Here is a 144,179-nt window from a genome sequence, read left to right as displayed (position 1 = left end):
TTAAATACAAGCAGCTTTTCAAACCCCATGTATTTCCAAACCAGCCCTCAGTAAGAATGACACTACCACATCAATCTCTAGCACAGGCCAGCTATAAAATTACAAAACCACTCAGCCATCTGTATAATTAAATGCAAACCAAAGTAATCAAGCAAATTTTAAAGAAAATATCTTCATATGGTAAATTTTATAGGTAGAGGCCTACATCTACCCTTTCTACTTGTGAAGGAATAGATATTTGTCTCCGTTAGGTATGCCAGGTGTCATTGCCTCCCACTCTTTCAAACAGCATGTCCTGCTATATAGCTGATAAATGCAGAAATATTAGTTGGTGCACTCTGTGCTGTGTTGAATTCAGTATCTTAAACAAGAATACCAGAGGATCAAGAAGAGCAGGGGTGAAACAAAAGTGGCTGCATAATGTCTGGGTGTGTCCTGATAATGCAGGACTTCGTCTCTGCCTGTCTTAATTGGTTACATCATTCTCCCCAGCTAACTAACATTGCTTTTGTTGTTAAGGTAGTTTCGTTGTTTCTTGGATGTATTGGGAAGGCAGAAGTGAAACTGTGAATGTAGGTTAATTGAAATGCTTACATGATGTTGATGTGCCAGATTCTCTGCTGTAAGTCTCAGGAGGAAGCTTGCAGTAAGCGTAGCTTGGAGAGTAAGGACAAAGTGACCGCAAGTTTTCCTTTGCTGCTTTCTGCATTGAGGCGACGTGTAGGGCTCTGTGGCCCATAGGCGTAAGTCACAGCCGTTGGAGAGGCTGCTCTGATTTATGCAATCCTCCCCATCATGCCCCTCACAGTACCTTGGAACAGAGGAGGGTTTCTGCCACTCTTATTTCTGCCATGAGCATTATCTCCAGGACTTCTTTTGAGTGATGCATTGTGAAGGTTGCAAAATTGGAAGCATGCAGGGTACAAAGCTGCTGGTCCCTTGGAAGTGCTAGATACAGCTTCTCAAAGCTGTTTCTCCCTCCTTTTAGTTCTGACAAGGGGAGTAAGGCTTGATTCGGTCCCATCGCTTGCATGCCTGTAATACTTACCTCTTCCAGTGAACACATACCCATATGAACAGAAGCTGTTTCTGATAGTTCATTCTGTATTTAAGATCAAACGTTTAAATACCTGCTTCCCAAAATGGAACCCAAAGTCCAGAACTGGGTAAATAGGCTCCTTATAGAAAACCTGAGGAGAATCAGACATCTTAGAAAGGAGTACCCAACTGTATACTGAACAGAACTTGTTATAAGAAGTGTACCTGAAATCCTGTGTTTTCCCAAATGACACGTACATCTGAACCAGCATGTCCATCCTGATCTGATCCAGAATTCTTTGGCAGAGCAAGACCCCATGTCTGCATTCTCCTTTCTCTGTCCTGTGGCAATTCATGCTGCATATTCCACTTCCAAATAAAGTTCCTAGCCACTATCTTTCATTTTCATGTGTGTCTTTGCCTCTTTAAGGATGCCTTCTGCTGAAGCAGTCTTTATGCAGTAAAAATGCATTAATAAGAAGACAAAAAGGCCAGGAAGAAAAGGCTGTCTAGCCTACTGATGAGAGCACTCAGCAGGATGGAGGCAGAGAGGTACACAGTTAGATGGCTATCGAGAAGAGTATTTTTGGATGCTATCTTGCATTTTGGTGCAAGAACCATTGTAGGCACCTAATAAATCCTTCTTTTGATCTGGCCTTTAGCCATAAGTACGCAGGAACTGGCTTGGAAAGTGACAGTAAAACCCTGGGCACCGAATACTCCCTGCAATTAGGGGGAGATGCCAGCAGAAGATGACTTGTATAGAATGGCCTAAGGAAAGATGATTATTGTGGTAGTTCTGTGTGCGTCTCTGAATACTCGCATTATGTGTCTCCATCTTAGCACTGTCATTCCTATGATCTGCTTTTCATCAAGACTTGGCTACTGTTAATTGTGGGGAAAACAAGCCAGTCTAGCTGCTACTGGGGTGTAAACAGCTACGGTTGCTGGGCCTATTCTTGGGGAACTTGCAGGGGCTGTAAAATAGGACGAAGAATAATCGTGAGTGCACTAGTGAAGATGTATCTTTGCAGATAAGAGTTGACACTCTTAGAGAAATTATGTCATTCTGTATTTAAAAAACATCAGAGTCAAGCAGCAAAATAAACACTCAGCACAGAGAGGGAGGAAAAGGAAGAAAGGAAGAAAGAGAGAGAGAGAGAGAAAGAAAGGAAGAAAAAGAGAGAGAGAGAGAAAGAGGAAGGAAAGGAAAGGAAAGGAAAGGAAAGGAAAGGAAAGGAAAGGAAAGGAAAGGAAAGGAAAGGAAAGGAAAGGAAAGGAAAGGAAAGGAAAGGAAAGGAAAGGAAAGGAAAGGAAAGGAAAGGAAAGGAAAGGAAAGGAAAGGAAAGGAAAGGAAAGGAAAGGAAAGGAAAGGAAAGGAAAGGAAAGGAAAGGAAAGGAAAGGAAAGGAAGGGAAGGGAAGGGAAGGGAAGGGAAGGGAAGGGAAGGGAAGGGAAGGGAAGGGGAAAGGAAAGGGGAAAGGAAAGGGGAAAGGAAAGGGGAAAGGAAAGGGGAAAGGAAAGGGGAAAGGAAAGGGGAAGGGGAAAGGGGAAAGGGGAAAGGGGAAAGGGGAAAGGGGAAAGGGGAAAGGGGAAAGGGGAAAGGGGAAAGGAGAAAGGGAAGGGGAAAGGGAAGGGGAAAGGGAAGGGGAAAGGGAAGGGGAAAGGGAAGGGGAAAGGAAAGGAACCCTATTTTTTTTTCTTCCTGTTTGGAAAGAATATGATTTTCCTATTTCTTCTCATTTTATCCAACAAGAAGGACAGTATTCTTTAACAACTATTACTAGACTTGACTCTCAAATAGTAAATGGGATGACTGTGTGAAGAGGCTAGCCTAGAGATGGTCTCAATTTTGCCTCCGTCCAAATGAGTAGTTCATCTAGGCTTTGGTGAGGAGTGATGATGTTAAAAGAAAACTCTATGTGGGTAAGCAGAATTAAGGTACGAAAATGACAATTGCTGTAAAAGTGGTAATTCACAACCAAATTGGGAAGAAAGCTTTGAGGATTTTAATAAATTTGGTGTCAGATAAGCATCAGAATTCTGAAATTACTAAAACTACATTTCAATTTCAATAGCAGGGAATTTTCAGTTAAATTACTATTGCCAGGATGATGCCACATGATTGAAAATAGTAAGTATAGATCTGTGTCTTAAAAAGAGACAAATATGACAGCTATCGAACTCTCCTGTGACCTCAGTAGCATACAATGTTTAAAAGCACATTTCTAGCAAATTCAAAGATACAAAAGAAAAATAGGAAACAGTTTAAATGTGTATCACACTGGGCTAACATAAGTATAAAATAATGGCAAAAAAAAGTGCAGCTGATCTCATTTACCTTGTCTTCAGTAAATAATTTGATATGGTAAGTAAGGCTGGAAGTAATGGGAATTATTAAGGGAACTTTTCATGTATGTTCACCATAGGAGATCCATCTATACAACATTCCAGAGGGTAACATACTATTCCTAAACTACAAAGAAGTGACTATAGGTAGAACAGCAATGCCTTATGGGGTGAAATAGGAGGGTATTAGTTGAATCACTGGAGATTTGGATTGGTAGGAATGACAAGGACCGGTCTTGGTCCATCTTGTTTAACATCTGAAATTAGAACCTATTTCTGAAAGCTTTTTCTTTCTGAACCTTTTTCTAGAACCTGTGATTCTGTGATTCTGTAATGTAAAATTTAACAAAGAAGATATCCAAGTAAGATAGGGTAAGGGCAAGATCAAGTAAAAACACTGCTGGTACATAAATAGTTCTATTCATCTGTAATGAAGGAGAGGAACTGAAATTGGGACTTGGGCAGAGAGAAAGGAACAAGGCAGCCTGTTTCATGTGAGGTGACTTGAATAACTCAATTTGCTAAGTCCAGCAGAAGGGTGATTGAGAATATGGTGGTGTTTGTAGATACACCAAAGTCAACAATACAGAGACTAAGAGCTCTGTACATTAGAGAACAATGCTGGCTGAAGAATGTATGCATGTAAGCTGGCCGCAGATAGACTTAGATGGGAAATAAGAAAGTTTCTAGCTATAAATGATGGGGGTTTGGTACAACCTTCATCTGTGTAAAGGCAGCAAGAAAACAACTACCTGCAGCGTGATTAGTGCATTTTGAAAGGGCTGTTACGATTTGGTGACTGCCATCGTAGAGTGTCGAGTTGGGAGCCCTCAGCATTGTTTTCGGTTCTTTGTTTCTGTGGCTGCAGACATAATAGTCTGTAAGAAACATGGTGCAGCCTGGATGAAAGTGAAACCAAACTATTTCATGACCAGTTAAAGACTTTGTGGAGGTTGCATTTTTTTTCAAAACCCACAGTGAATATAATAAAAACCAGCACAGTTTGTATGTAACCAAACTGGCTGATTTTCCTTGCTGAAAGAAAATAACCTGAAGCTATTTGTTTGCATGGACCATTAAATGTTCTGTTTGATCCAATGTAGAATATTTGCTCTGATTGCTTGAAAGAAGAGAGGCGGTCTTTTTTTTTGGTCTCAGTGTGGAGATACTTAGCATAAGGAAATCCTACTTTTGTCCAAAGGAATTTGAGGTAAAATTCCACTTCTTAGGAATTTGTCAAAGGACTGGGGATCCTTGAATTGGGAGAAAGGGGAAATTCTTCCTCACATTGAAGCTGTTTCCCTGCACAAAGGCACCGAGTTCACTGGGTCAACAAGGAGGAGCATGAGAATCATGGCTTCCCACCCTGGGAAGCAGCATGCTCCCTTGGGAAGTGTGTCCCCATCTCTCTCCATCCGGACAAAATCAAAGTGGTGACAGGAAGGTTAGAGCATAGCCTTCCTCAAAACAGCTTCTGCTAAGGGGTATCTGCTACCTAAGTAAATGCTCTGATCATTGAGCTGGTGGGTAATTCGGGACTTTCCTCCAACAGAGTTTATCCCCTCCTTTGTTTTTTTCCCAGCCAAAACTATTCAGCAAATTTGAAGCAAATAGTTTAGACATGACTGAAACCACATTTTCCAGGGAATTAACTATTAAAATAATTAAATAAATCATCCAACTCTAACTATTACCACTTTTAAAATCTATGCTACTTCTTTTCCACCTAAATTAAAACACATTTTTATCTTTTCTTAAGTATAAGAGTTCGACCCATCTACCCAGCCAGGGTATAAATTAGGGCTCATTAATGATGCTGTTCTGGGGCACACGAGGCCTATTATACCACTTACAACTAATGCTTATTTCTTCAGCTTACCAATTTTTTCCTCTCTTTGCAGCCCCCTTCATCCAGTCAGTTCCAACTGCTGGTCCCTGTAGGAGGGGGGGCTCTTCACTATTAAATTTTCATCCTTATCTAGTCAACTAATTTAGAACTAATAAAAAATAAAAAGAAGGACTTTTGTCACTGAGCATACTGCTAACTTTTTGATAGTTTAAATAGATTATGCCATGTCACAAGGTACAAGCTAAACCATAGGAAACAAACAAAAAAAGGGATCTATCTAGCTGGAGTTGATGAAAGTGTAGGAAATGCTATGGTAAAACAGAATTCCAGCTCAGAACCAAGTGCTGGATGTGATGCTGCCCACAGAGTGGCAGCACGAAGAGAGATTTCACTATAGAAAAGAACAAAAAATTTTTTTTCAGAATTTTCCAAGCAGCTGTCCAAGATTCTCCAACGACTGGTATCGCAGGCAGGCAGGCAGTTGTGTAGCCCACAAAGTCAGTCGGCTGGTACCACCACAGCCCAGACCCCTGATCTTCCAAGACCTGGAAGCCCTTGAACTTGTCCTGTGAAAAAGAATTGGGTGGATTTTGTCTGATGTGCTGGAAGGAAAGCAGCAGCTAGTGATGTGGGGGGAAAGCTGTTTGCTTTCCACCAAATCAGAATTTTATGGTGGAAAAATGTTCAACCAGAAGTATTCTGATCAGCTCATGTGGACCTTGTGGCACACCAGCGTTGCATTGCACTCTTGCAGATCAGTAGTTTCCATTCGCTTTCCCTAGGCCATGGTAAGTGGCCCTCTGATATATTCTTCACAGCATTTGCAATTACTGTTTGATGCTGAGTGTAATTTGCAGCTGGCCAGGAATGTGATCTGGTGGTTTGATGATTCAGAAGTGGGTGGAAGGACGGTTGTAGACATCCCTCTAGTGGCCCCGCAGCCTCTGGGAAGCCAGCGAGCAGCTCTGGCTGTCCCCAGGCTCAGCGTGGACATGGGCGGGTGTACGCACTCATGTATAGAGTTGGGTCTTTGCATGCTGTGTACTTCAGTCAGCCTGGGGCCTGGGACCTGTCTGACATAACTGGATAAGAAATAGTGGGTAATTTCTCCCTCTTCTCCCTTTCAGCAAAGTTGCTCTTGAAACTCTGCACCAGTTCAGACTGTTTAGAGTGTTTATGGCATGCAAGCCCTGATGCTGGAAGGATGTACCCATTTCAGTTCCTCTCTGGGCACTGCAAAAAAGATGTCCTGGGAAATGAAAAAGGGGTGAAGAAAGGGTTAATCCTATCTCTATGCTTTTTGAAGTGTCAGCTACTTTAATCTAGAGAGGCAACAATTTCATCATCGTTGAAAAAAATGCAAGTTATACTGAAGATTAATCAGGTGTTTCAGATTTTCCTGTCTCATAATACAAGACTGATAGGATACCAAAGGAAAAAAAACCCACTGTATGTAAAATAAACATTTACTTGTACATTCATACATTTTGGCTTCTCAATTGAAATTGTCAACAAGACGCTAATTTTCATTATGTGTTTTCAACACTGGATTTATTTTGCCATTTAATTTCGTAAATCACATGCAGTAAAGACTGAGAACTTCTATAAGCCCTGGGGCATCATCTTTCAAGACAGCAGAGAGCTTTCCAGTGCTGTCTTCAGAGGATGCTCTCCTGGGGCAACTGGGAGGACCTAGCACCAACTGTGATTGCTTCACAAAGCACAACAGAAGTCAAAGGACTGTCCTTGTTGGTGCCAGGGTTTCTAGAATAAGCATCCTGTGGAGGGTCCTGGGGAAGCTGGTGCTCTCTTGGGAGTCATTGCAGAGCAGAACTGATAGGAGTTTGCAAAAGAAATCAAAGCATTCACCCTTTTTGCAAATGGGCACAGCACAGAGGTGTTTGTCCAGAGGCAGCAAGCTGCCTGATGGCAGCATGATGTGGTGTTGAAAGGATATATGGTTCTATATGTGAATAAAACTGTCCTTAGAGGACAGCCCACACTGAGATTCTCTCCATATGGAAACAGAATCCCCAAATCTCATCCTTCTGATAATTATATTTCTGTATCTCAGTAATTTGTCTGTACTACCAGCATTACCTCTGTGAATACATTATTACTTTTAAACTGGGAATTACCTATATAAAATACGGAAGTGTAACAATTCAGTTCCAAGTATAATTTATTCAGCTTACTCGTGCTCATTTGAAAGCCACTGTTTGCTGTCAATAAAGCACATGGCTGCATGACTATTTCCAGTTGAACCTCGATTTTGTTAAACTGATCAGAAGCGATTAATTGAATGAGCAGGCCACCCTGGTAATTTTTTGAATTCAAAGGTGATAAAAAGCTTTTTAACTGGCGTTGGGGAGATTTTTTTTTCCCTCTACAGCTATATCATTTTCTCTCCAAATCCCAAATGCCGTTTTGCAGAATTCCCTTCCTATCTCACAAAAATAGCTCCCACTTGTCAATTTAAGAAATGGTTGACTGGCATAAAGCCAGCAGAGAGAGGATAAATGCCTGAGAAATTTTCAGGCAACATCTATATGAACAATTATTATTGTCTTGTTTTCATTTCTAGGCAACAGATCCTCAGAGACACATACACAGCATACAGAAAATATCTGGACAGCCTTCCAGCCCCTTCTTTCCAACTGTAACAGTCTATATTTTTCTCCATGCATAAAGGAGCCAGTATTTTACAGATTTCATGTGGAAGATAGTGGTTTTTAAGAATCTATGAAGTGATCATTTCCTCCAGGTACTCCAGGAGTCTCCTGGATTGCCCACAGCCCGCCGTGATACTTTTCCAGCAGATGTTGGGGTGATTGAAGTCCCCCAGCAGGACGAGAGCCTGCGAGCGCGATGCTTCCTGGAGCTGGAGTAGGAAGGCTTCGTCAACAGGCTCTCCTTGGTCAGGCAGTCTGTAGTAGACACCAACCAAAAGGTTTCCTCCGTTGCCTTAGTTTCTGATAGAACCACAGAATCGTTTCGGTTGGAAGGGACCTTTAAAGGCCATCTAGTCCAACCCCCCTGCAATGCGCAGGGACATCTGCAACTAGATCAGGTTGCTCAGAGCCCCGTCCAACCTGACCTGGAATGGTTCTAGGTTATTTTTAATTTTTTTCCCCTATATTTTTAAATCAAAAAATTTGCAAAAAAAACCCCATATATGAGAGAAATACTGCAAAATGGATTCACACAGATCTTAGTATATGGTTACCGCACACATTACAAAGTGACCAAAAAAGTGAGTACGTACCAATGTCTCTGATGAGACCCTAATTCTGCAGCTCAAACAATATATTGTAGAGTTACCCCTGTCCATTTATTTCATCAAAAAAAATCAACTCCCTAAAACACCCAAGAAGTTCTGTAATCCTGCTACCAAGCTGAAAACTGAAGTGCTAGTTTACAGTTTACAATTTCTTCATTTATACTCTCATTCTGAGGAACTTTAAGACCAACACTTTTGAACATACACCAACATATAAAGCCTGACGTTTAAGTAGTATTTAAGTGACAGTTCTCCTGACCTCAACTCCTGATACTTTAATCATATCTTTTTTTATATACATACAACTGCAGGATAAAACTTTGCCTTTATATATCTTGAAAAATCTGATAAAAAGTAGCCTGAAATATTTTTTTATCTTTCCACAAGCAGCTCCAAGGCAGGCTTGTTTTCTTCAGTTGATGTTGGTCTCCAGTATCCATGTCTGAATAAAATTGGGTTAATAAATATCTAGCAGTAATTTTTCTGTTCCATTTTACTTGTACATTTCCTGAGCTTCAAAGTTTTTCCAGAAGGATTTTTTTTTTCTTTTTTAAACCAGGACTCAAATAAGAATTATATCTTCATTCATCGTTATCGCTTCTTTTTGGTTGGAACCATCAATGTTATAAAATACTGTGACTACAAATTACTTGAACCTTAAAACACTAATGTAGAAGGAAAAGAAGAGCTGATAGATGACTTGTACATTTTGTCCTCAAAATTTAAGACCAGAGAAGCAGCAGATCCTTATACTTCGTATCACCAAACTTCATGCTGATAGCAGTTCCTTCACTGCTGATAGCTGCTGTTGCTTTTTGTCCCGCATGGCTCAGGGTCTCACGTGTTTTCTTGTTAGCAGAAGTGGTCTGGTACCATGCCAGCTTTTGCTGAAGTTCTGCTTCAGCTCATTCATCATTATGCCAAGCTTGTGTTTGATTTCAACCAGGTGCTTTTCTTTGGCTGCTGGCACTTGCTCCAAAGTTGAAGTTGAGTCCTTTAGCTTGGTTAGCTCAATCTTTAACTCTTCTTATTCTTCTTCAGAAATCATATTGGGGAAATAACATCAGTGACCATATCCTCATCTGCTTCATGCAAAGACTGGGTTTCCAACAGGCCCTGTGCCTGTGTTTCTGTGACAAATTTAATTCCTTTTTAAAGAGAGGGAAGATTCCTGAGCTTCAATCTGCAATAAAGTTTTAATACAGTCTGGAGTCTTTCAGACTGGAAAGGACACACAATTAGTTAATAAATATACAGTAATCCTTATTTTCCTTTTGTGCTATTTGGTGGCCCAGGGCTGTCAGCATTTTTGATACTTTCCAAACAAATCAAAACCACTACTCTGTGCACTGAGACTGACAACCTATGTGTCAACTTTGGCAATGTTGACTGACATTTATGCTTATCCCTTTATTCAGTTCTCCAAGAAAAATCTGCAATTAAGACTCATTTGATCTCAAAAGAGAAGCAACACTAACGTTTTCACAGTATTTTGCTTTTATTTTCAAACCTCTAATCACAGGAAGAAATGATCCTGCAGTTCTTGAGGCAAATCTCTGTATTTCCTTCCTGAATATTCTCCCAGGATGGGATAATTTTGTATCATTTCACAGGTGTTTGTTTTACCTGCAGCTGAGTAAGGACAGAGATCATAATCTCCTATAGCTTCCCACCAGTTTGAAGGTTTTGCACACATCCTGGGCAGCTAAGGTTGAATCTCTCTTTAACACCAGGGGGATTTTTGCAAAAAGAAATTGTTTCTTACATAAAACTAAAGCATTACAGGCGATGGTGATGAGAACATTGCTTGGTAAAAAAGTTCTTTGATGATTTGTGGGGAGTAGCACTATCAAGTAAATCACGGTTCTCTGCTCCCAACTACATATTCTGTGCATATTGCTTTAGCATAAGGGATGGAGGCAGCGTGTGGATATTGTCCCTGTTTTTGTAGCTGTTTTAGGAATCGTGAAGAGGAAGTTCTACTATCACAAATAACTACTGGGAAGTTTGGTTCCATCCTTGAGTGCCTAGCTCATAGCAGAGCATCTGGTATTACTCAGAGTTCTTTCACAGCTGTTGTAGAGTCAGGAAGAAATGGTCTGAACGTTCATGAGTATCACCAGGGGAAATCACTTCATTTGTTCATTCATTCATTCTATGTACAATTTATTTTCTGGACACTTCTGAAGAAGAACACAGGCAGAGTACAACCTAACAGATGAGAATGTCAGAAGACAGTCTTATCACAGTTTGCAGAAAGATGAATCTTACTGATAACAGCATTAGAGATACTGACTGTGTCCTCCTTTTCAAAATTGCATTAATGCCTTTCCCCTTTCCAGATGCCATGCTAAAATTTACCACTTGCAAAAGTATCCAGAAGAGCTACCAATGTCATGTATCTGAAATTTGTAAAACCTTTGACACAGTCCCCCATAACATCCTTCTCTCTCAATTGGAGAGTTATGGATTTGATGGGTGGACTTTTCAGTGGATGAGGAATTGGTTGGATGGTCCCATCCAGAGGGTAGTGGTCAATGGCTCAATGTCCAGATGGAGATCAGTGACGAGTGGTGTCCCTCAGGGGTCTGTATTGGAACCAGTACTCTTTAATACCTTCATTTATGTCATAGACAGTGTGATCGAGTGCCCCCTCAGCAAGTTTGCAGATGACACCAAGCTGAGTGGTGCAGCTGACAAGCCTGAGGGATTGGATGCCATCCAGAGGGGCCTGGACAAGCTTGAGGAATGGGCCCGTGTGAACCTCATGAGGTTCAACAAGGCCAAGTGCAGGGTCCTGCACCTGGCTTGGGGCAACCTCCAGTATCAGTACAGGCTGGGGGATGAAGGGATGGAGAGCAGCCCTGCTGAGAAGGACTTGGGGGTCCTGGTGGGTAGAAAGCTGGACATGAGCCGGCAATGTGCGCTCGCAGCCCAGAAGGCCAACCACATCCTGGGCTGCATCCAAAGCAGCGTGGCCAGCAGGTTGAGGGAGGGGATTCTGCCCCTCTACTCTGCTCTGGTGAGATCCCACGTGGAGTCCTGCGTCCAGCTCTGGAGCCCTCAGCACAGGAAAGACATGGACCTGTTGGAGCGGGTCCAGAGGAGGCCACAACAATGATCCAGAGGGCTGGAACAGCTCTGCTGTGAGGACAGGCTGAGAGAGTTGGGGTTGTTCAGCCTGGAGAAGAGGAGGCTTGGGGGAGACCTTCTTGCAGCCTTCCAGTACTTCAAGGGGGCTTCTAAGAAAGATGGGGACAGACTTTTTAGCAGGTCTGGGGAAAAAGGGGTAATGGTTTTAACCTAAAAGAGGGCAGGATTCAACTAGGTATAAGGAATAATTTTTTCACAATGAAGGTGGTGAAACACTGGCCCAGGTTGCCCAGAGAGGTGGTAGATGCCCCATCCCTGGAAACTTTCCAGGTCAGGTTGGACGGGGCTCTGAGCAACCTGATCTAGTTGCAGATGTCCCTGCTCATGGCAGTGGGGTTGGACTAGATGACCTTTAAAGGTCCCTTCCAACCCAAAGATTCTATGTTTCTATGATTCTATGATTTAGTAGGGTATGTTTCATACAGGTACCTGTGTTCAAGAACTTCTTTTTGCCTGCTTGTAAAGAAAATAAGGAGGTAGGTAACTGCGTACAAACAGCTACTGCTGCAAATAATGGAGGGAAATTCCTCCTTTGCAGATGTTTCCAGTTCCAGAATTCTTCTGTTGGAATCCCAGCTGTCTCACAAATATTTTGGTCACTCTCAATCTCAGCCAGAAATCCCGATCTTTAGGAAAGTCTGTATCTAGCTTCAACCTTTAATGTTAATGACTGGTATAATAAACGTGGGACCTATTGACCTTGTTTTACTCTCCAGGTTTGCAGGTATTCGCTTCTTAAGTTGTGCTTAAAGGTCTGGGCCCATCTCTAATTTACAATCCCCTGTAAAACTTCATTAACCAAATAAATTCTGAAATGTTTTTACTGGACTTTGAACTTTTCTTCTGACAGATTACTTTTATTTTCACATTTGGAAATGAACTCTTTTAATGTTGAGGTCACAGTTTGTGCACACAAATGTTGTCCTAGGTTTAGGAGCCAGCAAGACTGTTAGGAATTTGTGTGCCTTATAATTAAGATCTACCTCAAAACAGGTTTTCCCTTTCTGAGCTTGCTGAAACTTTGCATCTGATATGACACCTTCCTAATTTGCAAGAAAAACTTCACCAATTTCTGTTTTATTTTTCATGACATATGTGCTTTGGCTGCACATTAGAGAAGTAACTACTGCCGTAACCTGCTTGTGACATTTTTATGGTTATAGATGGGGAATAAAAAAAAAAATTCTGTAGAAAATGGCAGCTGCAACACCAAAATTGTTTTTCTGTCTGGAAAAGAATATTATCTAAAAGCAGTTCTGTGCAGGATTTGCATTAGAATCTACAAAAGACTGAAAGCAAAACTATTCCAGGAACTTGAGTAGCTTCTTGCAGACTTTTCAGTTCCTGAAGTTTTCATTTTAAGTGCCAAGTTTTCCTTTTGAAGAAGGATACTACGAAATAATACAGATCTGATAAAGGGCAGACGATGTCCTGAGCTTGCATCTTTTGAATCTGCTGTCACGACTTCTAGGTTCATCTGCTGTAGCCCCATCGCTTAACCCAGGGGCGATTACAAAAAGTACCTCATTCATGGCGCACGTCGCGAGAAGCCTCGGCGGGCCCACGCACCCGCGGCGGGCGTCCAGACAGCACAGCTGCGGCCCTCGGGGACGGAGCCCACCACCAGACTGCAGTGGGGTGAAAGGAAGGGCAGAACCACCGATGAGAGGATAGGTACCTGGAGAGAACTTCTTCCTGTTCTTCCTCTCCAGACGTCATTAAGATTTCCTTCCAAACATACGCCACGTTTTTTTGCAAACGAGTATCCCAATCCTTCACTGAACATCCGTGCCAGAAGCCTCGTGTAGATTTGTATCGACTGCGCACACCGACTATGATTTTATGTGTCTTTAGCCTCAACACACCTCTTACAAATGACCCTGGGCGGATCAGAAGTGGAACCAAAAATAGCAGAGGACGGCCCCGGGTAAACACTTCCACAGCTACTGAGGTCCCAGCGCCGTGGCCGGGCCAGCCTGAACACCAAGGCCATGGGACGCACGCGGACGTAAAGCCTGCGGTCAGCTCCAGCGGCTCGGGGCCGGCTGCCCCACCGAAAACTGCGAGAGCTAAGGTGACTTTTGAAATCAGTGTAATTTAATTATGCTTATAAATGAGGCTCTTCACACACAACAAAAAGATTATTCAAAATGAGGGAATTGGCTGTCTTTTAAGCGCTTTCCAAGAGATAATAATTTAAAGCAATCTGCTCTCTTCTTTACAAATCACATTATTTAAAAACTACAATTCACATCTGAACACTCTCACGAGTGATTTCCCGTACCAGATAAGGGCTGAACTGGCAACTTGCGGCGTTTGTTCCAGTTACAGAGTCAGCAAAACCTGGCCTTTTTATAATTACAGATCCTGGCTGCTGCTATCACTGATTAATGCGTTTAGGTGCTCAGTCATTCTTATTGAATGAAAGAAAAAAACGTTATTAGAGCTTTTTAATTTATTACAGGCAGAGTCCGCAAATAGCCGAGGGAAGTGCTTACATGTACAAATATGCTGAAAACAGACAGATACGGAATCAACGAAAATACTTCAATCTTAATTAACCTTTCAGGAAAAAAATCAAGTGTTATTATACAAATGCAGAGTAAGATCCTATCACATTTACTTTTTAAGTGAGCTTGTAACCTTTATTTAAGTTCAGCATCATTTGGTAACTTTTCCTCAAGTCCAAGTCTAACCTTGGCAGCTAGTTAGCGTACTGAGCTTAGAGAGCACATTGTTTCCAGTACCGCAAGTGGGTAATACGGTGAGTATCCAAGTAGTAACAACAAAGTGGTTTAATCTTCAAAAGTCCATTTGTTCCACTGAAGGTGCATTATTAAAACATTAAAAAGTATTTAAGAAAATAATTTTAGTATAACTGTCATATTACAGCTTCTCCCATTTCACTGTAATAATTGTGTAGCTTGAAGTTAAAAAATGAATTCTACCGCTGGAAAACCCACACAAAGGAGAGAGGAAAACCAGAATCGCTAGACTTGTTCGGAATGAAAAATCCCTATTTCAATCAAATAAAGTATGTTCTGCTATTGATGACAGACTTCCTTAACATTTATAAGACGGTTATTTTGTAAAAGTACAGTTCTTTACAGTTCAGAACTCTGTATCATCACCTAACAAAATCCCACCCTAACGCATAGCGTTCAGGAGGAGTTGTTGGTGCTAGAAATTTTTATGCGTTTCACAGCAAACATTATCCCACATTGTCAAACCACCATAGTGGGATCAGTACTTCTCTTCGTCAGAGACCTCGCTCCCCACTAAAATGGAACAGCAATGCAAAAATGAAATAGCAAGTCTGCCATCTGGAAAGAAGCCAGCCACTGAAGGAAAACAGACGACCTACAACCTTTTTGTGCAAAAAAGAGGATTTCTTAATTTTAACCCCCACCCCCAGCTTCACTGGAGGAGCACCTTCCCCGTTTTTCTTGTGATCTACACATGAAATGTGCTTTCACTTTATTTTTATCCATTATTGAAACAGCTCAGCCTGTAGTTTGCATTTTATAGAGATGGAGAAAAAGAGTAGCCAACACTGAAGTCCTATATTCTGCAGCTGGAAGTTGGTAGCATTCACACAAGTTAAGATTACTTCCTGACACGAGCTTGCGCTTGGAGTGTTTCCCAATGCGCATGGTTAATACTATGCATTTTGCAGAACTAGCAAACACTGTAGAAAAATGGGTTACTCTCAGTCTGTATTTAGATGTATTTAAGCTCTTCACTGTCAACTGCCCTACATTATTTGTATTTATTAGTAGAATATAGGACATTTAATAATTTCACAGCATCTGTCTAAAATAGCTGTAGCGTTTCCGGTTAAAATGTTCAGGTGTTTATTAGCTTTGTTGTTCCCACTTGTGAGTAGATGGGTAGTTGATACTGTGTGAGTGGGAAAAGGACTTGAAGTTCTGATTTAAAAACCAACCAACCAATCAACCAACCCACCCCTCCCCACACAGAAAACTAAGAAGTACGATTGTCAATACTGTGTGAAATGAGTGGAGTGAAATGAGCCCAAGTATGGCATTTGTGCAGGGACAGTTAACTCACTTTGAAAACCCAGGATCAAAATTCTGAAGCTTCATTTTACAGATACTAAAGATCAATGAATACAGAGGTAGTTCTAAAGTATTTTACATACTTTTGCAAGCTAAAGCCATAATGAGATCATGGTACTAGGATAAAGCTATGCTATATGTAAACTCTAGTAACTGGAAGGGACCCATTTAGTTATTGATCATCATGTTACTTCTGAAAATTGCTATGGAATTGTGGCATCACAAGAACCAGATCTAACTCCTAGCTGCCTGCACCATGTATTAACCGATTTTAAATGTTCACATCAGTATTACTGTTTGTAGTTAACCAGGGAATTCCAACAAAGAGAACCCAACATGTTTCATTGGACTGATGGATTAGACTATTTAATATTTTTATAAGCTTATTTTATTTCTTTGCTGTACAAAGGCAGAAATGCAAACCATCTCAATAAATCTACATCAGTAACTACCTAGACATGATACAGATATATACAAAAAGCCCGATTATTTAACTTCAGTGTTGATACCATAGTTCATGCAGAGCTGGATGCAAACAATGCAAACAGCATCTACACAGTGTAAGGCATAACCCTCATGATATTTACATCTTGTTCCTTACAGTGAAGGCTTCCAATACACCAGTTCTTTGTTACATTTGTATGTGACAATTCTGCTTAGTATTAGTGCAGCCTCAGAACTGAAAAGTGCATTTCTTTATTTTATACATTCTCCTAAGGATTGTGGGTCATTCCAGAAATAGTTTTCAAACCTTCATGTTTAGAAATACTTCATTACCTATGTTTTCCACCAATTAAAATTATTTCATAAACTAAAAATATCATTTTCCCAAAGCTCTGTAGGTCACATGCAATTAAGAAAACAAAGCTCCTAAACACGACTCTAGGAACTGTCATCTTTTGACTTGGGAAGATAAGCAATTCTCTGAAAGCACCAACCAATCCACTGCTGTTTTAAATTTAAAACATTTTGGAACATTTCAGGTTAGTAAGTTTGCAGATCCAAGCGGCTTTGGAAAAGCTCTGTAACACAGATTGCATTCTGTATTAGATTTTTGAGTTGTAATGAATCTGTCATCTCAGGTGGTTTGTTTTTTTTCTTCCCCCAGAGATCTCACTTTGAAAGGAAAGTAAAAAAAGGAATATGATTACTGTCATTGTAGGAAATATAATTCTGAGTCATTTCACAAGCAAAATAAAGCAAAAAAAAGTCTAAGATAAAAAAGTCAACTCTTCCCCTCAGCTATAAAGCAGCACTGCTAAAAATAACTTACCCTTTGTGTTCTGTGCTACTGCAGTTCCCGCCACATTTATTTTTAAACCACAACATCCTGCAGCACTGGGGCTCTCAGGAGACTGTATTACAGCCAATCTTGTTTTAGGAGATCAAACACTACATCCCCACTTCTGCCTGCCCTCTCTTAGGCAAGACAGTAATGAGCAAGGGTAGCACACTCTTCGTGTCTGAAACAGCACCCTCACTCTCATGACAACTATTTCAGCTGCTGGACTCTGCAGTGACGCAGCTAAGAACCAATACACGCTGTTGTGTCTGCAGAGCGCAGCTCTGACAGGAAGCCAGTAACGAGCAAAGGAAGGAAAAGGTCAGGGAAGACGACTGCCTTGCTATGTGTGCACGTGCCTGACTCTCTGGCCTCCTGCCGCTGTGAGGTAACGCAACAGCATAGACTTCTCTTTCAGGCATTTCCTATACTCCCACACATTTTAAGCCCACAAACTATGCCCAGAACATCATACTTGTACAGTACAGTTTTCAACTTTGTCAGAACAGTATGCCTGTTTTTAAAATATGTGAGGATAAAAATGTAAATGGCAGACACTACCTTCATCAGGAGGAACTGATGGATTGATTTCAGAAGTGACAGTATCCATATCTTCAAAAGGTTTGGCACCTGCCTTCTCTTGTTCCACCTCACATAGATATACATCAATGGGTCCTTTTGTGCTCTTCACATGCACTTCTATGCAATCCTATAAAACAGCAACTTGCATATAAACCAAAGAACAAATCTTATGCATCAGTTACCTATTTTTGCATATTTTAAAGCCAATAGATTAAGAACAGAACACATAGAGGAATGACATCACTATTTAAAATTGTGTTACTAGTTCTACATAAATTATGACTATTACCTAGATTTGTAGGCCACTTACTACGCACCGTTAAGATAGCATGGTTTCATTTTTAGTGAACATGCACTTAATTAATCTTTGTTTAGTCTTTTTACTGACCTTTAGAACCTATATGTTCAGGAAGAGTAACAACATTTAAAACTTGACAAGTTGATGCATGGGATTAGAAGACAAATCAGAGCACAGAGCAGCTTTAATAATATGGCAAAGCAACTAAACCATATTACTTTTACTGCTTTCCTTTAGCAGACATCACATTGCAAGGCACAGAGCAAATCAAATTCAGTGGGCAACAGGAGAAGATTCTGTTCTCTCAAGTACAGCTTTTAAAATCCTGCCTTCTTTTGCTTCAGGAAGCCTCTGAAATCATATCTGTTTCACCTCTAAAGGATAAGAGCCAGCTCCTTTTACCAGTGAAACCACTGGAGATCTATGCAGTGGATCTAAAGTTTTCTGATTCTATTGATTCGTATCTCCTTTTCCTACAATATCACCTCCCTTTCTGCACACAAAGCAAGGCAAATTTGATGAATAAACAATTAAGAACATTATAAAAAAATGTACATGCAAAAGGAAAATAGAATTAAAGCTCCATTTGTTATCTTAAGACTACTTCCACTCTTTCCCCTCTTTCACAGCACTACAGTGGGTTCCCAGTATATAGGCCCAGGTGCAGTGCGACTGGGTGCAGAGGGCAAAGCTATGGCTCTTCTGTATGACCTGAATGGGAGGATGCGTGCTGTACCATGCGGTGAGGACAGGGCACAGCTCCCCACCACCATGAAAAAAAATCCATCTTGACATCATCTACTAGAATGCCAAAATGTTTTCTTTTGCCAACCGTACTATGCATTTCATACTTTAATGTTATAGTAACTGTAACATATAATAGCTATATAATTGCTATCTACTCATTAAGACATTTACATACTGTTAGATCATTATCAAATCATGCTTATTGCTTTGATTGGTTAGATTTATAATTTTTGTAGATTTTAGTACACAAAAAATAACAGCTTTTTTGAAGTTTCAGTATCCTAGTACTTATCAAACAAACTGACAGTGGAAATAGTAACATCTATTACAGCTGTTCCATTCTCTCTAGCAAAAAACAAATAACTAAAACTCAGACATGTTTATTGTTTAATAATTTAGGTAAACAAAAATATCACAGAATCACTAAGGTCGGAAAGGACCTTCAAGATCACCAAGTCCAACCATTAATCCAGCGCCACCATGTCCCCTAAACCATGTCCTGAAGCGCCACATCCACACGTTTTTTGAACACTTCCAGAGATGGCGACTCCACCACCTCCCTGGCAGCCTGTTCCAATGCCTGACCACTCTCTCAGTGAAGAAATTTTTCCTAATATCCAATCTAAACCTCCCCTGGCGCAACTTGAGGCCATATACTGAAAATAAGTTTCTTAGGCTATTATCCCTACTGCATTGTTTAGTAGAACACAAGAATAAAGTACCAATATTTGTTATACATGACAAAGCAACTGGAAGTCAATTACTGATTGCTGCTGCAAGAATCAAATTTGAGAACTTTTGTTCCCTTAAGACAGAAATGTATAAAACTTACTTCTTTAGGAATTGGTATTTCCAATTTGGTTTCCTCTGGAGCTTTGATTGCAATCACAATCTGTTCTTGAAATGCCTGAATGCTATGGATATCCTGATACGTCACATACGCTAGTGTATACATTGGTCAAGGATTCTGAAAAGTAATTTGCTAATGGGCAGAAGCAAAGAGTATGATGTTAAGATATCCTGAAGCAGAATACCAATGTAAGAAGAGTGGTAAATAGTTCAGCTGAGGTTACTTTAAAACTAGCTTTGTAAAATTAAGTATTAGCTAACAAGTGGAAAACGTTTTTTCTTTATTTCTAAGAAGGAAAAAGCATTTTAAAAATTTGAGATATTAAATATTAAAATACACAAACAAATTTGACAAACAGTTTTCACAGATGCTGTCGTAAGTCTACAAAGCAAAGGGAACGCTTCCCTTGCGAAACTACTTCTTTGTTTTGTAATAACTACGCACATAAATAATTTCCTGGAAAACTATGGAATTATTTTCTTAACCAGAACAGGTAAGATGTAATGAAAAGTTTTCCTGGTATCATACAGAAAATGGTCACATTTCATTTGAGCACAGACCTTACCATTCTGCCAGACAAGGGAGCTAAGTAATATTTTATTGTAACCTAAAGCCAAAATCCAATGTTTATGTCATATTAAAAGAAATCCCTTTTCTGTTATCAAAACCCATCTGAAAGACAAGACTGCATGGGAACCTGTCTCAAGAGACAGAGCAGTATTAGGACACAACCAACGTACCATTGTATCTTCTTGGCAAGAGGCCACTGGGACTCCATTTTGGGTCCTCTTTCTCATCTCACTAAGCAACTCAATCTCACTGGTAGGTCAAGACCTGCCCCTGAGACAACTTTACTCTACAATGGAGAGAACAAGGTGATGGTCATGGTACTAAGACTACTGCCTCACCTCCATTCTTCTGCAGTGGAAAGGTCCCACAACTAGCACTCCCCTGAGAACAGGCTAGATTGCACATGATACTGTAAAGCGGGACACATGACTAGGATACACTTATATAAAATAACCTTACACTTATATAAAATAAGTTTCCTATTATAAAACTCATTACCAAGTATTACTGCATACCCGTGGTATCAGCCTACACCTATTACTAGCTACCCAAGTACTTGCAACAAAACTCACAAGTTAAAAGGATATTTTGCATTTTCTTTGTCATCTGTTAGTTCAAACAACTGATGAGCACAATCCTTGATTAATTCATCCAGAGCTTCTTCCATGGCTGACAAGTCAGAAAGTTCATCTTTAAGGTTTTGCTGCTCTGGTGCTTTTCCGACAATTTGGTCAAGATTAGAACCTCTAAAAGAATATGAAAGTTGTCGAGTATGTTTATATAAATAAGGGCCTGTTTACTGAACACAAAGAATTCCAACAGAATACAACATGGAATTCTGGCATCCTTTACTCCGCTGAAATACGCATCATTGTGCTTTTGCACTTGATACTTGTTAATATAGTAAGCAATTCAGACAGCCTAAGGATATAGAAGAACTTAAAATTTTTTTAGCTGTTAAGTAACTCAGTATGTTCAAAAGTACTCTCAAACTTATATGCATTACTCAACATTGTTGGGTTTTATCGTTTCAGAAATTAGAAGTTTCAAAGTCAACTCACACCCACTGGATATGATTCTTAGATCTTTTCTGAATTAAGTGGATTCCATCCAAGACATTGGTGATGTCATACACTCTTCGTTTTCGTACTCCAAGCGTTGTTGCTACTTCATTTAAATCAAGGACACCGTCTGGAGCTGTTTTGACAAGATCCATGAATTTTCGGGTCAAATAAACCAAGGATGCATCAAATCGAGGCTTTTTGACTTTCAGAGTTCCTGTAGAGTTTTGATAGAATATTGAGGGTAAACTACTACATGAGTATGAAGCATTCCTTAAAAAACAATAGTGATGAAGTAGCAATGAAAAGTCTGAAAACACTTCATTATTAATGCTGACATTCCAATGGCATCATACAAAGTCTATTAACTATATATACCTTCATTTGTCTGCAGTGATTGTATCTTTATAGCAAGCATGCATCTTCATGCTTTCAACATTCACGACTTCAGACTGCCAGTATGGACATTAACAGTCACGTAACTGTACGTCCTGTAGAGGATCAGACAACTGAATGAACACCAATGAAACCTTCAGTTAACTACAGATAGTCTCAGGGCACTGCCAGAGAACTGCAGCTCTGTCATCTGCTCCATGACACTGTTAAGATGTTTTTTCCACACCCTTTTGGCCCAGATTAACCAGTACATCTCCCAGATATCATTCAGGCATGGTTCAGGAGTTAGTCTGGTTTCAGGGACTATTTCAGCCTGGATGTGACCAATCTGTTCTGGGGTCCGAAAACTTAATACATGGACAAACTCTGGTTCTACTGTTTGGCCGCAAGGCAAAAGAATTGGTGATGCTATTGTTACATTAATAAATGAAACAAAGATATACAGACACCAGGACACCACAGGTTTTTAAGAGAGATCCCTGTGCTACGTGTATCCATTACCAGCATATTCACAGAAACAGCAGAAAAGTTACTGATGAACAGCTCGTTTAACTTTAGCTTGTTATTTATATATGCATAAAGCATAAAAAAGTATGTATTTTTAAAGCACAAAAAAGATATGGTACACATGCACTTAGCTGATGCTAGAGTCAATGAAAGACTGTCAAATCCTGCTGTTACTTGTGTTTTCTTCTGCAAAGCAAAGCAGGTATATCTGATCAAACTGTGCCACTGAGTCGTATTCTAGTCTAACACTTCAAGAGAACGTGTGTGCATGTGTGTTTGTGCACATGGGTGTCTGTGTAAGCAAACTTCCCTAGGAAACACTCTACTTCAAATGTCAGTATTTTTCCCAGGACGAATGAGACATGCACTTTTACTCATCGTTTATCACACCCATTCCACAGCTGCAAGATCATGTACTCTTTAACATGAAGGACAGGTTCAACAACTCAGTTTTGGATTGTGTTACTGTAAGAGGTCCAAGACTATCCAATTGGTGAGAAAAAAATGAAAAACCAACGCAGATTTACTCAAGCTACTTTTATTACATTTTTTAATACCAGTTGAAAACCCAACATTTGCCAGCGTGATGTTCCAGTTTTCTCTAAGCCAGCATGATGTTCCAGTTTTCTCTGACTCACTTTTCCCATCAGTTATTTCCTTTACAGCTGTGGGAAGGTATACTTGCAGCAGATTTAAAAAGGAAAAACTATGAAGAACATGTTGCTTCATAGCTGTTACTTCATTTAGTGTGCAGCATTCCTCCTGTTTTGCCTATATTAGATATACAACAATTTCTCATTTGTTTACAGCATGTACTCAGCAATGTAAAAAAGCATGAAATACTTCAAGAATAATCTTCAGACATGGAATACAGCAACTTACTTCTCACAAACTGTTCGTCATCATCCACATTCAGGTTGATCATTGGTGCCTGGGAAAAAAAACAAAAAACCACAACTGACATAAAATGCTGTCTACACAGGATGCTTCTCCGGAAGAAATCCCCAAATCAACTCTAGATGCTACAGCCATCAGAGTGCTGACAACTCAACAGATACTACGGTGAAGGCATGTCACTGGGCAGAAGGGATACATGCTCATTAATTCCTTTCAGAATTTTCACCCCTTAATCTCAGCACATCGCCCTCTGTCTTGGAAAGCAGGAAACTCCACACAACTCTCGAACGCTCTGTCAATGGTCACAACAGAGATACCTGTACAAATCTGCAAATACAAGCCGCTGCTATTCCATGTAACAGCTCATATACAACAAATACACTGCTATTACACAGCATTACAGTTCTTTAACAGTAGACTTCCAGACTAGCAGCAGAGTCTGCTCTGGTCAAGAAACTGACATGATGAGCCTAAATTGGAAAGACAGACTTGAGAAGGTCTCAGGTCCAACCTCCAGCTCCAAACAGGAACAGCCATTAGATCAGAGCAGCTTACTAAAAGGTTTATTCAAGCAGGTCTTGAAAATTTCAAGGGGTGGAAGGTACACCTCTCTGGGCACTCCATTCCACTGCTTGCCCGTCCTTACAGTTAAAGTGTTTCACTTTACATCAAGCTGCAACCTCTCTTGTTTCTTTTGTTTCAATTCATGGCTATTTCCTTTCAGCCTCCCATCACGCACAGCTGTGAAGCATCCGGCACCAGCTTGTTGTTAAACTTCCCTGCCAGTACTGAAGGGCTGCTGTGGTTTAACAAGCTCCCTCAGCAGTTTATCAACAGCCTTCCTGTACTGGTGGGCCTACAATAGACACAGCATTCCAGAGCAGCCTTGTACGTGCCAAGCAGAGAAGAATCATCACTTCCCTCAATTTGCTGGCTACGCTCCTGCTAATACAGACTCATATGCCTCAATGCCAGGGCCCAGTGCTGGTACACATTTAGCCCACTGTCGGTGAGGACCTCCAGGTCCTTTCAGCAGGGTGGTCCTCCAGCCACTCAGTCCCCAGCCTGTACCACTGCAGTGTACAGGCCTGGGTGCAGGACTTCACACTTGAATGTTCAGAGCTTCCTTGGCTGAATTTTGAGGTACCTGATGAGCCATTCCTCCAGCCTATTCCTACCTGTCTATGGCACATCATGAGGGTACATACCACATCCTCTTCCTATCAATAGGACAGGTCACAGAATCATTAAGGTTGGAAAAGGCCTTTAAGATCATCCAGTCCAACCATCAACACAACATGACCATGCTCACTAAACTGTGTCCTGAAGTGCCACATCTATACATTTTTTTGAACACTTACAGTGATGGTGAGTCCACCACCTCCCTGGGCAGCCTGTTCCAATGTTTGACCACTCTCTCTGGAAAGAAATTTTTCCTAATACCCAGTCTAAACCTCCCCTGGCGCAACTTGAGACCATTTCCTCTCATCCTATCACTAGTTACTTGGGAGAAGAGACCAACACCCACCTCACCACAACCCCCTTTCAGGTAGTTGTACAGAGCGATAAGGTCTCCCCTCAGCCTCCTCTTCTCCAGGCTGAACAACCCCAGTTCCCTCAGCCGCTCCTCATAAGACTTGTGCTCCAGACCCCTCACCAGCTTCGTTGCCCTTCTTTGGACACACTCCAGCAACTCAACTTTCTTCTTGTAGTGAAGGTACAAGGTACAAGTGTGGGTCCCAGGACAGACCTCTGAGGAACTCCACTTCTAATCCACTTGCAGGTAAAGCATGAACTACTAACCACTGCTCTTTAAGCCTGATGATCCAGCCAGGTTTTTGTTACTCAGCTATCTAGCAGTTTACAATCTGTAACATCCCAACTCAAAAAAGAAGATGCTGCAGGAAACTTTTCAAAAGTCCTGCTAAAGCTAATGTAGATAACATCCAAGGCTTTGGATCTACTGATCCAGTCATTTCATCAGCAAAGGTAATCAGTTTGCAAGTACAGTCGTGTGGGCTATTCCCAATCGCCTTCTCCTTCATGCATCTAGAAATAGGTTCCAAGAGCATTTGCTTCACCATTTTCCAAGGGACAGAAGTGAGGCTGACTAAGCTATAGGGGACCTCCACAATCTCTCAGAGATGGCAAGCGAGGAACCTCACAATATCAGACAGCTCAGGATTTACCCCAAGACAGTCCTATGGACCTGTATGCATTGAGATTTCTCAAGAGATTCCTAACTTGACACTTTTCCATTGCTGGTTGTTCCTCTCCTTGAACCCTGTCTCTCAGACACAAAGCCTAGGGGACATCAGTTCTGAAGACCCATGCAAGAAGGCTGAGTACTTCAGCATTATCTGTGTCTGCTCTTCCTAAATCACCTGCCCCATTTAGCAGCAGGTTCACACTCCCCCGTCCTCCCCTTACCACTAATGTAGCAGTAAAAGTTTTTCTTGTCACCCTAGATATTCCTTGCCAGTTTCAACATTAGAACTTTGACTTTCCTAGCATCATACCTGCATGTCCAGACAATGTTTTTTATCCTTCTCCTTTATAGCCTGTCCTTGCTTTCACCTCCTGAATATGTTCATTTTGCACCCCACCTTCCGAGTGCAGGCATAGCTATGCCCACCCCTCAACATGTTTACTTGTTTTCACAAGCGTCAGGATGGAACATCCCTGTGCTTGTACAATGTCCTTACAGACCTCCACTTCTTCAGCTCCTCCAACTTTCAAAGTTGCCTCCCTCAAAATCTCAGCTACCTGTTGCCTGAATAAACTGGAGTCCAGGTTTTGTACTCTGCTACTTGTGTTCCTCCATACATGCAGGGTCTTGAACTCCACCATTCTATGGCTGTTACAGCCAAGGCTACTAATGATTACCACATCCTTGACTTCCCTGTTTATGAGAAGCAGATTCAGGACAGCATCACCCCTGGTTGACTCATCTAAACATCTACATAAGAAGCTGGGCCCAACACCCTTTGTTTCTTACAATATTCATCTCCAGTAATAAGAAATTTCCAATTACCAGAGTAAAACCTTACATAAACTTTTTCATGGCTTCAAGACGATACTACCAGGTAACATTTAGCCCAATAGTCAAGGTTAATAAAAATAACAATTTTTTTAAAGTATCACATAATTAGAAATAGGCCTGTTTTTTGTTAACTACCTCATAATATTACTAAAAATAGCAGTGAAAGCTGCGTGTAAGAGGATTACCTGAACATCACAGATGTCAGAACACACGGTTGTAGTCTGTTTTTCTCAAACATAGCTACAACCTATTTAACTCGATTAAGAGGCTATAGGTAACACAGCTAAGAAAATCATCCCTTTACACTATGACTAACATTGCTACATTTTCCTTTCCCGGGCAGCCTACTAAAACGCGATGAAGGAGGGATGCATCACAACGCCCCTTTCGTGCGCCGCTCCGGCTAGGCCTGCCACGTCTTTCCAACTCGGGGATCTCCTGCTGGACGGACGGACGAGAGGAAAGACTTTTCGTGAATCTCCTTAAAACCTCCCGCGCTGGGAGCAAAGCGTCGCGGTGCCGCCCCGCCCTTTCCCCATCCACAGGCAGCACCTCCCTTGCCTGCCCGCCGTGTACCTCACTCACACGCAGGGTGTCCGGCCGCACCGGCCTCAGACGCTCCCACTTGGCAGGGCTGGCCATGTTCGCCCGGCCCCTCCTCCGGCCGGCCGGCCGCGGCCTAGCGCGGCGGGAGGCCTCTCCCGCCCTGAGGCGCGGTGGCGGAGGGAAGGTGCTCAGAGGCCTTCGCGACAAGCCTGCGAGCCCATATCGGAAGAAGACGCCGCCATCCCCGCCCCACCTCCAGGAGGGGGGGGGGCGGCAGGGCCCTCCCGCCTCACCGCGCTCCGTGACGGCCGCCTCTGACACCCCCCCCCCCGTCCCGAGCGGACGGTTGGGCGGGAGAGCGGAACCCCCGCCCCTCCCCGGCCCGTGCGCACGCGTGTGCCCGCCCCCCGTCCGAGCCGCGGCGCGAGCGAAGGTGACGACAACGACGACGAAGACGACTAACCTTCCCCGGCATGAGCGGCGGGTGCGGCGGCTCCCTTTACCCACCAGCTCCTGCGGCGCGCTCGCGCCGCCGCCGCCCCGCCCCGGCTTTCCCGCCCGCCCTCTTGTTAGCGGCGGCTGGGCGGGGCCGTAGCCGCACGTTCTATCGCCTCAGCGCGGCGGGCGTCTTGTCGGCGGAGTCCTTTCCCTGCGCGCTGGGTGGAGGGCGCCCTCTCGGCGTGTCGCCCGAATTGGTGTTTCCTCCGCTCTCGTCACCCTCGCAGAGCGGCGGAAAAAAGGATTTGTTCGCCCCTTTCCTCCTTGTCTTGCCGGTGGGCTGCAGCCGGAGCGCTGCAGTGGGCTAAAGTGGGTCAAAACGAGGAAATTGTCGCCACTTCGGTCACTGCAAGGAGGGAGGTTTTTCTTCCTTCGGTGTACAGCGTGAGCAAGGAGAGAGCGCCCTGCTCAAGCACCGTCGTGGAAATAGGTGTGAGAATAATTAGTATTGCTTTTTTTCTTTTGCCAAATAATCTGCTTCTGCCACGACTTGCTGGTATAAGAAAGCCGAAGCTGTGTATGTCACTCCCTGGGCAGACAAGGATCCCATGGCCATGTCAAGAATAAGTTAATGATGAGAGGTTTGTGGGTGAAGGGCTGGGTATGCTCCTCTGGGGCCAGAGAGGAGCCAACAAATGGGGCTTGTCTGAGCTATGCCTGTCCATTTACCCCCCGGCAAGAGGTCCCAGATCCTTCCCCAAATACCCACTCCATTGCTCCTGCCCTTTCTTCCACACTTCCCACAACCTTTCAGAAGCACTGACTATTGCCTTGCTCATTTGTCAGCACCAGCAGTAACCTCAAAATTGCCTATTTAGTAGGTAACTTATGTTTGTCAGACAAAAATATTTCTTAAAACACGGCTCCTTGTTTGGCAGCCGCTTTGTTGATTAATGGCTCTTTACGGCAGTTAACTGTCCTCTATCATATTGTACAACAGGTAAGTCTGTCATGGAGTTCTTTTGCTTAAAGAATTTGTGAACTATTTTGCTTCCTCCACCCACACCGTAGGTGAAATTTCTAGGCACTTTCCTTCCCCGCCCTCAGGGCAGGTGCTCTGCAGAAATGTGAATTTCATTTCATTTTGTGTAAAAACTGCCACTCTGGTATGAGGAATTCAAAGCCATGAAGAACTTCATTCATCTTCTAATATGCCAGGCTGGCCAGGTCAAATAACATCCTATTATCTTGAAAAAATACTGAATTCATTTTAATTTACTAGCTGTTTCGTATCCCTTCAGGTTAGACATTCCTTCAGAGTAGCTTATGTCACCACTGATACATCAGATGCCTTGATAGAGGATGGAGTTTTCTTCATAGTAACCAATTGTCAATCAATTACATGGTAATAGTTGTCCTTGTAGAGATGTGTAGAACTAAGGTGGGTTGCTTTCATGCTCTAATGAATTTATAAGAAAAAAAGGGGGCAAAACATGTTACGGCTCCTCAAAGGCATGGTGTCTGTGTATCAGGAGACATGAAGCCTTGTCTTGCGCAGTTAAAGATATCATGCGAATGTTGCTTGGAGAGCTTAGACTGCTGCAGATGCAAAAGGTTTTCCTCTCATGGAGGTAACAACACATCAGTGAAATGTAAAAATATACTTTTTTGTATGGGCAACATGATCCTTGCTAATGACTCTATGGTGATAAATGTAGTCCCATAAGGAATGAATATTTCTCCCCCTTTATTATACTTTTGACTGGAAGACCTGACTTACCCTTGTAATCACAGTTTGTATAAACCCACTGTGATAAAGCATTTTTTTTCCAACTGGAACAGCAAATGGTTTGGATAGATGTCTTGGGCCACTTTAGTTTGGGGTGATGTAAGGAATATGCCATGCAGTATAAAAATAATTGAATAGGATTTTAATGATTGTTGGGTAGTCAGGTATTAGGAGGGAGGCTAACAACTCATAACCTGAGGATTAGCATACATGAATTTCTATATTAACCCATGTGGAAAACATTGCATCAACATTTAACTATGCTGCTGTTCTAGTCAGTCATAAGATCAGATTCTGTTGTTCCTGTGCTTCTCTGTCCTTGGCTGCTGATGTATCTAACTGAGCAAAGAGAAGCCCCACATGGATTTAGATTCAGGAAGGTTTTCTATATTTACATGAAAAATATAAAATCTAATTTTTATTTAGGAAAAGAATTAGGCTTTGAAGTAACTGACTGGACTGTCAGGAGTTTTGGCTGTGGCATTCTGTTGATCAAAGAGTTTGATTCTAGTGTGTTGTTATTTACATTTTATAAAGCTGATAATTAAATTTCTCCCACATTCTTTATCACTCTTGTAGATGAAAATGTAAATTATACCCCATTTACTCATATCTTGTTGCATATTAAAATGGCTGTGCATTCTTTTTAATATGTCGAGACATTAATCGTACAAGGCATGATTCTTAAAATGAAAGATTTGTTTATTTATCTGAAATTGTTTTGTTTGATTACATTAGTTCTTAATCTGCCACCAGGGGGCAATAATTCCATTTCCTAAATCTGATTTTTTAACATTAATACATACTAGAACAATGGTTTCATTAAAATTTTTGAGGGACTGTATGTGAAAGTCAAAACATAATTTTTTTAGAAATGCTTCACCTGTGTAATTTAATGCCAATTACGTTAATATTGTAAGTTTTTACTCTGTACTATTTAGGCATGTAGGTTTTACTTCTATTTTGAGCAGCTGAGACTGTTTTGTAAAAGTTTTTACTTGTGACCCTCATGCAGCATTGTAATGGTGCAAGTTTTGGATTTCACGCAAAATAGGATTTTTTGTGGTTTTTATAGTGCCATTGTAATATTTTAAAATTTCTTTTGAATGCCAATTCTTTCCTATTCCTCTTTTATGTTTTTCTTACACTAATGTTCCATTAACGTTTACTAGCCTATATACATAATCCTGAACTTGGGAATTATATCACCTGACAGGTACCTTTATATCCTTATATGATATGTATTTATTTTATTTATGTGCATAGTATTTCCAACATACTGCAGCTAAAGCCAAGGCCGCCTTCTGTAAAAATCTGTACAATTCTGTGTCAAATGCAATCTTCCCTTTAATGATAATAATCTTGTAACTGGGTCTTCCATGAGGTGCATATGTATTGTTGCAAAGATGAGCCAGAGGAAATATCTTCCTACAAAGGTGCAAAAGTACGAGATCATGAAAGACAGAAATAGATGTAAGTATCTAAACTACACAGAATCACAGAATCATCCATATTTTGGTATATTAATATGTCTGTATATACTTTCTAGCCTCCCTAAGTTCCTACTAAGGTCCTCACCACTGCATAACAGTTAGGCAAAGAGGTGTGGAACATTACTATGTGATTTTTTACACTGTAAAATGTAATGATTTAAATCTGTTTCTGGTATTAGTAGTTTTTCTTGATGTGCTTAGCTTAATCTGACTGAAAAAAAATGTTCCGGTATACATTGCAAATAGTCATCCATTAACTGAAGAAGGCAAATCTCTTATTTCTTCACTTTGTCAAATGAGTATCAGGAAGATCAAGTCAGTTAATCACATATGAACAACATAGTGCTACACAGCATTCTCTTTTGTGGTATCCTGAATTGCACACCTGAAATAAAATTAAAAGTCACAGATGTGGTATCATGTTGGAAATGTGAGGTTTAGGACATGATGTAACTGAAGCCCCTACTTTTTGTAGCTGTAACCCAGAAAAGAAATTGTATAGATGGAAAAAGTACCCTTAAGGTGACGTTAGGGTTATGTAAATAGCAAGTGCTTGCTATTTAAACCAGAACACTCGTTTTATTGAAAGTGTTTTATTGAAAAGTTTCAGTGAATATTGTTTTCATGGTAAGGTTTTGAAAGTTGGCAACAAGCCATCTCCCATCTGAAAGAATATGGGGGTTTCTAGGCAAAGGTCTTAACAGAGCTTCCTGGAAATTTTAATCCATGCTAAGGAGTTTAAGAACAGAAGAAGATTCCTGTTACAAAAGTGCATTATTGTATTTGTTGTTTTTATCTTTTTAGTTGCAGAGGAGGTGCAGACATTGTCTGATGTATTTCATTTTCTCAGCATTACATATATGGAAAAGTTGAGGTAGGTCCTCATTATTCCAGGAATAATCAGACTGGCATGTTACCTGACGAAAATGCAGGCATGTGCTTTAACTTTTGATTACCTTCAGTCACATGCATGGGCATGGCTCTATTTTGGCTATGTAATAAGCATGCCATATGACTGAAAATACTTAAGACGTTAATTGTCTTACTGTGTCAGTGAACTATTATGGTAATTGTTGTTGCTGGGGTTTTTTTGTTGTTGTTTCTGGGGTTTTTTTTTTAGAAATTATCAGATAGGAATCCATTCTGCACTAGAAAACAACTGCTTTTTGGTTATGAGTGCTATTCCAGATGAGGAGTGGACAAAACCCTGTTTCCTAGAAAGAGAGGGAAAGAAAAGACTATGAGCCAATTTAATTGTTCTAGTAGGGTGGATCACTCTGTAGACTGTATATCAAGTACATGGGATTCATATGTTTCAAAGGAGTGATTTTGAAGAAAAAAGTTACGAATTTCATGTAACATCTAGACAGAAAACTGGACAGGATTTTTTTCCTCTGATAATGACTAGAATGTTTCAAATAGCTGTCAAGTGTCTTGCCCGGTTTCTGTAAGGTTGTCACAGATGGCTTAGTTCTTGGCATTTCAGCTTGAGTTTTGCTGTCATTAGGGAAGTGGTGATTAAGCTGTAACTTCATTGGTTTCTAAGAATCTGATGCTTGGTGTCATTTATAGTTTGTGAGTATGTCTAGTGCTAACTTCAGAATACACAATGCAGACTTTTTCAATTCCAATAGATATTTAAACTATGTGTGATTTGATTATTTCCTCATTCTTATACCTACCTAAATATCTCACTATTCACAGAAATCCATCCCCAAGACACTCTTTCTTTCTGTCAAGGTTATATTGGATATTTAGTATTTTTCTTTTAAATGTCATTGCTTATATAATTTATGTTACCTCAGGGAATGTTTGTAACATGAGTGACAGATAATTTTCTTGCTAGTTTGTGAAGAGGCTTAAGAAGACTGGAGGCTGGGTCAGATACAAATTAAAAAATAGGTGATAGGCACCTAAAATGATTGCTTATAATCAATAATGCAAAATAAACATTGACTCCTATCAGAAAGTGAATACTTGAAGGCAGACTTGCCTTTTGTTTGAACATTTTATTCACAGCGAGTGTCTGTAAACTTAGAAAAAGCTTCTGTATATTTTGCATAAAACGGGATCACGGTGGCTTAGTGATTGTAGATGAATTGAAACCTTGTACTAAAATTGTTGCTTGAGTTGGAATGATCTGGCTCCTGGTTGGTGTCAGATGTGTAGATGCACTTGTTCTTTTCATACAGAGAATGAGTCTTCTGGATTGGTTCAGAATTTCATGGCTGCCATGGCAACTTTTGGGCTCTTCCACAGATCTGTAGGCTCTGCTCAGAAACCTGTGCTTCTGCCAAAAATACAATTCTGCTGTTTAAGTTGGACAGGCAGTCACTGTCTTTTGCTTCTAGAGTTCATAGTGTAGCTTTTCTGATGAAGCCCAGAATGTGCTTTGGTGGTCTGTCATTGGAAGTTGAGAGGAACAGTCAGCCTGGAGGGAAAATACCATTTATCTGCTGATATAACTCCCTTGAGAACTTGGATACTTTTGATCTAGCACCACACCAATGCCATTTTTTACATCTTTGTGGTGGTATATGATTTACAAACGGCTTATGTAAAGAAGCACCGGAGATTGTTAGAAGTGTCTGTGGTAGAAGACTTGTGCTAAACATGGCTGATGAAAATGCACAGATATTTGAAGAATTTATGTTGTGTCTACATCAAGGTTTAATAAACACAAATTCACTACATGATTGTATCTTTAAATGTAATGTGATTTATTTTTTAAAAACATTTAGCATCTTTATGAAACTTGTTTGCCTCGACTGAATTACAGCATGGATGTTTTATGTATGTGACGATTTTTCATCTCACTTTACTAAGAAACAAAGAAATGTGTTTTATTAAAAGGACACAGGAGAGTACACAGAAAACTTTGCTTCCTGAGAATATGTGGCACCAAAGTATGTTGTTCATATTCTGTCCATGAAAATGGAAATTAGGAACATCCAGTTTCAGGAAGAGTCTAAGAAACAGAAGTGTAAAGTAGTGCCTTTTCAATCATCCACTCCCAGGAGATATGCCTGCAGCATTTCACAGTCTATATATGGATATTCTGAATAATTTTCTGTGATTTCACTGTTCTGCACTGTACACTGTATCAAGCTTTGTCACAGCAGTGTTCACTTCCTTCTCCAGATGACTGGAGAAAATGCTGAGAGACAGTCCATCCGTCAGTCATTGGTGTCTCACTCGTATTTACCGCTGTTTTGGTACTCAAGTTGGTTTAAGCTATAGGCTACATGTCTTACTCTATAGCTAGTAGTTCAGCAGCTTCATATTTGGATAAAAAAACCTCTGGTCCTGGCAATGTGTTACTTCTAAATGACCTGTCCATTCAAAAGCTTCCTTTGGTAACCATCAGGAAGAAGTTCTGACCTTCATAAGTTGTGCTGACATGTGACATCTCTGGAGTGTTCTAGAGAAAGCATCTAGCTAATTTTATAGACATCTTTTAGCACCAAAATAGATGAGATGCCTGATTCTCTCCCCTTTCTTGTTTTTACCTTTTTTATTTTTAAAATTTACCATTTGTGAAAATAAAAACTCATCTAAATTACAAACTCTGGCTTAGTCCTTTTATCAACTGCAACATGAACAGCATCAAGCATCAGTTTGAGATGATTACGCATACTTATCCGGAGACTGTTGCTGTAACAATTGTGGATTGTTTCTGGTCTGAAAACTTTGTTGCACACACAAAGTTCTGACCGACTTTTTGCTACAACTTACAAGTGGTACTCTTACTCTTTCGGAGTGGTAAAGTCTATTTGAAAGTAGTGTGTGTACTGAAGGTTGGTAGGAAATATTTCTGTACATAGTGCAAGATGGTGCTCATTGTTAAAAAGCATATTGCAGCCCACAACTCAGGAAGGAAAGTCTTGATGCTGGAGGTTTGGCTAATTGTCAAAAGTTATCCAGACATTCAGGTCTTTACTTTGCCTTGAGTTTTGAAAAAGCTCTGCACTGGTTTTGAGACGTGAGATTAATTTGGTTCATTAAATAAGGTGAGATGCACTGAGGTGCAAGTCTCTTGAGCATGAAAATAAGCAGCACACCCTTTTGCTGCAGCACAACACTGTAGCTCGTTTCTGAGTGTTGAATGTAAGTATCAGATGCCTTTGGTTAAGTTTAACCAATTTGACAAGAGCTGCGTTTGCTGTGCCTTCAAGACACTGTGATATAGGTCTTGCTGCAGAGGAGAAGGTGGAAGAAGCTGCTCACATGCTGAGCATATGAGATTGGGCAAGTCTGGATGATAATTTTTCTTAAGTCTTCATTTCTGGCCAAAATGATTGCGATGATTATGACTAAGGCTGGTTCCTTAATTTCATTTCAGTCATTTAGGTAATCATTCTCAAGCTGGATCAAATCTGTATTGTTGGCCTGTCATAGTACTGAATGAAGATAAAGACTATGTTCTGATTCTTTTCAAATTGATCAAGAGTTTTACAAAGATTGATCAATAGATTGTTTTGATATGGCAGATGTTGCTGTTGTGCTGAAAGAGCCTCCTTAGAAGGTATTTTCCTTTTATTTGTGAGGTGATCCAGGGAATGCGAGCAGTTGTGTGTCCTGCCCTGTGGACTGCTGACCTTAGACACGTCATGCCTCCTAGTTACCGTATGAGGCCGCCAACAGTGAAGATATGTGGGCTAGGATATCCAAAGTTTTAAGGTAAGTTGTAATTACTACACCTTCATTGTGTCTGGTGTTGGCCTTGCAGAAGCTAACTTGCTGTTTAATTTTAGGCACTCAATAAAAGAGACCTCATGAAGTAAGTGCCTAATACATCTTCATACATCCCCAGAGAGAGAATCAGGTGCTTCTCAAGGCCTCCAGAGGGAGATCCTGTCCACTTAACTGAAGTGTTTAACCTTAAACAGACAAGAGCTTTTAGAAGTCTTCAGCATCACCTACCTCTTCCCATAGTCTTTGTAACAAACATAAACACATTAGAAGGACTGGTTTATCGCGTGCCTAAAATTAGGTTCTTAAGGAGAACATGCTGGCTAGCTGTAATTACATGTAATTTCTGGAAGCCACGTACTGGTTGCCTGCAAGCACTTCTAGTTATCATAACAGCTGAAAGTGAAAAAAGACCACTTGAGCACATTTATCATTCAAGCCGAAAAGGCAGAGGACATGTGCCTGTGTTTTGCATGACCATAAAGGTGATTATTTCATAGCTCATAATCTTAAAAAATACCACTGGTTACTTTTTCACTTTCATTCACTATTGCATCATCAGATTGTCCTGGTATTTAAATCTGACTTTGCAGGGGAAAGGTCTGGAAGCTTCTTTAAAAAAGCTATTTAGAACAAGGCTCGAGAAACAAAGAGCATAAACAATAGGTAAGCTGGATTTGGGAGATACCTAGCCATCCAGGGCACTTTTTAATCTGTACAGATCTTTTAAACTAATCTCCAAGTGGCAGGCTTTGGCTACTGTGGCTAGATTTCTTTCGCACGTAGATAAACCCCCCAAAGTTCCCAGTTTCTTCAGAAGACTTCCACTTTCCCTCCCTGTGCCTGGTCTTCGCTGTGCATCTTCTCTTCTGTAAGTCTCTTTCTCCCGGGGCTGCTGAAAGTGCCTGCGCTTTAGCCGCTAGAGCCGCATCAGGCTCGGGAAGATACCACGTTCAGTGGGAAGCAGGGGTGAGGGTGCCTGAGGCTGGAGAGGAGGAGGCGGGGGGGAAGGGTGAGGGGCTTGTATTCTTGACCTTAGGTAGCTGGTGCTGAGAGGTAGCGTATTGTGTTGAAGCACAGACAGAAGTAGAGTTTGTGGCTGGGAAGGAGGGAGCGAGGAGGAGGGAGGAGGAAGCTGGGACAGCGAGGGGGGAGGAGGAGGAGAGAGCAGCATCTCTATCTTTCTTTGCAAGACCACGCTGCTAAACAGCGAGGGGAGGCTCATGCTTCCCTAATATCCATCACTCCCTGCTTCCAACGTGGCCACAGACAGAGCAACAAAGAGGGTCTCAGAGGTAAGATCCTTGCAACTTGCACAGCTGTAGCATCTGCCGAAATAAGGAGAAGCAGCAGCAGCAACAATACAGAGGAAAGGTTATCAGCACCTGGGAAGGCTCAGAGGCGGCAGGGAGGTAACTGGAAGCCCAGGTCCCCTCAAGGCTAAGGAAGTGTTAGCAGCAAGCACGGAGTAAGAGGGGAGCAGATCAGGTCCGAGGGGATCAGAATACCAGCTAGCAGTACTCAGCAGTGGGCAGTTTGTGTCCCAGCTGCCTCTGTTGAAAGAGGAGAGAATAGGGTAGAGCTGTGAAAGCAAATGCTCCGATACCTGAAATGCATCGCGAAATAAGGCTTAACACATTATATGAATGGTCTATTTACCCAAAATGTAGTTCTGGAGTGAACAAAACATTAATTTGTGCATGTCAGAAGAAAAAAATATAAATGAAAAGCAAAACTAAAGTCTGCATACTGTTTTGACTTTTTTATATGAAAGTTTGATTTTTCATTTTAGGATAATATTTCAGTTCAGAAATGCATGTAATAGCAACAAAGAGAAAAAAAAAGGCAAACGACCCAAATAAAATGTTGGTGTTTTGTTTTTCGGGTTTTTTTTTGAGTCAAACAAAATGGGCTGTTTGACAATTATTGTAAGAAAATATTTGTGATAACCAAACAAGGCTTTTGACCTGAGAAATACTGCTTAATTTCATTCACAAAAAAACAACGGAGTTTTGTACTGGCCTGAGATTAAATTTATAATTTATAATTAATTTATAATTATGTTTGATTCATCCACTCACCCTAAAAAATCAGCAGTTTGGTTAGGTGTCTTTGTAAAGTGAATTGTTTATTTTCAGTTGTGGATACTGGAAGCTTAGATGAAGGAGACAAAGTATTAGCATCTATGCATTGGGGAAATGGACGTTTGCTTTTTCTTTGTGCTTTGTCTCATTTATTTTAGTTTTTGAGGTATGAGCTACCTTGGTTTTGATCTAACACCTCATACACCCTTCTGAAAATTATTAAGTAATAATGGCAATAATGTCAGTGTTTGTCATTAAACATGTTGAACCAACTACAAAGAAAATTAACAGTGGCTTTTATGTCTTATGAATCAGATTTTTTAGGATTTAATGTATTTTTTTCACTATGAAACATAGAATCAGTTTCCAAAGGTGGACATTCTGGAATATTTGTGCTTAACTGGAAGTTTCTGTGTTTTCATCCACACACTAGGTAACTGAAATAGCTGATTGATTTAATGTATGAATGAGGAAGTTAGAACCACCATTCTCTGCTGCCTTGAGGAACTTGGAGATGGTGGACCTGATTTTGATTTATTTTTTTATCAGTGTAAATCTACTGGTACAATTGTACATGGGATCAGCATCAGGTTCTGTACTAGTCTGCTTCATCGTTGCCCCATTTTACTTAAAAAAGAGAGAAAAACCACATCACAGAAATGGGATTTTTCTTTCACCAGTTTTTACGGTGATGTTAATTGCTATTTCAAGGCTTACAGTTCTGTTATTATTTTGAAACAATAAACAACACACTGACTTTTGTCACCTTATCTGGTGTGGTAGTTGTCAGCTATAGCTTTGGAATAGACTTCAGTCAATAGAGTATCAGGTTTTTTATTAAAAACCAAAATAACTTATTTTCCTTTCAGCCTACTCCCTTGTTTATACAACTTCTTTTATTTTTTTAATCTATCTTTTGATTTGCTAACTGCAGGAATGCCTGATAGGTTTTTGAAACATCTTGATCTGTCTTGTCCTTAATGTACAACTGTTTAAGAAAACCTCAAATTCATTGAGGCCTTAAAAGTGATCTTTTGTTTCTTTAGAAAAACTAATCTTACTACATACAAAATTGCTAAATTTTCTTTCAGGTATTTGCTTACAGTTATGATTTTCTGTGGCTTCTGCTAAAGAAATGGAATGTTCTAACTTTGGAAAGGTTTAACTGTGTATGTACATAAAAAAACCAGTAACAGAACAAACCTAACACACATCTACTACTCCAGGTAAATTTCATTTAAAGCTAACATTCTTTTCTACTTAGACAATAGTTAGCCATTGTTCTTTTAAAACAACCTTCTGTGAACTGTATTGTTCTTGAAGTTTATGTGGGCTGGATACAAAGCTCCCTGAAGTCAGGAAGAGACATTCCATTGACTTCAAATGGCTTTGGATCAGGCCTGTCACGTGAGATTAGCTCCTGACAGAAGATTTTATACGCACAAGCGCAGAACAGAATGGTTTAGGGATGGAATTTCACTTATGCCATCATTGTCTTTGCTTTGTGAATATCTGTTAGGCACAATGTTTTTGAAGCAAGGCTGCACTTATTTTGTGTTGAAAATGTCTGTATTCCTTGGTACTGGGAAAATACATAGTTTTGCAGAAATTATTTTCTAACTTAGGTCTCAGATCTATTGTCTGTGTGTCTATATTTCAAGACTCTGTTAAGGGAGTCTGTCTTTGGATACAACAATTCATAATCTCTTAGATGAGATTGTATAACCTCAGTAATGTTATGCATAATATGCACAAAGTTAAGGAGCTTTCTAATGTGAAATAGCAAGTTAAAAGCAATCATTGGAATTCTGTTTTTCTTGTTAAACTAAAAGAACATAATCTGTATAAGAAACTATTGGCTTCCATAGTTTCTCTTTTAAAGAACCAACACCTGCCCCCCCAAATCCAGAAGAGATTGCTGTGTAAGTTGTAAAAAGTGACAGTCAGTTTGACATTTGCAGTTTTTCTTCATTTGAAATGTATGCAATTTATACAATGTAAGTGACCATGAGAAAACCAGTATAGTTTTGTATAACAAAATAAAACAGGAGCCTTTTACAGCACTCATTATGTTAAGGCCAAATTTGGATTAGGAAGTTGTAAACTTTCAGAGGTCATTCTTGTTAATAAACGAAAACCTGTCAGACTCCAAAACACTCTAGTGATGTTGGGCATAATTATCTGCAGGGAAAAATTACCTTTGGTTCTTATTGATTGTGGCTCTTGTCATGAATACAAAGTCTGCACAGCAAATAAGTGATCTGTCACTCCTTTTTTCACCTTCATACAAAATAAAGCATTTACTTACTCTCAGCTGAAATCAGGCACAACCATGGGTTTATTTCAGCTACATGAAGGGGCATAAATGGCTAGTGTAACTAACAACAACCAAAATCTACATACAAACATCCCTATTTAAACAAAAATGTGACTGCATTGGTGTATTACATACGTGCATCTTTAACTACAGCTGAAAATTGTTTTTTTCTACTTAGACTGTGGTTAATGATTCAGTCAGTCTGCAAATTTGACTAACTTTTAAAATCTTCTGTTACACAGACTGTGGCAGGAGATACTGTTATTTACTAAGGAAATTTAAATGTGTCACTTACTTATGCTCATTTTGTAGACATTTGAAGCTGCTCCTTTATAATTACACCTAAGGATTCCAAAGAACATCGGTTTGATTTTTCAGTTTGCCTTCATTTGCCATTATCCATGTGTTGTCTTTCATACTTGACTGTTTATGTGAGGAATAAAGGAAGTTGTAAGAAGTAACATAGCTAGTGATGTATTTCGGAAGAAACAGTAAAAGAAAATTGCCATTTAGACATTGTATATGTTAGAAAAAATTGCTGTAAAATATAAATACTGGTTGAGTGTTATATGAAGAAAACATCCCTTTTCCTAGTTAAAAAGCACAGCAGTACTTTACGTACTAAAACCAATCTGTAATGATGTTGGAGGAATATTTTATGTAATTATGCAGTAGATAGAAATACCAAATTATTTGTAGAAAATATATAATCATCACAGTCATAAAAATAAGCAGCACTGACAAAGAATTGCCATCAAAGATGTATTTATATGTATGAGAATTCAGCCTGATACTTAGCTTGTTGACTCTTTTAACACTTTTTGTGTTGTTTTAAATGGTTGCCTGCAAAATGTATCCTTGCTTTTAACCTAGCTGTCTTAGTTTTTAGAGATCCTTAGTATGAAAGTGTGGGGCTAGGTCTTCTGTTTTTATAAGAAGGAGAAAATACATAATTTCCTCTTTTGGTGATGGGAAATTTTTATTTCTTATCCTTTTTCCAAGGATAAACATTTATTTAAAATAAAAATAATGGTCTGATCCTGTCCTGTGAAGTTCTAGTGTCATTATACAGTGCTTTGAAATTATAAGCTAGTTTCTAACGATTATGGAATCATTTGGGTTGGAAGGGACTTTTAAAGGTCATCTAGTGCAACCCCCCTGCAATGAGCAGGGACACCTTCAACTAGATCAGGTTGCTCAGAACCCCTGATCTAGTGATTATGACTGCACTTCTATTATGATTTCATCGTACAGGTCCTCATCTACAGGATATATGTATCAACTGCAAGATGACTTGAATGGGTATATAGACAAGTTTAAAAGCACTGGTTTTGCTTCTATCAACCAGAAGTTTAGTGCATTAACAGAGGATAGTCTTTTCTGATCTGGGTATTTTCAAAATCTCTGTACTCTCCCAGTTTCTGTATGAACCATAGATTAAAGTAGCAAAACAATACCCCATACACAAAGTGGTCAAACCCTATACATAGTGTGGTGGATAAAACTGTAGATATCACTGGTATAATAATTCAGGACTTTACTTGTAATAACAGTAGTGAAAATATTTATGAACACAAGAATGATTTGGAAGTTGCTGAAAAATTGTAGACTGTTTCATCCTAATCTGACAGCTATTTTCATTATTTTTACCCAAGAGGTAACGAAATGGTTGATTTATTCTGTAAATGCATTTGTTTTTAAAGAAAACGTTTGTGACTGACTTGACTGCAATGGAAAGGATGCTGTAGTTAAGTGTGGGATCCAGATCTCAGTGGCATTTTTGTATAGATAGAACTATAAATGGTTTGAGCCCTAATTGTTCAAAATCCATGCATGAATATGCTGTGGAGATACACACAGACATATGTATGTAAATTGTTCTCAATCATTCCTGCCATCTGTGAAAAAGTCACTTGTTACTCCCATTTGAGGAGGAAATGCATCTAGATGCCAGCAAGTTCAGACTTGCTAGCATTTTTCTGACTTTGATGAGTAATTTTCCATTTTATCATTTTATTGAAATAAATATCTTCTGTCAACAAGTGTATATGTTGCTATACACTTCCTTGTTTTCCCCCTTGTTCTGCTATATTCCCACATTTTTTGTCATTTGTCATCTTCTGTGTAAAGAAAAGCATAGCGTTCACATCAGTGGTAATTATGTGTCTGCTGCTCAGAAGGGCCTTGAAGCAAGAGAGCCTTAAAAGAAACAGATAAGCCAAGTCTTGTCTCCTCAGAGTGAGACAAACATTTGACCCAATATCCAGCCCCCAGCTATGATACAAGCTGTTACACTCTTACAGCGCAGCATTATCGTGTATCTCCTGCTTTGAAGTTCACATGATGCTGGAAAAGTAGGAGAGGAATCTCGGTGGTGTACTGCAGTACTCTGCCTCGCACAGGGGTGTCCAATTGAAAGACCATTTAGTAGGAATGTTTTCTAGGCAGTGGCATAGTCCAATCCCATGTGTGTGATACATGGCCCAGCATGGTGGGGGCCATGAGATATTGACCAGGCTTACTCATGAGAGAGGGTGGCTGAGCAAAAAGCAACATACAGTGCACATTCTGTGTTTAGAAGTGCTTGCAAAGACCTCTTAAATTCTGTGGCGCAAATCTGTGTACAGAATCAGAGAGATGGTGTTTGGAAAACTCCGGTCGTCACTGATCCTGCAGTCCATTCTCTATGGGCAAATAGGCTTCCACAATGTGAAAGAGGGTGCAGCTCTTCAAGAAGAACTTGCTATAGTTTAAATATTATTGATGGATTATTGTGGATTTTACTGTCTCTCATATAATCTAAGTGTATTGGAATGTGTTTCCTCTTGCCATTTAAAGGATTGTTTAGAAAGTTCATGTTATGAATTAGTTGAAAATTTATTTTTGTCTGGTGATGCTTGTCTAGGTCTTGCTCAGATTGAAAAAAGAAGTTGTAAATATCCAGCTTTCAGGGTAGTAAGGTCAATTTCCTTACGCCCTAGGCACAAGTCAAAAAATCACCAAGGAAGATTATATTGTGGAGTTTGATATTGGTATATCTTGTTTTAATTCTTACCACTGAGGAGGATGCTGTGTACTGTTGCTCCAGGTCAGAGAGCACGGCAATGAGCGGTTAATGACAGCTTTGAACAGCTCAGTTCTGAACCACTAGTTAGATCCTTCTGACTTTTACTGAGTTTTGATACCAGGCCTCAGAATTCATTGATAAATATTGAAGTGTTGCTTTGCAGCCATATGCAGTGGATTCATATTACTAGGGTAGATTCCCAGACATTCATCGGCGATGTCAGGAGCAATTGATAGCAGACTCTTTGAAAATCCTTTTCTTTTTATGTAATACTTGGGGGAGAACCATCATACCATATGCTTGCTTGCTTACCAAGCTCTTTAGAGGAAACCTGGACACAGGAAAGAAGGTCTATAGTAAAGAGTCTCATCTTGTCGTCCTGCTTTTGAGAAGTTTGTCCTCAAAATGACAGAGAGATTCTTTTTCTATATGAAATAGAGATTGTCCTATAATGTTACCGTATCTTGACCTTTGAACAGCCAGCTGTAAATTTCATAGTACTGTAACTTAGAAAAAGCATCTAGCCTTTTTTCTCCATGCCTAAAACAGCAATAAAATTAACAAAAACATGAAATGAATGAATGAAATTAGAACAACTTCCATTTTTAGAGTATCTTCCATTTGCCTGTGGTAGCCCACTGATGAACATTAGTACCAATATTGCTGCTAAAGTTCACATGGCACCAGCTTGAACCGTCGACTATTTCTTTTGCAAATTGTACATGCATAAACAAGAGTTTACAGCCTAAACAGACAACATATGGATATATGTGTGAGTTACTGTGGCGTAGCTGCATGCTTGATCAGCTGCTCTGTCATAGTTACCCATGACTAAAAGCTTTTGTCTGTGTGGCTTTAATAAAGAAGTGACAGACCTTGGGTTACTTCAAGACAATCTCTGTCCTACAAACTGTGTTTCCAACCTCATGCTCTACATTTCTTTGAGTCTTTTGCCCTTTCCTTCCACTTCCATCAAACCTAATTATAATCTTATTTTCTTTTTTTTTTTTAAAGCTCCGTATACTGTAATATATAAGTGCATTTTGCTACAATTCTTGGTGGGCTAGGAGAGTGACAATGGGGATTTTTGAAAGGCAAGCTATCAATTTCATGTACTCATCTATAAGCAGTCTTTACACTGACAATCCTACATCTTCCAATTTAAGGAGGTTTAATACCAAAAAAAAAAGGGGCCTCTTGTTTAGAAGAAATAATAAGAGAAGGGCAGTACAGTCATCTATCTTTTCCTTAGGGCTATTAAACAGGCAGTGGGTTTGCTGGTGCAAAAACTGGTCTTATTCATACCAGTTCAGATAGCTATGTTAATGAGGCTCTTTAGTTAATAGACCTGCTAGTCTTTAATGGACCTTTCTTCAGCTCCACCACCGATCGTTCTTTTTTCTCTTATGCTCCTGCCATATATTTTCATATCTTAATTCACAGAATCATTAAGTTTGGAAAAGACCTTTAAGATCATAGAGTCCAACCATAAAGGTACAATTCATGTACATTTTGTGTGATCTAGAATATCGCTCAATTTTGTGTTCCCATCCATCTGAGTAATCAAGCCATAACATTGCTATCCATATGGATGCTTTTTGTATGGATGCCATATCTACCTAATGGGCTGCCTTCCCATGTGGGGTACATGGGGTACATACATATATACATATACTGTATATATCAAAGTAGATACATGTTTTTATCTACAGTCTGGCTGATAAGTTAAAGTGCATAGAAAATGATAGTATTCACCAGCTATAATGCAAATCTTCTACTGAATTTAACACTGCAATATTTTGTAAAAAAGATGTGCTTATTAAAAAGCTAGATAATGACTTTATAATCCCTTTGATTATACCTATGCATTTTTAGCATTTCATTATTACTGTGCCTTAAAGGATTCCTACAATCTCAAAAGATCAGTCTACCTTTTTCTACTTCACATGAATTAAAATATTAACATCTGTAAAATCTCAGGCAGTGACTGTGTGTAGTCTTCTAAAGATGTTAGTGTATGTATTTTTGTGTGTGTGTCTTGTTTTGTTTTACATAGTGAAATTTCCCAACACATTCTGTTGTTTATTTCAGTTCTTTTCTTTCTGTTATGCAGCCAGAATTTTATATGCACAAGGGGAAGCCAAAGGCAGCTGAGGGATGCAATTGGGATTATCAGTTGTTATGAAAAAGAGTGCAGCAAGGGGGGCTTCTCAGTTCATTCCCAAGTTCCAGCCCACTGATGATGTTCACTGTGTGGGGTTCTCTCTTGGGTTCTCTTTTACAGTAATTCAGCGATTTCCCTCCAAGGCAAAACTTAAGCGTCGTTCTGGAGCTAATTTACTTCAAAGACTGCTCCCGCTAAGCAAAGTGGATGACACAATTACTTATGACTTCCTTAATCCCACACAATTTTCTAATACTATTTAAGTAAGTCTCATACCCTGTCTATAATGTGATGCAACATCCTGGTTTGTGTATCACATAGTTCCATGCCAAAACTTGTCGCTCTGATAAAAGCTGCACTACAGCCTGTGTAATAATTGGATTAAACTGACCGAGGGGAAAAAGCACACCAGTAGTTATGTCAGGGCCACGGAGGCCCAACAGATGCCCAAAGACACTTTGGCCAAGCATCAAATGATGTGAACGTGATCCTGCAGTGTGAACGCAAGTGATTTTCCATCCCTTGACATAAAGGCCAGGTATCTTTTCCTGAGCCAGATGCTTTTAGCAGCAGAGGTGTAAGATCATGTTGACAGGCCAATCTGGATGTGAAGTAATGTTGTGTAGGAGAGCAGCAAGAAAGCAAAACTTTATGGCTGGTGCTATCCCCATTTCAAATTAGCTATACTGCTTCACAGTCTTTTCACTGTGAGGTGGCATTGCTTTTGCACGTAATTTGGTTTCTTTGGCAATGTGTTAACATTCTAAAGAAAAAAGGCTATCTGGAATTCAAGCTAAATTTTATGAAGTGTTAGAACGATCTCTTTAAACTTTGCAAATGAAGTCTTAATCTACAGGGGACGCTTCCCTGAGGTTTGGTTTTTTCACTGTGTGCTTCTGTGGATGCAGGATGAAAAACATTTTTCTTTTTAAGGTGCATCTTTTGACATATCCAGTTAGAAATTGCTTACGCAGTTGTGTTTGTTAGGTTATGTGATGAAAGCCTGGCAACTCCTAATGAAGTTGGCACAATGGAGAAAGAATAGTCTGACAAATAGCAAGACTGCAAAGGAATAATCTGTTGAATCTCATATCTTCTACCTACATCAGAATTAAGTGTAACTGAAGACTAGAATTTGCCTACAGTCAGAGGCCCGTATAAAAGGATGCACATGAAAATCTAGTGTGTTTTATTACGGCTTTGTTCACACATCCTCCTCCAACTGCAACTGTGCTGGCTAAGAAGGTTACTGCCCCTAGTACCTCATGACTGTGCTTCTGTCGGAGGTTGTCGCAGGTGGCTGTGCCCGCTGAGCTGCTCCTGTGCATGGTTCCCCATCTGTTTTGCTTGAAATGAATGGATGTGGTGAAGATCTATTACTTTAACAGTTTAAACTTTTTTTTAACTAAAGAGGGTCAGGGATTGCTCATAGCAGCAAGTATGTAGGTAAAACTGGCAGGGCAATGATTTCCAACATCGGAGCAGTAATGAGCCTCTATAAAAGTAATTGTAATCTTTTCAGTGGACACTGCCAGGACCGGAAGATTTGTCAATGGCCTTGAATTATCAATGTGCATTGAATTTACACCACTGATTTTTTTAGTCTTTTCATGTTGCTATATAGATAGGACTTTAGGTTTGTGTATATGTTGCCTGTTTGGGTGTATTTTATGTTACCCATGGTCAGCGTTCAGTTAAATGAAAATATTTACAGACTTGTGGTTCAGTAGAGCTTTTTTTACCCTGGTTTAACTTTATCTGTTTTACATTCATGCTGTATTTGCTCTGAGGGCTCTATACTGATTCAGAGTTGAGTCCCCTGTTCTGTCTTAAGACATGCAGTTTACTTTTAAAACGACAAGAATAATCACTGGGCAAAAATACTCGGGATCTGGTTAAGTTCAAAACCTACCAAAACCAACAGGATCAATTCTAATAGCCCTTGTATGGCTATCATCAGCATTTTGTCTGAGAACTTTTTGCATTCTAAAACTTACCCCCCCCCTCTTTTTCCCCCTGTTTTCTACTATTTGCTTGTATTTGCCTTATTTTTCATGGTAGTAAATTAATATAGAGGAGAAGAGAGTTTCTCAAGATGGCAAGATTCTTGGTCATTCTAATTGCACTTCATTCCTTTTGTGAATTCAGTTTCACTCTTTCCCGATAAAGAACTACAGTAAAGTAAATAAACATTGGCTGAGCTGAGTAGATAATATAGGTGGTTTAGAATTGACTTTAAAACAAGCATTATATATCCCAATGTTTGCATGATAAATTATGAATAGTTTTATTTTTAAAATGTTGGCATGTATACTTTCTTTATCTTTTGTGTTATCTCTGATATGTCATTGACTTATAAATTAGGAGGAATATTGTCAGTGTAGAAAAAAAATGTATCAACACCAGTTTGAAAAAAAATCAATGCAAAACAGTTTACCACTTTGGCATAGATTTTAAAATTAAAGTTATTTTAGAAGAATATATACTGTGAAATCCGTCAAATTTTGGACCGGCCTTTGTTCTCATTCCCAGCAATAGAACTTCAGAGCAGGACAATATTTTAGCAGTGTGTTACAAAAGTGGTTGTCAAGGCAAAAGGGACCGAACATTCCAAATTTGTACATACTTACCAATCGTCAGTAAGTTTGTCTTGTTAGAGCTATTACTTACATATATGATTTTATTTCTGTACCTGGAGTGGGTTTTCAGCAGGACTTCCTATAATAATTAAGGGTCAAGGTTGTTTCTCTAGGTGTTTTCTTGTCTGAGCTTGTGCAGAAAATGTTATTTAAATGCTGCAGGGAATGTATTGTATTGTTGATGATGTTAGGGGACACCCAGTGTCTTAGCTAGATGTGCATTGTTTCTATTTGAGCATGTTTTTCACCTTTAATCCCTCAGAAAGGGGGAACACAAAACTGCTTGATTAAAAGTACGCATGGTCATCTCTGATAGTTTCATCAAAAATGTTTTTTCTAAATATTCTGGAATACAATGGGAAAGTGATCCAATTATCAGTCACACCGTGTGTGGGGAGGAGAGATTTTGAAAATTATTAAAATTAACTTTTTAAAAAATATATGAATTAATGTGTAGAAATTTATATCAGTCCCTAAGCTACAGCATGCACACCATTTAAAATGTGTACATTTATTGAGTGAAATTACATTAGCAAGCTCATACAGCTGCATGTTAAGACTGGAATTCCATATGACACTGACTAGGTAGAAATACTGTGGGTATGTGTGCACAACACAGCGTCATCAAGAAGGTTTAGACAGAGTGGATTGTGAAAGAAAGTAGATGCTTGAGAATGGTTTCAAAACCAGAAAATTGAAAGTTTTTTCTCATTGACACTTTTCCTCCCCCTCTTTTTGTAGAATCTTCTCAGCTTTTCCCACTGGTACATGAGGACACAAAGCAATTATGAAAAGCAAAAGAAATCCTTGGTTTATTAGCTAAATTTGGAAAGAATTTTTGACATGGCTGACCATCCTTCAAGTAAGATCTTTGTGTCAGAGTGCAGAGGTCAGGGTATAGAAGCCTTGGGATATCAAAAGGTGGTGAGAAGAATGGCTGGGATTTCCAGCAGCCTAAGAGTGCTCTTTTGTCTCTAGTGGTCAGTTGTCGAGGATGATGCCTGTGGACATCAAAGAAATGTCTAAACAGTGTTATCTAGGCCTGTCCTTTGCCCCCTGCCATGTAATGGGCCTCTTTTCAGGAAAACATTGGGAAAGCTGAGAAAGCGAGTTGTCCTATGCTTGTGCTATTAATTCAGCAAGAAAGCAGATCAATAACATTTGCACTAACCAGTAAAACAATGTTAGTTTTTAAAAATGCAATTAGTCAAGCCTATAAATTATACATTGCACATCCAGGAATCAGCTTCAATGTGTTTTCATAATGTATATGTTATGAGAACTTACTCTTTAAAAAGTTCCTTTTCTGCCTTCTTTGACATATTATGGAGAACTGTTCTGAGAAAACAAAACAAAACAAAACCCCCACCTTTCTTTAATATTTGCAGAGAAGCTTGGGTTTTTTTATTCATGGGTTGTATGTACTGAGGTACTCGTAAAGTAAAAAAATGAGCTGACATTTGATGCAATTCATGCTTAAAACATCTACTTTGAGGTCTGGAAGAGTTATGCCATGATTTTCAATTGATGAGGATTGCTTTCCTCATTGACAAATAGAAGTTACAGTATCAAAACAAATATAAGATGTATTTCAGCTCCTGTTATTGCCTAACCACCCTGTTTGTACACTGGGGAAGGAATAACTGTTGCAAGCTGTTTCTTTCTGCTAAATGCAATAAAAAAAATCTGTTCTGAAAACGTTATGAGAAAAGAAGTCTATTACAAGTATTTTCTGCCATTGCCCTTGTGCAAAACCAAAACATATTGTTTGCTCCTTGTCATTTGGGATTTCTTTTTAGAAATCAGAGCTCTTTAAATCCCCAGTTTTGCCAAGAGATATTACAAGTTTTAGTGGTGAACAACCAAGGTAACAGTCTGGGGCCTCAGCCATGTGAGAGCTCATTAAGCCTAAGATATGTAGCAACAGAGAGAAAGTCAGACAAGAAATGGGCCTTTGCTTGTGATTCCCGTGAATCTAACTCTGGGGCTTTTTGTTGATTCAGAACCAATGATAGTGCCTATGTCATTATGCAATACCGCTGTCATTCTTGAACTATGTAGACACAATGTAAAGAACATTCTTTGTGGGATTGAGGTTTAAGTTGAATTTCTGGTTATGGATCAGTCTCTAGGAATATTTAGTAACACCAGCTTTTAGGATTCATTGCTGCCCACATTTTACTAATTAGAATGTACTTGAAATCTTTACTAGTAAATTAGGCCACATTGATATACATAATTGCATTATTGTCATAAGAAAACTATATGAATTCAGTATCATATCCTTAAGCCAAATGGTAAAGTAAGTATTAAAAATAAACCAAACCTGTGGTTGAATCAATGACACTTTCTTAAAAAGAGGAAGTTGGAGCTGGGATTTGTCAGTATGTAATTGTGTGGTATCTTTAAATATAGATAAAAATGTAAGTGCAATGTGTTTTCAAAAGTCTGAAATGAAACTTTTTAATGAGAGTGTGCTTCTCTACCATATTTCATTTTATCATAAGTTAGGATTGAAGAGAAAACTGTGATATAAATGTATGAGTTAACTTTGACTAGAAGAACATGTATAACAGCATCACTGTTGCTAAACTGAATAACAAGTAACAGATGTGCTGGGATAATTGTTATTTATTTGGATGGATGTTGCACTTGTAAACTGATATTTTGGGCTGCTAGATGAATCACCATTACTTATTGTCCTATATCCTCATCTAGTAAAGAAGATGAAGAGCTACAGATTTGATAGCATGCCTGAGTGACCCCAGAGAGGCTAGATGATTTTCATTGCTACACAGAGTCCAAAGTAAATGCTTCTGACTTTCAGGGTATGTGTCTTGAACGTTGATACTGCAGCTTGTGTATTCTATAGTTAATATATTTTATAACATATAATATTACCTTTAGAAAAACATGGAGAACAAAGTATTGCACCTCTTCTATTTTATGCTTTTTCTTATTAAATCTGCATTGTTTTTCTTGTCGTAGTTGCATCCTGATTTTGTGTACATGTCTGACCCTAGCTTTACACATGAGAACATTTCCAATGAGTACAGAAAGACAAAGGCCACATAAAAGGGGAGTGTTTAGAGAAGTGAGATCCTGATCCTATAGTTAAATTCTGGTCCTATGGGCTAAATAGATGAATTTCAATTTTTATCAGAAGAAACCATCTTTGAGGTTTAGACAATTGCCTCTATTTATCGCTTCTGGACACTCATGCAGAATTTTCTGCTATATGAATTTATGAACAGTCTTTCTTTCCCCACTGCCATTAAAAAATGTATTTTTAAAATAGATTTGCTATGTAAGACTCCTAATGGCTGTGGCCATCACCACTTAGGCAGTTGCTGCTGCTGGCCACTCATTCTCACAGCAGTTGCACAGCTGCATAGGTGACGTACACATTCATGTGGCTATGTGGTGAAATAGTTTAAGGGACTGATCTGACTGAAAATCAGATTAGAAAAAGAAGCAATAAATATTGTCTTCAGCAGGGTCATGCTCTAATCCCACTTAACATGTCCATGTATGAATACCTGTGCCCAAACAAAATAAGAGGCATGAATGTGTATCATAGAATCTTTGGGTTGGAAGGGACCTTTAAAGGTCATCTAGTCCAACCACCCTGTATTGAGCAAGGACATCATCAACTAGATCAGGTTGCTCAGAGCCTCATCCAACCTGACCTGGAATGCTTCTAAGGATGGGGCATCTACCACCTCTCTGGGCAACCTGGGCCAGGGTTTCACCACCCTCATGGTGAAAAATTTTGTCCATAGGTCTAGTCGAAATCTGCCCTCTTTTAGTTTAAAACCATTGCTCCTTGTCCTATTGCTACAGGGCCTGCTAAAAAGTCTGTCTCAATCTTTCTTATAGGCCCGCTTGAAGTACTGGAAGGCTGCAAGAAGGTCTCCCTGGAGCCTTCTCTTCTCCAGGCTGAACAACCCCAACTCTGTCAGCCTGTCCTCACAGCAGAGGTGTTCCATCCCTCTGATAATTTTGGTGGCCCTCCTCTGGACCCGCTCCAACAGGTCCATGTCTTTCCTGTGCTGAGGGCTCCAGAGCTGGACGCAAGACTCCAGGGTCTCACCAGAGTGGATGTCCTGGTTTCAGCTGGGATAGAGTTAATTTTCTTCATAGAAGCTAGTGTGAGGCTATGTTTTGGATTTGGGATGAGAAAATGTTGATAACATGCTGATGTTTTGGGTTGTTGCTAAGCAGTCAAGGACTGTCTGTCTTTTCGTGCTGGCCTGCTAGCAAGAAGGCTGGGGGTGCACAGGAAGCTGAGAGGGGACACAGCCAGGACAGCTGACCCAGGCTGGCCAAAGGGATATTCCATACCATATGACATCATGCTCAGTATATAAAGCTGGGACGAAGGAGAAGGAGGGGGAGAGAGGATGTTCGGAGTGATGGACGTCTGTCTTCCCAAGAAACCATTACACATGATAGAGCCCTGCTTCCCTGGAGATGGCTGAACATCTGCCTGCCCATGGGGAGTGGTGAATGAATTCCTTGTTTTGCTTTGCTTGTGTGCGCGGCTTTTGCTTTACCTGTTAAACTGTCTTTATCTCAAACCATGAATTTTCTCACTTTTACTCTTCCAATTCTCTCCCCCATCCTGCCATGGGAGAGTGAGCAAGCGGCTGCGTGGTGCTTAGTTGCTGGCTGGGGTTAAACCACGACAGCGGAGTAGAGTGGCAGAATCCCCTCCCTCGACCTCCTGGCCATGCTGCTTTGGATGCAGCCCAGGATATCGTTGGCCTTCTGGGCTGCGAGTGCACGTTGCCAGCTCATGTCCAGCTTTTCATCCACCAGCACCCCCAAGTCCTTCTCGGCAGGGCTGCTGTCAATCCCTTCATCCCCCAGCCTGTATTGATACTGGAGGTTGCACCAACCCGGGTGCAGGACCCTACACTTGGCCTTGTTGAACCTCATGAGGTTCGCACAGGCCCATTCCTCGAGCTTGTTCCTTTGGATGGCATCCAATCCCTCAGGCATGTCATCTGCACCACTCAGCTTGGTGTCATCTGCAAACTTGCTGAGGGTGCACTCGATCCCACTGTCTATGTCATTGATGAAGATATTAAAGAGTACTGGTCCCAATACAGACCCCTGAAGGACACCACTCGTCACTGATCTCCATCTGGACATTGACCATTACCCTCTGGATGGGACCATCCAACCAATTCCTCATCCACCCAACAGTCTACCAATGAATTCCAGATTTCTTCAATTGAGAGAGAAGGATATTGTGGGGGACCATGTCAAAGGCCTTATAGAAGTCCAGACAGATGACATCAGTAGCTCTTCCCTTGTCCTCTGATGTAGCCACTCCATCATAGAAGGCCACTAGGTTGGTCAGGCATGACTTGCCCATGATGAAGCCATGCTGGCTGTCTCGAATCACCTCCCCGTCCTCCATGTGCCTTAGCATACCTTCTAAGAGGATCTGTTCCACCATGTTTGCAGGCACAGAGTTGAGGCTGAGAGGTTGGTAGTCCCCAGGGTCCTCCTTTCTACCCTTTTTAAAAATGGGTGCAATGTTTCACTTTTTCCAGTCACCAGGGACTTCACCTGACTGCCAGGACTTTTCAAATATCATGGAGAGTGGCTTGGCAATGACATCAGCCAATTCCCTCAGGACTCTGGGATGCATCTCATCAGGTCCCATAGACTTGTGCATATTCAGGTTCCTCAGGTGGTCACGAACCTGAGCTTCTCTTACAGTGGGAGGGACTTTGCTCCTCCAGTCCCCATCTTGCAGCCCATCCCCTCAAGAGGTGTGGGAAGAGACACAGCCAGTGAAGACTGAGGCAAAGGATTCATTGAGTACCTCAGCCTTCTCCTCATCCGTTGTTACCAGTCTGCCAGTCTTGCTCATCAAGGGGGGTACGCTTTCTTCGACCTTCCTTTTCTGGCTGACACTCCTGTAGAAGCCCACATTATTCTTTGCATCCCTTGCCAAGTTCAGCTCCAGCTGCACCTTGGCTCTCCTGACCTCATCCCTGCATAACCGGTCGGCATACCTGCACTCATCCCAGGGTACCTGTCCCTGCTTCCCCTGCCTGTGCTTTTCCTTCTTGCCCTTTAGCTTGCCCAGCAGGTCTCCACCCAGCCATGCTGGTCTCTTGCCTTCCTTTCCTGATTTCTTACACCTGGGGGTTGAGATCTGTTGCGCTTTATGGAGAGCATCCTTAAAGGTCTGCCAGACTCTGTTCTGCTCCCTTGTCCCTGAGGGCAGTTTCCCAGGGGGTCCTATTGACTAAGTCCTTGAAGAGCTGCAAGTTTGCTTTCCTAAAATTCAGGGTCCTGACTTTATTCTTTGCCTGCCCCATATCCCTCAGGACTGTCAACTCCACCAGGGCATGATCCCTGCAGCCCAGGCTGCCTCCAGTCTTGATGTCACCAATTAGCTCACATGTGTTGGTGACCAATAGGTCCAGTACGGCATCCCCTCTGGTAGGGCTGTCTATTACCTGGCACAGGAAGTTGTCCTCCATGCACTCCAGGAGTCTCCTGGATTGCCTACAGCTCACCGTGCTACTTTTCCAGCAGATGTTGGGGTGCTTGAAGTCCCCCACAGCAGGAGAAGAGCCTGCGAGCATGATGCCTCCTGGAACTGGAGTGAGAAGACTTCGTCAATAGACTCCCCTTGGTCTGTAGTAGACACCAACCACAAGGTTCCCTTTGTTGCCTCGATCCCTGATTCAATAAGAAACCCATAAGGCTTTCCGCCTGCTTGTGGCTATTCCTCAGAGACAGCTCTTCACACTCTATCCATTTCTTGATGTAGAGGGCAATGCCTCCACCCTTTCTTCCTTGCCTGTCCCTTCTGAACAGGCTGTAGTTGTTGATAGCTGCACTCCAGTCATGGGATTCATCCCACCAAGTTTCAGTAATGGCAAACAGGTCATAGCTTTCTAGCATAACGGTGGCTTCCAGCTCCTCCTGTTTGTTGCCCGTGCTGCGTGCATTGGTGTAGAGGCACTTCAGCTGGGCTGTCGGCCGTGTCACCCTCTTAGAGGAACCTCCTTTAGTTCCTCTGAGATCTTTCTCTGGTGCAGTAGGCTGAGGGGCCTCACTAGCATCCCGTCCCTCTATGGGTGGGTGAGCCTGATATTATTCCCCTCCCCCTTTAAGTCTTGTTTATAAGCCCTGTTAATGAGCCCCGCTAGCTTGTGAGGAAAGACCCTCTTCCCCCTTTGAAAAAGGTTAATCCCTTTAACCTTTGGGTTAGGTGTAGCTTGGATCAGCTCAGAAGGGAGAGGTACTCACTGCACAAACTGGAAAAACTACTCAAGAAGTTATTCAGAACCTGTGCTCGGGCAGAATGGATTCCCCCTACTGACACCTACTTGTACATCTTTGCAAATGTTCACACTGGAAATAAGTGCAAATTTGACATTATTAAAAGCACAGAAATTGCCTTTTCCAAATTCATATTGGCTGGCCTGTCTCTCTGATGTTTCTGTGTATCTGCTCACTTGTATAGCTCAGTTTGTCAAAATGAAGTTTAAAAAGTCCATTTTTAAGTACTGGCCTTTATTCTACATCATTCAGTCCAGAGAAGCCTAGCTAGAATTACAAGAGCTGCTGGAACAGTCGTTATAACTTTTTTAAAGGGTAGTCAGACATTGTAGGTTTCCATCCCTAATTGTAGGGTAGAGTTGTAGGTAAATTGTAATGACCTAGTAATGAGGTCATTTTTGAAGGTTGCATTTGAGGGAATGTGACTTTCTTAATCTTTCACAACAATGATAATTTTAATGCCTAGTGGTGTATAAGTGTCAGTATTAGTTGTTTCATTGCTGAATATTTCAGTTCTTGGAAAGGAGAAGTAGGTGGAAGTGGAGTGTGTGTATCATTTTTGGGAAGGACATTTAGAGAGAACAGTTTTAAAAAGACAGTAAAGAGAAATCAGAGAAAGGAAGATGAAGAAGGGAAAACTGTGACCAGCATGCACATGGACTTGAAGGCAGAGTCTGCAGTGCTACATAAAACAGCTTGTGGTGAGCCTGAGCACCGGAACTTCTGATTTGAGTGGTTCCTGGTACAGTTTTGGCCTGTGGCAGTTAATAGTTTTCCAGACAGTGTCTGGGCTGGGAATGGCATGCACCAGGGACTGTTCCCAATGTGCATGGACCTCACAGCTGGCTTTTTCCCACTAAAACATTTTCGCAGCCCTTCAGTTTCATGTTTTAAAAGCATCACTATGATGACTTGCAACACACCACTGGCATTGATTAAAATTCTGTCTCAAACCACACATAACCATTGTGTCCACAAAGCCATACGGCTCCACATGTATCCAGGAAAGTTAGCATGGGCATGCCACAGAATGACCTGTAGCCAAGTTTTGTTTAGCAGTAAATAGACAGAGCAAAGCAGTGACATTCCCCGTTTGGATGTAGCTGACAAATGGATGGGGTTGCTGTGAAACTGCAACCTCACATGAGTGGGAGTGCCTGCCTTATCGAGCAGCGCTAACGACAGGGTCTTCATCTGTATGGGCCTTCCAATAAATCCGTTTCTACAGAGTCTACCACTAAGGACTGTTGAATGTGACATATAGAGAAAAAATTACTAATAGGAATAACTAAAAGTTATGTTACTGCGTAAGAGGCATATTTTGTCTTTGTTATTTGTGCAAAATTCTTGTGAGGTCATGAAAGTAGAGCAATGAATGTCAACGGATGAAGGAAACTACTGCATGAACAAGTGTCATGTTATGCATTGATAACTCAGCTTCAGCCTCAGGACACATAAGACTCTGTGTGCATGTGTTGATACATGTGTATGGACAGGTAGTACCTACCCACCTGGTTTATTTTTATCCATTGCTGGGATATAGCTATTGCTTAAAAGAGCTTCTTAATAGCATACTAGGACACTGTTGTCTGAAAAAAATTAAGAAGGTGATAAGCAAAATTTATTTGAAGGAAGCAAAACTTCAGAATTGCTTATAAAGTAAAAACCTATTCAATAAGAAAAAGTTTTATGAAGATCTAGTTTGGTAAAGAATAAGCACCTTAATGGGAAGTTGCTATTCATGTAGTGTATAGACTGTTAATTGAACAGAGAAGATGACGAGGAAAAGATATAATATGCTATTTCTAAGTCCAGAAGTTACCAGTCAGAGTGTTAGAGGAAAAGGAAGAACTTCGATAACAGAATTCAAGTAGAGGTAGGGTTTGCAACTGTGTGAACCAGTTATTCCTCCCTTTTCTTCTTCACAGCTTTTGGCACAGGAGACAATGAAGAAAAGTAGTATTTCTAGCTGAAAGTAACCTGGGCCCCTTATGGACTTGACTTATACTCTTCTTTAGCCAGAGATCATGTTCCTGATTCTCACACAGCTTGTAGACAAGCAACAGTTATAATGATTATTCCTCAGTACTTATGGAGATGTTTCCTTACATCAGATGAATTCTTCATTTATGGTTTATCCCATATTCTGTCATAGAGCTACCGTTTGGATAACATTAATATAATGTTTTTCTTTATTCTTCAAAAGTTAAATTCTAATGCAGTGCTGTTTCCTGAAAGTCATGTAAAGTTTACAAAATAGGCAGTATTTTGTGATCCAAGGCATTTTCAAGGAACTATGTTTTCAGTAAGTAGAATTATCTGTATTATTCAATGATAAACTACATATATGTTTAGAAAACAAAAGCTGAGATCATAACATTAATGTAAAATGTATAATGTGTTATAACAAATTAGCATAATCTTAAACCTCCCCAAATCAGAGATATAAGACAAAGTAGTCAGAATAAGGTGCCCTGTGGTGGGCACGTGAAGTGACCTGCTTGGAATCAAAGAAAACTGTAATTTTCCAAGTTTGAATTAGAAGCCTAAACTTGTTGCCTGCTGACCTTGTGCTAACATTTCTGAATGCATCTTCCTCATGCTTTCCAATTATACCACAAAGCTAAGATATATTTTTCTGAAAGAGCCTTTATCAAATGTCTAGGAAAAAAAGTGTGCTTTATAAGAAATGTTTATTGCTATTGAACAAGTGATATATTTGTGTAAAATATACTGGATGCATAATAACAGGGAAAATGGATACTGGCAGATGTAAAAGACCCACCCCTTTATGCAAAGAATTTTGCTGTTATACAAATTACAGGATAAATGGATGCTGTCAGAGGTGGAAGAGTCAGGCCTTTAAGGCAAGAATTTTGTTGTTACATAAGAGCTTGTTCCTAATATGTCAGTCGGTACAATATGTCCACTTGTGGTGTTTCAGACATCCCATTTTGTACTGTTCATGCTGTCTGCTGTTTAGAGTGCTATTCCATTCTTTCATCTAGCTACATGAACTCTGTTCTCTTAAGTCTTTCTTGATCATGAGAGACTGTTCTCTGCTGCAGGGACAACGTACAATGGATAATACGCAAATGTGAGAGCAATGCCTAGCTTTTTTGAAAAATATGAGGCACTATCAACCAACTGAAATAATGGCATTAAGAATAATATAAATGAGTGTCCTAATTTTTATACTTGAACATACAGTGAACTGTGTGTCCTTATGCACCCTTGATGTGCCAGTCATGGTTTTGTAGACTTCTAGCATATGCCTCTAAGTCACCTCTTTTCTGTTCTGAAGAATTGCAGACAGCTAGATAGTCCTGAAGCTTGTTAATCCTTTCAGTCTTCCTTCTTGTCTGTCTTTGAACCTTTTCAAGTTCTCCTATGTTCTTTTTGACACAGTCGACCCAAAGTGCACCCAGTGCACTCCAGTGTAAGCAGATTATGGATTTATCCAGTGGCGTAATCATGTTTTGTGTTTTGCTCTTGGCTCCTTTCTGCTTAATTCTTAAAATCTGATTTAGTTTTTTGCTTGCTATTGAAAAAAAAAAAGAATTCAAGTGTTAGAAGTTACTAGGAAAGTCACTTAATACACTGCTAAGGTTGCTTTTCTTACTGAAGACACTGAAGTTCTGGGCCATTTTTTACCATAGGGTTATAAAATAATTTCAAGTACAAAGAAATAGCTCTTACTAGACATTTTCTTTGATCACTATAATTACAAGTATGAACACCATAATCATTAGGATTATAGAACACATATGTACAACAGAGATAGAGAGAATGTGATTGTCATTATGTAGCCTATAATTGCCATTATACTGCCTTAAAATTTGTATGCTAAAAAAAAAGTAATATTTGTAATTTGCATTCCTTTTTGTATAGATCTATTGCTCTGGATTGACTCTCCTACTAATACTTTTTGTGTATGTGTCATATAACATGCAGTAATGATTTCAAACCAGAGCAAGGCAAAATGTAAAACAGGAAAAAATGTTATAATGACAGTGTTCTTCCTCTCCAGCTTCTTTTCTGTAGTATGAGGTGTTGAAAAATGGAAAAGATTTTAACACTGCTTTCAGCATAATGTCAGAAATCACACATCTGTCAAATTAAATTCTAATTTTGTTAAAAAATTTATTATCAGTCTGGCAGACTTGAGTCCAGAATTGCTTTTTGATAAATTCTGAGGATAAAAGAGCAAACATTATACCGAATCATGTCATTTCATAATAAATGCTTGCTTTTTAAAATTTTTACCTTTTTTCCAAAAGTCAGCAGCCTCATATATAGTTACTAGGCTATTTCAGCACCAAATTTTGGATGTGCAGAACGTTAAGCAAAGGAGATTTTGTAGGACCTCTGCCTTTGTAGTTTGACACTCAGTATTCAATTAAAAGCTAAACTTTCAGGCCTCAGAAACCACACTAAAATTTTTTTGGTGATAACATAATGAAAGTATTTTTGCATTGTTCATACTCTGTTCACAGCTGATAATTTTTATGTACTCAGTTGAAAAGCACAATGATGTTGATATATGAGAAAATGATGCAAAAATCATTCCTTTGTATTTTTTGCTTGTTGTCAATTGATAGGCTAAACTTGATTAAGTTGGTTTTTTTTAATTAGGCTTTGCTGTTTTGAATTAGACATATTAAAACTTACAGTATTAATGATTTGATTCTCAAGAACAGAACGTGTGAAAAAGGATCCAAAGTTTGCAAAATAGCGTCCATAGTTCCTCCAAATAACTGCTACTCATTTTTATGTAATGAAAAACAGAGGCAGCTGGATTCCCAGTCTGCTAATACTATTTTATGCTATTTGCAAATACTAGACCTGTTCTGATTTTTTTTTTTAAATGTTAGAAAAATCCCTGTGTACAAGCAACTGCACTGTGAGCTACAGAACTTCCCTAGGTAATGAAGTAGGTGCTGTAAAACTGGTTCATGCAATACGAGATTTAAAATGAATGTGGAATCCTTCATCCCTGTGTTCTGGTTCTTCCATTTTAGCAAACAGTTACGTAAAATTGACCATATCTGTGTCAACTGCTTTTGTCATATCTCTAGGGAAAGGGAAGAAGTTATTTCAGCAAGGCTGGAGGAGGCATGCTGAGCTGAGTTCTGCTTCACCTTCATTTTTACTATTATTAGCACCAACAGCTGGGTCTCCACCTGCTAGAATTTACTCTGCAGAAGAGTTTTGAGTAAGCTGTTTTCGCAACCTTTCTGAACTCACATATAAAGATATTTGCTTTGGGGATTGATTCTGGTGGGTGCTATTCTGCTGTGGATGTACAGACCTTGCCAAAAGGCAGCTAGCGTTAAGGTTGTTCACAAGTAGCCCTACAGATCATGGATGGAGAGGGAGTCACGTTTGTATTGTCCAATTTATATCCTGTTTATTATGTTGGAACTTGTTCCATAGCCTTCCAGATGCAAATGAAAGCAAATTTAGCTGCTTATCCATCCTTCCTTGGATGAAAACAAGGATTTGTTTCTTAGTTGCTTCATAGTGACGTTTTTACTAGCGACTTTTGAGTATTTTCAAAGGAGTATGTTGTTATTTTGCCTGTCTACTTGGTACCTAAAACCTACTGTGAGCTCATGATTGCAGCATTTCAGCATCTTTGGATTACTGGCCTATTCATTTTTATTCCACAGGTAACTCCCCACTATACAAGATAAGGTGGGCTGGGATACCTGGATGATGAGAAATTAATATGGAGACTGCAGTGCTGGCTAACACAGTGTAGTATCAACTAAAATAGTTCTGTATTGACTCTCAGTTCAGCAGGACCTATCTGTACAACCCTTGATAGAGGAATAGACCTGGAAGACTCTAGTATAGCTGTGATTACATGGCCTATACTTAAACTGATAGATTGTATGAGATCAAAGTTGACTTTGCTCAGAGTCACGCTGAGAGCCTCAGTACCTCCAGCATAGCTAATACCCAAAGCAAGTAACACTTGCATGGATATTTGAGAGTTGCTAATCTTTTGACATTGTGTTTTGTGTTGTTTCAGCATTACATTGTTCCAGTACTGTTAACTGTCCTGGTTTCGGCTGGGATAGAGTTAATTTTCTTCCCAATAGCTGGTGTAGTGCTGTGTTCTGGATTTAGTATGAGAACAATGTTGATAACACACTGATGGCTTTACGTGTTGCTAAGTAGCTGTAGTGCTTATACTCAGTCAAGGACTTTTCAGCTCCCCACGCTCTGCCAGCAGGGAGGGGCACAAGAAGCTGAGAGAGGGCACAGCCAGGACAGCTGACCCAGCCTGGCCAGAGGGATATTCCCCACCACACAACGTCATGCCCAGTACATAAACTGGAGTTGACTGGAGGGGTGGGAATTGCTGCTTGGGGACCAGCTATCGGTCACCAGGTGCTGAGCAATTGTTGCATTGTTCATCACTTGTTTTTGTACATTCCTTTATCAGTAGTAGTAGTAGTAGTAGTAGTAGTAGTAGTAGTAGTATTTCCTCTTCCTTTGCTGTCCTTTTAAACTGTTTTTATCTCAACCCACGAGTTTTATTTTCCGATTCTCTCCCCCATCCCATCTTGGGGGGAGGTGAGTGAATGGCCTGTGTGGTGCATAGTTGCTAGCTGGGCCTAAACTACGACATTAACATTTGTAGATGTGAGCAATTTTCAGTGTAAAAATTTGCAGGATCTGTTCTCTTTGCGAGTGGAGCCATGTGACTGATAACCACGAGAGCTTGGCAAACCAGAGGAATAAGATACTAGCTGTATAACTAACTAAATGCATTACAGAGAAGAACCTTTATTAAATTTCTGTAACGCTTATAGAAAGTTTGCTATGATGCTGAATTTTCACTGGAACATACAATATTTTAATGAAGAAAATAATCCAAAATTCTGGTTAACATCTGAGATCATTCATAAAACAGTTGAAAAGAATGTTAGGTTTGACTCAAAGCCTGTTGATTCCACTGGGTTTTGATCTCTACTCTTATTGCAGATCAATTAAGAAACTGTAGAGGAAGACTACAGGAGTTGGGAAAGCTGCATGCTTTGTTTTTCCTCATCTATAGCTTACAATAATTTAGAAGTTACAAGGAATTTCTAGAACCATTTACCTAGATAAGGAAAAAATCTACTTTGTATCAGAAAACTTATTTCAAAGGTTGTTTCTACATGGACATATTGTTAGGTTTTCCAAGTAGAATTACAGAAATTGAAAGATTAACTCCTCCATACCCTCCAAACTCCACACACCTACCAGCATTTAAACTAAATAGGTAAATATTTAATAAGATGCTAGAACAGATGATGATCCAGTACAGAGAAGTATCGCAGGAGAACTGCATTCAGATATGAGCTTTTCCACAGTTCCTGTATGACTGTAGTTGTGCTGTGGTATATTTGTTTTGCCTACAAGAAAAGCTATGTATTCCTCTCTGATTCACTGAGTATGAAAAAAGGCATCCATTGGTACACATGGACATGATTCCTTCCCGTGTATAGGGTATGGGAACATATATAAATGGCAGACTGGGAAATAGGTACAAAACATGGCAATGACAGTGGAAATTGTGTAAGTATTTTTAATAGTTTGCAGTGGAATAGCACCATCACTGTCTTTTACGTTTGTACTGGGTTTGCGTGGCAAGGTTTTGGTAGCGGGGGCTGCAGGGGCGGCTTCTGAGAGAAGCTGCCAGAAGCTTCCCCCATGTCCAACAGAGCCAACGCCAGCAGCTCCAAGAGGGACCCGCCGCCGGCCAAGGCCGAGCCCATCAGCCACGGTGGCAGCACCTCTGGGGAACGGAGGTAAGAAGGGGGAAAAACAGCAACAGCAACTGCAGCCGGAGAGAGGAGTGAGACCATGGGGGAGAACAGCCCTGCAGCCCCCAGCCCAGAGCAGCAGGAGGGGCAGGAGGGGCTCCAGGCGCCGGAGCAGAGGGTCCCCGGCAGCCCCTGGGGAAGCCCATGGGGAGGCCGGCTGTGCCCCTGCGGCCATGGAGCTCCACAGGGGAGCAGATCTGCACCCACACCCGGGGAGGGCCCCACGCCGGAGCAGGGGGATGCCCGAAGGAGGCCGTGACCCCGTGGGCAGCCCGCGCTGGGGCCGGCTCCTGGCAGGGCCTGTGGCCCCGTGGGGAGAGAGAGGAGCCCCGGCTGGAGCAGGGCTGCTGGCAGCACTTGTGACCCCATGGAGGGGCCCAGGCTGGAGCCGTCTGTCCCTGAAGGACGGCACCCGTGGGGGGACCCAGGCTGGAGCAGTTGGTGAAGAACTGCAGCCCGTGGGAAGGACCCACGCTGGAGAAGTTGGTGGAGGACTGTCTCCTGTGGGAGGGACCCCAGGCTGGAGCAGGGCAGAGGGTGAGGAGTCCTCCCCCTGAGGAGGAAGGAGCAGCAGAGACCAGGTGTGATGAACTGACCACAACCCCCATTCCCCATCCCCCTGCGCCGCTCAGGGGGAGGAGGGAGAGAAATCGGGGGCAAAGCTGAGCCCGGGAAGAAGGGAGGGGTGTGGGGAAGATGTTTTAAGATTTGGGTTTGGTTCTCATTACCCTACTCTGATTTGATTGGCAATAAATTAAACTAATTTCCCCAAGTCGAGTCCGTTTTGCCCGTGACGGTAACTGGTGACTGATCTCTCCCTGCCCTGATCTCGACCCACCAGCCTTTCGTTGTGTTTTCTCTCCCCTGTCCAGCTGAGGAGGGGAGGGACAGGGCGGCTTTGGTGGACACCTGGTGTCCAGCCAGGGTCAACCCACCACAAAGTTGGAGATAGGTAGTGGGTTAACGCAAGTGTATCAAATCACACACACTGAGCACAAGATTTGTTCAATTAGTTTCAGTTGACATTCACAGCAGAATGTAATATGCCTGTTCCCAGGTATGAGATGGTGCCACATCTTGTCTTCTGACCCAATGTACTGTGCAGCATCCTACATCAGGTGGCTTGGCATATGAGGTCTTTCACAATGGAAAGTTGAGAGTTTTTAAGAGCTGTTTTTCGAAGCACTCAAATGGATGTTACTCAGCCTGGAGGTTTGGAGTTTTTTTGCCAGTGCGACAATTACAAGAGATGAAGGAACACTCTTAAGGAAGTGTTTTGAACAGTTAGAGCTGTTAATAGCTGCAGAAGCATCAGTCAGGCTGTAGCTTTTAAGTTTTTAAAAAATGGTCTTTGAACATTCATTTAAGATTTTTACACAGGTACAGCATGACTGAACAAGTAGTGGGTGCTTTCGTGCAGTGCGTGAATAAAAATGAAATGTGGGTGGGATATGAAAGCAGCAACAGTTTCAGTTACCATTAAGAGTGATGAAGAAACAGTTGTGACGCTCTGAAACATTCCTGTTGTACACTGAGAAAACAAAGGCTTTTTCTGGCATGGGTTATACCAGTTGTAAAACAATGTGTCTGATTAATAATGCATCCTATTGAAAAGAAATGGGAGGTTTGCTTAGGTATGATTCATGGTTGTCTGTTGCAGTAATTAGGTCTGTTGCTTGCATTAAGGTCAGCATGACCCTATTTACTTTAATTTTTCAGTCTTGAGGGTCTGTGCAGTTGCTGTTTAAGGAGAAATTAGCAAGATAGAGCAGTTCATTGGTTTCTCTAGTTTTTGCAAGTGTGTATTTCCTTTATTTTCTTTTTTTTTTTAATCGTCATTCATTATTGAAGCACTTGGTTGTTTTATAAAACTTAATTGACCTTTTATTTTACTCTTTAATAACATTTTCTTTCTCAGAGGTTTTAAAAACATATACTATTGTGGTTAAGATCCTCGTCAGTTCAGTGATGAACAAAAGTACTTCCATGACTTTAAATACGAAGCAGTATTTAAAAAGGTTCTTATGTGCTTTTAATATACTTTCATATGAAAGACAATCCTATTCCAGCTATCCTATTACTTTATTAATAGTAGTTCACTACACTTGGTTCCTCAGTTTCCTTCACATTTGTTAGTGTTTCACAGTAGATGTCTGAACATTATTTTGCAAGTCTCCTCAGCGTCTTTTTTTAAACTCCTGTTTCTTTAATACCTACAAAAACTGAAGAGTAGTCTCCTGACGTTTTTTCTGGCAGCATGATTGGAATAGCTCTCAGTCTTGAGTATAACTGTTCTCTGCACCTTAGGGAAGTGATATGATCCCCAATTTACAGTGAAACAGTGGAAGGACATTGAGGTTACGGAAAAAAAAGAAAGATCACAAAAGAAAAAGAAAAAATGCAGTCAAAGGTCTTAGAAGAAGTTACACAGAACATCCCAAACTGAAATCCTGAGAACCCCGATCAGCTATTGGTACTCCAGGAGATCGCAACTCCAGTTCTTTGGACCCACAACTGTGCAGGGAGATACAGCCCAAGGGCCATGCTGTGCAGCGGCTCTTACCCACACTGCTCAGGGTAGCATTCTTCAGAAAGGGCATGCTGTGTCTGCCGCGCTCTTCACATGTCTTTTGTGCCTCTGAGGTACAGGTTTTGTGCATGTGTGTTCAGATGACCAAAATACTGTGAAGTATGTTTCACGGCTAGCCAGAATGGACTGTTCATGGTCTCATGGTGTGGCATGTGCTGCATGCCTGGAAGCATGGAGTGGGAACAGGTAGGTAAGGGCACCAAGTGTTTTGGGAATCTGTTGGAGGACTGTGTAGGGTGATGGGAGCAAACCTGACACAATCTTGTCCATGCTGCCTTATTTAATTACTAGCAGAACTAAAGCTGAGTGCAGAATGCCTGGATGTAAAATAATGTGTATGCAGTGTAGACAGGGTGAACAGGAGCTAGAAGCAAACTGGAAGCCAAGTTGTTTGACAATGTAGATATATCCATAGACATGCCAATTTTTTACTTTGATTTAGTTTGGTATTAAGGATTTGATTCAGTTTCTTGTTTATGTGCTGCTTTTGACATTTGAGATGTCTCTGAGTATTCTGCCTGGCTTGGTCTGCTGCAGGTCTCACATTGTGTTTGTGGGACCCTTGCAGCTGTCTCAGATACCCTGGAGCATATCAAAGACCATTAAACATCTATGTGGAGGCAACTAAATTGAGTCCCAAGACTCCTAAATACAGAGGTCTTCATGCAGACGTCTACAGCTGCAACTCCTTCTAGTCAATGAAGATACAGCCGATGTAGTCGATGGAGCCAGGCGAGTGATTCAGCTAATTCAGTAAATAAATCTAGTGGCTGGTCAGCTGATCCACTCTCTCAGCTCCATTGATTGTATTGATTTTAATGGAAATTCTGCCCAGTGAACTAGCAGATACCTGCAGTTTGATTCAGTTGCCTAAATATAGGTGCCTCATTTCATGTGAGGTTCGTTGGTGTACCTGAGATGTCCATAAAGGACTGGCAGATATGACAGAGGACTTCCCTGCTTCTAGCTGCTTCTCTGGAGCAGCAGCTAGAATCCAGACAGGCTACTCTGGGACATCTCAAAGTTAGAAGATGTCTGTGGTTAGGCAGACAAATAGCACTACATATTTCTATATTATCTTAAAAGTCTCCTTTTGTATGTGTCAGAAGTACAAAACTGAGCATATTTTGCATGGAGGAGACCATCTGGGCTCCACATAAGTACTCTGAAAATCTCAGTGTGGTAGGTGTTTTTAGCCTACATATATGATATTTTATATAAGATTTTAGACACATTTCAATATTTCTGCATAAACACAAAAGGCAGGTATGCCTGCAACCGTTTTTAAAACATTTTGAGAAGAAAAGTAGTTGTCTTGCAATTAAACCAGTCATTCTACTTGGCAGGACCCAGTTTTAATTCTTTCATACAAAATTTGCATGCAGAATGCTTCAAATACTAAGTTGTTGGGTGTTTTGGAGGGATGGTCTCCGTTTTTCCCTACTAAAACTGCTGTACAAATCAGTCATTTTATCACAAATAACCTTTGCTCATCTTCGTAAGGAAAAAAGCTTTAAACTTAATAATCATCTCTTAATTTTCCTTTCTGGTTGCACAGTGGACCAACTCTTTCCTTGTTCTTCCTTATAAATGAATGTCCATTTTCATGATGCTGTTTGTTTATGATTTTTGTCCTTGTATCTTAGTCTGTGCTTTGAACTTCCAAAAAATCTTTTTACCCTGAGGTTATAACCTCAGGTTATGTCCCTTGTTTCACTTCTATTCCAGTGTTCTCAAACTTTCGAAAACATGCCCTGTAGATTCCTGTAAAAAAGAAGATTCTTTTCTGGGTACTAATCAAACACAATAGACCCCTCTGTGCTTGCTTGCCCTTTCTCCTTCTCTGGAACTTCTGCTCCATGCCTATATCCAAACCAGAGAGGCCCCTTTTACTTTCTGCATTCCATTACTGAATATCAGATTGACATATTCTTCTTTAACACCTACCCTATACTAATAACCTTTAAGAGTGATGTGGTGTTTCCAACCCCAAAGCAAAGCAGAGATAGGCACTGCAGCATCCTAGACTTCTTCCTAGACAGCACCCTACACAGCACACTAGAGAAATTTTGTGCATGAATGCACTCCAGTTACGGGGCGAGTACGTTTGGCTGGCGCCAATAAAGTTATACCTCTTTAAAATGTGAATTTTCTGGCTTGTGTTATTGTTGATCTGGTAAATTATTAAAAGCGACTCTTCCAAAAATCATGTACTTTCCCACACATTCGTATGTGTTTCTTGCAGTGTTTGTTCTTTTGGATTTCTCTAAACTTTGGCTGTCAATACAATCTTTTATGTGTCATCTTGTCAGGTTAATATGTGTAAGGTACACAATTGTACAGTGCTGATAGGAAACCAGACAATGATTTCTGCATTCCCTAGCTGAATGATTTTGTACCCTACTTGAAAATGACATGACTGAGGTTTCCTGTATTTGGAGTTAAGTGTAGAACATTTATAAAACTTCTAGTTCACTTCCATAGTAACAGAAAAACATGCCAGTCACTCTCCTAGAGCATTACTTACTACTTTCTGTACAGTTTCTTTTTCACATTCTTTCATACAGTGCTTGCATTTAGAATTTAAATACATCTTTTTAAAAATTACCAAATGAACAATGAAAGCTTTCCATTAATATGAAAATTGTTTTGAGCAAAAACACTAAATCACTTAAGTCTCCAAGAGATTCCTGAGCAGGCTTTAAAATTTAATTTTTCCCTCTTTGTGTTTCAGAAGAAGAATCAGAAGGTGCAGTTTTAACATTTAAATATGTTATTCAAAGTATTTTCGTAGTCTGGAGAAAAAGATCCTGCCATGTGTTTCTGGGCCTTTTGCATATATTAGTGAATGTATATTTTATGCCTAGCTGAACATAACCCTACAAAAATTACTAGTTTTCAACCCTACCAGCTCAGACCCATGCCACTGAACAACACTGGGGGAATATAAGATCAAGAGTGAGAGACATTCCTTTTCAGTTGTAACTTGAGTTTCGAGCAGCTTGAGCCAGTCATGAAACTGTTCCCCGAGAGTGAAGCATGGAAATGAAATTTCACAAGCTGTACAAAAAAATAATCTCTTTTCATTGTTCAGTCTATCCTGAATACAAAGGTTATATAGAACCTAAATTCAACCAAGAGCCTAGATAAGTGCTTAATTTTACTAATTTCAGTGATACTTAACTGAGTTTAAAATCAAGCACATATCTGAATCTTTCATGACATGGAGCCATAGGAAAAAGAAAATTCAATTTTCAGAATAATTGCTTTCATCTTCTGAAGTGATGCCCTGCAATTTGTTACCTAAGGAAACATTTGATAAATATACCTTTACCAGTGTTGTGGTAGAATGACATTTTATTTCTGGTTGTTGTGGACAACCAGAAATAAACTGTTCTCTGTACATGTACTCTAGATGTGTCTTGAAAAGATGCAATGTTTGTTTAAACATGATATAATAGCTGTTTCTTTGTATATCCAGCAGTATATTAAACATAATCTCTCAAATATTGTTTTGATTTCCTATCCTTTTATTTGGAAGATACAGGCATAGTATCAACACAAAGATAATATTGCTACATATCTAATTTCTGTTCTCCTGTTAATCTTTTCTTCTGTTAGCAAAATGAAGTACCCACAGTGTATATTTTATGCTTTCTTTAGGGATTTTGTTACCTATGTAATGCAAAAGGACACCCTAATTTCTTTATAAAACCCTACCTTCATTCCTTCCAAAAACCTGCAACAAGAGTGTTGATGTTAATAATGCTTCAGACTGATTGATTGATATGTGCCTGGCCAGGAGCACTGCGACCCAGCACAGCGCTTCTGTATTAATAAGACATAAAGTCAGACCATTTATCATTTAGTATAGCCAGCACACAAATTAGAGAACAGCTTGCCAGGGTATATTGTGGTCTTATTACTTTGTTTTTGCCAGTGTTGCAGAATAGATAGCTTTGAAACCCTCCTGTGCTCTACTGTGGCAGGAGAGCGTTCATGTCATGGTGACCTGAGTCGTTCAGTTGCATACAGCGCTGACTCAGGAGCCTTAAGTGTCCTATCCAATTTGCCAAGCAGCAGACTCTTCTAAATCAAAAGAAGGAAAACTCCATAAAGATATAATCAGTGGCAGTTACCACAGGTGTAAGATGTTCAGCAGTGCAATCAGAATATGAAACTTTGGGAATAATTTACTGGATGTCACTGAGGAGCACATGCTTTCATCACGGTACAGTACATTTTTTATTATATAGCTAGTATTTCCATGCTGAAAAATATTGTTACTGTTTAATGAAAATGTTAGCATATCATATGATAACATACTCTCACTGCTTTATATCAGTTACTGTTCAAATATTGTAGTTGAGAGACATTTTAGAGGTAATATTCATGTTTTAAGTATATGCATTTGTCTGTCCTTTGTGTACCTCGTGACTTGTCAATCATTTGCTGTCTTTGGGGTGAGTGATTTCCTCTCAGGAAAACTTTGAAATAGTAAAAAAAAAAAAAGCAGACAACCTGAATCTTTAAACACTTAAAAAAGACAGCTTAGATCTCAAACTGCTAAATTCAGTTTCTTAAATTGATGGAATTAGAGCTTTGTAGTGGTCTTTAACTAAAGATTCTTGTTTAATGCGTTTGGTTTGCATATTTATGTTCATGAATGTTCCTTATTTAATCTGTCTTCAACATATAATACATGTGCAACTGCTCGCATGATTGAGTATACCTTGGTGCTCGGTTTTATTTTGCAATGTAATACATTCACCTAGAGATGTACTTGCCACCCACAGACGATGAAGCATATTTTAGACTGCTCCCATTGTCTTTCTGTCTGCTCTTTGTTCATTAGATGGAAAATATGATCCAGATATAGGGTAATGTGCTCTGTCAGAAGAAATCAGTGAAGATCTCTCAAGCAGTGAGGCCCTTCTCTGTGAATGAGGTCAAGCCTCTAAACCTGTGCACGCAGTGTACACCCTCGGAGAACCGCCGCAGAGACTGGCCGGCTCTGCCTCTGCTGCTCTGAAAGAGACGGCTCCAAAGTGTCTTTAAGTTCTACATCCCGCTCTCCATCTGCCCCACAGACAGCTGCTGCGCTGCTTCCATGAATGAGCCTAGAGGCAGAGGCTTGGGGAAAGGAAAAACAAGTCTGGTTTTGAGGATGGCTCGGAAGCTGTACAATCAGTGTAGGATTACTCTTTGCATATTCATTTCAGATTCTGAAAGGGTTCTCAGAAACAGTCTCTAGCACAAGTAACCAGAAGAAAGAGTAATATACGCCTAGTGCTAATTTCTTAGAATTTTCTTTGGAAAACATGCATTTTGAGATAATCTATCTCTTTCTGGCTTGCCAGTCTGCTTCCTACTGCTTTACCCTAAGATCTCAAGTGCTGCTGTACTCAAAAGTATGGAGCAGATGTGTGAGACAATTCTTGAAGAGAGAGTTGTATCTCTTTCCCCGGTAATAGTGACAAAGCTTTTGCATTTACAGTGCTGGGAAAGGGAATGACCTAGACCTGTACAATTTAGGGAACGTTTTTTACTAATTTTCCAGTCACCACTTTGATCATCGCTTCCTAACATTGATTTGTGGCACCTTCTTCCCTCCCTTTCTCCTCCCTCTACTTGGCTTCTTCCTGCCGCTTAACAAGCTCAATTGGTTTTATGTATGTAATTCTTTTTTAAGAGAGTTTGAAGGTGGTCTCTAAAAGAATTGCTTTCATCCAAAGCCAGGAGCTGATCAAAGCAACAAACAAAAGCCGAACAAGAGCCAAGGCGGGGCTGCCTGACCAGCCATAGGGTCAGGGTTCTGTGCTGGAGAAATAGTAAAGCATATCAGCTGAACTATGCTGGAAGCTGCTGATACAGGATTTTCTCTCCAGTAACACCTGCAAAGTTTGTGAGATCCTGCAGGAAAAACAAAGAAAACTGCATCAGAATACGTTGTTTCCTGCACAGAGGAATGTGAAAGCGTTTACAGGATGAAGTACCATGGCCTAACTGTATTTATTGCCATATCGTATATTAGGCTCAGTCTGCACCATTATTACAACACTGGACTATCACCCAGCTCTAAGCTTACTTTTATGAAGTGGCTCCTTAGCCCAGTTGTCAGGATATTAAGGAATGACATGTATGATGGCCTATGAAAAGAAGGTTCACACTCAATCAAAAAAGCAAGTAAATGAAGATAAATGTTATCATTACATCTGAAAATAGATTTCTAGTGAAAATTATAACTAAGAAACAAGCTAACAATAGATATCCAGTCATTTATAAAGAGTACATTTAAGATTTCTTCCAAACTCTTTTTGCAGATACAGATTTTTATCAGGCATTGGTTCCAATAGTGAATATGATTTTCTTTACATTTGTATAGTAATCCAGTGTATGACTTTTCACAAAGGACTTTCTACTATGACCAATTTGAACTTTGTCTGGCATTTTTTCTTCTATATTAAGATAGGCTAAAATAAAGTGTCATTGTTAAACAAATCATTACTACAAATCAATGTCTCAGAAACATTCAACTCTGGTTTGAGAATAGGCGTAAAAGTTTCTAGGGAGAAGGAAGTTTAAGTTTTCTGTAGTCATAAAGGAAGACTAAACTATGTCTTAAAACCAAAATGGCCTTAAATAATTAAAGGAATCTGGTTGCAGTTGGAGTTTTCTGTTTCCCCAGAAAACTACAATGTAGGCTGTCACAGCTTAGATTCCTTCTCACTACATTGCCAGCACGCCTTAGTCCGGATCTCCAAGCATAGCTGTATATCTTAATGTGTTTATGGCAGGTTAGATTGTTTTGTATTTAGTCCAGCTTTATGCTTTTGCTTCAAAGTAAAGTTGAATTTTTATGAGTTTAAAAATACTATTTTTGAGGGTGGGGTAAACATATCTGGAACATATATTCTTTTTTCCTTTTTCTGTAGAAAATATTCATTTGCTATTTTTGCTACTGTTCCCTGCGTGAATTGTAGCATTTTCATTGAAAAATGAACACTCTGTCCTCAAAAGTAATGATTGCTGATTTGCAGTTGAAAACTTCCAGCAAAAATAAGAAAATACTTGTTTTTAGGTGAAGTCCTTCTCTTTCCAATGGCCAAAGTGGATGTGAAATAATTTCATTTTAAGAATGATCCATTAAATAGTTTGATTTATTATCTGCCTGAAGAAAAAAAAGACAGCAACAGCTTTTTAATAGTGTTTTTATTGAGGTCGTTTAACATTGATTTGTCCAAGTTTGTTTTCATCCCTTTTGATATGGAGCTGTGTGATTTTTTCCAAGGGCATGGAGGGCAGTTGACAAATGGGTTTAATTTTTCAGTAGGTGTGGAAAATTGCATTTATTTTATCTCACTGCAAAGTTCTCCTTATTAATCTCTGCGGTGGTCTCCTGCGAATAAAGACATCTCCCTGTTACTTACTTCTGAAGTGAGTGAGAGAACTGATTTCAGTGATTACTAGAAGCAATTTGGCTTAGAATCTAAAGTTGCCAAAAAGCTTGGTAATGTCTTCCCGCTTCCCACTCTTCCCAGTGCACTTGAAAGGTTGGCACCTTTCGACTTGCACTCTTGTTCCAACATCCTGTTGCTTGGAAACATGAGTCAGTGGAGGAAATCATCTCACTGTTAATGCAGGAGAAATCCCGTGGCTGTAGTCAGCCTGATTTTCAAAATCAAAAGAAGCTATCAGATAAAAATTAAACGCAAGCACAAAAGAAGAAGAAGTGGTAGAGAGACCTGAGTAGTCTTCTTGCAGTGTATTCTCTTTATGGAACCAGTAGCAGAATTGTTCTTGGCTGTGTAAAGATGGTTAGGATTATGTTCTCTGTGATCTGTCGTCAACCTTAATCAGAGTCTCTGTGTTTAATCATGAACTACTTTGGAAAGTGGCATTATTAGGAAACCATTAAGTTTAATCTGCTCTGGTCTGTAGATAACATTTCTAATATAATTCCACAGGTGATATATGAGTTTTAAGGTCTGGTAACAGAAAAGGAGATGGAATTTCTGGCAGAGGTAACTGTGTTTAAGTCAAAGCTTTTATGCTGCCTTTAAAATGTAATGGTCAAACGGGGTCTACTGAACTGCCATAACTTTATTCATATATGAAACACAGAATGACTAGAGACTTTTTAATGATCTGACAGCTTTATTGCTGTGGAATAAATTACTTCATCAAAGAAGTAGACTTCAATCAGCAGATCCATAAGTGACTACTGATTTTAATTTTATTAGTACTACACAGTTGAGCTCAGCAGAGGATCATGATTTCATTTCTCAGCAACTTCAAAGCTTCAAAGTTTCTTTTTCTAAATAAGGCTAACAGCAGAAAATCAAACCCTTTTTGAAGATTTTGATGAAAATCATAGGGATAGTAAAACATTGGTCTGGAAATGATCTCAAATGAGGAAACGTATTTAGATGTTTCCCACACTCCAGTATTATATCATCACCATCAGCCTTCTGAGCTCTTTTTTCCTCTCTCTTACTGCCAAGTCATTCTGGCAGAATACTGTGAGGAAACAGATTTGACTTCCAAAAACTAGTATTTTTTGAAAAAAATTGGCAATAGTCCACCTACTTACTATGCCTGCAAGTGGCTTTGTCCTGACAAACAAATTTTGTAAATTACCTCTACATGTGATAATTTTGTGGTACATGAACAACCAGATTGCTTTCTGAAAGAGTAAGTTTTTCTTCCTCTTTACCCATATGAGTTACCAACTGTATTAGTAAATTAAACAGTTGCAGGAAAAATTCCTGTGTGCCAGAAATCAGTTTTCTGTTGTAAAGCCTTGGCATGGCTCTGGTGCTAGCACTCACTCTCCACAACAATTCCCAGGCACACTTCTGAAGTTATGATGGGCCGGTGACCATTTCCAAAAGGCATTTTGGATGGAGTAACCTTGTTTTGAGGCAACATAAGACATAAGCTAAAATACTATGCTGAGTCTGGTGTGGGTTGAATGTCAGTAAGAGTCTCTCTTAGTTCTCCTGAATCAAGAATTTTGTATAACCTATGGGAATAGGTTTACCACACTGTATCACTTTTACACAAGATAAACGTTAATAGAAGTTTAAATGTAATTTATTCTTCCAAATCCAAAGCTAAAAAAGCACTGTCTATAATTACAGATAGCTTCATGGAAATAAGAGTAACACATGATTACACAGTCTTGTGGCTGAACTGAATCCATGAGGAAGATCTTATATTATGTATCACTACTACTAAAGAGAATCAGCTTTGTGCTGTCTCCAAATTTACTTTTGTTCTTATAGTTACATTTACATACTGCCCTAGGATTTCTTTCTTCTTAATCTGATTGTTGTTTTCAATACAGGTTTTCAAGAAGTGTTAGAGACTTTACCAAACTTTAGAGATATTGGTGGATTTTTGATGTTACTGGATGGATCTAACTCATGTTCAAGGAGCAAAAGGAGCATGCTAACAACTTTTCCAGGACTGATCTGTGAACAAATTGTTAATCTGCAGTAAAGAATGCTTTCTCCTCCCAGACAAATTTTAACAGATAGCCTTTTGGATGCCTAAATCCATAGTTCATGCAAACAAAACCCCTCATTTCATGCAAGTGATGAACTGCGTCTTCCCATAGCGTATCAAATTATTTTGGAACAACAGTGAGGTTGGAAACATCTTACCATTCTCCTCTTAGAAATGATACAGTAGAAATAATTGATCTGTTAGGCCATTTCAAAAGTGTGAAAGCTGGCTGGGAAAATGTATCCATTGCTATCCTGTTTTCCTGGAAGGATTAATATATTGAAATAGTAATGTCAATTATATTTAGAATGCAAAAAATTTGTAACCTAATAGGAAGCTTTTCCTCTTGTAATAATTTGTAAGACATCTCTAAGATTGAATTTTTTAGTAATTAACTGTGTCTTCCTCATTTCCCACTTAGATCCCTTGACTATTTTTTCAATCTTTCTTAACATAGCCCACATATATTCTTTACTTTACTTCATTTCTGCTGAAAGCAGACTTTTTTATCAGTCTATTTCAGTGGGAGTTGTCAAAAACCCTGGATTAATTTCCATGCTCTAAAGTCCTGTCTGTCCCAGGTATAGGATAAATTTTGTCCAGAGTTGCTGTGCTAGATCTTCAGTCTTCACAAAATCTTAATAGTCCTCACTGATCTTTATCACAGTCAACTGCAACTGAAAAGTCACTAATGTGTTATCATCTTTGTTCCACCGTGTAAAAGATTGACAGCCAGCTGAACATGAGCCGGCAGTGTGCCCAGGTGGCCAAGAGGGCCAACAGTGTCCTGGCCTGTATCAGAACTAGTGTGGCCAGCAGGAGTAGGGAAGTGATCGTGCCCCTGTACTCGGCACTGGTGAGGCCGCACCTTGAATCCTGTGTTCAGTTTTGGGCCCCTCACTGCAAGAAGGACATTGAGGTGCTGGAGCGTGTCCAGAGAAGGGCAACGAAGCTGGTGAGGGGTCTGGAGAACAAATCTTATGAGGAGCGGCTGAGGGAACTGGGGTTGTTTAGTCTGGAGAAGAGGAGGCTGAGGGGAGACCTTATTGCTCTCTACAACTACCTGAAAGGGGGTTGTGGTGAGGTGGGTGTTGGTCTCTTCTCCCAAGTAACTAGTGATAGGACGTGAGGAAATGGCCTGAAGTTGCACCAAGGGAGGTTTAGATTGGATATTAGGAAAACTTTCTCCACCAGAAGGGCTGTCTAGCAATGGAACAAGCTGCCCAGGGAGGTGGTGGACTCACCATCACTGGAAGTGTTCAAAAAATGTGTAGACGTGGCACTTCAGGATATGGTTTAGTGGGCATGGTAGTGTTGGGTTGGTGGCTGGACTTGATGATCTTAAAAGTCTTTTCCAATCTTAATGACTCTGTGATTCTGTGTGATCTCCCTCCAAGGTCTAGCTGATGGGACTGCATGTCCTCCTGCTGCTGGCATTTGTTCTGTGTTATGGTGACCAGTCACTGCCTGTCTCTCCTGGTAGATACTGTCCTTGTGGCTGAGAGTGAACTCTTTTTCTAAATCTCAGCAGCTGGAGTACAGGGTCATAGCAGAGTTGCGCAGGTTTTCTTCAAAACCTGGCTGGTTCAACTGCAGTTGAACTTGAAGGTGACTCTGTATGTGACAGACATTAACCCTTAAGATGATCCCTGTTTATTCTAGTCACGTAATCCCTGTTTACCACAGGAATCCTGACAGTTCCTTGTTTCAAATTTGAAGGCTGTCCTCTTTAGTGACTAACAGGCTTCTACTCTCATTTTCAGATGCCTGGACTTGGCATCTCTGTTCGGCAGCATTATCCATGAGTTTCTAAGACATTGGCCTGACCTGCTTCATTTGTATCTGCAATTTTTTCTTAGAGTCCCAAGTTCCTCAGAGTGGTTTTCTTCTTTTTATCATGGTTTTAAGCAGCTCTTCCAGGTCCGGGTTCTTCCATTTTTTTCTCCCCTTTGTATTGGCAAGTATTTTCCTCTGCATGCCCTCCATGAAAACTGACAGTGTGATAGGGAGGTGCCCTTTGATTTATCAGTCGTTGTGGTCGAAGGCTGTCCTGTGTCAGTGTGTTGGTTTTTTTTTTTTTTAATGGTTCTGGTCACTGTCTATGTTCATGGCTTGGAATTTCACAAGCATTGGAAGTTTAGCCTGTGCCACCCACTTTTATCCAAGAGAGACATAAATCTGAGCTGGGAATGCTGAGTTCATTGAAGCAGGAAAACAGGACTCAAAGACTTTGCTTCCTGGTGCCACGGAGTCAGCAATTTGCAATTCAGGTACCACAGTCTGAGTAGCTTTAAAGAAAAGAGGGGATGATAACCATCACAGAGTTAGTGAGAAATGGCTTCTCCCTTGCTTGCTTCATAGAAATAATTTCTCCTCCAACTGAGAGTCACTGTGATTCTGAATGGCAAAGGCTGATGCTGGCAAAAAAGCTCCTGCAATGCCCATTTTCTGGTTCCAGTGGTGTGTGATGATGAAAATGGCTATAAAATACTTATCACATCTTCCAAAGTATGCTTCTGGATTTATGATTGTGTTTGGCACTATGACTGTAAGATCCCACAGGTAAATGAGGGTTTACCCGGTGTACAAATCCAGAAAGCCTATTTTGCTTCACTTTGCAAACTCACTCACGTAATTAAATTAGCACCCCAATGGATAAACAAACATGCTTCTGTTGTAAAGGATTCCTGGACCTACCCCTTGCACAAATAACTTAATCTTAACTGATTCCTTATCTGTAACATCACATTGATAAGATGCTGGTTTCTGCCATGCGCAGGGTTAAATATTGGGTTTCTGCTTTGTCCACTAGCGGGCTCAATAAATCCTGAGCAAGTATGTTAAGTCCCTGTAAATGGTATATCTATTTCTGTTCCTAATAAACTGTACAGAACAGTAGCTGACTGTGTCTATGGAATAGAGTTTGTAAATAGAAATATTCCAGTGTTTTCTCATTCATCACAATTAGATCCATATAGCGATCAGTAAAGCAAGTAAGCTTTCATTGCTAAAGCAGGCTGCATGCCTATTCATCTGATAATGCTTTTGTGTTGTCTCAGAATGTTTTGTGTCACTCTGCATGAATTTAAAAATTTCCTCTTTTTCATGTGATTTAATGAAGCTTTTCAAGAAGTAAAGTTTGAAACTCAGGTAGACCAGTCTGCTTTGCATGGTCTTAAAGAGAACAGGCAAAATCCAGCCCTTTTTTAAGACAAGCCTCTGCCACTGCAGTCAAATTTTTGGCTATTCTCTTTGTGCTGTATCAGTGATTTTTTTAAGTGCAAAAATTCTTTTGGCTGTTATATCATTCATTTCATGTTTTGGCTCTGTATTTAAATAAAGCAGAAAGTGTGTGGAATGGATGATAGCTGAATGCTGTTTTCTTTCCTGAAGGTGTAACTTTGAATGTTACCATGTTGAGAGCATGTTCAAGCATTTTAATTTCTCTTTAGTTTAGACTTTCAAGACTGTGATGAACAGTTATGTAGAACCATATTGTACTGCCCCTGAAACTGTAGAGATGGGCCCCTGAGCCCGCGGATGCCACCAACCTAACAAGAGAAAATATTAGTTCATAATGTGGGGAGGAATTTAAAAGAATAAAGCATTAAATAGGTATCTGTCAGGTATCTTTATATTTGTCGTTGTTACAATGAACATAAAACATCAATGTAACAAAGACAAATAATTATCAAGACACCTGACAGTCATATAACAGTTGAAAGATGGATTAGAATTAGAACTAAACATCTCATAGTGCTTTTGTGTAGAACCAGCATTTAGTATTTCAGAGCTTGACCTTGGGTTTCCTGCATACACCTCTGATGAAGCTTTGTAAGGACAATACTGATATCAGGCTTTCCTCACTGTCTCCAGCTGCAGTTGGTGTAGGTGAAGCAGTACTTAAAACAAGAAGAGCCAGAGGGTTCCTATCAATGTGGAAAGGGAACTGTCATCTGCTTTCTGCGTTGGAAGAGAAGATGCATCCTCACCTCCATGTTAGCACCGAACATCACTAACAGGCTTTGCAGCTTCTCTTTCACCCTTCACCAAACACATACATCGGTATTACTGACTGCAACTTTTCTGTTTGATTTTGTGTACAAACACAAATATTTTGTCAGTAGTGCCCACTTCTTCTCTAGATCATACTCTTAAATCTTTTTACCTGCATTTATTTTGCTTCTAGTAATACTGTGTATTTATAGTATCAATAGTCTATAATGTACAGTATTAACTATACTATATATAGTATTAACATGATACAAACAAGCATACAGAAATACGATTATATATGTAAAATTTGTTTTTACAAAGTCATAAAAAGATATCCAAATTGTCAACTTTGTACGTTGTTCTTCTTTCGTATGCAGTTTTTCTTTCGCTTGAGTGAATTCCTGCAGGATGCTTCCCGCCGGGCTCATTTCCCAAGCAGTGCCCAGTGCTGAGGAGGGGCTGTTCAGTGTTTAGGAATTACTGCCACAAACAGGAAGCGTTTCATGCTTTCTATTCACAGTTACTTGAGGAGGGAAAGGACATGGGGCCCAGGGCAAGAGCTACTTTGTAATGGGAAAAGAAAGCTGACGTGGCTTTTGGTTCTACCAGTTCATTGTATTCGCCGTGGAAAGCAGGCGGCAGTTAAGTACGTGGGAGATTCAGCTGGAATAGGCTGACTCCTCAGTGACAGAATAAGTAAATTATGAGGTTTCACTAAGAACAAAGTCCTAATAATTAAATCTAAATTAATATAGATAATCAATATGTCTCAAAAAAAAAAATCCAGAAAAAAAAGCATGTTTACAGGGAAAAATGCTGCTTAAGGTGAGGAGGAAAAGCCATTATATTTCACAATATCTGAGTTACAGCAATGCTACATTATTTATGAGACAGCACCTCTAAAGATATGGCGAACTGTTTTAGGCACGAGTTTTCAGCCATGATGGGCCATGCAAAGATAAATACAGAAAACTGTGCTATTCTCCAGATCCTTTAACATGTATTTTGTTCAAATCATGTAAAACAGAAAGGCTACTTAACAGATGAGATTGCTGACTATTGAAAATGCATCTCCTCAATTGCTATATAAACCAAGGAATGACTCGAATCAGATTTCTAGCCCCTTCTTCAAGAAGGCGTCAAAGCTTGCTGCCTCTCTGCTGAATTACAGAAAGCTGTTACTTTTAGATAACTTCCTGTAATTTACCAGCAGGATCTGCTCAGCGAGCGCCGCAGTCAATGTGCTTTTCCTTTGCCTTTCTTTGTGGACAATGAAGCTTCTCTCTTTCATGAGAAATGTTGTAGTCTGACATCAACATGCAGTGATCGAGTTCTGAGTACTAAAATTGAAATTTTTTTCTTTTCTTCTTGCCTCTTTTTTTTTTTTTTTTTTTTTTTAGAAGATGGGAAATTCTTACGCTGGTCAGCTCAAGACTACACGGTTTGAAGAAGTGTTGCATAATTCTATTGAGGCCTCTCTCCGCTCAAACAACTTAGTTCCCAGACCAATCTTTTCTCAGTTGTATTTGGAAGCTGAACAGCAACTGTCATCACTAGAAGGTAGGAAATGGTGGCATTTATATTTCTGCTCAAAGACAATTCCTCTATTTGCTCTCCCAAGGCTCAGCTCACACATTTCAGATCATGATATAAAAAATCAAAAGTATTTAAGGTTTTTCTTTGGATTTTTTATGTTCTAAAAATATATATATTAGAATTGGATTAAAAATACAAACTGCATTATCTTTTATTTTGGCAGAATTAAGCCACTTGTTTGCTTAGATTTATCAATATACATAAATTGAAGTATTAGGAATTGTTCCATTAAACGTGTGGAGGAGTCACTGGAGATTTGGAACATAAATCTGTTACATCCTATAATCTACCATACACTGCTAATTATACAGTAAATTATGGCAAACACATGATAGATTCATAAATTATATATCCTAAGACTAACTTTAATTGTGAAAAAATACAGCAGAAGTATTTTTATTTTTTAAGGATATTTATAATTACTTTGGGCATAATATTTTTAGTTAGTCTGTGGTTGGAAAGGCAAAAATTGCAGATGTGTTCTCTTGTAAACCCTGCACAAATTGGTGTTTAACACATGGGATGTCTCACTGAATTTTTGTGTGTGTTTTGTGTGCTTCTTGTGTTCAATTTGCTCAGTCTTTTTTTTTTTTTCTTGGAAGTAGTATAGTTTAAATGAACTGTGTGGATCTGATAAGCAAACTCATAATACAAGTTGGTGTTTTGGTGTGCTGTTATGTGTAGAAGTCTCATGGTTTTCAGTGAATTTACTGGTGTGTGCAGAACACTGGCATGCTGGTGCAAGGTTATGTTTAATAATTTCATTATTTAGCCATTTCTGTCACGAGGGCGGTGTTTTATTTCTTTTGACCAGGTCTACTTCCCCTGTTATACTTTGCTATAGATGGCTTAAATTTATATGTAATGAAAAATGCATAATGGTTAACAATCCACGGTAACAGAACAAAAAAAATATCAGCCCAAGAAGTAGTATTAGTAGATAAAAGTATTTTGCACAGATTAAACTCTTTACTATTACCTCATGGTAAAAAAATCCTTGAAAAAGTAAATCTGCTCACAGCTCACACATCAATTAGTCAGTTCTTGTTGGCTTTTTTGTTTGTTTGTTTTACTAATATAGGACATAACGATGAGTATACATTAATTGTTTAAATATATATGTTTCTTATTCCTTACACAAAGTGATCCTTCTATCAAACCCTTCTATGAGGATTTCATAAACTTTTCCACGGCAACCAACTGTGATGTCAAAAATGGATTATGACATCAGTTGGGAAAGATGCTACAGGAGCAGATGCATTGTTCAGGAACAAAAGTGCTATTTCACACTTCTGTAACTTCTTTCTTTCAAGGCGTTCAAAGACCTTTCCAAACCATGAGGGGCTGATTCTGTTTTCTTTGCAGTTAATGGAAACAGTATTGAACTGTAATTAATTAAAAGTCTCACAACAGCCTGGTGGAGAACATTCCTTTCATGAAAGTCTCAGATGAGGGGAGCTCTGAAGGGACCTGTAGTAGAGCTTTTCCTAGGTTGTTCCTCAGGTGGGAGGTCTGCAAGCTGGCACCGTGCACTGCAGCCTTATCATAAATTGTAATTTCCACTTCTAGCAACATGAATCCCCATGCTCTGAGGGCCAGGAGGCATCTGAAGCAGAGAGCCATCCTTGGGGTCTTGTGTAAGGCCCTGTCCCCCCCTCTGACTGTTGTCTTTTCTTGGCCCTGGCAATGTGACCTGCTGATATACTTGGACTATCCTTGGTCATAGCTGCCTGCTGTTCCTCAGTACAGCAAGAGGTTCCCTGTGGTGAAGCAGACATGGTATAAATAATTAAGGCAAGGTAGTGCAGTCGGTCAGTGCAACCCAAGTGTTTTGGCTTTCTATTTTGTGGACTGATAACACATTATAGATGCTCAACGTACCATTTGGCAACAAAACCAGCCACTGGTAAATAAGGCTGATATTATGGATTTTTGTATCTGATGATGTTACAATATCAAAATTGCTAGAAAGCCTGACAATTTAGTATATAGTCAGTTGGAACAATTGGAAATGGTTTTTTTGATCTTTATCAATTCCCTGTTGTAAATAGTCACTATTTTTAGGTTTGTATTTTTTGTTTAAAACATGTTTTTCTGTCTCCTTTTGATACATAAATGACTGTCTAAACAAACAAACAAAAAAGTACCTGGCCATTGAGAGTGGCCTAATATGATTACATATCCATCATGATAATTTATGCCTAAATTAATTTATTTGTGCAAAAGAGACTTTAGTATGCCTGGAGACAAGTTAAAGGAACACACTGGTCCCTTCTGGCCTAGATATTACATTTTTTGCAATGAACTTGCAAACGCATATTTTCCAATGAATGGTTTTCCAGTCTACACATTCTAGATTTAAAAAAAACATACATGTTATAAACATATGTCTTTATAGCAATTTCTACTATTAGATATGCCTATAAAATTATTTGTAGCTATGTAAATTAAAACTACCACATTCACCTAAGTTGGTTTAGACATAATGTCAGATCTCCTTGGCTCCAATAATAGTATGTTTTTTCATTCTGATTTTTTTTTTTGATACCTTTTTATTATTGATGTGTTTCCTCTCCTCCAGACCTGGCAAATTCATGTAGTGCTTAAAATAGTCCAAAAACATTATCATTATTTAAACAAACCTCTTGCTAGATTTTTCATTTTATCAAAAAAACTGCATTTTGCTGTGCTCTCACTGGTCCTACATTCCTAATGAGGGTCTTCTAAAGTCTTCTTAATTTTCTTAGACTTTGGAATTGAAGAACATATCTGCAAATGCCAATAAATGGTCAGGATGTTCAGGAACATTCTGGGAAAGTGTATGAAAAACTCTGCGATAGAAGGCAAGGTTATTTGACTCTAATAGGTTTAGATTTCTTATATATCTCTGTTTGCCTAGTTATTACCATATAAACTGCAAATTAAACCTGTGTGCTGGATTGCCAGTTATTAAAGTCAGTACGTGCAAATCAGTGAGGCTCGTTAATCTAATTCTTCACTTCTGAAATCAAAATCCCATTTGAATCACAACCACATTCACAGTTTCAATTCTCTAATCATATCTAATTTCTCAAAGAAAAAAGACATTTCTTCCATTTTTCTCTTATGCTCTCAGATGCATTTGGGTGCCATCTTTTAGGCCTGTGTGTTATGTTTGTGCCAAAGAGGTGTGAAGCTGATTTCAAAAGCTAATGAACAAGCATTGTTTTTCCATTAACATCCAAGTCCTATACCACCGATATCACTGGGACTTCAGTGGGAAAAGGTTGGGAAGCAGCAAAGCAAATGCAGAGCAGCAGTGTGGCAGCTGGCTCCACTGCAGTGTTGTTCTTGTTCATTGAATATTGTTGGATTCAGCTCTGATTGACAGCAGCACCACATTCTGATGTGAGCTTTGCAGCTAACTCGTGTCTGTGGTTAACTGGTTCCTTCCTTGATCTGCATTTAAGGGAGGCTGTCTGTTCATGGATACAATTATATTTTGTGACCATTGATTTAAAACCTGGTGCTGCAATCAGTTTGTGGATAATATCAGCCCTATGAATAGTCCCAATTAGGAAAAATTATAATTATATTAAAATATTTGCAGAACTTATCTTTGAATTATACCTTAAGGAGAGAAAATTTTTCCATGTGAAATGTCTTAATCACAAATGTATAACATAAAGGTCTAATAATAAATCCCTCGTGAGAACTGAGACTAATTCCTTAAAGCAAACGATCGTGTTTATGGTATCTATGAATAAATTTAAATCCAATAAAACGTGGACAAAATCTTCACAGTATGTCTGTTGGTTTAATGGAGCTCAAGTTACGTTCAAGTTACGTCAGGTGGCTGCCTGGTTGTGTAACATATAACAGAAGAACTATGGTTGTGAGTCCACTTTTGCCATCATCTTGGCTCTGGTTTTGAGTGCTTGAATGTGTGTTCTTTTGGGATTGTTTAAGAAAAAAAGATGTGGAACAGACACATGCAAACAGAGTTCTTTGCAGAAACCCTGCTTTAAAATTAAAAGGAAGCAGAAACTGTAGATCTTTTTTTAAAACAAGCAGGAGAAACGCTAATGATGCCCTTCACACAAGTGAGAGCAGCTCATTCTCATGTATTATAGGTATATATTTGCTCTTGTACTTTTTTCAATTTTGACCTGGAAGCACTGTAGCTCGCCTATTTCTTAGTCTCCGCTTCTATTTCTTGTTTGTCTGTCTTCTATTTTTTTATGTGAAATTATCTGTTATGTTTAAACAAACCCAACAGTTCACCACCGCCTAAAGCGGAAAATCCCACATCCTGCTCCCCCGACTCCTCCTCACCGTATGTTTCTGTTTTCTTCCTTTTCATCAGTTTTGCCATTTTTTGGATCTTCCACTGAGATAATTTAATACATAAACCCGGTAAGAAAACCTGGTCACTCTTGCTTGCTTAGTTAGTTTTCTGCTGGGTTAGCAAGCTGGGATGGCTCAGCACAGGCTCGGGTAAGCTGGCACGAAGAGGAAGGAAGGAACCTCATGGCTGGGAGTATGGGGCAAGAGAGGAGAGCCAGATTCACCCCTTTTTCATTGCATTTGGATGTTAGTCAAGGTTGAGTCATAACACATAACTTACCCCTGACTTAAATAGCAAAGGTGGAGAGCTTCACTTTTCTCTTGTTCACTTCCAGCATTTTTGTCTCTAGACTACACCCTTAAAACAGTTACGTTTAATGTTCTGTCCTTATCTGTGTGCACCAGGACTGAAGTACATTTAGATACTTAAAAGTAAACATACCCTTCAAATCCTCTTCTAGATTGGGGTGTAAGTCTTAATAACCTTTAGAGACAAATCTTCAAATTCCAGATTTACTTTCCCCACCTTCCTCCCTAATTCTCATTTATCCTGTAGTATTTATTTAGCTGATTCTGCAATCATTTCTCAATAAAATAAAAAGCTATTCTGAGGAGGGTCATAGAAAAAAAAAAATCCTTGATAAATATCCTATGGCATCCTGAGTGCCTTATCCAAAGTCAGTTGAAGCAAAGAGAGTATGTCCAGTTGACACTGAGCTTTGGAGGATGACTGCAGTGTGCTTCATTGTTTTTCTGTTTCAAGACTAAAAGCTGGATCAACAGAATAACATAGGAACCTAACTGCTATTTTACTTTCCAAAAGTAAAGAAGAAATCTTGAGTTGAAAGGATGAAACATACCCAATAATATGCAGGTGAATTCTCTTAACAAGTAAGATATCAGGTAAAAATACTACTTTAGGTAGCTGGTGCAGCAAAAAAGCATCTTACAGCAGAGAATCTGAAGAAGAAATGCCTGAAGCCCTCTAAAAAATAAAGCCTGCGTCGTGTATTCTTCTCAACAGCATTCAGTATTGCCTCCTAGACTAGCACAGTCCATGCACAGGCTGCTGTGAATCGTCTTCCTAGACATCTGCCTTTCCTTGACGTACAGGGAGCGGCGATGCTTTTCTCAGAGCTCTGGATTCTGGTAGGAGACAGACGGCCTGAGAATTAGGTGTTCTTATCATGGCATCATCTGTGGTGAACTTAGTTTTAAGCAGGAACCGTTTCTTCAGTTTCCTGTACAACATCAAGGACATGGTCAATGCCTAATTAATAAAACCTGTACTTGGTCTGTATCCAGGATATTCTAAAGTGCTAAGAAGTAATGACTTTGGGTTTATATAGGCTGTTAATATTATAAACAAAGGATACAGTTACACTGTTGTGATCATTAAGAGTTCATACACCAGGAGTTAGGCCTCTCAAAATCATGAGGTTAGCTTAAAAATAATGAGATTTAAAAAAATAATAAATTGAAGCTTCTTTTTATTTGTCCTTCAGGGTTTTTTTACTTTCTCAGGTGCAGCTGGGTTATGCTTTTGAGCTTTTTTTTTTTTTGCATAGGAGCTAAAAGCTTTATTTTTTTAATGAAAGATATTCTCTTGTAAGCATGACTGGAAGTTGGAGCTTTAAGGAAACAACAAATATCTTAAGAGTTGGCAACAGTAAAGTCATTGTCAAGAGGAAGGAATCCAGTTTGCTGTAATACTTTCTGTAACTGGGTCACCCTGTTCATTCATTGGTTTGTTGCCAGCATTTTCTGTTGTCTAAGTCATTTATGCTATGATAATTTGTAGCAGGCAACAGAGCAGATAATGAGGAGGAAGAAGAAGAGGAGGAGGAAGAAGGCTCAGAATCAAGTAGTCCTCCTGTTTCTTATCAGATGAAGCCTCCTCCAGAAGGATGTTGCACTACTGATGGTAAGAAGTACAGTAAACATACTGTCGGAAGGCATTTGCCCTACTGAAAAGGGTAGGACTGAGGCCATTTCTCCTATAATTCATCAGAATAAGAGAATCTATATGATACAGGAATCCTAAAAATGTCAGCATTCATTACCTGCTAGACAAAACTGGGTTGCTCTTATATTTGACAGGGCCTTTGCCTAGTGTGTCAGATAAGCATTTGTGGTGGAATGCCTGGCAAGAGGACAGAACTTCTGTTCTCTTAGGCAACGCAACCTTTAAAAGGTAGAGTTTGCAGGCACAACATTTGCTAAAACGAATGTGGTAATTCTTATGGCTTTATCATTACTCTTTTTATTTAAAGTGTACCTCATTCGATGTTGCTGTAAAAAATACTCGAAAACCCAGGAAAAGCCAGTGAAATTCACCAGGTATTGAGAACTATTATCTCCATTTTTGAATGTCTGACCTAAGTTATGATGACGCTAGTAAATAGTCCCATAAATATGTGGGTTTCAAAACATCATGAAGAAAAATTTCAATGTATGTTTTCAGATGTTTGTTTGTTTATTGTACTGGTAGCATCTGTTTATTGCTGACCAAAAGGCAGGGAAGAAAATAATCTCTCTGTTTGCCCTTGACCTCAGAGGATACAACTTTGTTTTTCATTAAAAATATAGGAAGTCCTTTAATAAAGATAATTGTGAGTATTAAAGAAAAAAATTGTCACCTTAAAATACATTGAATTGATTTTTTTCTAGGTTTCTGCCAGGCTGGTAAAGATTTGAGACTCGTTTCAATTTCCAATGAACATATTGAGGTACCATCAGGGTTTTTACTTGTTGGGGCAAAGTCACCAAATTTACCTGATCACCTTTTAGTGTGTGCTGTGGATAAAAGATTCCTGCCAGATGACAATGGGCGCAATGCCTTGTTGGGTAAGTGTCTGACATTGCAGTAAGTGGATGCTTCTGTGGGCTACAATTAATAGCTAATCTTTTTTTTGCAGAGTGAGTTCAGCAGAGCTTATTTCCATTCCACATCTACAGTAACGCTCACTGGTGATGCACAACAAGATAACAACTCAGAGCTGGCTATGTTTACTTTGGAATGATACAAAGTGAGCCAGTTCATTAGAAATGCTTCATCACCTTCTATCCATGAGTGCAAGGCTAAAGCCATTGTCCGATCGATCGGTTTATGTCCTAGTTGCTGGAACTGCACATCTGGTAACTGGACTAGTTGAACTGCTGCCTGTCTCTGTTTTAGCTTTCCAAATGCTGACATGGACAGACTGTAGGTCTGTCAAGTGGAACTTTCGGGCTACTATGTACATGTAAACAGTTCGATGATAGTTTGGACTATAAAAATTTATGACCTTTTTGATTTATCTCTTTGAGATAGTTATAATATTCTCCACTGTATTTGAACAATAGCATGGGTTCTGGATCCTAACCTATGACTTTTTGCTATTATCACAATATAAATAAGTATGAATGATTACAAGTTGAAATTTTTCCTATATGTGTAATCAGATAATACTGTGTGTTCAAATAATACTGTTTGTAGGATACTTCAATTTCTTGCTTGTTGTCTACTGAAAAGTTTAACTTCTGACATAAAACTAGGTCCTTCTATCTATTATAGCCTTTCTGATGGCCATTAGCCTCATTCAAATCAACCCAAACAGGGAAGATCTGCAATCATGTGAATGACTGAACTGAATATTAATGTTATTAAAATGGCATAGTTTTTCTATTGGGAAAAGTGGTATACAAAGGGAGGGAGAACTCTTTTTTTCAATCAGTCAGGCACTCTTGGATTCTTATTTATTATTTTCTTAGTTAGGTAACCAAAAAATGATGCATCATATATCTGTACCAGTCTGAGCTTTAAATAGCAAAAAAAGAAACATTTGTCATGTCTTTTAACCATTTTCTTTAACAAAGAGTGAGGGATATGATGTGAACTCCATTGTTATCTCAGTTTGAGCAACTCTTCAAGGCATTTGGGATGACAGTGTAGTGTGAAGGTGTGTAATGGGATTCTATGTACAGTAACTTCTTTCCTCATGTGATCTCGCAGAGTTGGATTGCTCACAGTACATTTGAGCAGTGATTGTAAAAGAATTAAGAGGGTTGTAAATCACCCACGTGTTGTCATTTTAAAGATAAAGACAGGAATGTTGTACCACTCAAGTCATTCAGTGCTAGCACTATTAACAGCTTAAGCTACTTAGGCTGTTAGCAGGGAGGAAGTAGTGTATTTGGTGTATTTGTTAATTACATGCTAAACAAGAACAGAAAAAGGCAACAGGAGCATAACTGGGAGGTTTGTATGCTAGTACATCCCCAGCTTGCTTATTTAATACATTTTAGTTTCCTGAAACCATTTAAATGCTTATTTTTGGTGGCTGTTATACACTTAACTAGTGAATCACATTCTTTTGCAGAGAGTTTTAGTAATTCTGTATGATGACTTTTATTTATTCTATAACAAGCTTAAATATGAAAGAACTTACATACTTTAAGATCCCAAGTCTTCATCTGGAAGCTGGAAATGAAATAATGTTCCTGGTCCCTAATCTAATGAAAAAACACGATATATCTTATTGACATGAGGATAGCATACTATTTGTACAATAGAACATACTGTAGATAGAAATGATTGTTTGATTCTGGTTTTCATACACTGATGCAAGTCAAATCAGAGTAAGTAAAATTAGAAGCAGACATGAATAGTCTCATGGTTTCAGACATGTAGTGAGATAGAAGATGGGGCCATTCTTCCTTTAAATTCTCTGTCTATTAGTATAAGACACTGACCTCAGTCTTGTGCTAGATTTAAGTTGAAAATATTATATATGAAGAAGGGAAGCTCTTTTTGTTGTCTTGCTTTCAAAGACAGGATAAAAGGCTTATTTTTGGTATTGAGTTCTCCTTCAAACATGTTGGCCTTTTGAAACAACATGGACAGTGGTCCCTTTAAGCCTTTCTAAGTTTACAGAGAAATTGAATTGGATTCAATTCCTTCTGCAGAGAAGGACTTGGGGGTACTGGTGGGTAGAAAGTTGGACATGAGCCAGCAATGTGTGCTTGCAGCCCAGAAGGCCAACCACATCCTGGGCTGCACCCAAAGCAGCGTGGCCAGCAGGTCGAGGTAGGGGATTCTGCCCCTCTACTCTGCTCTGGTGAGACCCCACCTGGAGTCCTGCATCCAGCTCTGGAGCCCTCAGCGCAGGAAAGACATGGACCTGTTGGACCGGGTCCAGAGAAGGGCCACAACAATGATCAGAGGAATGGAACACCTCTGCTACGAGGACAGGCTGAGAGAGTTGAGGTTGTTCAGCCTGGAGAAAAGAAGGCTCCGGGGACACCTTCTTGCAATCTTCCAGTAAGGGGGCTTCTAAGAAAGATGGGGACAGACTTTTTAGCAGGGCCTGTTGCAACAGGACAAGGGTTAACGGGTTTACACTGAAAGAGAGCAGATTTAGACTAGATCTAAGGAAGAGATTTTCACAATGAGGGTGGTGAAGGACTGTCGCAGGTTGCCCAGAGAGGTGGTAGATGCCCCATCCCTGGAACCATTCCAGGCCAGGTTGGACGGGGCTCTGAGCAACCTGATCTAGTTGCAGATGTCCCTGCTCACTGCAGGGTGGTTGGACGAGATAACCTTAAATGTCCCTTCCAACCCAAACTTTTATATGATTCTATGATTCTGTGATTCATTTTTAACTGAAATGAGCTGTCATCACGAGTCAGAGTATACTTTTGGTATGCCTTATTGGTGATATAGGCACATCGCTTGTAACTCTTCAACCCCATTGTTTTTTCTCTTAATATATTAGGTTTTTTTATAAGGCAGCTGTTACTCAGTTCTGTAGGTTTTTTCGAAAATAATTTATTTGAAGGGAAAAGACACTAATGAATTATCCAACAGTTTCCTGCTTTCTCGTGGTCCACCTGCATATGTTCATGAAGATGCTTGTGGAGCATACAAAAATTCTGAAAGAAAACCAGAAATATCTTGGTAGTTTCTGGGCCAGCTTTTGACTTATGGTCTTGTTACCATTTGGGGCTGTTGATATGCCTCTGGGGCATGTGCCAATTTATTGATTATGCTAATAAGTTGTCCCACCATCAAGGCATATGTGCTTATGATTTGAAAGTTATTTCTGCTGGAGGTTGTTTTGGTTCTTTCTTTTTACAATTGATGTATAATTCCATAGAAAAAAAAAACATTTTCTGGAAAAGACTATATTTTTGGCAAGCAAAAAGTTTTCTGTGTCTGAGCATGTACCTGGTATGCTTCTGTTAATCAAGTTAAATCACAGATTTAACTACTCTGCAAAACAGCTTTTTGCCTTTAGGAAGCTGTTTCTTGGGGTTTTTGTGTCCTGAAGGAATGCTTAGATGGAGGAAGCACTTCTGTGATAGTGCAATATTTATTGTTTCCTAATAAAAGCAGTTAACACATACCACTCCCAAAGGTTTTTTCTCTTTTGGTTTTTTTTTTCCCAGTTCTCACTCTTGAGGAGAGTCTTTCATAATAAACAAAGCAGCTATTCACCCATCATTTTCCTTCCGAAAAGACCAAACAGCTGCCCATTTTCCTAGCAGGGAATAAGAAATCCTTTTTTTTTCAGTGGGTCTCTGAGGTCAGAATGACAGAGGAAAAGATTAGTTTGCTTGCATTGTAGGCTGTGTGTATGATGAAAACATTGTAGAATAAAATACTGCCGCTGCTTCTGTTAAAATGTACAATGTTCTGTTGGGCTTTTGTAACAGTAGCGAGTTTCCGTACAATGGAGTTCCCCAGCCTGACCATATTGATTTAATTTGGTTTTTTAATTTAGGACTTCAGTCTTCAAATGGAGTGGTAGTAAGTAGGAGGGGAAAATGTGGAGCATTTGTCACTGTTTGTGTGCTTTTTCTTGCGAGTAGGACTGAAAAGAAGAAATACTTTTGCTGAAATGTTGAAAATATAATCACTGTTTGTCTTAAGCAAGCTGCCAACTTTCCACAAAAATATTAACGTTAATTAAAAGCCTGTTATTAATTTAAAAGAGAAACAGGAAGAAAATTTTCTGCCAATTTATGAACTATTGGAAATGTTATGAAATATTAGATGGTTATCCTTCCACCCTGAAGTCCTTCCTTTATCCCTAGCACAAGCTTACTGTTGATCCAAAGGAACTATCTCCCCAGTGAGAAGGTAGGTCAGGTTTCATACCCTTTTAGTCCAAGGTCCTTCTTCTGACCACAAGGTCCCTACTGTGGAAGAGCTTTTAAAATTATGAACAATTGATCATTGTGATGTGAGCAAATTCAAGCAAATGCATATGATAAAACTCCAGATACAATCCAGTACCTTCTGATTAAACAATCTTCAGAGGGTAATGACCTTAAGTCACTACTGAACTGAGTTGGATATGAACTGGTGACCTAAAGGTGAAAGGCTTTTAGCCCCTAAACTCTGGGCATTGATTTCTAATTCTCTTGTGAAATCAATCCCATGACATAGATATATTGAGTCACCTTATGGCTGCCCCGACTCCCCTGACCTTTGTCCTCTCTATAATGTATGGAAGAATATTTAATGCAGCTTGTTTATGAAGGAAGCTGTCCCCTCTATCAGCTGCTGCCTCAGACCATGGCACGCGAAAGGGCATGCAGAGAAAGGAGGAGGATGAAATGTTTGGGTTCTCACCGTTACTCAGTCTTCTACATAAAGTGCTATGAGCAAGGTTGGCAGAGGCCTGCAATGAGTAATGACTGAACAGCATTGGAATTATAAGATCATGCTGTATTCTATCTGTGATGTCAGGGCTGAGCTGTGCTAAGGAAGCAATGGCCGTCATCAAAGACACTATCAGTCAGAACAAATGGGATGAAAAACAATGTTGACAAGGAGCTTGCAAGAAAGGACTCTTCGTCTGACTCAGAGGAGCTGGGGAAGCTTGAGTGGAAAGATGATAGTTTGACTTCAAAGGAAAATTAGAAAATAAACTTCTAAAATATTCTCCAAGGACTTTTCAAAACAAGTGGACGATTTAGATCTGTTTAATCCTTCCTAGGCCTCACCTGTATGCTGTACGTGGTGTAAACTAATTTTCCAGTAGACATCACAGAATTAAAAACAGCTGATACGGGCAAAGGGTTGTTTCAGGTAGATGTTATTGCTAAATCTGGTTTAGGCTGATGGTGATTTACAAGAGTTACCAATAGTGACTGATCTAAAGTTCACATGAAAAGATTTTATGTCCAATGTGCAGCTTTCTGTTGGCCAAATATTTTCTTGGCAAGTTGCTGGACACTCTCAGCAAAATGATAAAACCTCAAAAGTGTACAGGTACTTCTATTTTATTTTTGGAAATGGTCCCTTCGTGCTTGTATTTGAAAACATGTAAGGGCTTGTAAGTGGCAACCAGGCAAAAACTGCAGTGCTGCTGGTCATGCTCTGTGTGCTGCCAAATGTATGGGAAGTTTTCATTTACTAGCGGAAGCATTTTTCATGATTTCTTAATCTGCATAAAATGCATGCAAACTCTATAGCTTTCGCCACATCCGTTCTAATTTTGTTTCCTTTTGTTGTTGCTTTTATTGCAGCTACTGAAGGCTCTGTGATGTTAGACAGATGCTTTTGTGCTGGCTGATATAACACAGAGGATTCTGCAGAGTCATGACTTGTCCTGATTTTATGAGTCATAATGTCCTTTATCATCCTACCGACTAGGATCAGAGAGATAATAGGCAGCTTTCAATAGTCGTTAGCCACTTGCTCCCATGGATACCAGCCCAATTTCCACATGAACTTAGGTTTTTAATAAATTCTTCTGAGCCATTTGAAAACTTATGAAAGTGCTTGGGTTGTAAACCAAGCAACAGGTGTTTACAAAGCGTTATATTTTAGTGCTTTTATTTTAACAGAAGGAAAAAAAAATTATTGGCCATTAATTTGAAAACTTAATTTGCCTGAAATATGTGTTTGACATCATCATTCCCGTTAATGGCTCTTCACTTTATCTACCATATTATTAACCCTTACTCCAGTTATACTATTTATTTCTAATGTTATTCTCCATCTGTTATGTGAAATGCATTTCCTTTGTTTTATTTTTGCCACCTTTCAATTCACTGAACACACCTTTTCCATTTAAATTCCTGTGATAACACATAAAAACGTACATTAGATGCAACTAAAATAAAAGAAAACATCATGCTTCAGGTCCCGCATAGGGAACAGACAGAAAATTTCCATGGGGAAGATGATAATCTAATGGCACACTGTAGGATTTCTTTGTAGATAATAAGTGTTTTTCAGACAGCTGCACTGGCCTGATGCAAGATGAAAATTTCGTAGGAAATACTTTGGAAAATGGACAAAAAAAGTTGTTTATGAATGAAAGGCAGATAGTCAGCTGTGCAAGGAATGCCCTTTATTTACGATGATAATGACATCACCATCATGAGCCCCTCTTTGAGGCTCAAACTGTGTATCAGGATGAGAGGAAATGGCAGCATCCCTGGAAATGCCCCATCAAGCCTAAGTACAATAAGCTTCTTTATGTGCAAGGACTATGTCTCTGTCATGTCTGTAAAGTTGCAGACACTTTTGTTTCTGTCCTCATAAATACTTTGAACTGCTGTGAAGTGCTAACACGGTCCAGCCATAATTTGAGAAAGCTACTTTAAATTAATAGCCCAGGAAGGCTTTAGTATTTTTTTTCTCTCTAAAAAAGCATCTGTAGTAGAAACTTGGTACTTAAATATACTTAGACCTAATTAAATATGATAGATTAAATGTACTTAATTTTTTGAGACTTAATTGCATGCTTAATTTCAATGAAAGCTGAAACAGAAGTGAAGCATGTACTTTCGGTGGTGTTGAATAGGGCTGGTGTTAAGTATGTGATTCAGTACTCTTCAGTCAGAAACTTCTTGGTTTAACGTTTCACAGGTAGGTAATAAATAGGAATTGTGGTCATCTGGTGGGAGAAAATTAAAAATATGGCCTATTTTAATTGTTCTGTAAATGTGGACCTCTGTTTTTGCAATCTGGTAGCCAAAGTGCAATACAGTGGACTTGATGTAATTTTTTTTTTGAGGAAAATGCTAATAAAAAGTTCACGCTGTGAAAAAAAAAATAAGTACAGCTTTTCTCCAGGAAAGAGTCGTGTTTGGATGTTATTAACAGTGGCCCTCCTATCTCATCGGATTATGTGTATTGTTTATTTTATCAGGCTTCTCTGGCAACTGTGTTGGCTGTGGCAAGAAGGGTTTCTGCTACTTTACGGAATTCTCAAATCACATTAATCTTAAACTGACCACTCAGCCCAAGAAACAGAAACACTTAAAGTATTATCTGGTCAGGAATGCACAGGGAGCTCTGACCAAAGGATCTGTAATCTGCTGGAAAGGGGCAGGTAAGACAATGAAGCTGTCTTCCTCGAGCTCTGGTTTTCATCATCCAAGCTTAGCTATCGCAGGGACTGGCGTCTGTGTAAAACCTAAGACAGAGCAGTTGAAAGAAGGACTCTTCAAAGCTAGGTGATTACTGGAGCAGCTGTAAAAAGCAATTGAGTGACCCAGTATGAGGGTGGCATGTCTGAAGACATCGGTTCCTGCCTTCCAAGCGCTGCAGCCTCTAAGTAACTCGTGTGTGAAATTATCAGCTCAAACACGCAGAGAAAAAGCAAATGCCACTGGTGTCAGGGGATAAGAAATTTATTTTTTGTTAAGATTTCAGAGGCCGGCAGCCTTCATCCAGCACCTGCTCAAGCACATTGTTCCAACTGCCAGAAAGTTCGGGCCCCTCGGGAAGCACCTCAAGCGAGCCATCCCCAGCAGCCAACCCAAGTGCTCCAGCTGGGACCCAGCAAACAGGTACCCCGAGGAGGAACGCGCCGCGTTCCCACCGACGCCTACTCTTCTGCGCGTGCGTATTCGTGTATACTTGACAAACAAATGAGCACGCTACCACATAAAATAAAGCAAGTTGAATAGACTTAGAGGTATATTACAAATAAAGAAAGCGATGGTGCTTTGAAGGCTTCTCGCTGTCCATTTTCCCCGCCTTGGGTTTATGTAGAAAAAGTTAGCCAGGAATAAAATAGGTGTTCTGCAGCCTGCTCATAGCTGAGGCAAACCAAATTTTTTTAAAAGCCATTGTTTTGAAAGTTGCATTTCAAATGCATTTTGAGAATGGCATTACATTCCTCCAGCTGTTGCTTGTCTGGTCACAGATGACAAATGTTACAGGAACCAGTACCATTTCAGCTTTTTCTTCTGATCCAGTCTATTTTATGTTACGACCAGAATCCTCTTTACCGAGGGCATTATATGGGCGTCAGCTTAAAAGCTTCTGAGTTTTTTCTTCTGCTGAGAAAAGTGGCTTTAATATTAAAAAAACAAACTAATTATCAGTATCTGTAACTTTTTTTTTGTATTAAAAATTCTTTCTGAAACCTTTGCTTTTCCATTAGCTTGACGTAAATAAAAGGTGATGGATGATAGAGGCAAGCGAGAGTGATTTCTCTGAGCTTCTTCATAATGAAAACAGCTCTTTAGTGTCTTGTGCCTGTTACGGAGGTTCACACAGGAGAACTGAGGCACATCTGTGCTTATATTCTCCCTGTGAGATAAAAATCTGTTAAATAGTTGTGATCTGGAATACTGGTACCCCTCCGGAACAGATCGTTGATCTCTTTATAATAGCAGATTGGCATTTTTTTGTCAGAGGTTACATATATAAAAAAATGTACATTTGTTACAAGCATATTAGGCTTGAGGAAAACCTCTCTTTTTAATGCAGTGCAGTTAAAAAAAGCCTGGCAAGAGGATGTCACATTGGAAGGGAGGTTGAGGGGATTGTTAGTAAATTTTAAACAACCTTTCTCACTCTTTTAGCTGGTTCTTGAGTAAACTTCATGTAAGAGCTAGGGTCCACCTGCAAAGAAGCTAATGGGTCTGACATATGTATTTAATGTGAGAATCGGATTTTACCCAGGCACTTAATCAGGAGTCAGCAATAACCTGGCATGAGATCAGAAGTGGGTTTGTTTTATTCAGCATTGCAATCACCCTGAGCAGATCCCGATGGCTCTATTAAAGTAAATGATCAAGTGATCAGTTTATTATATTACCTCAGGATCTTGACCAAGAAATGTTTAATGTAAATACTTTGCTCTTTTCTTGCCAGCGGCAGCCATAGATCACACCCCTTCAACAGCAGCGTTCAGCTCAGCTGTTTTTAATGGCAAGGAATCGCCTAAACAACAGTTGGTGAAAAATAACCTGTCTGCTCTGACAAGACCTTCCATGTTAGGTATTTGTATGGATTTGTTGTTTAATAACCCTAAACTCTATATTCCATGGGTATAATAGAAGCATTAAACAAATGTTATCATGATCATATTTTCCTGTATGAATAGAAATTACTATTCCCTTCCAAGTCCTTTTTGATGATAACGCTTTTTTTCTGTGTTAATTTTCAGGAAAAAAAAATGTTTATATGTTTTCAGCCATAGCTTTGTTACAGTTCAGGTTATTAACTGGAAGTTTTTCTTCCCATTTACAGTTCATTCATTTAATAGAAGCACAGACTAGATTCTGAATCCAGGTTCTTAAAGAACGTGTCAGTTTGAATCGATCTCACCAAAAGGTTTTGTGAAGGAAATTGAGAAAGATTTATAAGATTTATATCACTCATAGGATAATTCCTACGTTGCAGTTCACCTTGGGATGGAGCACTAGACTTCGGCAACTGGCTCCAAATTAAAGAAACTGTCCTCACTGCACCTTTATTATCATGGTTTGTGTTAATTCTTTTCTGTCACAAACGGCATTCTGTGTCACTGGCTTGTTTAAACAAGAAAGTTAGTCTTCACTATGGCTAGAAACATGCTATAGCTCTATTTTAGAGTAAGTCTTCCCAAGTTTCCCTGCCGGCACCAAAGCCAAATTCTTTCTCTCTGCCCATTCAGGTTCTTGATCTCTTTCTTCTATGCAGCAACATATTCTTGCCAATTCGTTTCAGATGGATTACTTTCACATATCAACATATCTGCAGGAAAACGTACGGCATTTTCAAATAAAAATCTCTTTGTATTGCTCTATCTTGCGAGTTTTGTCACAACATTATGCCAGGAAACTAAATACAAGAATGAGTGGAACAAATGGCTAAATCCTGCCCTCACGTGGTAAAAGTTTAAAGGACAAAGTCATCTTTGAAAGCCCGTACGTAAGGTTCTTCTGCAAGTGAACAATCTTATTCTAAATCTGAAAACTTCAGGGTTATTTTGAATTTTAATACCTTTTGGCAAATTAAACCCCCCCTTTTTATATAAGATTCTTACTCTGTCTTGAATTTTATGTGGGACTAACCATTCTTCCAGGAGATATAGCCCTGACAGTGTGAAGTAATGTTAAGACCTCTGCATAGTCATGTCCAGAAATAGAAATAGCTCAATCCTGCAAGATGCTGAGCAATTCGTGAAGGACCATTGACTGTCAATAATTAGAAATACTTGACGTTAGTGGAAGCTTATCATTCTAGGAGTTTGCAGGAGGGCACAAGAAGATTCAAGAAATAAATTATGAATCATCAGGAACTCCTAGAAAAACTGTAAGAAAGTTATGTTTTTACAGACAAAGCTGTTGGAGCTGTGTGGATAGTGCGAAAGTGCAGAAGTAATTTGCTAGGAATTAATTTGGAATAACATAAACCCAAAGGTTGTAACCAGTTAGAAGTGGCAAAAGTCTTGTAAATGGGAAAATTGTTGAACAGAACTCAGATGTTTATTAATATTACTCTGAAACCCTTGAGAATGTTATTTTGCAATAAGCTACATGAAACACTGTGTCATGTGTTCAGAAATAAAAGGAGCAAAATGCCCACAGTGTTGACTTGAAAATATTAACACTTACAAGCTTTCTTAGAACACGTCTCATTCTTACTGCATTATTCTTAGTACAGAATAAACATTGGTATAAAATAAGTGACGTCTACCTAGATAATTAGCAGTTCTCTGCACCAGAGAGTTCACAGAAATTTAAGCAGGACATAACAAAGTAAAATAAAAACCATAAAAATTGATTGTATTAATGGAGTTGACCCTGTCTACCACAGTACTTGGTGCACACAATCAATCTATTGAAATGTATTGAATGACCATGCACAAAACTGAATACATTTTATTCTAATACTTTTCTGAAATATATTACTGTTATTCAGGCACTTTAACAAATTCAGGGCCTCCAAAAAAGCGCCATAAAGGTTGGTCACCAGAATCTCCATCATCTACTGAGACTTGGAACTTGCAGCTCAACCCACAGGCTCCAAACAGAATTAAAAATGGTAAGCTATACCCAAGGTAATGATAATGTTTCATTAGTCAGAAAATAATGGGGGAAAAGAGGCAATATTTTAAAGATGCAGGCAGATTCATATTAGAGTTTTGAAAGGTGTTCGATACCTACATGCTCGCCTACATTTATGTGTATTTTGTTTTTTTTTGAGGCTCTGAGCTTAACTCTCATTAGGATCCAGTCATTGAGTTAGTATTAATAAATCCCAACAGGTGCCTGTGTCCATCTTAAGACACCAATACACCTTTGGGATATTAAAATTAGTGTCATAACTCAGGTCAACGTACCATCCATTGTTTCAATTATTTGTCACAACGGTCTTGGCACTTGGATTTTATAGTCTAGGTACAGACTAGAGTGACATGCAGTGAAATAACCCATTTTCCCAAAAATGTTTTCTTTTAATGTGCTATTGTTTAAATTAAAATTACTATAAAGAAGTTACGATTGTGGAAACATTGAATCTTAATTTTTTCTTTCTTGCTATAGCAAGAAAACTTGTTTAGAAGCGTTGAAACTAAATAGATCATACAAAAAACACAAATCATAACTATTTGTGATATCACATAAGTCTCTGTATTCTTGCATCCATAGCTGGAACTGTTTTTTTATAAACATTTTAAAATCTTTAGATGCATGTGCGATGTTCAAGGTTACAACAACATAATTACTCCTCCAAGAAAGTTAGCATAATAGTATGGGTTGTAGTAACAGCTCATGAAATGTGTGATGTAACCGTAAAAAACATTTAATACTGATATCAGATATGGGTATGAGATCATGTTGAATAACTTTTCTTTGAGGAAATCATTAATAGACCTGATTCCAGTAATAATATGTCTAAAATCTTAGATGGAGGAAGCCTATCATCTTTACCACATTCTGCTTTGGGAGGCCCAGCCTCATCTCCGATGGCGGGCTCAGGAGAACCAGTCTCAGTTCCTGAAAACTTACTGAAAATCTGTAAAGCAAAGCCAGTTATTTTTAAAGGTAAAAACTCCACCCCCCGAACAAGACCTTAAATCTTTTTTGTAAGAGATGTAAAGATACGTCCTACTGCTAAACACTGCTAAAGCTGTCAATTTTAAAAGGTAAACCTATTGAAGCTGTTTAATGCATACATTGCAAATTATGAAATCAATGTAATGTGTACAAACTGTTTATTTTGTAGGTCATGGAAACTTCCCATACCTTTGCGGGAACATTAATGATGTGATAGTGAGCCCTTTGCTGCACACCTGTTACAGAAATTCACAGTCTTTATCTAGAGCATATGAACAATATGGCGCATCCACAATACAGCCTATTTCAGAGGAAATGCAGCTCTTACTGACTGTCTACTACCTTGTTCAACTAGGTAAGATTATTTTCCATCCAGATAGACTGAAATGCATATATTACATGCCAGCAAATGAGAAACGCAATATTAGGGCAGGACAATATTAAGGACGTGATATTAAACTATTTCATTCGTGGTAAAGAAGCAAAACTATTTAATTAGCTCTTGAAGACCAGACAGATTGAAATATAATCATACAAAGTTCATCTTCTCCTATAATCTGGGATCTCAACAACTAAAAATAAAAACAGGAAGAGAGCTGTAATTCACTGCTCTTGCATACAGTCGATGGTTTAGAAGTATTATGCTGAGACAAGCAGCACTCAACCTCTTAAATATTTCTAATTACTCATAGAATCATAGAATCATAGAATAGTTTGGGTTGGAAGGGACCTTTAAAGGTCGTCTAGTCCAACACCCCTGCAATGAGCAGGGACATCTTCAACTAGATCAGGTTGCTCAGAGCCCTGTCCAACCTGACTTGGAATGTCTTCAGGGATGGGGCATCTACCACCTCTCTGGGCAACCTGGGCCAGGGTTTCACCACCCTCATGGTGAAAAATCTCTTCCTTAGATCTAGTCTAAATCTGCCCTCTTTTAGCTTAAAACCATTACCCCTTGTCCTGTTGCAACAGGCCCTGCTAAAAAGTCTGTCCCCATCTTTCTTATAGACCTTTCTTCTTACTGGAAGGCTGCAATAAGGTCTCCCCGGAGCCTTCTCTTCTCCAGGCTGAACAACCCCAACTCTCTCAGCCTGTCATCATAGGAGAGGTGTTCCATCCTTCTGATCATTTTGGTGTCCCTCCTCTGGACCCGCTCCAACAGGTCCATGTCTTTCCTGTGCTGAGGGCTCCAGAGCTGGACACAGGACTCCAGGTGGGGTCTCAGCAGAGCAGAGTAGATGGGCAGAATCCCCTCCCTTGACCTGCCGGCCACACTGCTTTGGGTGCAGCCCAGGATACGGTTGGCCTTCCAGGCTGCCAGCGCACGTTGCTGGCTCATGTCCAGCTTTTTACCCACCAGTACCCCCAAGTCCTTCTCAGCAGGGCTGCTCTCCATCCCTTCATCCCCCAGCCTGTACTGACACCAGAGGTTGCCCCAACTCAGCCTGGTGTCATCTGCAAACTTGCTGAGGGTGCACTTGATACTCGATACTCAGGTTCCAATTATGGCAGCTTTGCTTGAGTATCATGAAGGCACTTCAAAATGAAGAATTTGGTTCAAATCTTCTAAAAGAAATAGTCATGTATGCATAAATCTGAAACATGATCATCTCTAAAAAAGTATATATTTTGAAAAAAAATTGGTTTTAACTCAACAGTTTTGTTTAGTCGTTTCATAATGCTTTCTTCTTAATTTTTTTTAGCCTCAGACCAGGTCCCTTTGATTGAGGATTTGGAACAAATATTCATGCGTTCGTGGCGGGAATCACACCTATCTGAAATCCGACAGTACCAACAGGCTGTTCCACAGACCTTTCCTCAAGTGCCCAGCCAGATCGTACCAGTGACCTCAGCCCAGCTGCCCTGGCTGGCGGGCCTCGCAGCTAGCTCCTGTAATGATAGTGTCCATATCATTGAGTGCAGCTACTCTCTGGCTGAAGGGCTTTCAGAAATGTTTAAGCTGCTCATTGAAGGAAAATTAATAAAGACAAACTACGTGGTGATCATATGTGCCAGTAGAAATCGAGCCATTGATTCCTGCATTGTGATAACAGGTAAGATCCCAAGGGTGTATCTCCAGGCAAAAGAGAGTGATTCAATGCTATGAGGAGTTTGGTTGGAGTTTCAAAAAGCTGCCTCAGAAAGCAGAGCTTTGACTAACAATTAATGGGTTTTGATGAACCAGAGTTGATGCTGCACAGTTGAGTCTCCCCCAGCAAATCACGTTCTGCCTGCGTTACCTGTTTTCTCACCAAGGCATCCCAGCCAACACTACTACAAACAAGTAACAGCAAGTTACAGCACACATGGTGCGTAAAGCTCTCCTGCTCCGTGTGACAGGGATATTACTGCAAGCAGGGCACTGAATATTTTCATAGCTTCTAAAATATGGTCTTTCAATGTTGTTCCCTTCAACAATCTCTTGAGGGCTATGCTGATAATTAAATAAATTATCTGAATAGCCATTCAAAGATTTGTTATGACTGTAAGGTAGTTGACAATTCCTTTGACTATTTATATGGTCTTTTTATATACTGTATTAACAAACATTTCCTAAACAGGGAAAGAAACACAAAGAATTATGAAACATGAATCTATCATACAGGTGTCTGGTGCACACATGTATAGGAGAGAGAAAAGACTAATTTCTGCCATTTTTGTGTGTGTGGTATTCATTTAGCTGGCTAGTACTTTCGTTATGACTTAGAACATTTTTAACTTTAGTTTGAAATGCTTTCAAAATTACTTTTTTGTCTTTTAGGAAAGTATCAGGCAAGAGTTCTGTCTGAGAGCATGCTCACTCCTTCAGACTACCAAAAAGAAGTTAACTATCAGCTGGTCACAGGGAAAGTGGAAAGTCTGGGGTCCTTCTTTAGCACACTCTGCCCAGGTACCTAACAGGTTATAAAGAGACATGTTTCCAAGTCCCTGAAACTTTTAAGTAAGTCAGAGAAAATAGCTGTGCTCATTACCTTTCCAGAAACAAAACATTATTAGAAATATATAAAAAATGCAGGACAAAGTTGTGAAAGTACATCTGAATTGAAATTCCTCCTAAAAGTGTCCATTTCTAAAATCCCTCAGTTTCATAAAAATATGGCAGCAAATAGCTGATCACATTATTCTTAGCTGTGCAAATCCACCCATATATATATACACATATGCAAGTCCACATCCATATGAATGTATAAATTCTTTAGCCCTAAGCACAGAATTCATGTAGACCATGATAGAACAGAGTCATTTTATCAAAGGCAGGATTTGCCCTTTCAACTTCCCATACTGTGAACTTGATCGTGATGCCTGGGAAAGAGAGGAAAATTGCAGAGAGAGAGGGTTACCGGATCATGTTTTAACTGAGTATACTGAGCTATACTACAGGCAGGATTATCTGGGGATAGATCCAGTCACATGGAAAGTTAAACCATATCACACAACTATAGCAAATGTAGCATATTTGTCAGTGTTAATGGGATGTCATGGTCCCCTTTGCCATACACCGCACGTCAGTAAATGTGTACTTAGGTCACAGGAACCCTTCTGGATGTGTCATGATATTTTGAGCGGTCACTTAAGAGAAACTCATTTTCCTTGAACCATCATGTAGTTGTGTTAGTGTTTCTGCTCTTAGTATCTTCGAAGCATGATTCTCAAAATCACTTTTGCTATTGCTATTTTTTGAGCAGAACAAGTAAACGAGCATCCTAAAAATAGTTGTCATCTATATCCACTGGATTGCACTTCATGGGGCAGACGCTGCCTTTCAGAGCTCAGTGCAGACATGTTCGTACATCTTTTCAACTGTTGATAAAATACTAAATACTCAGGACAGGCATATTGTATTCTCTGCATAGCTTTCATCTGTAAGCAGGGCCCCTTGCTGAATAGAACAGGATATATTTGCAGATATATCTGAGCAACCTGATCTAGTTGAAGATGTCTCTGTTCATTGCAGGGGGACTGGACTAGATGACCTTTAAAGGTCTCTTCCAACCCAAAGATTCTATGATTCTATGATTCTATGCATTGTTCAATAAAACATACTGTGCTTGCTGCAGCATTGTACGTAGCTACAAAACTCATGTTTTTCTTTCACTTTTATAGAGATTTATTTTTCTTTCTGTATCTCAAAAATGTTAAAGATTTAAAAATATTTATCAGATTTTCCAATGCTTCGTGTAATCCTTATTAGTGAACAATATAGCTCCATGATCTGAATATAAACTAAGACAGTTTCATGTCTTTGTTGTTGCTGATTTGCATCAGGGCCTTGAGGTTAGTTTTCTACCATCCTCCATAAATGCCCTAGCCAGTCGTCTGCAGAGCTGGTCTGTCATTCCCTGGCCTGATTTGCATTTTATTAGTGATATGCTGTAAAAACAGATGCAATAGAAAATAATGAGACTTTTCCTATATAAAACAACCAATAAGCCAAGGGCAGGATAACTAGCTAGCTTATATAAAGCTCTTTAAGATCTACAAAACAAAATCAGTATGAAATGCAGCTCTTATTAACGTGGATGTTTATTCCACTATCCCTTCAATTTGATAGAGGGTGACATTGATCTTTTGCTGGAGAAATTTTATCAGGAAAACCAAGGGCACATCTCTTCATCACTTTCTGCTTCAGTGAATAAACCAGCAGCACTGAATGGAACTGGAGCAGCTGTGTGTACAAGTAAGTAAGGAGGATTTTCTAAAAAGGTAACAGAGTAGGGTACCTGAAACCAGGTCTCTGGGTGTGCAGTTAGATCCATCTGGGCAGAGCCCTAGGCTCTTGAAGGCAAAAGTCCTGAGGCAAACAATAACTCATGTCTTGGGATATTCAGATTTATGCTGATGGCTGCTTTGCTTCATTCCACCGGGTATTGTAGTCTTTCAAGACTTACTTCTGTGGTGGCAGAACACTGTTGCACAAGTTCACTTTCTCCTCTCAGACATTTAAGAGACTTACACGACCAAAACACCCAAAGGCAGAAAGATTTCTTTGTATATTCCATATAGATTTTCATAAACTGGAACTCCTGTTCATAAGCAAAGTACCCTAAAGATCAGCCATTCTTCGCCAGATGCTAACATTTTGCATTAGATTAGACTTTGGGCATATATCTAAATAGAATTTTGCCTTTTTCCAGGTTATGAGATTGAACGACATCAGATTCGTCCATTCCAGCTAGCAGTGGCTCAGAAATTGCTGTCTCATATTTGCTCAATTGCTGACTCCAGCACTCAAAATCTTGATTTGGGTTCCTTCGAGAAAATTGATTTCTTGATTTGTGTTCCACCCTCCGAAGTGACTTATCAGCAGACTTTGTTTCATCTCTGGCACTCAGGTGCTCATTAGTTAGCTTTATTTTAGATTTACAGGACATTGTTAAATGCATTTGTATTTATATAAAATAATACTGACATTTGTTCCATTTCTTTAGGTATTTTATTAGAACTTGGATTAGAAAAGGAACACCTTACAAAGCAGAGGGTTGAACAGTATGTTATGAAATTAGATGCAGAGGAACAGATTAAATTCAAAGTCTTTTTACAAAACTCTATGCAGAACCCACATACACTGTTTGTCCTAATCCATGATCACGCACACTGGGATCTTATGAGGTAAGAAAACTGTAACTTCTTTTCGGAGAAATCATTATTGTTTATATTAGCTCTCAAGATCAGCTTTCTGATTTATCCCTTCCTTCATTTTTGTTTGCATCTTTCTGCTAACTCAATCTTCCCATGCATTAAACAAACATGTTTTCTTTTAAGGTCCTTCATGACTTATTCTTATCCTGCTTATTATATTATGCCTCAGTGGAACATTCCAGCTTTTCTTGCTCACCATTCTTATCTTCTTTCAGCCACAGCTATTGTTTTTTTGGCTGGTTGTCATTTGTTCAAAGGAAAGCTTCCTGTGAAAGTACACAGAGCTCATTATCCTCTGTCAGTGTCCTCTGGGCTGTAAAACATGCAAAAACCCTCCACAGTGAGTAGACAACTAGTAAGCCAAGACTGCTGCTTATTTTTTTAAACTGATTAGAAATTTTCCAGTACAATGTTTTTTTCTGCCCAGAATCACTGATTCGTAAGAATTGAAAGCTTCTGTGGATACACAGTAATGTGAGGTAGACTTCTCGGGGAAGCAAGGAGTTTTCTGTCCAATGTTTACCAAGTTCCCCGTCAGCACAACTCATTGCTTCCCTCACAGAGCCCTGTTTCCTTGGCTTCTCAGCAATCTGCCTGCTGAGAAGTTGGGCTGCTTTTGCTTTCTGGCTCCTGAGGCACTGGGGAGCTTGGAGAGCATTCTGGATTTCAGAAAGACCAATATATTGCAACTTCGGGAGCATAGTAGTGTTTCTGAAACCAAAAACTGTGGAAACTCGCTTGTGAATGAAATGACAAGGTCTTGTCTTTCACACTGGTTAAGAATGATGATTTTCACCAAAACTTTATTTTTACATGTGAGGGTTTCCTATTCAACTCCTCTGTATCTTAGGAACTTACAGCTGTCACAGCCTGTAAGGCATTTATTCATGTAACATCCTTGAGTGGTAGGGAAGTACCTGTACTGCTGCTTAACTCTGATATTTTTTCCTCTTATCAAATAAAGATATGTAAGTGACAAATAATTAAATGATTATTCTGCACAGCCACCTAATGGAAGTCAGTTAAATGAGGTAAAACATTAAAAACACCTAAAACAGGAGAGTAATTGCCTGGGATGGCCCACACAGTCACAACAGAGACACGGGCATCTCTGAGGACTTAGTTCATGGGTGGACATGACCAATTTCTGCAGTTACTTACCTCTCTCTGCTGGTAAGGGAAGGAGCTTGCAGTGACTAGGCTTGTAACTTACTCACTGCAGGTAAATGCCAAAAATGAAATAGCTTGAATTTGGACTGAAGTTTTACACCAGAGCAAGGAATTGACTGTAGGTGTTCCATGATGCTGGCATTTGCCCTTAGCAATAACTATCCTTCCCTTTCATAATAGCTCTACCGCAGGTAGTTTCCCTTTGTTTTTCTGTCATACTGACTTACGGTCTGTCATTTTCTATCTTGATTTCTGTAGGTAAGAATTATATTTTCTTAAGGGCAACACTAACAATCTGGCCAAAGTTACTACAGGACTATGTGTCTATTGATAACCACCAAAACATCAGCTTCCTTTCATCCTTTATCTCTCATATTCTGGTAGCTGTGAGGGACTGGTGTTTTGCTAGCTAGGGAGCTTATTAGACTTACAGAAATTTTGAGCTGCAGTGAAATAATTTGCATTTCTTTTCTCATCCTTCTACGCAACAAAAACAGGGCAAAGAATAGAGTCCTAAGTTCCTTGTACGTGTTTAACTTCGATTTCACATCCAGGTTAAAGCTATTCCACTGACAAACATGTTCCCTTGTGCTGATCACTTTGGAGAGTTTTTGGGTTTCTTTTTTGCAGTGCTATGCATAGCCTTTATCCTCAAACAGAACTGTCTACAGGACTTGTTGATAGACTGTTGAACTGCAGGGAGGTGAAAGAGGCACCAAATATTGTGACCCTCCATGTGACTTCCTTCCCCTATGCGCTGCAGACACAGCATACTCATGTCAGCCCTTACAATGAGATCCACTGGCCTTCTTCATACAGCAATGTAAGATGGATGCTTCGAGGTGCTTTTGTGAGCTTTTCATAAGTTATTTTACATTTACATACTTGACGAAACTGTGGCCACCCCATGATTTTTGTAAACAAGAATGAAGTTTGCATGGCATCTTTTTCTTGTTCAGTCTTTGGCAAGTTCTTTTTCCCTGTGCTTATCCTGTCATTTCTTGCTTTTTTTCTTTGTTCCTTTTATATCTTCTGTGAGCTGTAGTAGCTCTGCTGAAAATCTTTGAGCTATGTATCTGGAGACCATCTGTCTCTAGTGCATTACTGCATAAATATATGGATTTTCTTCATATGTGTGCATATTTGTTCTATACATAGGTGTTCTATCTGTGTATATGTATATGTAGGGAGAAAGAGCGAGAAAGAAACAAGGAAAAACTGGGTCAAACTTCTGTTCTCTCAAAAAAAATAATTCTGTTCTTTTCTCTCCTCATTTTAATATATCTGAGTAGATATATGCTTATTAGAGAATGTGATTGCAAATGTATCGGATACCAATGGTTAACATATTGAAAATTAATAGTTGACAGACCTACCTTTATATTTTTATTGCTTCATTTGATTTAGGGTGTAGATTTATACCATGAAAACAAGAAATACTTTGGACTGTCCGAATTCATTGAGTCCACCCTCTCTGGACATAGTATTCCGCTGCTTCGGTACGACAGCTCTTTCGAAGCAATGGTCATGGCTTTGGGAAAGAGGTATGGTACCCTCCTTTGTTTAACACAGGAAATTTAGGCGGTGCATTCTAGTGACTTGAGTTACTTGCTAGAAGCCTGGTTCTTTTTTCATTTTTCTCACTGTCCCACAAATCAGCTGTGTATTCAAGGGCATTTCACTCGTTCTTATTTTTTGTATATATTTGGCCTGTAATCTAGTCAGTCTAGGCTGCCTCTTCCTATGAACATGCACGCTGTTTAGCCCAATTTAGAATGTGTTCTTGTTGTGACCAATAGCTACTTCTATATTATAATAAGCTAACATTGCATCATCATGTAATTTCAAATGTGTTATTAATTTTGCCCAATGTTATCACTTGCTGACCCTGGCGGATTTTGATGTATAGAATTTGTGTATACTGCACTTGGATGACAAAGAGAAGTAGACATATCACTGTGGTTTGTACACTTAAATAAAAAAAAAAAAAAGGCAATAAAAACATCAGAGCAACATCAGAGCTTGAAAATACATCATCAGTTTTCCTTGGTCCCTGTGGAGCAAGTCTAGAATCACTGCAAAAGAGTAGCGACATGTTACGTGCATGTGTGCAGTTGTGGACGAACTCTTGGGGATCTGTAAGAAGAATGAGAAAGGACAAGTAAAATCTTGTGGATTTGTACTACTAACTGGGAGACTGAGCACACCCACACTTAACCGCTGGGGCGTGCTACAGGGTGCTTTGGAGCTCTGATCACACATAACGGGCACTCTTCTGAGCAAGCCTAGTTCTTCTTTTTACTGTGCACCCGAGTTTCCTTTCTGTGAAAACCAGAGCATGGGAAGCTGTTGCATACCCACGTCTCTCCCTTCCATAGACTGGGGATTGAGACAGGGTGTACCTGGGCTTGGGGACTTGGAGTGCTCATTGGATGCTGCCTACATACTCAGTCCTCTTGGAAACAAGAGTAAGTTGGTTCAGGGCTTCAGGAAGAAAACAAGAGAAACACCCACCACCCTCCATACCCCCCTGCCCCTTAAGAAAAGCACGTAACGAAGAATGCTATTCTGATTGGGAAGAGAATATAATTTTGATTGATGATATCACTGAGTGCCTTAGCAAATATTCTGTGGTAAATTTTGTAACAGCAGTAAATTCTTGGTAACTTCAAAGTGATGTAACCTTACTGGACTACTTGCTTAGTAGAATTTTACTAAGGAATGGAGAGACAATATCAGTTCTGGTATGGTGAAATGATGCCTTGCAAAGTCTATCCAACTGCAATTTGGTGAGATTCTGTTGTATAGTAGATACAAAGGATTCTTTACAGGAGAAAATCCTGAGTTTACTATATTTTTTAAAAATTATCTTTTCCACTTTAGCCTTTAATACTTCACTATTTAATTCACCATTTATTTCAGGTTCCCCAGATTACACAGTGCAGTGATAAGGACTTTTGTTCTCATACAACACTACTCTGCAGCTATGATGGCAGTGTGTGGTCTTTCTCAGATGAAGAATTACACCTCAGTTGAAACTCTGGAAATCACCCAAAACCTAATAAACTCTTCAAGACAATGCCCTAGTGGTCATGGCCTCATGGTAGTGTTGAGAATTCCATGTACTCCGCTGGCTGCAGTGGCATATGAACGTCTGTATAATGTAAGGGAAAGACTAGCCCTTGAAGATAACTTTGAAATAATCTTGGGAAATCCTAATTCTGGAATCACAATAGGGAAGCACTTTGTGGAGCAACTAAAGGTAACTTGCAGAATGACATATACTGGGAAGCTTCATTAGATGGGTAGGTGGGGAGAATTTAGTGGTGAGAGTTACAGTCATGAACTGAAGTGTGGGTCTTACTAGTAGAAATAAAAACTACTCTAAAGAGCATGACTTTTATCTTTTAGACATATTGTCTGTGATACCTCTACTGTCCTACTGCTGGTTAAAACTTGGTGATTAACTAATATGGCTAGAACTTGGCTTCCAGCAGCAACCCTCCCAAACAGTTGAACTGCTTTTATCTACAGGGACCACGAGCAATAAAGAAAAAAGCCAATTGAAATTGCCACAGTTTTATCAGAATTTTCTCACAAAATCACCATAGTGCAAAAAGATTTTAATCAGTGACCAGTTGAGAGTTATATTATTGTCACCAGCAGGTGGCATGAAGGCACCAGATCAGTGATGCTAGTTACGGGTCTTAGAGCACCCCAGTATTCACAGCTCAGGACTTTATGCTCTCTGGACCATGTTTGGTTTATGGATTAATTTATATCCTTTAGGTCCAGAGTCGTGGATCGTCTGTTTAACAAAAGCTTCTGATACTGCCTTGCTTTTCATAAAATTACCATCATCTGATCACCAAAGCAAAAACTTACATTCTAGGATGGTGCAATAGATATATGGTACACTCTGTACTGTGTCTGATTCAACAAGTTAGATGAAGTCGTTTGAGATCCAGGGCCTAATTCTGATCTCATTCTGCTATTAATTAGGCATAACGTATTCTGAAAAATCAGTATTACTTCTGAATCACATACTGGTTATCTTCTCTGACATTCATAATAGTGGTACATGTACGAATTATCAAAGGCTGTTGGTCCTACTGTGTACTCCTTATCTGTAGATCAGTCTTACAGCAAAAAGGACTGACTAGTGTGAGTAAAACAGTATAGCCTGATGCTAAATGGACAAACAATAGATCTAGTTATCAAACTTCTCAGGAAGTTATCAGGGAAACGGATAGCTTTGAGGGAGAGCAGGAGACTTCAGAGGGTAGCAAGTGAGGACAGTGGTATGTGCATGTTGAACACTTCCAGCTTTCCCCTATTCCTCTAAGGTGAAAAAGTCTCATTCCTAGCTCATTTTCTTCCTTGGACTCAGACATCCATACATTATCTGCCATAAGAAGGAACCCTCTGTACTCTTCTCTCCCTCAAAGCTCCTACTCAGCTTTACTGTCCATTGTACCATATCCACTCTACCTGTCTATGCCCTGGCCTCAGTGCTATGCAGCTGGGAAGATGGGAGGCTTTTCAGACTGGAACATACTGTCCCAATCTCCTCGGACTTAGAGCAGGCAGATTGTTACCTGTAATGCTCTAGGAATTTTACAATCTACCTATGTTGAAATTGGCTCTGCTCTGTGGCTTCCCTTGGTGGAACATCCATCCACTGTACAAATTGATTCATATAATGGACAATAAAAGTATATATATTTATGTATTTTTATTTGTGCCATATAGATATGTCCAATAGTGTTTCTTACTTTATATAGGTCTGGCAGAAAATTGAAGATGTAGATTGGAGGCCACAGACCTATTTGGAATTGGAAGGTTTACCTTGTATATTGATATTTAGTGGTACGGATCCACAAGGGGAGTCTTTGCCACGGTAAGAAGATCCAGTATTTTCTCAGTGGCAGTTTTTGATGCATTGCTTACCAAATGGCTAAAAATTAACAGTGTAACTGGGAGAAGAAAACAGATTTCAGTGTCAAGACGTTTCTTCTCCATTTTTTGACAGTTTTTATGTCATAGCTACAAACCCCATATTATTAATAATAAACTCCTGTTTATAGCAAGATATAATAGCTCAGAAAATATTATGAGAGTTGTCCCAGTTTAGAACAGAGAATAAAGGTATGTTAAAAAAAAAAAAGTATAGCTACTTTAGATACCTTAGGGTAGCTGAGACTTCTGCATGATGCTGGCATATGTGCCAGGAGGTGTGGAGAGATCAGTGCCTTCTGGAATGGCAGCTGGAAGCCACACAGGATGCCTTGGGGCACAAAATGCTTTTGTATGTTCAACTGAATCCCATTCTGTGTGTTAGGCTTAGAACCCAAATGATTATTCTCTTTTTTTATGCGATGCTAATGTTCAGTGCACTAGCTTAAGCTGCACAACTGGATTAAGAAAAAGAAAAGTGTATGCACCATAGTGGTAAACTTATTAAGCACAAAAGATATATGTGTTCTGTCTCATCCATTGTTTAAGCAGATCATGACAAAATTCCCCTCTGTCTCTGTTTGTAAAAGAAATAAGGGAGTAGATTACAGTGACTTTTCATTCTAGTCCCTCTTGTTTCCCTCCAGATCACTGAGATACTGTGACCTACGTTTAATAAATTCATCTTCTTTGGTAAGGACAACCTTGGAGCAAGAACTTGGTTTGGCAGCATACTTTGTGAGCTCAGAAATTCACCCAGAGAAAGCAGTTGTGAATGATGTGTTAGAAAGTGACCCAGAGAAACTAAGCAGCACTGATAATGAAGATGAAGAAATTGCGACGGAAGGTATTATTAGTAGTAATAATAAAAGAAGCCGTAAAATTATTTGAGTTGTATTAGAGAAAGCAGGATTGTATGGATACCTACTTGGTGAGGGTTTCTGGAGTTAGCCTTACTCAGTGAGCTCTGCTCCTCAGTTTTGCCTATCTCATTGAACCTGTGTTTTCTCACCCTCCCTGCCCAGGGACTGCTGCTGCAGCAGCTTTTAAATCTCCTGCAGTCCTGCTGCTGCATCTGTTCACTCTCTCTGTCTTTTTTTGTCTCCCTTCTCTCCCCTCCCTCCCTCCCTCCTTCCTTTGCCCCGCATGTTCTGGCAGCCGCAAAGTGGAGCTCGGGCGGGTGCACCCAGCACCTCTCCCAGTTCGGAGCTGTGCCGTCCTGCCCTCCTCGCAGGAGCGAAGCGTGCGCCTTGCACTGCCTCTGGGAAGCCCTCACAGCAGGGGCAGCTCCACCTAAACTGGCCCTGACTGATGCTGCCAAACCTATGCTTATATACTGCCAGTGACGAAGGTTCCTCCCGGGGAAACTGTATATAGTACAGCCGAGTAGTCTCTAGTTTGTAAGGTATTAAATAGTACGGCTAGAAAATATAGTAACTTCTGAGTACTCCTTGAAAATGTCCATGAATTCAGATTGACAGTGTAGAGTTGATGAGTTTATAATTTCTTAAGAGAGTAATTAAGAACATATAAATGTGTAAACAAAGAACAGTAATTTACCCAGGAACTGTTGGGGTTTTTTTTGATTGAGTGATTGTTGATGGGTGTTATCAGTTATCTTTAAGTCCTTTACATTTTACTTTACTTTACACTTTTCTTTATTGTGCCTTGTAGCTGTGGAAAACAAGGGATTTTTTTCCCTGTGGATTATTTAAATCTCAAACAGCTTTCCTTCATTTCCTTTTCTATACTATGAGGAGGAAGAGAGCTGGTTACTGTTCACCTATTAAGTTCTTACTCATTGATAATAAAGATAGCAGAACAAAAATATTTACTTTAATCAGATATGTAGTCTTTACAGAGGAATGAAATGCCTGAGGTCACACTCAGACTGCCTACAATAGAAGTCTACTTTAGATGTGATGAGTACTTCTGTCCATTTAATTGAAGTATGCCGAGATTTTATGTGATCTGAGACAAATGGGCACCTAGGCTGTTAGGCACCTGAATTGTAAGGTTGCTTTCCTAGTCCATGTATGCTCCTCCAGAGTCCATTTCAGAACATTTTAGATAGATAGACTTACAGTCTAAGTTTTCTGCTGGCAGTGCTGTGTCTATGTTTATCAAAACTCTACAGAAACAAGCATTTTAACTTAGAAGCCTAAGCTAGGAACCTCAAGTGAATATCCTTGGTGGCCGTCGAAATATGGATTTTCATCACCAAAAGCTGAGATATGATCTGGCCATAAAGCTGTAATGTATGGGGTAGGAGGTAATTTGATAATATACTGACAAAATAGAGCTTGTTGCCTGTTTGTTTCCCTGACACTGGATTAGTGAGGAAACTAAGACATGGGTAAAAAGAGAAAACATGGTTGAGACATGCCTAGAGATTACCAGCTCCTGGCTGCAGCACTCATTTTGTGAAGCTATTGCAGCTCAGCATAGTTAGATTTGACTATAGGCTCATCCAATATTGTGTGCCAGGAACAGATACTCTCCATACTGAAAACAGTGTCAGAATGAGGACAAACCCCATGGAAATGCTTGTGTACTTTTCCCTGCTTTGACACTGCAGCTGTGCCTTCTTACAGGCATACTTAAATTGTATTTTGTTTTTGTTTTCCCTTACCACCATTCATGAAACAGGTTCTACTTCAGAAAAGAGAAGTCCTATGAAAAGAGAAAGGTCTCGTTCCCATGACTCTGCATCTTCATCTCTCTCTTCAAAAGCTTCCAGTAAGACCTTAAGATCATCTCTATTCAGTTACATTTAGGACACAAAAGAGGCTTTTTATTCAGCTTATTAGATAAACCATATAAGGCATAAATCACTAACAGTTTGGTAAGGCCTATTTTAATGGGACCACTAAAGATAGTTTTTAAAAAAAATAAAGATCAGACTTCTGAAATATAAGAAATAAGATCGTTTCTTGCTTGAAAAATAATCATAGGGTGGGGTGCCTAAACCAGGCACTTTAATATGTGCCACTGAGGTATGAATGCTCAGTACTGTGATGGCCAAGTGTGTTCACTGAAGCTATGACATTTTATGAAAAAGAAAACATGCTTCACATTTTTTTAAAATCTTTTGAAAATCTGGGGAAGAAAAAGCATGCTTGTTCTCTTTGGTATATTTACCTTTTTGTTTTTGCTCTGGAACGTTCACTCATTAATTTTGCACTGTTGGAAAGCTCTTTTGGAGGTGGATAAATTTTTAAATCTTTCACTCCTTTTTAATCTGCAAACTGATGTAGAAAGCATGAGGCAATGTTGAGAACTACTACAGCTCTTTTTGATAAATTTATTTGCTCATTTTTTATACAGATAATATTAAAAGGAGAGTTGAATAAAAGTGGGGAATGTACATTGTACCGTAACTTCCTATAAGTTGCAATCTCATGCAGCTTTTTAAAGCATGTTGTTTTTTGTCAGTGACAGTAAATTCTTTCTGATCTAATTTTAGTTTTCAACATGGTGACATGTGTATTTGGCCCATGATTTCTTTTCTACAGGCACGGTGGTTACAAAAGGAAAAAAAGTTTGAAAACATTTGGATAAGCTTCATCAACACTTTAATTTTCAAAATGTCTTTTTCTTCTTTGAAGTTGGGCTGCTCATCTGTTCCACGGTGTCCATGTGGCCTGCCTGTGGCTTTGTGGCCTCAACTTGCCTGCGGTTACAGAAATCTTTTTTCCTTTCCTTTTTTCTGTGCTCCTGGATATTGGTATTTTAAGGGATGTCACAGTGGTTTTACCTGAAACCATTCATACTGCTGGCAATATTTTTGTATTTATGGCTAATGTCCTTTACTGGCAACTTTAGATTAATATGCAGCTAGAACATATCTTACTGTTTCTTGAGACCAAGAGAAACTGTGGACTTTCATTAGTTCAAAATGTGGGTTTTTTTCTGAGAACCAAGACTATTGTTTTCACCAGCAGAGGAAAGCTGTTTTTATCTACGTTCAGCTTCAGACAGATATTTCTAGTACCATGTGGAGTCTGATTCCTCAACCAGTTCTCAGTCTACTCTGAAGACTGTGAAGTATTTGCATCTGCTCTTTGGAATTCACTAAGCATTAAAGGTGCTCAGAACCACTTAAAACAAGGCCTTAAACCTTCAGGAAATCTTAGTAGTTAGAATACAAAAGGTAAAAATATACCACTTTCAGAAAATCAGCAATTAGCTGTGGGGTATATCTACATGACATATTCAAGGCCAACATTTGTGCGTTCAATAAGTGCTCTGAGCTGACCAAAAGCTGTTATGATTGCATTAATGCATTTTGTAGCACTGGAGACTTGAGAGCCAGGTTTTATTAGATCAGACTAAGTGCTGTAGTGACACAAACAGATGAGTGTCAGGTCAGATCTTACTCAGAGGACTGTTTCTAGATGTCAGTCTGCGTAGACATTTTGGTAGTCCGATGGGGTAATAGCCTGTGGATACTTATTTTTTTTACACTCTCTTAAACGATTGTTTCAGTAATTTTGTATTTGTCTCGAGTGATGAAATTATCTATCTGATGAACACCTTAAGTGAGGAATGGATGAGGGAAGTAGAGTACAGGACAAACACTGACATCTTTCCTGTGCACTTCAGTACTTCAAAAGCTGCTTTCTTTGTTGAGATGAATACTCCAAACTAGTCCCATTATGACTTCCTATATGAGAAAGGTGAAAGAACAAACAGGAGTGGGATTACACTGTTTGATGGGTACTCTATCTGAATGATTATTTTTTTGTTTTGTTTAATTATGGCATTTACTAGCAGAGATAGTTGCACTGTGTTGAAATACAAATTTTCTTTTAGTTACAGCATTCTGCAGTGAGTCATCTCCTCCTTTAATAGCAGCAGGAGATACAGCAAAATCCCCCCACCAAGTCCTAAGCAACAGCGCTGAAGAAGCTACAAATAACTATGAAAGGCAGAAGCAGAAAGTAGACAAGGGGGCACAGACAACTATCAGCAAACACTTGCCACCGGTAACTGAACAGCTGGATACAAAACAAAACATAAAAAGTGCCCAAATTTCCATCACCTCATCATCCTCTTCACCTTTCTCCTCCTCTTCTTACTCCTCTGCACCTACTCATAACCCCTTCATCCTACAGACCTCTCAATGCTCCATGACCAAAGCATCAAAACAGCCTCCCATAGTTTTCCTGCCCAAGCTGGTTTATGACATTATTACTTCTACAGACAGCAGTGGACTTCCCAAATCATCTTCCCTCTTGCCTTATCATTCTGTTATGTGGGCAAGTTCTTTTCGTCCTCTTATGAGTAAGATGATGACTTGCACAGAGCAGTCTCTATACTACCGCCAGTGGACAGTTCCCAAGCCAATCCATATGGACTACAACAATAGAAATGAGGGCAGGATGGACACCTTTCACCCAAGAAGGCTACTGCTGAGTGGGCCACCACAGGTGTGTAATAAGAACAAGGTATTATCATTGATTTATTTTGTTTAGTTTTATCATAATCTCAGAAAAAATAGATTAGGTATTATTACTGAATAATATTGAAGAGTGAGGTTTTTTGATGGAGAGTAAATTGCTTATATTTTACTTCCTTATCCCTTCTAATAAAATAATCTTCCTTTCTTTACTGTTAGCCTGAGCCAAAGACAATGAAGCTTCAGCAATGTTCATTTTCTGTCAGTCTCTCTCCATTAAAACGTTTTAAAAGATAGTTTGCTCAAGAGATAGATTTCATGTATAATTTCAGTTTGTTAAAGTTGAATATGCATTTACATTTTGAATAAAGATCAAAGATCTTCACAAAACCACTTTCTTATGATCAATCTGAAGAGAGTTGGGAGTTTGCAGTTAAGTTATTTTCTCTGTTTCCTCCACACAGCAGACAGAAATAGATGCTGTTGTAAATAATACACGCAAGAAGGCCAGTTCAACATTAGCAGAGCCATATTTACAAGATGAGTACCTGACTCAAGAGTTTTTAAATTACTTGAAAAGTTATATGGGAATGGGTATAGTCCTAAGAAGTTCCTTCTCTTCTAAACTCTCTAAGAACGCTTAGCACTTATCTCTGAGCAAGGTATCTTCTAGTTCAATGAACACGTTACATGTCAAAGGTAATATTGTGCCTCTCATGTTCTCGTGAAGTATGAAGCAATGAGATAGGAAGAGACACCATGCCTACTGAGAGCATATACATGTCCTGTGAGCCTCAGAAGTCAAAAAGGATAAATCCAAATCAAGACAAAGACCCATGTTTCCAGTTATTGTAACATCAACCCAAAGAATTAATCTAAAGATAGTTACTGATTTAACTTGCCACATAATCCACTCTTCTATGCCCATCCATGGGCATCCTAATTACAAAATTAGAAAGGCAAAAAAAAGCCCAGCTAGAACTCAGTCTGGCCACGGTTATAAGGAATAACAAAAAGTGTTTTTACAAATGTATTATCAACAAAAAGAGAGGCAAGGAGAATCTCCACCCTTTATTGGATGCGGGGGGGAACATTGTCACCAAGGATGAGGACAAGGCTGAGGTCCTTAATGCCTTCTTTGCCTCAGTCTTTAATAGCCAGACCAGGTATCCACAGGGTATTCAGCCCCCTGAGCTGGAAGACAGGGATGGAGAGCAGAATAAACTCCTCATAATCCAGCAGGAAACAGTTAAGGACCTGCTAAGCCACCTGGATACCCACAAGTCTATGAGGCCTGATGGGATCCACCCGAGAGTACTGAGAGAGCTGGTGGAGGAGCTTGCCAAGCCACTCTCCATCATTTATCAGCAGTCCTGGTTAACAGGGGAGGTCCCAGAAGACTGGAGGCTTGCCAGTGTGATGCCCATCTACAAGAAAGGCCGGAAGGAGGATCCTGGGAACTACAGGCCTGTCAGCCTGACCTCCGTACCGGGGAAGATTATGGAGCGGTTCATCTTGAGGGAGCTCACAGGGCATGTGCAGGACAACCAAGGATCAGGCACAGCCAGCACGGTCCAGCTTGACCAACCTGATCTCCTTCTATGACCAGGTGACCCACCTAGTGGATGAGGGAAAGACTGTGGATGTTGTCTACCTGGACTTTAGTAAAGCCTTTGACAGCATCTCCCACAGCATTCTCCTGGAGAAACTGGCAGCTCGTGGCTTAGACAGGTTTACTCTTTGCTGGGTAAAGAACTGTCTGGACGGCCGAGCCCAGAGAGTTGTGGTGAATGGCGTTAAATCCGGCTGGCGGCTGGTCACAAGCGGTGTTCCCCAGGGCTCGGTTCTGGGGCTGGTCTTGTTCAATATCTTTATCGATGATCTGGATGAGGGGATCGAGTGCTCCCTCAGGAATTTTGCAGATGACACCAAGTTGGGTGGAAGTGTTGATCTGCTGGAGGGCAGGAAGGCTCTGCAGAGGGATCTGGACAGGCTGGATTGATGGGCTGAGGTCAACTGTATGAGGTTTAACAAGGCCAAGTGGCAGGTCCTGCACTTGAGTCACAACAGCCCCATGCAATGGGGGAAGGCTTGGGGTGGAGTGGCTGGAGAGCTGCCTGGCGGAAAAGGACCTGGGGGTGCTGGTTGACAGCCGGCTGAACATGAGCCGGCAGTGTGCCCAGGTGGCCAAGAAGGCCAACAGCATCCTGGCCTGTACCAGCACTAGTGTGGCCAGCAGGAGTAGGGAAGTGATCGTGCCCCTGTACTTGGCACTGGTAAGGCCGCAGCTTGAATACTGTGTTCAGTTTTGGGCCCCTCACTGCAAGAAGGACATTGAGGTGCTGGAGCGTGTCCAGAGAAGGGCAACGAAGCTGGTGAGGGGTCTGGAGCACAAGTCTTATAAGGAGCGGCTGAGGGAACTGGGGTTGTTTAGTCTAGAGAAGAGGAGGCTGAGGGGAGACCTTCTCGCTCTCTACAGCTACCTGAAAGGGGGTTGTGGTGAGGTGGGTGTTGGTCTCTTCTCCCAAGTAACTAGTGATAGGACGAGAGGAAATGGCCTCAAGTTGCGCCAGGGGAGGTTTAGATTGGATATTAAGAAAAATTCCTTTACAGAGCGAGTGGTCAAGCATTGGAACAGGCTGCCCATGGAGGTGGTGGAGTCACCATCACTGGAAGTGTTCAAAAACTGTGTAGACATGGCACTTCGGGACATGGTTTAGTGGGCATGGTGGTGTTGGGTTGATGGTTGGACTTGATCTTAAAGGTCTTTTCCAATCTTAATGACTCTGTGGTTCTGTGATAGCAAAAGGAAACTATATATTGCTATATGGACTATACTCCATTGTACACTCAAATTTATGGTGCAGTAGAGTAGAAAAAGCATAAATGGGCTTTTCATATTGGTATTTCCTGCAAATTTTACTGTAATTCATAAAGGATTCCAGAAAGTACTCTGATGAGCAGTTTTTCACTGTCCATTCCTTTGATCTAAATTGTTCATATTTGCCAAAGGTTGAGGTATTATTTGATCAAGAAACTGAATTTCATACTCAGCTGCAGCATAAAAACAAATACATTCTGGAACAGAGATGCTGTTCATTTCCACCTAAAAGAAAAACACACGCTGTGACAGTTCTTGTTAGAATTTTATATGCATACACATCAAACCCCACAAAGGTACTATTCCCAAAGCCCCCCTAAATATCCAGGTTAGTCCATAAGTAAATATTCTTTTAGTATTCATTTGGTTATAGGTCACAAATATAAATCTGTGATTCTCAGAATGGTCATTCAGAGACTTCTGAGAGCATATTACACACCTGTGAGTATGGTATTCACCACTTTTCACTATCAATGTACAGCAGTGAATTTCAGCCTTCGGATCGCTTCTTTTACTTGAAACTCCATCTCTTCTCAGCTGTCTCCATAATGCAGGTTATTTCCTAGTCTTGCACTGGGTCATACAGTTGGATCGGTTCCTAAAGGACACTCTTCACAAGTTTATTAATTTTATATTCCTCAGCTCTTTCTGAAGAATATACCTGTTTCACACAGAACAAATTCACATGCATCAAATTAGGAGTATCATGTCTTCTTCCTAAGTATCATAATTTAGGGCTATATATTCGTTTCAGTATGTGGAAAAAAGACAGACTTTACTTCCTTTACTATTTTATCCCCACAAAGTACTAAAAACTCCTGTAAACCAAATAGAGAGTTGTAAAAGTATGTTGATTTTTTATTGGTTTAAGGTATAACAATGCACTGTTTCTTCTAGGGAACAGTTATAATAAAATATACAGAAATTAGAATTACTCTTCTCTTTTTTGGGAACAAATAATTTTGCTTCTTGAAATAGGTTTTACTCACATGTGTGTTTAATAATATTAACTTTTTACATGGACTTAACACTTAATGCATGAAGAGATATAGGCAGAAACAAGAACAATTAAACACCTATCTGAGTGTTAATTACATCTTAGCCAATGTATAAGACTGCCAGAGTACTAGCTTTTAAAAAATTAGGAAGGTTTTTTTTTCTTTATCAGGCACCAATTACTTTACTAAAATTCAAATCAGGAAGCAATTTGTTGGTTAAAATGAAAAATATGAAATCAACACAGGAAGAAAACTAGGTGTATTAGTGAGCCAAAATTATAATTCTCATTGTCAGGGTAATTAGTAGTAAAGTACCTTTCTCTCACAGAGACATTTTACCTCTGTACTGGTCAAAATGTTTTGCTAGAAGACCTGATGCATTTTTATAGGGACATTTATGTACGTTAGAAGGCAATACACACATTATTTTTACAAGAGGCTTTAGGAAATACAGCAAAAACTGAGTAGGTATAAATAGATCTATATATTTATCTGTAAGTTAGCTCATATCTTCGAAGTTAAGCCATTGGTTAGTGAGTCTGAATAAATATGCACCACCATGAGCAACATTTGTCATATCTATAGCTGGAAATCTAGTCCCTACTGCACCCAAGAAAATGCCTATAAGGAAGCCTAAGTTCATTAAAATATTTTTCTCAGAAACATTCATGCTAAAGTTCCCCAAGCTGTAAATCAAGGTTTTGCACCTTTGTTTTTTAACTGAATATTACAACTTAGAACTAGCATTTTCCTTAAGTGTGGAAGCTGCTCATGAGCACGGCTCAGTCCGTGGCACCACATCCAAGCAGTGAAGCAAGCACGTCCTAGGACACTTTCTAAGGAAGAAAACTGCTGCCCATATTATTTGGTTTTCCTCTACTCCTATTAAAATCTGATTACAATGGGCTTATATGCCATTCAGCTTATGTAAGAAAAATATTAGGGAAAGATTTAATATATGTATTGTTAGTTGTGTTTTAGAAGAATGTAGCAAATGGAAACAAGACGAAGAGCCAGCACCATTTGACCAGCTGTCTGTGGACCCCCAGCATGTCTCCTAAGACTCACCATTGGTTTGCAGACCACAGTTTGAAAACCACTGTTGTGGTATGTGAAGAAGTCTCTCACCTGGAAATTAAATGCAATTTACTTATGGAATTATTTCCCCTTTTGCCATATTTCTCCAAATGTGAAGACTGAAATCAGATGATATTTTATAGCAACATGTAAGAATAATAAAGTACTTCTAGTGGTTTTGGTGTCCAGTGTCTGGAACAAGTTAAAAAAAGGGAACTCATTACTGTTAGACCTGCTGCAACAGCATTTTTGGATGCCACTTCCATGAATAAGTGTGGAGGCACAAATGCAATTTCTCTGACTGGAATATCTCTCTGTCAAATTCTTAGATAGTTTTCAACTTATCCTTGGTATCTATGGCAAGCACAGTTCAGTGGTCAAAATCTTTGGAGAGCTTTCCACTCCTCTTAGGTAGTGTATTGTCTTTGACACAAAAACTAGACTTTCATACTTCTTGAATTTTTGCAGGAAGAATTTGAATCATATTCCTTCCTCTTGCTCAGCTACAGCTCCATTCTTCATGATTGAAGAGCTGCAGAGTAAACATATTCTTAGTTTTCTATGGGCCAAATAATCTTTTGCACTAAGGGTGAAAATAAAAACCAGAATACTAAATCTTTGCAGGCCCCACATTCCTTAGTTATCATAAGTTTTCTCAAGATTTGATATTTTTTCTTCTTAGTCTTCTGGGATTTTCTTCTAAGTCTGATCCATCAGACTTCTGTCTTCCAAATTCAGGTAGATAGAAACAAATTAGAGTAATACTTCCATTATTTGGGAATATTGGCCTGCAAGTGCCTTATCTGTTAAGGCACTGGGCACTGCCATGTATTTGAAGAACCTCCTTCTGGGAAGTAGCAGCACCCCTCATGTACATTTTGTTTCAGGAATTGTAAAAATGCAGTCCAGTTCCAGGTTCCTTCATTCTTTTAATCTGATGCAGCTTTTCTGTGGAGAGCAAAGACAGTATATGGAGGAAAAAACCTTGCTCTGAGTACTTACCAGTTATTGTCATTGTTAATACATCATGCTTAAGCCCAGACTCACTCATTAGGATCAACACAGCATTGTACTAGACTTCTCTAAAGACATGTAAAGCTACAGCCCAATCATGTATCCAGTTTAAAATTTCCTTGCAGATCTTCTATTTTGTTGCAGTTGGGAGATGGAAGATGGGCAAACATGGGGCTTTATGCTTCAAAGTTGTACGTACCCTGCTTGCAGGATCTCTTTGCAGCTACCTACAATGCCCAAACTATTGAAAAGAGGGGTGGTGGCAGATGGGGGTAAGGACTCTTTGGAGAGATGTGGAAGCTCTGTTTATTGACAGCTATTCAGTAATTTCAAACAAACAAAGACACTCTCTGCAGTTCCATTTTGCCTAGCGATGGTACATATAGAAAACAATACGATTGATTTTAAAGGTGCATTTACCTATCTGGGCATGTTACAAATTCATTTGTTCAAGGTTCTTTCTTTCTGGAGTAAATGTTGATTGTAAATGAGAAGTCATTCTTGTCTCATTTTCTTTTTGAAAAATCTTCTCAAAATGACTTGGAAAAGGTGTTCTCTGTTTCAGTAATTCATTTCTTCAGCAGCAAATGCAGGCAAATGTGCAAGTGAATGGAGTCCAAATATGAATGTTGCTATGTGATCTCTCTCCTGACAGAGAAACATTCTGAAAATGTGGAGAGATTCCTGCAAGTTCCCAGCAGTATTTACATACAGCATTGCTAATATCTATCAGTTCATAAAGCTCACAGTACTCTATGGGATACTTTTTATGTGACAGATAATGAGATTGGGTAAGATATGATGCATGGAATATTGTAAATACATATGATTTAGTTTAGTGGTCAGGGACTAGCACTTGTAGTCCTGTGTTTTCCAGCATTTTTGACTCGTAACCCTACAGCTTTGTGTATACTTGAGTCAGGTGACAAACTGACACCTTTCATCTAAGTACCATATAGTAGTAGCCTAGTCACTCCCTGATACGCTGTTGAAAACTATTGGTGAAGACTGGTCCCCCAGGGAGAGAAAAATACATGATTTTGATAGAATAAGTTTTAAATGGTTACCAAAAAGAAAAAGTAAGGTTTTCAGCCTGTTGTTCTGTTGACATTTCTAAGTATATCCTTCAAACAGATTAGGAATTAGTTTTTCACATAGATGCCTGATATCAAGGGAACAGGTTATGTACTTTGACAAATGATGTCTCATCTGTTTGAAATCAGGGAACTGTTAATCTGCCAGGTCACCCTGTGTTTAATGAAATGATCAGAGGCACTTTAAAAGAATATGTTCATAAGGGCGTATAAAGGTAATCTCAGACTTGAGAAAAAACATTGAAAATACTGTCTTCTAGAACAAAGTATCATCAGGTTTGCCTCAGATGTGGGAAGATAAGACGTTTTTGTTTAGCTCACCAATCAATAGCCATTGCAGCCAAGTTTAGAACCTTGTTCCGGGGTCGGTAGAAAGATTCACATTAGTCTCAATGGATTTTACATAAAAATCCAGACTGGGAGTTAGAAACATCTGGTCCATGGGCTTACTATGGTCCATACTACCATTTCCTCTATTCAAAGGCACTCTTTTTCTGTGTTACTCCTGAATAACAGAGAGATGTGTGCTAACACACGGTCTACCATGTGTACCTGAAAGGTTTATTTGACCCTCAACAGGGATATCAATACCCTTTCCACCCTTGGCAAGCAACTGTTTAAAATGCAGTCTGATTTATTAAGAACAACAGATACTGAACTTTGCCCAAAACAAAAGTTTACCTTCTCTTTCTCCAGCTTCAAAGCCTCCCTTTTTCAAATGTTGAGAGAAAATGAAAATTTCACTTGACGTATATGAAAAACAGTAAAATCAACACTGTATTTAGTAATTCAACATCCTATGCTTCTGACATCTCCTAGCAGTAATGGTAGCGAAGCTGGGTTTTCAATTCTGTAGTAGTATCGACTTAGTGCAAAATCTGGTACCACTTTGTGAAATCAGACAGTTGCAGCAGAATGTGTCATCACATGACACAACATGTCAAGCTCCCCTGTACCGGTGTGACATTAGTCTTGTCAACTGGACTTCGGTGCCATTCGGAGGCTGAACTATACACACACACAAGAAATCACGGCGTGTTCATTCTTCTGAGAGTGGCGTGAGGTTGCTGGTCTCTTCTTTTCATTGAAACCCATTGTGTACTTCTTCCTGTTCAAGTGTAATGGTTTGTGTAGCTGTCTGCTTAGGTATGGCATTATTTATTCGATGTTATCATCAGCAAACTTTATGGAAGACACAGAACAATCCATTGAGTAACTCATTAAGTGTGGTTCATACCTTCCAGCTGAAAAAAACTATAAAAGGGCAGCAACACTATTTGGCATAATGAAAAAAAAAATGTATGTAGTGTCTTGGTAGGGTAAAAAAGACAGGAGAAAGTTATAATCTTAAGATAATTGTAAAAGGGACTTTTAAAGGGTAGTTTTAAGACAGTGGAAGGGAAATAATTTATTTTCAGCATAAGTGTTGGGACCACACATTGTTACATATACCATGTCCTCCAGGAGTGGAAGTGGCCTGCACAAGTTCTCCTATAGATGCATGCCGCTTTGTTCTTCAGGAGAGTCACTGCACTCCAGAAGCGGTCAGTGTACTGGTGAATTACGCAAATATGAAAGGGTTGAGGTAATTCTTGAATTATCTTGTAGTTCAAGGAGGTTTTTTTGAATATTTTATGAGTCTGTATGGATTTTTAAAAGTTGCCTATGTAGAAACTGTAACATGAGGGGAGAAAATTCTCATCTGTGGGTCTGTAATTAGACCTGTGATATAAAATGCATTTTCCAAACAGGGTTCCTGCATAGAGAGAACAAAACTGTTGAGTGTTTAAGCGTTTCATTTATGCCAAGGCATGTACCACGAGAGGGATATGCAAGCGCATATATTAATATTAATATTAATGAATATTAATATTCAGTTTCACTGCAGCTGCAATTTCCAGATATGTGGAAAAGTAACATGTTGAAAAAGGAAAGTTTACTTTTGTATTTTCTGATTTATATATTTACAGATAGGGAAAACAGGTGCCTATCTGCAGTTCCTCAGTATTTTGTCCCGAATGCTGATTAGACTGACAGAAGTGGATGTTTATGATGAGGAAGAAATCAACATTAGTAAGTTCTTGATATAAATATATTTGCTTCTGGAGACTGTAGAAAGTTGTTATGTTAAATTGAAAAGTAGTTGTCTGTATGTTCTATGCTGTTCACCTTTGCAACTAATTTACATTATTGAAATATTTTAAGAAAATTTTTGTGTGATCTTCAACTGATACTTAAGACTATTTTATTATTTTACTCATCATTTGGAGTTTAGTCTCCCTCTCAGTAAGAAAACCACATATGTCTGTTTTTCTTGGGAAGTAATCAACAGCATTTATGCATTTTAAATGATATCCAGCCATTGTTTTTGAGTTTAGAATTGGAATGAACTTTTGTGGTAAAGCATAGAAAAAGAATCTGTGACATTTTGGCAGATCTGTACCATGAGGAGCAACGTCATATTTTCTAAGTACGTAAGACTACATGAGGGAGGAAAGCAGTTCCTGCTCTCTAAAGGCTAATTTTAGTCCAGACTTCCTTTATTTACAGTGTATTACTCCCCTGTGTTTCCAGATATATTTCTGTAATTAAGGGTTGGTTTACATAGACAAACATGGGTGATATGTTATGGGATATGTCTAATTCTGCACTAAAAGCCGCAGAGAGTCTCAGGTGGGTGCTACCTGCCTGCTAGCTGCCTCCGTCAGACCCTGGCTGGAAGCTCTTCGGTCATTTTACTGTGGGACTGCGCCTCAGCTCTTGTGTCTCGGGGCTTTTTGGGGCAGTACCCAGGAGTCTTCCTCCACACTGAGCTGTGCTTGAGAAAGAGGCAGCTGTCCCCCAAAGTTTAGGGTAAAACCTGTGGAAAAGGTGACCAGTCTGCTAGAGGGGAGAGGTGCGTGTAAGCAATCCTTTGCGTTTTAGGCAGGATTTTAGAGGTAACTCACAGTCAGGGCATGAAGATAACTTGACCATCTGACTAATTCCACCTGAGTGTCATATTTACTTTGGGTGCCAAAAGACAGGGTCTCACCTATTATATAAATAATAATTTAGTCTATATGTAGAGACATGGAATTATGGCTTTTTACAGCAGCTTACAGCTGACCCTCAGATGGAACTCCTCACTACTGTCCATTTTACTGTTGTCAGATCTTTCATCCTCCTGACAAAGGTAGAAAAGTATTTTGAGAGAACTTGTGTACATCTGGGTTTTTATGCCAGTTAACCCGTTTCAGAAAAAGCGAAAATGATTTCACTGCACATTATACCAATACCATTTATTATTTTGCTCTTACCCTAGGGCAAATTATATTTGATTACTGTGGTCTTATCACTAGAAGGGGCATTTGACTTTAACTCTCCACTTAATACTGCAATTTCTGAAGCTTTAAAAGGGCTGCTTCTCCTCAGTGAGAATAACATCTCTTTCCTCAACCGAGTTCACAAATGTGGAGGTCAATGAAAAGACTCCAAATGCCTGGATGCAGGTAGATCAGCCTTACCAGACCCTTGACATTGTTTTCATCATTATCCCACCAACTGCTCCAGTAAGATTACAGAGGTCTCAAACTGATAACAAAGGTTTAAAAGCCAGAATTGCATTGAGGTATGAAGTGCACTTCTTGATGCATAATAATATGCTTCCTCAGAATGATGAAAGAAAAAATGATGTAGGGATAACAGGCATAGCAAAACCATCTATAGCAATATAAGGAGATTTAAAAATTGTAAATACATGAATTCTTATTTTTCAATGATATCATAGACATAAAAGAAGAATCCGATCAATACTACCATCAGCCTGGAGACATGTGGCCAGATTTGGAGACATTTAAGAAGATGCCTTTTGACTACACTATCCATGACCCGAAATATGAAGATGCAAGTCTGATTTGTTCAAAGCTTCAGACTATAAACAGTGAAGGTTAGAATTTGGAAAATCTAGATTGGTACACATATATGTATTTATCTGCTTTTAACGTGAGAATACTATTAAACTTTTAAACAGAGCGAAATTATCAGAATTGCCCTTGACTAAGTAACAGAGAAAAAAGATTTGAAGTTTGCTAGATGAAGCTCCAGATAAATGTTATAAATGTTTTATGGAACAATATTTAGATAGTCTTTCATTTAAAAAGCTCTGATTCCACAATAAGTTTGTGATTGAATGTTTTTATGTAGTAGCATTGTCCTGCTCTGTAGCAATGAAGTGACTTATGTAGGTAAATTTATTTATGTACTTAGAAGTGTTCATAGGTTTATTTTTTAGGTATTGGTTTAGGTTTGGAAAGCGTGAACTACATATGTCCAGATCTAGATTCCTGGAGTATTGAGGTGTGAATTAGTACTCTGAATTAGCCAGCTGGATGTACACAGGCCCATGGGACTGGGTAGGATGTATCCAAGAATGCTGAGGGAGCTGGACAACATCACTGTGAGGCTACTGTCTATCATTTTTAAAAGGTAACGACAGTTGGTGGAGGCTTCTGATGATCGGAGAAAGGAAAATGCTATGTCCTTCCTCTACAGGACAGAAGGAGAATCGAAGCAATTACAGCCTAGTCAGCCTACCCTCAGTCCTCAAAACGATTTCGGAACAAACTCTCCTGTAAGCCATGTCCAGACCCATGAAGGACAGAAAAGTGATTGGGAGCAGCTAGAATGGATCTATCATAGGCAAATCTTGATTGGTAAACGTGATTGAATTTATGATAAGACGACTGGCACTATGGACAAAGGAAGTGCAGTGATTTTATCTTGACTTCAGCAAGGCTTTTGTTACTCTGTTCCATGATATCCATATCACCAAAACTGGGGAGAGATGGTTTGGATAGGTGAATTGTAAAGTGCCTGGGAAATTGGTTGGACCACTGAACTCAAGATGTGATGAGTGGCACAAATCTGACCGACAGCTGGGTACGCATGACAATACTCAGAGACTGATAGTGAGGCAAATACTGTTTAAGATTGCCATTAATAAGGGACAGAATGCAATGCCAGCAAGTTCCTGGATGATACCAAATTGGGGGAGTAGTCAATATGCAGGAAGGTAGCACTGCCATTCAGAAAGACCTTGACAGGCTGGAGAAATGGAACCTCCAGGAAGGAACCTCAGGAACAGGAACCTGATATAGTTCAACAAAGGTAAATGCAAGACCTTGCATTTGAGATGGAATAATTTTTTTGCAGCTGTACAAGCTTGGGGCCAACTGTATAGGCAGCAACTTTGAAGAAGGCGACCTGATAATGCTGGTAGACAACAATTTGAACATGAATCACCGGTTCTCCATTGGGTTAATGGTTTACTAAAAATCTAGTAAGCAGGTCAAGGGAAGTGATTATTCTTATATGCATGGCACCTGTAAGACCACATCTGGAGTATTCTGTCAAGTTTTTGGCTTCCCAGTACAAGACAGACATCGACATACAGCATTGAGTCTAGTGGGTAGCCACCAAGATGGATAGAGGCCCAAAGCACATGATGTACAGAGAAAATTGAAGAGAATTGGGTTTGTTTGATCTGGAGAAGTCTAGCAGGGGCATCTGATTGCTGTCTTCAACTTCCTAATGGGAATTTATAGACACAAACAATTATAGATACGCAGCATAAGGACAAGAAACAACAGACACAAATTGAAACATGGGAAATTACAATTAGATAGTATAAAAAATATTTCCAGAATAAAAATGGCCAAACCATGGAGCAGAGAGAGACTGTGAAAACTCCACTCAGTGATTTTCAGAACTTGACAGGACAAGGAGCAACCTTCAATGACCTGATCTGATGCTGAAAATCTGAGTAAAAGGTTTGGCCACATGCCATAACAGAAGTCCTTTTCCACAGAAATTACATCTCAACTCCCTTCAGCCTCCCACAAAGGAGACCCTTTTTTAAAACGTGGATATTCACTAAAGAGCAACATCACTAAATTTGCCAAGTTTATTTTACGTAATCTACTGTGATGTCCATCACAGGACAGCAAATGTCTGTCATAAGACTCTTTTTTACTATTTATTACTTTTGCAAGCATTGAACTAATAAAAACAACAACAGCAACAATAATGATTTTAATAATCTGGATTTGTTTACACCTCAGCCTTATGTGAAATCTGTACAGAATTATCATAATCATGAATTTGCAGATACTTCTTTGTAGTCCCCTTTGCTGTATGTAACAATTTATAAAGCACACTATCCTCCGAATTAATTCATAGTTTGTTTTGCATGTGTTTAATCCTGCCATTGTTCCTAGAAGTTAATTACAGTGACAGAAATAGCTTGTCACAAGGGAATACATTCTGGCCTTGAATATATGTTACATTTAAGTTGTTTCTCTTTTTTAATAGACAAATCAATGAGCAGGAGACAGGAGGATATGTATACACGTCGTCAAACAACTAGGATGAGATTGTCCAAGTACGCAGCATATAACACCTACCATCACTGTGAACAGTGTCATCAGTATATGGGTTTCAATCCCAGGTACCAGGTAAAGATTTCCAGATACTACTCTGCAGATCAGAAACTGAAGCAGACACAATCCAAACACAGTTTTGTGTACATTCACTGTATTTGAATTGGCTTAGAAGTTGTATGTTTGTGTTAAAACCAGCAGATTTACAGATTTTGTTATTTCTTGAGGTTTGACTGCCTTGACCAGAGTTTGGGGGACGTCAGAGGACTCAGCCTTGCCTCATTTACAGTACCTTATTCAGTGCTGTAATCTGCATTCTACATGTATACTACCAGTAAAAACTACTTTCCCAGTAAACTTTTCCTATTGGGACTTGCTTATATTTTCACCTGAGTAACTGCAAAAGATGTTACTTCTGACACAGGAGTAATCTAGCACAGAGTAGCCTATATGTGGCATACAGACTGTTATTACTCAGAGTAACCCTCCAATTTTGTGCCCATTAGAATGTGAGAAAGAAAGTATTTGCAATGCAAATACTGGGTTTTGTGTGTCTCTATTTCTGAAAGCCAAGAGTGGCCTGTAAGTATTGGTACCATCTGCAAGACAAAGCTGAAACAATGGTTTCAAAAGAGGGAACAGTTTAATTTTTTTTTTTTTTTTTAGTGTATGCTCTAGCCTAGGGGGCATTGCTTAACACCTAGTGAATCGTGAGGTAAAATCTGATGCAATACACTAAATGAGTGTAGTCTGGTATTGTTATAAATGTGTATTAACTACACTGAGACCTTGTAGTTTGACTCTAACCACTGGAATTATCCTATTTTTTCCCATCCTCAGCTTTATGAGTCCACTCTGCATGCATTTGCCTTTTCCTATTCTATGCTAGGAGAAGAGATCCAGCTGCATTTTATCATTCCAAAGTCAAAGGAGCATCATTTTGTCTTTAGCCAACCAGGAAGACAATTGGAAAGCATGAGGCTACCACTAGTCACAGATAAGGTAGATGGATAATTATGTTTATGGCTGTATATGGGAGAGAGTCACCACCAATTTTAAAATCTGTTGAATTAGGATTCTTTATACTTCTGGTCCTGCTGTCAAGAGATAATGAAGATATCCTGATCGCAAGCTTGTATTTTCTCCCAGAAAGGGAGATATGAAGAAAAACTGTCAAGCCACCAATAAGCTGTTTCTTTTGCTCAGTATCAAGGTTGATTCTGTGGTACAAACACTCTTATCCAGGGAAAAAGGTCTTTGGTTATGGGTGGAAAAAGATCTTTGGTTATGGGTTTAAGATGTCAAAGTGAGAATGGTTTCAGCAATGAGCCTCAGAGACATGGTTTTGTTTATCTTACCGAGAGGAAGCAATTTTTTACCGTAGAGGAAGGCAGTTGATTATCCTGTCTGATTCTGCATAAATGCTCAGTTGCTTTCATATAAAAATAAGAGTTTCAAAGAATCTTCATCATGGCTTCAAGACTGTCCAAAAATCACACGTCACGCTTGTAGAAAACCCTTTGTAAGGTCATCCATCTGACAGGCTATGCAAACTCTCATGTTGGCCTTTACAGTGACTCCTAATATCCGTGTCTAAGGTGAGGCTGTGCCTTGCTCAGGACACACTGCTTGGAGTATTGAAGCAATTTGTGGAACAGTACTGAGCGGTAGCATTTTTATCCTGGAGAAAATAAGTTGCTTCCAATAAGCAGTAATCAATCAATACCACCCTCCAGTTCAGGCTTTTATGTCCAGTTCAAGTTTGAAATGGGAGAACCCAGGAACCAACACAGCAGCAACTGTGCAACGTGAGGATGAAACCTCCTGCTCTTCCTCACCCAGTAAACTTGCGCTTGACTATGCAGTCAGAACTGTGCACTGGGTCCCTGTGGATTCTTTTCATGCTTCTGCCACAGACCTGCTCTGAGGCTTTGCCAAAACCATGTATTCTTCCTTTGCTGCTTTTTCTGTTCGCTTGCTCCGAAATGGTGCCTGTAATCTTGCTGCAAGCTTGAAAAGTTGCTGTGAGATATAAACCTAGATTATTAAACCATTGTAAAATATTTTTCTTGATCCATTTTAAATTCTGTTGCATGAACTCCAGTGCCATCTTATCCACCATTTTGTGCTTTGGCAGTTTTAAATCCAGAGTCCTTAATTATGTGGGCTTTGGAAAGTCATGCTGGGTCCTTAACGACCTTGGTAGGAACCAGGCTGAAATCAGTTGCCCAGACTGGAACAGTCCTGGATGTCTATAGAAACAGGGCTTTCAGAACCTGTACTACCAAACTTGGAAGCACCTAGTGGGTTTCAGTGCATTCAAGATTGGGTGATAGACAGTCAGAAGGGTTGTACTACAGTTTTGGAGTAAGGTGTTTCTTACCATCTTATATCATATGGACCTAAATCCTTTTCCAGATCTAGCCTCAAGGTCACTGTGCACTTGGCAGGTCAAGGTTAGAAGTCCTATCCAGTCTACCACACTATCACCAGTCAAATAAGCTAAGTGATAGAGTTTTCTTTTTCCCAACTCCTATAAAAGTTGCCTATTTTCCTATTAAGTTGATTTAAAATGTAGCAGTTCGTCCAGAGCCAATGAATCTGATTTATTCTCCTGAAGGATCTGGTTCTCTTTGTTTAAACATCCTGCAGCTTAATACAGAAACTCATGCTTCTTTTTATTTACAGAGTGAAGATTACATAAAAAGCCCCACTTTTACTCCCACCACTGGTCGTCATGAGCATGGACTTTTCAATTTATATCATGCAATGGATGGAGCCAGTCATTTGCATGTTTTAGTTGTCAAGGAGTATGAAATGGCCATATATAAGAAGTATTGGCCCAACCACATCATGCTTGTTCTTCCAAGCATTTTCAACAGTGCAGGAGTAGGTAAGTATAACAAAAACTTCTAACAAATGTGGGCACACGACTTGGTCCCTTGAGTTGTTGTTTCTCAACAGTGAAATGTAGACACACACCTTGTAGCTAGCATATCTGATCTGGTGATCTGGATTCTCTTTGAAGAAAATGTGTCACAGCTGAAGATGCAATTCATTTAATCCAGGTCATCTAAAACAATCTAGATGAATTGCACCCTAGAAACACTTACTCTCCTCTATTGATTTTAAAGGGAGCTGAGGGTGTTAACTCAGATGGAGTTACCTACTGTGTTTCCTTGTGGAAATAAGTTATATACTGTTTGCATAGGCAGTGATGCACTGATTAGCTACGTTGGTTAGGTAGGTTCTGCTAATAATACCTGTGACATATTCAGCACCTTGCTTTTACTGCTAGAACAACTTATAGACAGTAGTAGTGACAAACATTTGAAGTAGTCAAAGGAAATTGTTCCACGTTATTTAGCTGGTCAGTCAACATCTCTAGGTGTTTGCACTAAGAGATGCCAGTGCAGCCAAATATCTGTCAGGTTAAAAGAAACAGTCACTAAACCCTTAAGATGCTAGCAAATCTTTACCACAGAAGTCAGGCTTCATTTTCTGTGCTTCACTGTGGGGTCCTGTAAGTCACTTGATAGGCAAGTGACAAAGTAAGTTGGCTCTGGGGAGCGTTTGGGTGTTAAAATCTTCAGAGTGATTCATACCCCGATCTGCAGAAATATTCACTTCAGAAGGCTTCCAAGTTAAAAGCAAACAATTTCTGCCCCTACTTTTAATCTGATGGTTCATGTCCTTGGTTTCAGGTGCTGCACACTTCCTGATAAAAGAGTTGTCGTACCATAACTTGGAGCTTGAACGAAACCGGCAGGAGGAGCTGGGGATAAAACCCCAGGATATTTGGCCTTTCATTGTCATTTCAGATGACTCCGGTGTTATGTGGAACGCAGTAGAAGTTGATTGCTCGGGAGACAGGAAAAGGTAAACAGAGTAATAGGTGCTTTTTCAGCTTTTTTAACCTTTCACTGCATATCAGTTTTGAAATTTCGTTTGATATACTACAACTTTTACCCTGTACAAGCAGAGAATAATATTTGCCCAACAAGACAAGTATTTTCCCTAGATATCTGCCTGTGCATAGCACATAGTTTAGTGCCTGTTCTTCATTCCTGTCCCCTCAGGATTTAAGTGCCCTGCAGACTTTGCTGTATACCTTGACTCCAGTTCGAACTAGAGCTACTTGGACTGCAGATTTCGGACTCTGCAAACAATCTCAAATACACTGGGCAAGCAGGGCATTCACATCAACATTTTAAACAGCATTTTTCTAAGGAAGCTAAAAGACATTTCTGTGCAAAATGTGCAACTGATTTCCTCTGACTCTTTTGTCAGTCTCAGTCTGTATGGCTCCTTTATTAGCTCCCCAAATCGCCAAACAACTATTTTTGTTTTCATTACTTTAGAACACTGTTTGTACTAGACATTTTTATCTATTCCCAGAATGGTGCTATGCAGGATTTACAGTAAACCTTCAAAGAGAACTAAACTCAGTGAAAACTGAGATTTATGGTCTGTAGAGGTGGGCTAGGAGAATCTTATACTTTGCACTTAAGTTATGGCACTAAGTCAGCAACCCTCCCAGAGCCATTTGGAAAGATTACCCACGTAATGCCTTTATTTACCTTTAAAAGGTTACATGTCTAAGTGAATATTTTGAACAATCCAGACTAAGTTGCAGACCTGTCATACCAGTCCCCACCACATAAGCACTAGTTAATTCTATTTTTTATTTAGAGTGATTGACGAAACATTGCCGTAAAGTAAGACAACACTGAAGTTATCTATACCTGATACTCATAACTACTTTCAACTGTTAAGAATTGCTCTTCAGCTGAATGAGATTCTGAATATTCTCTATATACTTTAAAATTAACACATTTTCCTAATTATTGTAGTGACTATACGTGGACTGAAAGGAACGTTTCCTTGAAGCAAATTCTGCAACATATTGAAGCAACTCCCAACGTCACTCACTATGCCTTAATTGGGATGAGGAAATGGTCCAGTAAAACAAACAGTGCTGAGATCAAGGAACCATTCTCCTGCTGTCATGTGCATGATTTCATTATGCTGAATGTGGATCTGACACAGAATGTACAGTACAATCAGAACAGGTAAGTGAATCAGTAGCATTTTTCAATAGAAATAATGAAACAAATAAAGGAAGTTTCACAAAAGATCTTGATTTTTTGGGGAGGTTGTTAATGGGATGCAGATAGATTTTGTTTTGTTATTGGTGGTTCAAATCCTTCCCAAATGGCCAGAAGTTGGAAAAAGACATTAATTTACATAGTTCCAAATAAAACAGTCCTATCTGAATTCCAGGGTAGACACATTTGGCGGTGTGCCCTGCAGTATTGGTCCCTCTACATCATCTCACAGAATTTCACCGATCTATGTGAAATAAACTGTGGGTTTGGCCCTATTTCTGAGGGACAAGCATTTATTACAACAGAATGAAGTAGATATCACTAGCGGTGGGATTCACTTGTCTAAAGCCAGTCTTTAGGCACCTCCAAATGTGCAAGATGTCCATACGGGGCTGACAGGTATGACATGGAATCTGCACGTGTTTTTCTGTAAGCTAGCTGGGATACCCCAGGTAATCTAAAACAGCTCTAAAACGGCACACCTAGACTTGGATAACGGAGCATCAGCCACTGTACTTCTCAGAAGAACTCTCCTGTCTCTGGAACAGGTCTCCTGAAGTCCAAGTTTACTTATAACTGCAGGGAAGCACTTCTGCTTTCGTTATTCTGTGGATAAACAGATGACCTAAATTTCTATTGTCGCCAGCCTGACGCATTAAAAGAGCATTTTAAACTTGCTCCCGTGCATCTCCTAGTACGGAACTGTGCTCCCAGGCTGTCTAACTGTATTACCTTATGAAGCATTACGAAGGGCTCATGAAGAGAACGACAATAAAGCAAAATGATATGAGTACAGGCAGCAGTGTTAAAATGGCAGGAGTGCCAGGTCACACCACGCATTTCCTGCCGGCGTCTTTAAACCACGGGTGGCTCACCATAATCCTGCGTGGGTGCTGTTGAGCCTGAAGTATTGTATGACAGTCCGAGCCTGGGCTGGCAAGGAAAAAGGTACTTTTTAAAACACAGAGACACTGACAGTCAGGGATACCAAATATCCGTGTAAATATTACTAAGATCAAAGACAAGTTTTTAAAAACCTATAATTAAATGCCATGTTTCCCACTGATGTCGACTGTTGCAGTAATTGCTCAGCTCTATTAAATCCAAGACCCAGATATTAATCCAACAGTTGTGCACATCATCCTGTTTGCTGTGTAATATATACATTCAAAATGGAGAATTGAGTCTGAATTTTCCAAAGAGTATTTGAATTTAGTCAGCTTTAGAAGTTTACCTTTTATTCTGTTCCATTCCATCTTATTTTTAAAATGGGTCAAATTTAGCTCAGGGATGTTTGGCCTCATTCTGCTCTATGTATTCCTATCTCTCAGCAGTTCTGTTGTATTAAGAAGAGACTCTGCCTTCAAATAGTTTTTGTCTCTAATGTAAAATGACATTATTTCTGTAGAGGAACATTGAAAAATTCTCTGGATTTTTGTATTCTAAGGGAAAAATGAGTAGCTGGAGACCTCTGTGTATTTGACAAATCAAATGTAGGGCTTCATCCATTTCCTTGGAAGTTGTCGTGGTTTAGCCCCAGCCGGCAACTAAGCACCACGCAGCCACTCACTCACTTCCCCTCCCGCAGTGGGACAGGGGAGAGAATTAGGAAAAAAACCCTCGTGGGTTGAGATAAACACGGTTTAATAGGACAGAAAGAGAGAAGGAAACAACAATGATAATACCAACAAAGGAATGTACAAGAACAAGTGATGCCCAATACAGCAATCGCTCACCACCCGGCGATCGACAGCCCGTCCCCGAGCAGCGATTTCCGCCCCCCGGCCAACTCCAGTTTATGTACTGGGCATGACGTCGGATGGTATGGAATATCTCTTTGGTCAGTCTGGGTCAGCTGTCCCGGCTGTGTCCCCTCCCAGCTCCCCGGGCACCCCCAGCCTGCTCGCTGGCAGCCCAGCACGAGAAGCTGGACTGTCCTTGACTGCTCAGCAACAACTCAAAACATCAGCACATTATCAACAGTTTCTCATCCCAAATCCAAAACACAGTCTCACACTAGCTTCTGTGAAGAAAACCAGCTCTATCCTGGCTGAAACCAGGACAGAAGTCAAGGGAATTAATTTCCTTGACCTTTTTTGGGGTAGGAACATATGTAGCTATTTTCTGTGACTGCATTATTGCAGTAAAATGCAAAGAAAATATTTTAACCCCTAGGTCTTTTCCCTGGCAATTTATTACCTTTTTCCTTCCTCTTTCCTCTGTGTTTCTGGTCCTTTTCCTCCCTAAGTGGTTCTTTCCCTCATTCTGATCTTCTTGAACTCATTCTAGCCTCATTTATTATTACAAAGTGGAAGCCTCTTTGCCTGACTGGTGGGCGCTGGTGGAGGGTCAGTGTGTTTGACACCCGTCCTTTCTACAGTGCCCATCAAAGACCCTGAGTGATTGTGTTAGTGTGTGATGAGAAACATTCCTCTGAACTTCTACGTTTTTATTCTTTCCAGATTTACGTGTGATGATGTTGACTTCAACTTGCGCGTCCACAGTGCTGGCCTTCTCATCTGTCGGTTCAATCACTTCAGTGTCATGAAAAAGCAAATTGCAGTAGGAGGACAGCGATCCTTCCACATTAAGTCTAAGGTGGGAACTGAGGCCTCTGTTTCATTGCTGTTATAATTGTTTTCCTTTTTTGTACTCTGTAACCAGGAGAACTGAAGTATTTTGGTGCATCACCACTTGCCAGTAGTGGGGTGTGTCTGCTATGTGTTTGGGTTCTTTGTTATTTATTTCTGAAATCCACAATATTCTTGGCATAAATGCACCTTTCCTTAATCTTTTTCCTTTAAAAATTTTAAAAACACTTAAAGTGTCTCTTTACAATCCAAGTAACCATTCACTATGAGTTTTTTATTTATAGCTATTGAATTGCTCATCTTCATATGACTTTATATATAGGAATACTTTAGGTTCAGAGAAGAAACCTCAAAGACTCTATAAATAGAAATACAACTCTGTGAAAGTCTGAAACTTTTTTAGTAGCAAATATTTTTGGCTGAATGGTTTTGCTTCTTATATAAATCTTAGATTTGTAGGGTAGAGATTTATTTTATACAAGCCAAAATTCCGGTAAGTACAACTTGATTGATCAGGATTGATCTCTACTAGAAATATTTTTTCCTCCTAGGTATCTGACACTCCAGTTTCAATCTCCCCTGCTCAGTACATTTGTGCTCCTGACAGCAAGCATACCTTCTTGGCAGCACCTGCTCAGTTGCTCCTTGAAAAATACCTCCAGTATCACAGCCATCGCTTCTTCCCTCTCTCCCTGAAGAATTATAGCCATCCAGTGCTATCTGTGGACTGTTACCTTAACTTAGGACCACAGGTACTGAACAAAATAATCTTCAAGAAGCTCTAGAAGTATCTAGGCTATGTTTTGGATGAGTTTGTTGATGCATTCCCTAATAACAGTTACACAACCTTTGAAGAATCAGATATTAGATCCCTATAACGTTAAAATCAAATTCTTAGTCCCATAGAGATATTATTAAAGGCTTCAGATAAAATACATGGAGAACTATACCAGAGTTGTCCTAAATACTAAGATAGTCTGTGAATTATACTAGGTTCTTAATTAACACAGAGCACATTTTTCTTTAAGAAGTGTTTTCTCAATCTGCTATAATTTGGCCCTTCCTACTGCAAATTTCTTCTACAACAGTGTTTTACAAATACTAGCTAACCCTTAGAAAGCACTTCAAAATACAAATGTTTTATTTCACTTTTTACTGATAAGCTGAGGCAGAGAAGTAAATACCAAGAAAACAGTCGGAATAGGAGAAGCTGACATCAGATCTCAGGAGCTGTTGGCTCTCTCTGATGACTTCAGGTCTAAAGCCAAGGCCATACTTAAACTCAAATGTAGGTTGGATAGAAGTCTGATACTAAGGTGGTGGTGTTTGGGAGAGAGAAACTGTTTTTACCTTTTCACCTGACTTGAATACTAAATGAAATTCAGTCTTGCTGGATTTACTAAACATCTTTACTGAAACAGCTGTGTAATGACCTTCCCATATATGCTGCTCCCAGAACATTTTGAACTGTATCGTTAAATTCCTTTCTGGCCGAGCTCTTACAGGTCTATGTTCCCACCGTGTTTGGAAAAACAAACTCTGTGGACAGGCATTGTACTGTTACTGTCTTCATCCATCGCATCCTTTCAGCTCTAACCTATTCAGCACGTGAAATAAGTTCAGTTTGCTTCTGGAATTGTTACCTGAGCTGCAATATGATACACTAGGAATGAAGGAATGTGGATAAATATAAGCATCCTAGGCCAGAGTCTCAGCTGCTGTGGGTCAACCTTCCTCCACTGAATCATGGTGATTTATGCCAGGTGATGTCCTGCCCCAACTAAGTAGTAGAATGGCACTCTGGAAACTAAGCCTTGTGTGGAAGATTCCTTAATTTAAATTTATAAATCCTGAAAGAGTGCTATAAATATTCCCGGTTCCTAGTGGATTTGAAGAGTAGCCATAAAACCAAACTGGACAAGAGGAAACCTCGGCATTTATGTATATGCACAACTCTACTGATTTCAGCAATTCTATCGTAACGTAAATGAAATTAGGCATTTCTAAAGGGTTCTTTTCATGTCCAACTGAACAGCTACTATATTTACTCACGTGTAGATAAACTGTGCTGGGCAGGTCACAGCAATATGGTTGTGGGGAGCTATTGTTACTGCAGCTTTCAAACCCTGTCACATCTAAAGCTCATGATAATAATAGTAATGAATAGTAACGCCTAATACATAGTTATTTTTATGTAGATTTTTTATAAGTAGAGGGGTGTTTAGGAAGGAACTACAAAGGTCACAGTATTTGGAGTTGGAAAGCAAGTCTGAATTTGAATCAGGTGCAAATACTGAAAGCTTAATATCAAGCCTTAGCTTTATACAGAAGCTTGAAAAATGTTAATTTTTTTCTCCCTCTCCCAATCAGATTGCAGTTTGCTATATGAGTTCTCGCCCTCACTCTATGAATATCAGCTCCTCCGGTTTGACATTCAGTGGTCTACTGCTATACCTCTGTGACTCCTTTGTTGTAGCTAGTTTTTTGAAGAAGTTTCATTTTCTTAAAGGTGAGCTGCAATAATTTTATTACAGAGAATTATATGACCTGGTCTTTGGGAACCTGGGGAAAAATGTGTTTTATATGAAAATATACATGCACATACATGCATGTATTCATATTTGTCTTTATATGTCCCACACGCCTTTGATACTTGATCATGCTGGCTCTATGCTGTAGTAAACTGGTATATAAATGATATAAATTCTGCAGATTTCTAAGTAGGGAGAAATGTTGGATCTATATCATTATGCCTACTGTATATGCATTACTCCTTACTTTATGTCTGAAAACTGAGTATTTAAGATTTATGTATGAAGCATTTACCTATTGTGTTCTTGCAGGTTCTCTAATTTTTGGTAGAAAATGGGTGATGGAAAAGCCTCCATCAAAATCTATTTACTATCCTTGGAAACAGAAACTGGCTTATTTAAAATTTATTCCCCATAACCAGTTTCTCTATGTAGTCCCTGTGATGGTGGATAGCAGTGGAGACAAATAACTTCCGTTTGTATTGCAGGCAGTCACATTGCAAACGTCTTTTGGATTGTTCTGCTACTATCTTAGGCATTTAGTGCTCTGGGGATTTGCTTCACTCGCAGCTATAACTGTCACTGGAAGAAGAACACTGTGGCAGATGCCGTCTTGAAACAGGCAGAGTTGTTATGAACTGCTGTGTTCTTTGGTGCAGTTAATACAGTTTCACGTAGGTATGGGTAGCTAAGTGCAAATTAGGGTGTACAGCGCTTTTACCTGCACGTGCCACTGAAGCCACATGAGTGCCGGTGTCTTATGCTCATTCTGGAGCAGCGTCCACATTTTACTCAGCCTATAGTTTCCCTAGCAAGGCTATCAGAGTAACTGCAAATGACAGCAGTGCTTTTGTTCTGCATTTTTTGAGTGACCAGAGGCTATCAATCAGTTTCATTTTGCATAAACCAGGCAATTTTTATAGCATGCAACACAAAGTTTATTTGATCCGGGACTTCTCCATCTCCTTCAGCAGTCTACTTGACTTTCTAACCCGCCACATGAGCATTAAACACCACATGAGTGTCTGTCTTGTTTATTTTTATTATATTCTCAACTTTTTTTTTTGGTCTGGGGCATTTCCACTCTACCTCACCATCTCTCGTTCAGGTTATTGAATGCTGGCGAGGTAATTATTTCCTCTTAATTTTCTCAGAAGCCAGGAAATCATGCATGCAAGTTAAAATGGTATCAGCATGCCAGTCAAGACAGTTGATATTGTTTACTAAAACATAGTATTTCTGACTTTGGCATTCTGCATTCACCTGTGTCCATAGCCAAACAGACCAGGTTCTTCTTTGCCAGCACATTAGCTTACCAATCTGAAAAGCGCTAAAGTTTGTGATTAGTTTTGAGGACATGTTTAGACCATTTCTGGTCAGCAAAGCACTAAGAGCTTAGTCAGCCATCGTGGTGATTGCCTTGTAAGTCTTTTGCGGAGTGAGAGTTTCACTCCACAAGGTAATGATCGGTAGGGATAGAACACTAATGGGCGTTATGTTGTTTTCTGCCAGGGCCCATCACCTTAGACCTGACGGTTTTACCCTTCCTTACCCTAAAGAGTAAGGAATGTATTGTTAGCCCTGATTACGAGACGAATACCAGAAACCTCAAATTACACAAGAAGATCCTGATAAATAGGGAGCTGATCATAGCTCTCCTCAGTCCTACTCGAGCGTCTTAATTTTCTCCCAAGCCCACAACTGCTGTTGTGAAAGTGGTGGAGTTTTACATGCTAAGGGGTGGTGGAGCTGGGCGACCTGAGAACAAAGGCGATACTCACATGGGTTTCTTTTTAACTGCTTGCTTAGGTGCCACCTTGTGCGTGATTTGTCAAGATCGCAATTCTCTTCGCCAGACTGTTGTCCGGCTAGAGCTGGAAGACGAATGGCAGTTCCGACTGCGGGATGAATTCCAGACTGCCAATGCGAAAGAGGACAGACCACTTTTCTTCCTGACAGGACGACATATTTAATTGAAAAGAGACACATTTCTGAATGATACAAGAGACTAATTGCCACCATCTCATGAAATCACTTTTGAGAGGCTCTGCTTTCTGAAGAGAAACAGGACTGTTTTCCATTGTTTATTAGCATGATATCTAATCAGACAATTTACACTCATATTTCCAAACACTGAAGTGACTTTTCTAATTTAATTGTCTGATGGAAGTCATTCATAATTCCTGGAAAAGATGCAGAAACTTACTATTCCACATGGTGGAAATAATTTTGGATCAGAAAGGAGGTCAATGTGTGCACTTCTTCTGTGACAAAAAAAGGCCACATGCAAGAGTTTTAGAAAACTTTTTTTACATTCCAAAAATAGCAAATGTAAATTTAGGAGCAGATTTTGTTTTACAAGTCTTATTTATCTAACAGTTGGCACAAGGCAACAGGAATTGTTACAGTTTTGTAGTATACCGCTACTGATTAATCCAGGTGGGCTTTTTATATGAAGACTTGTAAAGTATATTTCTTTAATAGTGGTAAATCAGTTGGAGCCTTAATTTTTGGAACAGGTGCCACACTGGATAGATTTACCTTACAGGACTCTTGGAGTAGAAGCATAATTATATGTCTGGTTTTATTAGCATAAAGAAGAGAGTCAAGAAAGTAGATTTTAAAATGAGATCTGAACTTTTAAACTTGAAACTGAGTTTACCTTGAGTAACTGAAGAGATTGAATGATGGGACTGACCTGCAAGTGACCACAACAGTGGTGTTTTCTGGTTTCTGATTAAATTGTTGCACTGGCTGCAGTCTTCAAGTTGGGCCCAGTGCATTCAAGACAACAGATGAGATGGTTCTGAAACACTCACAATACACTTTCTGGGGATATTTTCTTGCCAAGGTGCTTCAAAAGAGTGAGAAAACGGAGACTACATCTCTGAGGAATTCAGGTGGAAATCTAAAAACATGTTCTAGAATGGCACCAGGCATCACGGTATTTTGTACGCACTAAATGTGAAGTCAGTGATCACGGTCTTTGTCTAGTTTTTTGGAAATACTCTCCAAGTTGCAAACTTCCTGTTTGTCTTTATAGAATCAGTGTTAACTTCACTCAGTCCAGGTGCAGGAAAGATGAGTATAGATCTTGTTAGAAGACATCTAATATTTAGGCAGTCCTTCCTTGCTGGATACAGCAATGGGAGGATCATTGATTTTATACTGATGAAGTGCTGTTAGGTGGCTGAGTCCATTACAGTACTGGCCTTGAAATGCAGGCATCAGTATGACTATGCCAAAGAGCTAATTTAGGTTCATTTTACCGGGAAAGCTAAGTTCTATAAGTTTGAGAGACTTTTAGATCGCTATTTGCAAGGTAACTGCTAGAAATCAGTGTGTTTCTATATTTCATTGTCCTTGTTTCAGAGTGAGGATTCACTTCAAGTTTTGGGAAGGAAGGCGAGCATTGTCCAATGTAAATAGTATGGCCTGTTCATGTTTCACCAGTTCATTAGTTAATTTAAACTTTTTTAAGGAAGTGTGACATTCATGTCTGATCCATCCTTTATAAATAAAGTTCACGCTGCATGGACATCTGTCTTGGTGATGTATAGGACTGTCAAGTACGCTTTTGTAGGGGGAAAAAAAAGAAAAGGGTTGGCTGAAAGGAGTTCATATAATTAAGGAGTACCCTGAAATAATCACGAGAAAAC

General features: G+C 39.6%; 2 protein-coding genes and 1 pseudogene across 3 annotated transcripts; 1 reads left to right on the top strand and 2 right to left on the bottom strand.

Moving 5' to 3' along the window:
* Window positions 1-8,649: 8,649 nt before the first annotated feature.
* Window positions 8,650-9,563, bottom strand: LOC309404069 (tumor protein D53 homolog; annotated as a pseudogene). The gene has a single exon. The product of its transcript is annotated as a tumor protein D53 homolog (transcript).
* A 7,262-nt stretch (window positions 9,564-16,825) lies between these two features.
* E2F6 (E2F transcription factor 6) lies at window positions 16,826-26,622 on the bottom strand (the record flags this gene model as incomplete). Its single annotated transcript, XM_081998325.1, has 7 exons — window positions 16,826-16,863; window positions 17,591-17,738; window positions 19,489-19,598; window positions 20,659-20,822; window positions 21,138-21,354; window positions 22,923-22,971; window positions 26,566-26,622. The coding sequence occupies 7 exons, from the start codon at window positions 26,620-26,622 to the stop codon at window positions 16,826-16,828; spliced, it is 783 nt and encodes a 260-aa protein (XP_081854451.1).
* A 53,029-nt stretch (window positions 26,623-79,651) lies between these two features.
* Window positions 79,652-142,493, top strand: GREB1 (growth regulating estrogen receptor binding 1; the record flags this gene model as incomplete). Its single annotated transcript, XM_081997694.1, has 32 exons — window positions 79,652-79,999; window positions 86,163-86,285; window positions 87,032-87,208; window positions 94,513-94,695; window positions 95,012-95,155; window positions 96,471-96,596; window positions 98,505-98,627; window positions 99,491-99,628; window positions 99,810-99,995; window positions 101,344-101,694; window positions 102,402-102,530; window positions 104,193-104,318; window positions 104,776-104,973; window positions 105,070-105,250; window positions 107,081-107,273; window positions 107,858-107,994; window positions 109,373-109,712; window positions 111,235-111,350; window positions 112,054-112,253; window positions 114,056-114,145; window positions 116,222-116,838; window positions 125,842-125,944; window positions 127,641-127,799; window positions 130,223-130,365; window positions 131,131-131,292; window positions 132,979-133,183; window positions 133,995-134,169; window positions 135,144-135,362; window positions 137,861-137,996; window positions 138,541-138,741; window positions 140,360-140,498; window positions 142,330-142,493. The coding sequence occupies exons 1-32, from the start codon at window positions 79,843-79,845 to the stop codon at window positions 142,491-142,493; spliced, it is 5,841 nt and encodes a 1,946-aa protein (XP_081853820.1). The 5' UTR covers window positions 79,652-79,842.
* Between the last annotated feature and the right edge of the window lie 1,686 nt (window positions 142,494-144,179).

Source organism: Phaethon aethereus (assembly GCF_964289735.1).
Source record: "Phaethon aethereus genome assembly, chromosome: 3".
In the NCBI taxonomy this organism is placed as follows: Eukaryota; Metazoa; Chordata; class Aves; order Phaethontiformes; family Phaethontidae; genus Phaethon; species Phaethon aethereus.
Note: the sequence above shows the minus strand (reverse complement) of the source record. Positions and strands in the feature narration are given on the sequence as shown.